Below are 144,179 nucleotides of genomic sequence, written 5' to 3'. Positions count from 1 at the left end.
TAATGTTTGGGCCAGCATATGGGATGCTGCTGTCATGCATTTCAACCCTGCACCATCATGTTGGTATTTATCAATCAGTTTGCTCTCTTTGGCCACGTGCAGATAGTCAAGGAAACAGGGCCAGGAAATGTCCCCAGGTGCTGGAGCTCAGTTTTCCAGATTGTTAAATTGTTACAGCAGTTCTTGGCATGGTGTTGACTTGGGTCAAGTATGACCCTCCCCAGCCATCCCTGGACCCAGCTCACAGCTGACGCTTGCCAGGGACCATTCCCAACAGGCATTTTGAGAGGAAAGAGGGATTAGGAGAATGGGTTGGGGCCATTTTGTGCCAGCTGTCCTCCTCATCAAATTACATCTAACCTTCTAGTGTTAGGGGTTCCAGTGGGTTCAGAGAGAGGGAATCAGAGTGATAACTGTGACACTGGTGACACAGACACTAGCCTGGCCCCCTGGCTTTCTTTCCACTGCAAAGGCCATCTTGGTTCCAATTCTTATTTAATATGGAGGAAAAGGCTCCTTCTTCACCAAGTGGTGAACAAAGATAATTGGTTTAGTTAATGTTTAGACTTGATTGCCAGATTATTTTTTTCCAAAGGAAATATGTGATCTTACTTTAAAATATCTTTCTGTGTACTTCTTAAAAATGCTATAACCTCTGAAATGCTATTAAATCATCGTGAATTTAAACATTGCCAATTTTACTTTCATGTCTGAGAAATTTTCTTTGATTTTAGTACTGAAAAAAAAGCGAAAAAAAAGCAAAAAAAAGAGCAAATAGTACTTCCTAGGAATGCTATGCCTTTTTTTTTTTTTTTCTTTCTTTCTTTCTTTTTTTTTTCCTTTCTTCTTCTTTTTCCTTTATTTTTTTTTTTTTTTTTTTTTTCCTTCTCTTTGATAGATACAGACCTGGAAATTCAAAGTAGAGAGTTCTGCCTTGCAACCAGGTTGGTGCTTGCAGGAATTTTATGAACACAGTTGTATTCATTTATTGAGCAACATCAAGTCAAAACAAAATATTTTTGAACTGAAAAAAAGAAATTATGCTAAGAGGCATATTGTATGGGAGAGAAATGAAACAGGTGAAAAAGCAGGTGATGGATAATTACACAGACATTCATCCATTCCAAAACTGTAGGCTTGAAAAGATTCACCCGATTGCAGGCTATTTTAACTCTTTGATATTCAAAGGTTAATAGCAAAGTTTTTTAGGTTTGCTACTTCCCACACCTTAGGAGTGCATCAGGTTTTCCTGGGTGCTTTCTCTCAGCCAGAAAAGAGACCAACACTCTCCTGGGGGGGATAGGACTCCATCAGCCCTCTTATGCCGCATGAGCACTGCTTTAAAACCTCTGTGAACCTGACTGCAGAGGAAAGATTTTGAGCTCTGTTTTGAAGTGAACCTTGTGATACATTAACCACACAACCTTTAAATTGTGATTATATTGTGAATAAGAGTAATTGATGATGATGATGATGATGTTAATAATAATAATAATAATAATAATTGTTGATGTTTTATTACATATGTATGTGGTGTCCTTAATAACCTCTTTTGGTTTCGCTCAGTTTACAGATATGCCATGTTTCACACAAGAGTGAAGTTTCTACTGATGTAAAAAATAAGAGGAGCAGGTCATCAATGTGTTGGCAAATTGGCTGCCAAATCCCATACGGAAAAAAAAGTGAAAGCAGTTATCTCATGGTTTCTGCCTCACCATATTTTTGTTCAAGAAAGAGATTAGAAAACCAAATGATTAGGATTGAGTAGCCAGATGCAGACACAGCACAAGAGATGAACCTCTTACAGTTAATGTCTTGTGAAAACCACACAGGTCCCATAGGAGCTAATCAAACATTTAGGGATGTGGCTTACAATGTTCTTCAGCCCCTGGAAGAAATCAGCTTTTGAACATCTAAGGAAAAAAGAGAGTAACTGAAACTGTAGTTGTAGAAAAAACAGTAAGCCTAGCTTTAACCTGCACTTCAATGTGAGTACTTGTGTGTTTATACCCAGGATTGTGTGCTCAGCCTTCACAAACTGTTACCTCTACCCTCAGGCATGTATATATATACAACAGAACTATATATATATGTGTGTGTGTCTATGTATGTATATATACACATACATGTGAATACATACACTGTGCATGTACAGGAATCAAGAACTTCAAACAGGAAAATAATATTTGGGAAATTCAGAAAAGGAACCTCCTTTTTATCTGATAATGGAAGCAAAACCATCACTTCAATAGCAATTCATACACCGCCGTCAAAGCAAGCTTCGGGTGGATGTGCAGACCCGCAGGTTCTCTGTAGTTGCTGAATTCCTCACAGTGTTGTCTTTATCAAAGAGGTTAATGCAGATTCAAAAAAATTGCTTTGATGTGCAAGACATCACAGAACAGCAGCTCCATTCATTGCAGAGTGAGTCCATTATTTGAGTCTCTCAGGCAACTGCGCAGATTCCCCATAAAGGGAAAAATAACAGGACTGTGGAAATAACCCCCCCAACAGTATGTGTTCTGCCCACTTCTGGAGCCTTTCCCTCCATTTTTCAGGTCTTGATTCTGTTAAATGATATTAGGATTGGGCACGTGCACTGGCAATTCAGATGGACAGTCACTCCAGGCTGAAGCAATACCTGTATTCCAGACAGGCTCTCCTGTCCCCAGCTGCAAGGGTGAAGAGAGGCATTACTGTGAGGCACTGAAGGCTTGTCACCTGGCTTTTGTCCTTGAGTCTTCCCCTTGGCTCACCTTAGCTTTTGCTCCAGCGCTTGCAGCAGATCTCGGGGCCTGCTGTGACTCAAAGGGACGGGGCAGATGTGGCTCAGTGCTATTAGAGAGCTGCAGGATGAGCCCAGCTCATCCCCAAGGCAGCACCCTCCGTGGAGATGGTCATGAAGGAAGATGGGAAAGGCAGGTGGGAGCTGGGGCAGAAGGAAAGGGGAAACCAAACCCTGTCACCCCTACAAAGGCAGGACTGCTGTGAGACCAGCCAGGTGACACATCATCCAGGCACTCTCCTGTGACAGCAGGGGCGACAGAGTTTTCCCATCTACCCTCTGTACTGTCATAAACCATGCCAATGTGTAGAAAGGGTCTGTGAAATTAATTATACTGTGAGTGCTTGGTAACCAAATGAATTGTAAATTGTACATTATTAAAACAGAATCAGAGCACCGACTGATCTATTATTCTTTAGGGAAATGTATGAAGAAAAGAGCTTTATATGCTTTAGGGTTCTTTCCAGCCACCACACAGCCAGCTTTGTAAGAAAAAAATGTGGCAACAATTTGTTACTGCATGAGTTGCAACTGACACAATACTGTATAGTTTATTTTTATTACTTGGTCTCATATTTAATATAGATGAGGTAGTATACAGTGCAAGTGACATATACATGCCCAGTCTCCTTCTGTTTATCCTTTTTTTCAGATTGCATTTGGGATTAATCACCCTCATATTTGTGTTTATATATATATATATATATATATATATATATATACACACACACACACACATATATATATATATATACACACACACACACACACACACACACACACACATATATATATATATATAACTGTAGGTGCAGAAAAGTGAGATAAATATTAAGAAGTACATCCCCTTGCACAAATCATCTAACTAACAATATTCACAGCTATTTTTAGCCAATCATTTTCCCTGCATGCTGCTCCTTGCTGCCTACCTGTGTTTCAGCTTCTGAAAATTGTAAGAGGGTTGGCTGGGGAGCTGTATGTTCAGAAAAACCTTTTAAATAACAACAGTAAAGAAAAAGACCATGAGTTCTGATGTGCATGTATGTTTTTCTCCTTGTCTTCCACAATGCACACCCTGCTTCACCTTCCTCTCATGCAGTATCTGATGTCCAGGAAACCTGGTTCTCCTGTGTGCACTGGCGTCTTCTGGGTTAATACAACCTAAAACCTGCATGTCCTCCCTCCTAGGGATGCTACCTTGCTGTAGGACTATTTTCTAGGCAATCCCTACACATCATATAATGGTCCTTTCCACCCCTTGCTTCCAGCAAAAAAGTACACGTCTTTCTACAAACTGGGATGTCTATGGGAGAAGGGGAGAGCTTTTTGTTTGTTTGTTTTAATGCCCCCATTGAAGAAATGGAGGCAGAAGCTACTTCAGAATAGCTTTTCTCACAAGGTCTCCTTTATATTCCCTCCTTGAAGGAAGACGCATGAAAAGTACACCCTATCCATGCTTGTCAGAGAAGAGGAGAAACAGCTGGAGAAAGATCCTCCTCCCTGCAGCTGGAGACACATCTCCTGACTAAGCTGCTCAAGGCAATGACACGCTGGTTTCTACAAGCAACACATCAGCGGTTCCGTACCAGTGGGGAAGCTTTGGGAGTTGTCATACATTAGAGAGACCCAAAGTGTTTCTGTTCTGGTGCAGAGGACCAGTGGCAGCCAGTCATGTCCTCCCTCCTTCAGAGAAGGCCTATCAGCAAAAAAGTTTCTCTTTGTCTGCAAGATCTAGATGGGCATTCAGCAAAACTCACAACTGAAACAGTCAAAGAAATAACTTAAATTTGAGTGAAAGTACAAAGTAGTACAAAGAATTTCATGACTTGGCCTCCTCTCTATGCAAGCAAGGGAGAAAATGACATTTTCCTGGCTAAGGTATTTCCATAATGGAATATAGCATATTTGCTTGCTTTTTTTTTTTTTTTTTTTTTTTTTTTTTTTTTTTTTTTTTTTTTTTTCCCCCAGAAGAGAGAAAATTTATATTTTAGAGAACTTACATCTTTTGGAACAACTCTCTTAACCCTGATTACTAGTCTAAAATACAGTGCTGCCTTTCTCAACACTTATCAGCCCTGCAAGAAGTCTTTCAGGAATGCGCTGCTTCCCGCTCCCCGGGCAGCCTCTGCCAGGAGGTGCACTGCGCCCTCAAATTCAAGAGAGGGCAGCATTTTCCTTAGGCTGATCCAAAGGAAGGGGCCGACTCCCAAGTGTGTAAAAGAATGTCAGCAAGTGAAAATCGTCAGTCACAAAACAAATGAACATTCTGAAAAATTAAATTTGATGGAAGACATGTAAAATTCTTAGGCGTTTATATATATATAGATATATATACAAACGCACACACACACACACACATATATATATGTATACCAGCCCAAAACCTAAACAAGCTCTGAACTGACTAAATGACATTAATGAATCGATCCCATCTATGTTCAAGGAATTCTTGCATAGGCTGTTGTGCAGTTGTAATGCTGTTTCTGCAGCACACCACAATGACTTTGCCACCAACTTTTGCACTACAATAGCCAACTAATAACAGACTGATGCACTCCAGATAAATACCATACATGAACAAAGTGCTAAACTGTGCCTGAGGTAATTAAGAACCCACTGTCCTCTCATTAAAGTCCCTATTCAGTCAAATTCTTCAAACGATGCCTAAAACACTACCAAACTGTTATTTTTGATTACTTCAGCATTTGCTTAAAATCTGACAAAACGAACCCAAAGCAAAGAATCAAACTTTTGTGATGTAGCCTTGAAATATGCGTCTTCTACTGTGAAATAATCATGCCTGCAAAGACAGATGAAAATGCTTGTTTTATTGCAGAAACTCGGGCCCTTGTGATCAAGCGAATGCTCCTTTCGGCAGACTGTGACGTACTCACTGTTTGTGAAGAGCCCATCCAGTGTTTGCTCTGCTGGAACAGCAGCACGGCATTGACTTCTGCAAGGAAATTCCAAGGATCAAGGTATATTTAAAGTACACACTGGATTGTCAAAGAACTAGAGGGTATCCAAGCGTAATACAACACTTTTTAGTTTACCCCCTACTCAAGTTTTGGTGCAGTTTTACCTTCCTGAAATAACTGTACTGTCAGCACCGTCTCCAGCACATTCAGCCAGGTTGCCTGAATTACTCTTGAAGAGCCCAGGACAAGGCAAATACACATTTTCATTCTCTGTTTGCATCTAACAAATAACAGATGTTGCAATATTGAAGAAGCACACCTGATGTGACTAACAAGGGATTTCTAAAATATTTGCCCTAAGATGACAGCCAGGCTGCTATTAAGCATTTCTTTAATGAAATGTGTACAAAGGGAAATGCTGTAGCAATTCTCCTTAAGACGGAGCAAGCTGCTTGAAATAAAGGTTCCTTGTGTGACCTTGGGCTAAATCTGCATTACCAGAAGAATGCAGAGCCAAGCTTGAGAATGCTTGTTTCCTACCAGCCTTCAATACCCACTAAAGAATCCCTGAAGGAGCCTGTCGAGGCCAGGACGCGGTGCCGCTGCCGTCGCAGTCACCGGCCCCGCGTTCCCCCGCCGGCAGCCCCTGCCATGTGACTGTCCCCGCGGCCCCCGGGATGTGCCAGCTGAACCCTCCCGCAATCCACCGGAGGGAATCTGGCACGGCACCTCCCGGCGAACCTGCCAGGAAGCAGGGTCAGCCCTTTGCAAATAAACCCTGCCTGATCTGAGTAACACAAATGGACGCCCGGAAGATTAATTCATCCCCTGTAATAATACAACTACTGTTTGCACAAACCAGTGGCATGCAATAGTTTCTTATTAAAATGCTCGGGATACGCATTAAGATATCTCTAAACAAAGTACGGCTTAGGGAGAGGAGAGAGTGAAAAATTTCCTTGCTTAGAATTTGCCACTCTTTCGTCAGATTTGATGTTAAGCTACAAGCAACACTGTAAATGGACCAACGAGGTGTCTAATTGTCCAGAACATCCTCACGTATTTTATATTGTCTCTTAATTTCTGGTTTGTAACCTCCATGGCTGTCTTCAGTGAATTACAGCATATAGATCTACTCGGAGAGCACATCAGGGTATGATTTTTCCCTTTGTTTCCCACTTGCCCGCAATGGAAGCATGCAAATTTCAGCAAGGTATGTACCTACCGCATTAATCCTTTCTAATGTGATTCCAGTCATCTCCTTAAAAGCAGAATCTAAGAGATTATTTTTACTGTTTCCATTCTCTATTGTGGCACACAGTTTTCTTGCTGAAAGGATATTCATCTAACTCTATACACACAGAGATGAATATACATTCGAATCACAGATACATATCAATTTAACACACATCACAGACAGGAAATACATTATTAAAATTAACTGCATTACAGAGAATAGATGTATAGACAAAACTGCTGAGGTACTCGACTCTCCCAATTCCACGGTGCCTAAACACTTGCCGCAAACCTGCCATCCCTTTGTAATGCAGTCCTGAGATGCTTAATCTGCTTTCTGTCTTTCCAAGACATAAATCGGAAGCAAAGTTGCCTGTGGAGGAGCGGAGTCTGGGGAATAATTGTGGCCTGGTGGGTTACCTATCTGTAGCTGCGTGCACGGTGGGTCTGCTCACCAAATTTTTAGCGTGCGTATTTTTTCAGGCTCTCTTCCAGCAGGCAGATAGGAAGTGAGAAATAACAAAACTAGTTTAATGCACCGGGTAAATCAGACCAGCTTATTGTGAAACCCATCGCCACACATGATTGTTATGATAATACACGCGGGTGAGCTCTGGTTATTACATGCACAGCCCTGTACTAACTGCTCCCTACAGCTCGCCCGTTCTCTCACTTTAGCAACACCCCACACACCTGTTCAAATAATATTACTATTGCCTTGTGTTGACACCACATCCACCCTTTCCTTTCATATAATAAGAGCTCCTGGTGAACTGTAAATGGAAAGCTTGCGGTAGCAGAAGCTGATTGTTTACCTGTCTCCAGTTTGTTGCCACAGATACTTGGTTGGGTGAAGGGAACAAAGATCAGTTTGACATCCTTGTTAAGCAGGATTTGCCCCCCACCTTACCCACAAAAGGTTACGAGTTGCTATTCAAGCCTGAGCTCCGCAGGTGTGCCATCACACCTGTCTGAAAGAAAACAAAATACAGTTTGTTTCAATATGGCTATTGCCCCAGCAAAATAAAGAAGACCTTGCTCTGCAACACAGAGACAAGCGTTTGTTTTAATATTTCAATGAATCCAAGCAAATACTGACAGATAGCTCTGTTTATATTCAGCACACGAGCCAAATACGATGCAAGTTCCCCAGTAATTCATGGCAGTGAGCATCTGACCCTGGCCACTAAACTAACTCATGGGCAAACTCACGGCAAAATGCAATTCAAAACCCACCTAGCAATGGGAAAGAAAAATTTATAGCTTTCAAAGTATTTCAAAGCCAGGTCAGATGGGGCTTTGAGCAACCTGGTTTAGTGTCCCTGCCTGTGGAAGAGGGGTTGGAACTAATGATCTTTAAGGTCCCTTCCAACTCAAACCATTCTATAATTCTGTGATTAACATGAGACTGAGTCCAAGGGCAAGCCAGGGACAAGCTGGGCTTCGCAATTAATTTCCTTCATCGTTGCGCCCTGATGGAGCTGCTGCTGCTGCTATTGAGTCAAGTGTAAGTCTTTGCATAGAGAGCTGTTATGGTTTTAGGATAGGGGAGAGTTAAAAGCTGTGGGTCCTGGTGTTGTTCTGCTTGGTTGAAGTCTATGCCCAGCTTCTTATTCCAGTGACAACAGGGTAGGTCTAGGGAAAATTGGCAAAAAAATGGCAAAATCTACCTCCTAATTGAGGCCTGGAAGAAGCATAATGTCCATGCAAAGCAGTGCACTACAGAGACCTAAATGTACCCATTCATTCATGTGAATTTGCCATTTGACATCTGCTGAAGGTGATGGAAAGACTTCGGTGGGCATTTGATCCAAGAGCTGAGTCACTGGAGTTTCCAATGTTTTAGGTAAAAACATTTTTTCACCAAAAAGGGCTAATGAAATTTTTTCCCATTTTCCAGCTAAAGCAGTGCTCTATTTTTACTGCTTTATATTCTTATTAGAATCCTTACACACATCTGCATCCATCATGGTTTAAAGAGCGTTGTTCATAGTCACCTTCTTATGAAGGTGTCCCTGAATTAGAATAGGGAAATTTGGTAGACGTGTAGCACCAGCTGGTTTGGAAGGAGTTTGTATACCCGGCTGCAACTTACACAGAGAAGCGTCCTTGAGGCAGAGAGCATATTTTATTTATTGCTTTATTTATTGCATATGTCAAGTAAATGGAATCCCAAATTATGAAGATGCAAAACACAGTGTGAGTATTTATCAGCACTGAATGTTTTTATGTGCTCCAAAATAACTTGGGGTTTCCCAGCTGACTGTGAGCAGCTTGCTGGTTTTGAAGATCTAGCACCTTTGGAACTGAAGGGACATGCTGAATTTTAAGCACTTGGAAAGAGAATTAATTGCTTGGACAGCACCACCTTTTTTTTTTTTTTGTTTTTTTTTGTTTTTTTTTGTTTTGTGTGTGTGTGTGTGTGTGTGTGTGTGTGTGTGTGTGTGTGTGTATGCTCATCAATAGTAAATGATGAAGCCTCTGGGGGATATTAACACAAGTAAACTAAACACAGGAGTGGGACTGTTTAAACAAGGTGAGACAAAAGCCTTCATTCTACAAGCAAATGAATTTGATAGCATTTTTTTAATGTTTCCACCTCTATTGTTGCAGACGTCTGCATTTAAATACTAACTTATCTTTCTCGGCCCTGGTTTTCCTCCTTCATTAGTCTGCATGGAGGTCAGAGTCCCTCTTACCTCAGGGGCTACTCCTGCAAGGACCCTGAAGCTTGATGGGTTCCCCTTGTAGCTGTCTATTGAGGTGGGGAAAGAACTTCTGCTTGTTCCCCCACCCTCTGGGAACAGGAAAGGATTTGCTCTGGCTAATAGCTGCCAAGGCACGAAGTCATCTGTGTCCGTGCTTTTGCTTCCACTTGCACTGCACCTTCACACCTGCCCCTGGCTTTGGCAGCTGCATGGCATGGAGCCCCTATTTACCTCAAAAACACCACAACCCCCCAAAAAGACCGTGGTGGCACTTGAAGCCCTGGGGCAGATCACAAGGCAGCGCTGGTAATATTGGCTCCTACATAACTGGTGAGTCTGTCCTGCACATGAACCACAAACCTGCTTCCTCATTAAAGCTGGAGAAGGCAATGTCCTTTTGCATGATTGCTGCCCCAGTGCTGTGATGCTCCTGGTGGCGTGGGCCCCCCAAGTCTCTGAACAGACACATCAGAAGTCAAGGGGAAATGTTGGCTTGTAGCACTGTGTCCACCTGCCCCCTGAGTCCAGGTACTGCCACCCTCCCAAATCCTCCCAGGGATTCAATACCTGCACTGCAGCCCACACATCACCTGTTTCCTTCCCTGCATGTGTCCAGGGCTGCTGGAGAAGGTAAAAGGGAACAGAAGACAAAGTCTTAAAAAAAAAAAAAAATCCTAAATGGATGTATGTTTCAGTCTTATTAATCTGAAATATTCTTTCTTGTTACTGCATTTTTATGGGAATATTTTCAACCTGCTGAAAAGACTAAGAAATACTGATTTTTAAATATACTAAACAAGATATAGATGTTAGACTGCTACAAACATAGACACCAGCATCTCTAAATGAAAAGACAGCCTGTTGAATAAATAATGCATATTTTAAAATGCCTGAATAGGAACTTACAGGATAAATGGTATGAGCTTCAAAGGAGCTATTGATCTAGAGAGTATATAATATGCATGTTAAAAAATATTGGAATATTTATTTACATGATGCATGGCTCGGAAGAAGCCATTATGGTCCTTAAGCAAATTATACATGTTGTGAAAATTGTCAAAATGCTTTTACCAGAAGCAAGTGCATCCTATCAGTTGACAAACATCATCTTTGGGAAAAAAAAACCAAACTCAAAATGAAGTAAACCCGAGGCTAAATGAAGGTTAAAAGAAAAGGGGGAAAAAAAAAAGGAAAGAAGAAAATAAAAACCAACCCTTGTCCCATGTCAAAGTGTGTTTCATGCCCATCAAAGGAAGAAAAGCCCACACTGCCCAGCCCCGCGTCTCGCGCAGTGCTGCTGTCACACTTCATGTGGGGAGGGGAGGGAATGCTCCTTTCTCTATGTGCCAAAGGCCGGGGTGCCAGCTCCTCTCCCTACAAGCCGAGAAATTACAAATGGGGACTAATTCATTCCAGCCACTGCAATGTCCTCTATTCTGAATTAAGCTGCCAGAAGAGTGCTCTGCTTTCCCAGCCTGTGCCCCTCTGAGTGACATGTGGAACAGGCGGGCAAAGGCAACCCACTGGCATCGTTTGCACCTTTGCGTGTGGAGATGCACTTTTTAGGGCTATGCCTACAGGTCCTTGACTGCCTCAGCAGTGCCAAGCCCTGACTGAAAGCAGCCTTGTGTGCCCCCTCACACCTTCGAGAGGAACAAAATAGAGGGAAACATTGCCTTGCAGTAACAGTGTGCCCAGCAGGTCCATTGCTCACCAGCACCAGACCAGTGCCTGGGTGCAGCACTTGGAAGGGTTTGCACTGCTCCTTCCTCACTGCTCCGTGGCTGACATGGCTCTTCTCCAGCAGATGTTTTGCTCAGGAGGAGGGATGCCAACTTAGAAAATCCCTCCACATGTCCCTGTTGCTGTGATCACACTGCAGTTTATGCCATACCCTGGTTCCAGAGAATTATATTGGTTTTTAGGCTGTGAAGAGGAAAAAGGTTTTTGTCAAGAAGGTATGACCAGGATGTGGTGGCTCAGGGACTGCCTCTGACCCACAGGATGCTGGCATATCGCTGGCAACTGCCTGCAGCCAAGCTCCCAAGTGCTGTACAGCCCCAGGGTGCCCAGTCCCCACATCAGCACTGATGTGCTCCTTGGGCTAGTGCGTGAATGCCTGCTTTGGACATTTGGGAAAGCAGGCTCTACTGGTAGGCAGAGCACGCAAGTTTTGTCTTACCCAGGAATGAGAGTAAAGGGTGGATTTTCTAATGCAAAAAAGCAAGCAGTTGTATGGAGGAATATATTTAGCCAATGTTTTCAGATCACATGTTCTGGGACTGAAGAGCAGAACGTTTTCAACACTGTTTTGGAAGCACGCTATTCAGTGTTGCAAATCTTACTGTTGGACAAACCAGTAAATTGTGCTGCATCTAAAACAATTACTTGAATTACTTGTACCGTGGTTTCTTCTTTCCAACTGTAAAGGTTTTAGAGAAATGTGACTTCTACGGCTACAAAGACTTGAAAATACAAATAATAGTAAAGAGCTGCTCTGCATTTGCATAAACCTGTTTATCCTATACATGGTTTATTCATTAACTCTCGGAACAACCAGCAGGACAGCTATGGCATTCCTTATGACCACTTCGCTTGTGGCTGAAAATGCAACTATTTAAAAGGAAGACTACGGAAGGTGAAAATAAACGCCATTCCCATGTAGGAATGTAGCAGGAAAAATGCTACAGGCGCTGGCATTTGGCTTTTACATGCCAACCTTTCCTGTCACTTGGAAATTTCCAAGGGGAGCCTCAGCACCTGCAAGGATTGGGACCTCCACGCCACAGCTCACCAAAACGGACGTGCAGCATTAGCAGTGTCCATCGCTGCACTCTGCATTCGAGTTGGGACAGAAAATACCTGGCTTCCTCACCTCCTCCTCCTAGAAACTGTTTTCTAGTCCTTGACAATTTGTCAGTGTCCCATGAAGAGGTTCCTTAAAACCTCTACTTGCAACGTATTTCCCAACCAGCTCCTCCTTAGGAAAGCTCCTGGTAATCATCCCAGCTTTCCCCGTGCTTCCTTTCTTACCCAAAAGAAGACTCATTCTGCATAAGAAAGGTGATAAAACAGGAAGGCGTTTTGCCTGCTTCATCTCCTTGCTTCTGTAAAGATGAGTGCATGTTGCCACTGGTACAAGTGGAAAACTGGAAGTTTGTTTGACAGCTGGTGACTTGCTCAAGGTCACAAACGAGCCTCAGTAGCAGAGCTGGGAACAGAATTTGGTATCCTAATTCCTAATCTGGCAACCTCACCACAACTCTCATCACGCAATCAAAAAGCTCCTTTTAAGGAATGCTTTTGTGACTAAGAGAAAATTCAAGGCATTAGAAGAAAGAGTCCTTTTAATTTGCCTTTGTTCAAACATTTACGCCTTTTGCTATATGGAAAACAAGATTTAAACAAGATACGGGGTTACAGTACGATGAAAGACTCTAAAATCTTTGAAAACCAAAAAATAATTATGGCTGCATTTAGGACTGTACTGATCTCAGGCATTAGGAAGCAAGCGATTACATATTCCTTGAGAGTTTTATATATAGCATAAAGAATAAGTAAAGACCAGCACCTATTGTGATCTGGTAAGACTTCTGAGTGCCTGCTATATGCAGGCTTTCATATTTCTGAAGAATATTATACATAATAAAAAAATTCACAGCTTTTTAGTAAGACTTCATTTTCTAAAGGTTCTAACTTGTTGCACCGCAGCTTTTTCAAAAAGCAAACCCAAATCCTTAGGGTGCTAAATTCAATGGGAGATTGCCCTGACCTGAAACAATCCAGGGTTTGGTATGTTCTTCCTTGAAGAGCAGCTCAGTAATTTACCAGCTCTCGTAGGACACGTCAGCTTTGATATTTAGAAACTCTACAGAACAGCTTTATATTTTAGGACAACACCTTTAGATTGCTTCCTCTCCTATGTAACGGAATACTATAATTTGGCAAGCGTGGATAGAGACAAATAAGTGTACTGAGAACCAATGTTACTGAAAAACTGTATACAAAATAATCTGAGCTGTTGAAGCTGAAGTAAGCAGAAGACTACAAATATTAATAGGATAAACAAAGAAAATTAATGTAAATTTAAACTAATCCTTGGGGGGGGGGGCAGAAATTGCTTCTCTCTTTTTCAACACAATGGAAAAGTTCCTGAAGTGCAGTAAAAATCCTATCAATAGCATTGTTACTATCACAAAAGTAGCTGTGAGACTCCGGATAAGAGGTTTCTGCTCTAATTTTACAGCATGTATCTTGCCCATTAAATTAACTAAAATCGCAACAGCAGAGCTGAGGAAGTACAATGCAAGGACCCTCTCCCCATCCCTGAAGTCCCAGCTCAGCCTGTGCCTTTAAAGCATTTGCAGCGACAGGAGGCCTTGTGTTTGCAGATGTGTTAGCCACTTTTTGATTTGCTCTTTACGCAATTATTTTGATAAAGAAAGTGTTCGTCTTGTTGACACTATCACTGTAGTCAATACCTAATGACCCCCACAGTTAATTTTCTTATAAATATTTAACTTAATAGAAGTCCTCCCTTGGGTTATAGTACTTTTGACACTTGTATAATCTGAAACAAATCCTCTTTTTTAGTCAAACAGACCATGTTACACACACAGTTGGCTAGCTATTTACAAAGCATCCAATTAAATCCTACTTAATTCTCCCACTCTGAAAATCCCATTTCACTAGTGCACAGGGTACTGATCACACAAGATGAGGATCTTTCACTGAGCCTGGACACAAGTTAACAGCCAGCAGGACTTGATCGTACAAGAGCCTGCCGTAAAAATAATTCACCCTTCAAATGCTATATATAAACAGCAAAGAGAATGTGCAAATTCAGAGGATTGAAGAAATAAGCTGAAGAATCACAATTAAAGACAAGTAAATCTAGTTTAATGTTCACATGTAGTAGTTACACATCACAGAGATTAAACAGGATTTTAACTGTAACATAGCTGCAGTGAAATGTACGTAATTTTGTACTAGAAAAATAATCTTGACGCAGTTATCCGATTTTTGGTCTACTTAAGTTCATTTCAAGATGAATTTACATCATTGATCATAATGATTTTGCCCATGTGCCTTTCTGCAGTTCACTATTAATACTCTTTGGACGAAGGAAACAGCAACTGTTTTTGTTAATGGTTGGCCCTTTGGCTGCAAGCAGAGAACGGTTTTCAGTTTTTAAGCAATTAATAAGCTATAGGAACACAAATTAGTGATAAAACCTTTTGGTGCTAAACTCAATTCCTGAACAAATTTCTTGATCTAATTCAAGAGCAGATTAAAAAAAAAAAAAAGATTAGAGAACTAAAGCATTGCCCCCATAACGCAAAAAAACTAGATTGAATTTTTCTCATCTCAGTAAAAAACACTACATCTTACTGCTTTTACAGAATGCACTAAAAACCCCCGTACCTAAATGACAAAAGTGTAGTCTCGAAATGTATAATACACTTATACAAACATTTTTTAAGTCTAGATTGAGGAAAACACGTTGTAAGGACTCCAAACAAGTTTATTTGCAATTAGACACCTCATGCAATCATGCAGGACCACTAGCTAAAGCTGCAACTTTCGAGTCTAAAGGACATTCAGGGACAAAAAGAAGTCCTAAACATTCAAGCTATTTCCATATTAGCAGCTCCGTACTTGAGCTGTGGTTTTCTAGAGAGATATTCCCACAGATTAAAAAAAACATACACACCTTTATAATATTTACAAAAAATATTTAATTAAAAATATTTTATAATTACAGTAGTCTATTAAAGCATATACTTTTCTCACACTTATAGAACATCTCTATATATACACAGTATGAAATGTCACTCATTTGTCTATACAATATGTAACATTCCTGCAGGGAGAAGAAAGTTCCCTGGGCCCCAATAAAATCCATCTATTTTAAACAATAGATGTCAAATATATCTACAAATGCTCTGGTAGATTAGTAAAGCTTCAAGATTCGGCTGCTCGGTCCCTCAAGAGTTACAAGGTTTCTAAAGTCTGGTTTAGGCTCGGTCCTCTATCCCGGGGCAGAGTCGCAACTTTTCCCGCTGCCACCGTGGGACACGCCGCCGCTCACAGCTGGCCGGGAACGACGAGAAGAGACGGAACCAGGGCGGGAAGGGGGGAAAAGGACACGCGGAGCTGGGGAGGGGGGGACCGCTACGGACGTGCAAAATGGTGAAAAGGCTTGGCTCTGCCGGGGTGAAGCATGGGAACTGCTCGGGGGGTTGGATGGCTCCTTCCTCCGGTGCGGCGGGGCAGGGCCGGGCCCCCCCCGCCGCCGCCCGCCCCCCGCGTTGCCTCTGCGCGGCGCGGCGCCGCCGCACACCTGTGGGAGAGGAATGAATAGAGGGGGTGTGTGAACCGCTCCGCTCCAGACCGACTGGCGCCACCAACAAAACACAAGACATGCTTGATCAACAACCCAAAACAAACCAGGTCAAACAACAACCGCAGCTCCCAGGCTGGGCCAGGCGGAGGGAGGGATGCGCAGCTGCACGCCGCAGCCAGAGGCGCTCCGGGGGGAGGGGGAGTGTTTGGGGGAAGGGGGGGAAACCCCAACCACCCGGCAATTAGGGAAAATAAAACAACCACCCCGTAATTAAAAATAAAACCCCAAAGCCGCCTGCAAGATTTTCTCGCCGGGCTCTGGTCCCCCTTCCGGAGGCTTCCCGCAGGATGCGGTGCGGCCCCACCGAGCCCGGGCGCGGGGCCGCGGAGGGCTGCGCTCCCCCCGCCCGCGGCCCCGCGCCCGCCCGGCACTCACCTGGAGAGCGGCGGTCAGCGGCAGAGGATGCTGTCCCCCGGCTTGTTAACAGAGCCTGCCTGCGCAGCAACCAAACACGGCAAATTAACAACTGGGGAGAAACGACACCGAGATCCCCCCCACTGCCCGGACCCCCTCCTCCTCCACACACCCAGGCACGACCATAGCCCCGTCGGGAGCGCTCAGGGAAGCCCCCAGAGGGACAGAGCCAATGGGGTCACCGCAGCGCTGCGGCAAGCCCGGGGGTGCCGGGGCACGTCGCTCCCCGCGCCGACGGGCTGCCACCGGGGGTCCCGTACGTGGGAGTCTCTCCCCGATTCCCGCCCCTCCAAAGCACGCTCCGTTCCCTGTGCACAACCCCCACAGCCTCTCGCATTCGCTACACGGCGCGGAGGCTGGCAAGCGCAGGAACAGCGCGCCTGTTCCCGTGTGTGCAAACACGCCGGCTACAGGTACTCCCTCGAGAGGCTGTAATTACACGGTACACACCGTGCGGCTGCCTGCCCGCACCGAGGGCATGCGGGCACCGTCCGCGTCCGCCCCGTCCCCTTCGGGAGCTACGGCTTCTCGGCAGAGCCACGGGGTCGAGTGACGGCACGTCACCGGGGCGCTCCCACGGCGGCCGGCGCTGACCATCGCGCCGCTCCGCACCCCGCGCTCGTGTGTCACGCACCTCTTACCGGGTCAGTGTTAAGGGCAGTCAGAGGGGTCCTGGGGGTGCCCGCGGGACAGCTGCCTGGGTGCAGAGCGGGCGGCGGCGGCTGCTGCCGGAGCAGCGCTGGGTGCGTCTCCAGAGCCAGCTGCAGGTCGAGGATATAGTCGATGACGTGCTGCAGGATCTCCACTTTGCTGACCCTCTTGTTGGGCGGGATGGTGGGCACCAGCTTCCTCAGCCGGCTGTAACAGTCATTCATATCGCACTGCAGGCACAGCGCCGCCGGCTCCTCGCCCGACGGCGGGCCCCCCTTGCAGCCGCTGTGCTCGGCCAGGCACCGCAGGGCCGGGTGCCCTCCGCCGCCGCCCGCCACGCCGGGCTGCGCCTTGCGACTGGGGTGCCGGACGGGGCTCACGGCTTTCATGGTGTCGCAAGGAGGGAGGGAAACCTCCCTCTCTCCACCACCGCCGCCTGCTGCTGCCGCTGCGACCTCGGGAAGCCGCGCACGCACCGCCCGCAACGGGAGCGGAGCGCGGCCGCAGCGCCTCGCTGGCGTTAACGGCGGCCGCCGCGGGGATGCAACGAGAGGCGCTCGCAGAGCCGCGCCACCACAGCGGCACCGCAAACGCCCCCCGTTCGGGGAAAAAAAAGGAATTCTTTCGTAAAATGAAAAGCGCGTGCTCCACGGCCGACCGCTAACAAGCACAACCCCGTCTACCGCCGCCGCTGGCCGCGCCGCCCTCTATATAGCGCGGGGCGAGGGCGGGGCGGGCGGCGCCGGGGGGGGCGGGGGCGCCACCGCGGCGGGGCCAGGCGAGCGCTGCGCGGGAGCGGGGGGGGCGCCGCGGGGCCGCGCCGCAGCCAATCAGGGCGCGCCGCCCCCCCCCCGCGGCGCGGCGGCGGCCAATGGCGGCGCGGCCGGGGGGGCGGGCGGCTCGCGCTGACCCCCCCGGGGAGGAGGGGGCGGCGGCGGCGGAGCAGGAGGAGCAGGAGGAGGAGGAGGAGGAGGAGGAGGAGGAGGAGGAGGAGGCGGCGGTCCCGGGGAGGAAGGGCCGCGGGAATGCGGGCGGGACCCGCCGCCCAGCGGCTCCCGGCGCCGTTCCCGCGGGTCGGAGCGCAGCCCCGCGCGACCGGCGCCGCTCCCCACCGCCCGACCCGGACCAAGGCGGCTGCACCCGCCCTACCATCCCCCCACCCCATTCTCTTTCCCGGGAGGGTTGGCATCTCCTCGGGTCGTGAAGCGCATTTTTATCCTCTCGGTGTACGAGATTCATTCCGGCTTTACACATTTTTTGAGGGACTTGGGGACGCTGGTTTACAGGCAGGGAAAATCCCAAGCAAAACTTGAGGAGTGTGGGGGAGAAGGAAGGAGGAGGGTTTAGGGACTTCAAGCAAAGCAATGCCAGGGAACATTAAATTAGAGCACATAACTATTAAAAATGCATGGAGATGGAGTATTTAAAATTCCTTCATGACATATAATATTAATCCGTTTTATGTAAAATTCATACCTGTAACTTAATTTGGTCCATTAATGCACCAGATCACGTATTAGTAGATGTACTATGTTTTAAATATGATGCTGAAAATGTCCAGAGTTCTGTACTTTGAGACAGAGCATTAAAATTAACAGACATATACTCCTGAGTCCTGCTTAAGTCATCTTGTGGCAGAATGTAACCTTTTAATTTAATAATGCAGTGTTGAAACTTCATGTTAATTCCTGCAAAGGATTAAGAGCCACTGCGTATTTGAATGGGACGCCAGTGTAAGAAACTTGGCGCCCAATCCTACAGATACTCCAGCCCTGTAAGCTATCCGTGAGTGAAGTAGGGCGGATTGCTTGGGCAAAGGGCTGAAGGAAGGAGTAAAGGCCGCAGGATCTGCCCATAAGCTTGTAAATCAAACCCAGAAGAAGGGAAGAAATCCATAATGGTGATTAATGACTGCATGTCCCCTCCAAGCTTACTCACAACGGGTGATATATAAAGGATACAGTGGGAAGCTGTCAAACCTAGAACTTGAATGAGGGGTGAGGCTGGATCATCTGAAGCGTATAATGAAGCACACTTGCATTCTCTCTCACCTCTTAAAGACACAGGTTTTGTGGCTCTCCTTAGCAATACCCACTCTTGTTTTGCTTATTTTGTCCCACAATGCCGCTGCCATCCATGTTAGTTAGGCTCCTCTCAGCTCAAAATCCAAGCATGCGGTGTAAATCTTTTAGGTGTAAATCTAGACTAAGGTCTAGATTTCTATGCTACATCATTAAGATGTGATGGGAAGGTGTTTTTCCATTCGCTATGGTCTGGATGATCCTGATTCTGTTGTAGTCATTGGTTTTATTCAGTGAAACTCCTTGCAGTTTGCTTGCAGGCTCAGGCCTTAAAGCGTATATTGTTGTTACTTTGTCCGTTTTCTGGAATCCTGGCAATATGGACAAATTCCATGTGCTGTCTAGAAAAAAAGAAATAACATTGTAAATTATGGTGGAAATGCAGGCTCAAATCTTGCTGGTGCCATTTAATTAAAATCTGCATGAAACTAGATACCCTGTAATATTGGGCTGTTCTGTTTGTATTGAATCCCCTCTGGGAGCTCCTCTGATCTCACTGGAAATCTCTGGGAAGCCCCAATATGTAACTGGTTCCTCTCTAGTCCTCCCAAGCTAATTTGGACAGACTATTTCTGTACACGCATAATGCACAACAAATGCACACAAACACACACACACATATACACATACACATACACACACACACACACACACACACACACACCCCCCCACACCCCCTGGAGCAGCAAATCCACTGAGACCACAGTGGTTCTTGAAGATGACTCAGTATTTCCATAAACTTATGAAGAACCATGAAATGCCTCACACCTCTTTTTCCATCAGGCTACTTCCACCGCTGAGGGTACAAAGGAAAATCCAAGGGTCTTCAAGTGTTGAAGTGGAGAGAGGATTATGTGCATTCGAGTAGCTAATATATCACAGTGGAGATTTGTGGGAGAGGGAAAAACGGCCCTCCCCTTCGACTACCATATAAATATTCAGGGTTTTCCTCTAGTAACTCCCTTTGATACTCATGAAGCTGATACATGCTAGTCCGACATGCTCGGCTGAACAATACGCACCAATTCCCTGACAACAACGGGTCTGCTTTTGCTCTCCTTGAAGTCAATGGTGGTTTTGTCATTGACTTAAGTGGGACCAGGTTAGGCTGGCTGCTTTTTTCAAAATTTAGGGTGGATGTGCTTAGTAAGTTGCTTTAGAAATGAGCTGGAAAACACAGAATGTCCTCTGTCTAGGTGGGCATCAGTAAAACTCTTCATCCCTAAAGAGGCTTGTACACAATAAAGAGGGACAGTGGCTATTGTTCATGCTTTTGCCCTATTAATAGCAATATTTTTCATGATGTGAGTATGTAGGGATTAACACTTAAGTTTTCCACCCGATCAAGTTTTGATTTTTAAATAAATTCTGTGCATCTTTAAACATCTGGTCCCTTTCTGGCTGGCTGTAGGAGTTTTCTGGCTGGCTGTAGGAGTTTATCTGTCTTGGATGGGTTTTTTCTGTGCTCTCTTCCCACATCCACAGTCAAGATTAATTTCCATTGTAAGAAACTCTTGCAATATTACCACAAGATCCTTGATAATGCTTGACTGGACCACTTTGGCCTATTAAAAGAGAACCAATGAGTTCAGACCACATCATAGGTGTTCTCTGCAGATTAGAAAAATCACTTTTGATTCAAATCCAAACTAAAAGGAGTTGAAAATGAAAATGTAATGACTGGCCTTGTATGCCCTGTGTCATGAGGATAATCCCATTAAATTTAACGAGAATGAGTAGCATATTCTGCATTTGTCAGCATAGGTCTGATTATATGAACATGCCTTTGACTCCAGGTGAAAAAATAAACCTGAGGCATTGATGCTGTCTCTTGAGTCATGGCACCAGGGAAGCGGGACAATCCTTCCAAGCACAGAATGTGTGACACTTCCTCTGACAGCACTCTGGATCCACAGATGTTTGTGCATGATATGATGCCATTGAACCAGTCGTTCCACATTAGTTAAAATAGTCTCTGGACAGATAAAATTTGAAGGGAACACATTCAGGTGTGCAGAAGGAAGCAAGCAGTCAATGTGGTTACTTACACAAGGTTACTTGCTATACCTACCTTAAGAGGGCATGAAATGCACACAAATGCTCAATGCATTTTTATTCTTAAGTAGGTTATGAAACAGTGGTTGAGTCAAGTGTCCTTGTTTTTGAGCTTGGGGCACAGGGTGTCATAGCAGTGCAATAAAACCCCAAGATTTCCTTTGCTGGAGGTTGATAACTGGTGTGACAAGTTTCATCCTGGTGGGCATAAAAGAGACATGATACTGAGACCCTCTGCTCCCCATTGCTGTTGACTTCAGCAAGCAGCCAGAAACTCAGAATCTTGGAGGAGCTGCTCAACACCTAGAAGGGCTGATCATTAAAAAAGCATTATAAATCTCTGAATGGTTTATGGTTTATGAGGGAAGTAGCAATTGATTCCTCAGTGGTGCCATTACTCTCCACTATTGCTATCATTCAAAAGGCAATAATGTTGGTTATTTACCTTCAATTAAAATATCTAGTTAGTTGTGATGTCATTTAAAATAGCAGTATAATGTGTTTAGTGCTCCCTTATCAAACACCATAGATAAACCTCTCTTGGCAACAGGGGATAGTGATATGAAATGAAACACTGAGCAGAGGAGTGAGATAGAGGAAAGACTATGTAAATCTTTTCCTGGATTACTATTCCTACATGCCTGTGTGTCCCTTTGGACAACAGACTGGAGGTGAAACTGGAGCTCCTTTGCAGCGACGCCCCATGGATCCTCCAAATGGGTCAGGGAAGATCCACTGGGCATTGAGGGAGTACAGAGAAGTCACCTCATTCTGCAGAGTGTACCAATGGACTGAAATCCATCGGTCTTCTGGTACCACTCCTCACCAGGGATAATTCATCACCAAAGCTCTTGATCACCAAAATGTGACTTAACACAACCTTTCCCCCAAATAACACGAGTCATCTTCACTACTGTTGTCCCTACATTCCTCAAACCCAGAATCTAAATACAACTCATACACTTTACTAAATGCATTTTCCCCCTCATTTTCTGTTTGTGTTCATTACAGAAATTTTATCTCAATATGAAAACCTAAAAGATTCTCAAGACTTTCAATTTCTCAGTGCCCCTTTGCATGAAGATTAATATATATTAAAAAAAAAAAAAGGTTGTTGATTACTTTCAATAGCTATTTACAGACAAAAGAGAATTTTTTTTTTTTTTCATGTTCACGAAATTGTCCAGATTAGAGCACTTTTCTTATGACTGGAGCATACTCCTGCCCACTACTTTATTCTTCCCTTCAGGTTTATATGCTACAAGAAAAACACATAACAACAGACATTAAGGAGAGATGAGAAACAGATTTTAAAAAGTGCTTCTCCATGGCTTGATAGCCGCATACACTCTTTTATACAAATGTGGAAATAAATGTATAAAGAAATATTTTACCTCAGTTAGTGGAGAGAACCAAAAAAAAAAAAAAAAAAAAAAAAAAAAAAAAAAAAAAAAAATACTGTGATGAGGTCCATGTTTACGAGAGTTTCTTGCTGTGCTGTCTTGAGCATGGCTGTGTTATGGGATTAATATTATATGTTCAAACCCACCTCGCCTCTTTGAGAGTCTGCAGCAGCAGAAAACATTGGTGTGTCACTGACAGGTGCCCTGGTATTTGCTGGTGGTTGAATGTCAGCTGAAGGCTAATGTCATTTAAGAAGGTTGCTTTGTTCAGGTGACCAGAAACATTGGGTTTGTTAGGTAATGTCAGATTTCTGCATTAGTCAAGCTTGTGGCAAGAAAGGTAACTCATGTTGACAACCTTCTGCGGTGTGGTCCAAATATAAGCAATAGAGATGCTCATTCTGGAGAAGGGGAAAATAATTCAGGAGTATTTGGAGAAGCTTCCTGAGGAACACTCCATTAAACTGAGTTACATAGTAACTGATTGAATTTACAGTCTTAACTTTAATTTTATTTTGTGTAGATTTAGATCAGATTTATGTGTAATGTCATGCCCTTTGTTTGTAGACAGAAATCCTTAGCCAATCTGCCTGAAAACTGATGGAATGATACCACCTCGTACTATTTTTGTATTTGTCATGAGTTTACATTAAGAGGTTTATAATCACACAAATAATGCAGCCTACAGGGACAATGAGCAAATCAACCTAAATTAAATAAGTATCTAGATATGTACATGCTCATCTGCATAAGTCATCATTGCAGCAATGACATTGGTATTTATTTTCAGGCGACCTGAAGAGCTTCATCAACAAAAGCAGTCTAAGTTCATGCCGCAAAAAACCCTCAATAGCAATATTTTGCACTAATACAACAATTTAGGTTTTGAAAGCTAATATTAACATGTTCGTTATTTGTTCTCCACGAGTGTTTTAAGGAATTCTTCAAAATCTTCAGAGGTGTTTATTTTTTTTAATCTTTAAAAAAATCTTTTAAATTAGAAGAAGAAATCACCTCTTTTTCCTTGACTGTGAAGACAACCTTTCCCAGAGTGCAAGGACATCCAAGGAGAGACCTTTGCTTCCTCTGTGTTGATGTAAATGCATTGTGTTCTGTGACTGTAGTCAGTCAGTTCTCAAAGTACTTTTATGGGCCAATGTCACCTTCAGACATAACCTGCTTGCCAAATCCTAATTTCCAGTTCTGCATTTTGCTTCATGCTAGTGACAGCCTGACAAATATGTATGCACCATAGAAAACAGTGTTTCCTGGATTTGGCTCAAGTCAAATTGGTGCCACCACTGGGAACAGAAGTTATAAAGAACTAGAAATTCAAGTCTGGTGGTTGTGTTTGTGGAGACAAAGCTTTTCAATGCATCTTCAAATCCCCTGACTGCAGCTATTTATGAGTCACACCATATACTTCTCATACCTGCTGAAATCTTTGTAATTTTATTATCTATTTATTTACCCGCTATAGAGTTCCTGTTGCCATAACACGTGAGGATCTACCAAGGCCTTAGTAACAGAAGCAAAAGGCTCTTCTTCATTCTTTTGTGCCATCTTGCAGAAGAAAAGTTAGAATAGCGAGAAATTACTTAGAGGATGATAGCACCAGTTTAATTTGCTTATGTACTTGAGTGTGTTTGAAAAAACAGTCTGCTCAAAAGGTGAGTTTTGTATTAATTTGTACCAGGTTGCTTCCCGTGGTCGTTCTTTATACCCTGTGTGGCTTCTGAGAAAGTTGTCGCTTAAGAAAACAAGGGATCTCAGCTTTTGTTGACAGAAACTGCTCTTGCAAGATTTAGTATTTAGAGAGCATGAAAAAAACATCGACCGATAATGTTCTCCTTTAGAGGCAGACAGGGTCACATCATGAGTTTAATTTCAGCAATAGTATATGCTAAAGTGACCTAATATATTTATTAGGGCAACAGGATTGTCTAACAAAAACCACTGTGTAGCACCATGAATTTAAATCAAGATATAAATTGCAGACTGCAAATGGCTGAAGATGCAGAAAAAAGAAAGATGGGTGTAGTTAGAATATTGGACAGTGATCCATGAAGTGCAATTCTTCACAGTTAAATATATTCTATGACTTACTAATGTTCCCTTAGAAGAAATGGGAATGAATGCTATTTTCCATTTTGGAGTAATTGTATAGTAATTCTTCATGGTTTTGCTTCTTGTACAGGGGACAAACTAAGCAAAATTATTTTAATGACATATTCAAAATTGCTGTTAAAAATGCTTCAACATGCAAATTTCTTATAGTTTCACTTTGTTTTCTTTAAGCTAAATGATGTGCATATATAAGAATATTTTGGGTAATCACACAGCTTATGCTAAGTAACTATTTCAAGTTGTCCTCGATACCAGTATGTTTCCACATATTTATCTTGAAGTGTTAATGACATTTATTTTGGTAGTTTTTGCTCCACTAACGTGCTCTTTCAACACTTTAAAGAACTGATAAAATTGTATTCAAGCAAATCTCTTAATTTACCTCAATGGAGAAATTGACTTGAAAAGCAGCACAAATCCTTGCTTATACAGAAAGTTTTTCTTGAAGTTAATGAGCTTATTTGCCTGAGGAAGGGTATGGATATAGGGACTGCTCAAGTGAGCAGAAGTTTCACAACTGGATGCAAAGTCATTAGCTTACTTCAGACCAGCCTCTTGAAATAGTTGCTCAACACAGAGCGCCTGAGAACCGGCTCTCAAAATAATATTTTGTAAAATGTGAAAATGCATATGCAAAAGAGTAAGAAAAGAGGAAATTTTAAGCACAAATGTTTAATTAAGAGATATTGTGGTTAGTGGTGATTATTACTCAAAGTAAAATTTTATGTCCCCACAGTGCTGTACCCCATGTCCATTGCAGTCTTTTCCCACTGAGAGTAAGACACTCCTTGTAGACAAAAAGAGTTTTCTTTTGCCCCCAGGAACTTCTTAACATACACAACACATCAATCTTCCTTGCAGTATGGTATGAATTATTATTAGAAATACATTAATAGGATAACATGTATTTGTAGTAGTATGAGGAATGTTTTATTTACAACCTTGCATCTCAGCTTCTTTTTTTTTTTTCATCCCCTCTATCTTCTTTCTCCTGAACTGTCTTACACTTGCAGCATCAGGATTCTCTGTGGTGTTTAATGTTTTAGTAAGGTGGCAGTCTCTCCTTTCACTCTTTAGGGTACTGTTTCATCCTCTTGTGCTGAGAGATGCCTGCTTTTACCTCTGCAGCTCACAAAAGGTACTCCACCAACTGTGTGAGGAACCAAATGGGGATGTGTTTATATGTGTGTGTGCATCCCCCTCCTTCCTCCATTGCTTCAGATAGGAGCTGAGGTAGTTACCGCCCATAAAAAAACCACACCAGATGAAACTTAACTGGCATTGCGTAGAGGACACACAATGGGCAGGGACTGGATAAAACATTTATTTTCAGTTGTTATTGATGACCTCTCAGAAGTTGCTCGTGGCTCTACTTTGGCTGTCACTTGTGAGGTAAAGGGTCATCAATAACTTATGGAAATAAATGTCTTACTGAGAGTCTGGCTACTGCAAGTCCAGTATATTGTCTTACATACAGACATGCAGACACAGAAAATACAAATCACAGAGAAACCAATTTTGATACTAGCTTCTGTCTTTCTGTCTTTAGAAAAATGTGGCTTTTTGGATTTTGTTTCATTTCTGTTTTTAGGGGAGGGGAGGGGAGGGGAGGGGCGGGGATGGGGGAGGGGGAGGGGAGGGGAGAGGGGGAGGGCGGGGGGAGAGGGGAGGGGAGGGAGGGGCGGGGAGGGGAGGGGAGGGGAGGGGAGGGGAGGGAGGGGAGGGGAGGGGAGGGAGGTGGAGGGAGGGGAGGGGAGGGAGGGGAGGGAAGGGAAGGAAGGGAAGGGAAGGAATGGGAAGGGAAGGGATGAATTCAGGGAAGGGACGTGGAAGGTCTTTCTTGCCGGGGAATTTAACTTGCACTGTCCTCATTTCCTTTCCTTTCCTTTCCTTTCCTTTCCTTCTTTTCTCTTCTTCCTTTTCTTACTTTCTTTCCTTTCTTTCTTCTCTCTCATCTTCTATTTCTTTCTGCTATTTCATAAAGATATGCCCCTAATTTATTTATAAGGGTAAGTCTCCAGAACAAGGTAGCATTACTGAGCTGGCTTACCAGTTTCTCTGTACACATGAGTACATTCATAATTGATAGAATGATCTATAGTGTTTGGGCTAGAATAAACTTAAGGTCAAATCTCTGGGAGAGCAAATCTTGCCATTATTCCTGATGAGAAATAAATACGTGCAGGAACTAAAAACTCTAGAGTTGAAAGGGAATAAAACCCAATGCATAAGGGCATTTTGAACAATTCATTCCAAAGTGAAAGTGCTTTTTCTTAGTTTTTCTTCACTGCCTTGATCTCCCTAAAACTGTTGTTGGGGCAGGTTAATGACTGACCTTTGAGGGAACCACATACCAGTCTTTGTTCCCTAGCAGTCAGGATCTTGCAGAGGCTTGAAACCTTTGAGGGAAAGAATAGGATTAAACTGCTGTATGAAGTCTAGCGCAGGTGATGATCAATGGGAGCAGAGGAGTGAGTTTCTCAGGACGCTCTCTCCCTTCCCCCACCAGCTGGAATTTACTTCCTTTACTGCAAAGTTACCTGATGGAGATGGCTGACTGTCAGAGATTGTCAGTATAATTTCTCTTCAGCAGTCATCAAAAGCATTCAGTGTTAAAATCCCAAAAAGATGTTAAAGGTTGCTGGTCATTTAAGATTTAAACATCATATCAAGCAGCTAAAATCAGAAATATTTAACTTGAACCTCACACTAAAATCATATTTACATAAACTCAGCTTACTTGCCACCCTCCAATTTTCAAGGCGTTCAGCAAACTAAAGACGAGTGTTTGATCCTGCAAAGTGTGTGCACTGAGTAACCTCTGATAAACCGGTGTTTGCACGGGGAGTCCTTTCGTACCTGCCTGTCCCAATGCCCAGCTGTACACCCATGAGTGGAGCCACTCCTAATATGCTACACTGACTGCAAGGTCCCTTTGCATGCTGACTTCTGCAGGGGATTAGCTTTCACCTTGCCTGCAGACCGAACCTGTGCTGCTTGAATCGGTGTAAAAATCCATTGTCACTGCGAGGACTGAGGTGCTGGTGGGACGCATGGCTCCCCTCCCATCCTCCCTGCTCCCCACACTCCCGGTCCCTGTGCGGAGACGCTGCCGCTCCCTGCGCATCGCCTCTCCTGCAGCCACTCTTGCTCCTTCGGGTGGCTGAGCCTTTGCTGCGACAATGTTCAGATAAAGGGTCTGCAAACTGACGGGTGACATTTCAGCAGCGGTTTCTGCTGCCTTTCGAGGCTTCTGTATGGCTGCAAGAGGTTGCTATTATTCCTAAAGGTTTGGAGTCGACCTCCTTTAGTTCCCTTAGAACTTGCGCGCAAACCAGTTTATTTAACGGGAGAATGAAAATAAGCAGAATTTCAATGAAAAAGCATTGCAAGCATCCCACCTGCCTGGCCTCGAACAGCTACTCAGGAAAAAGGCAAGTGAAGCAAAACGCAAAGCTGCAATTTGAGTTGCTCTAAGATTGCACTGGTAGGGGTACCTGATGTCACATCTCCTCCACAGCCTGGAAGAGCTCCCAGGCTCTGAGGCCCACAGGTAGAGGCGCTGTGTGATCATCAGGTAAAATACGGAGGAGCTGTAGTTTCAGACTGATGGTCGAGAGTCCATTTCATTCCCTGAAAAAAAACCCTGCACTCTACAGCAGTTTGATGTCTATAAGCAGAGAAATTTATGTTTAAATCCAACCTGCATCTCCTGCTGAGTTGCAAAAAGAGCTACGCCGGCTTTTGCTGAGGAGTCTTCGTCCTGAAGTCTCCGAGGCTAATGTAAATTGTGGATCTATGTAAACAACTTACATTAAGGAGCAATCATATTTTCCCACTGTGGGCCTAAGACACACCATTAAGAATGTATCCTCTCGTGAAGAACTGCAGTAAGAAAGTAACGAAGAATATCACACGTGAAGTAAACTTCCACTGCGAATTTGAGGGGATATTTTACTGAAACTGGCCAAATTATCAATATAATCGGGTATTCTGCAGTGTGGGAATCCTGCCGCTGAAAGCAGTGGGAAACTTCGAGGCTGAATGTGGTAAGTTTGAGCTTTGGCAGGGATTGTAAACCTTGCTGGAGCGCAGTTGAAAAGCCCCTCATTCCTGCAGGAAAGAACTTTTCTAAAGTGCCTGCAAATGAATTGAGGATGGAAACAGAGACATCTCCATTCAAACAATGGGGAGCTGGCAAGGACCGAGCTCAACACCCGGCCAGCGGGGGCCGAGCGGGAGCGGGCGCTGGAAACACCGCCTTCCCACCGCCGGCCCGGGACAGCGCTCGGGGAAGCGGGGGGAACACCGGCGTGGAAGCAGTGCGGGCTGCGGCGGGGGGGCGAATCCCGGCGCTCCCGCCGCCTCCCGCTCCCACTCCCCGGCTCCCTCCGCCCCTCCCGGCCGCTGCCTTGGCCCGGGCGGCCCAGACTGGCCGGCGCCGGGCCCGTGACATCACCCATTCACACTGCGGCCCAGCTGGCGCCGCCGGGGCGGTCGCCGCGGCAACGCGGACGCCGATCCGCGGGCAATGACTTCCAGCTGCCCGCCCGCGGGAGCGCGCCCGGCGCGCTCCCGCCCCACCGCGCATCCCCGCTCTTCCCATCTCCGCTCTTCCCATCCCCGCTCTTCCTATCCCCTTCTCGTGCAGCCCTTTACCCTGCCCTCCCCCCCGGAGGTATTTTCCTCGTGCCCTAGGAAACGGGGAAATGCTGGGGGACCAGAGCTGACCCCGGGGGTGGGGGTCTTGCGAAGCTTGTGTGGTCTAAAAAAATTTCCACATTCACATATATATAATTAGTGATTTTGCTGAGCTCTACCGTATTTTCCCTAGGTGCTTCTCGTTTCCCTCCACAGCTGAAGAAAATAGATTACTATAACCTCTGCCATGCGGACTTCTGGTCTGACTTCTCGTTCTGACGCTCCTCTCTGCACGCCTTTGTGTGACACTCTTTTTGAGACGGTAGGAGAAGGATTGCATGGAAACGGCATACGGCACTGCCATGTGCTGAGTACTTCTGGAAAACGTTTTCTCTCTAGTTGCCCAAGCGTGAAACATTTTTTACCCCAGTATTGTGGTCCAGCACATGAAAATCTTGATACAGAGTGTTTTGAAAGCCTAAAGGCTGTAGTCTTTCTAAGCTCATCTGAAAAACTTAAAATGCTTGATGTCTCTGCAAAAAACTAGGGCTGATGTCAAACTTTGCAAATATCTTGTTTTATTGACCTAATAGATATGCTTCTATGCTTTGTGTTCATCAAGAAAATTTTGAAGTCTGAGTTGACTAAAACTTGCAGCAGAAGCGCCAGGAGACAAATAAAACAACCCTACAGTGGAACATTAAAACATTACATTTTGTGACTTTTGAAGCCGCTAATGTGATTTTATATATATATGTACTTTTTTTTTTTTTTTTTTTTTTTTTTTTTTTTTAATGTGATTCAGGAACTTCTCATGCTGCAGCTTGATACTGCTGCAGATTTGTCCCGTGTGACAAAGTCCCAAAGGGGCCCTGTGTGAAATGAAGGATTAGAAGTGAGAGAGTTTCCCAGGTTTTCTGGACAGCCCTCTGGCAGGTAGCTCACACTACTTCCTTTGAGAATGAATAGTTACTACCTATTGCCTTGCAGTTTGTTGATTCACAGTTCCTACAGGAAACCATCTGTAAATATTAGCCTGTGTAATTTGTAGTGATATTAAACAAAGTGATGAGAATCTTACTTAAGAAAAAAATTGATAGCTTTCCATATGGTTCCAAAAAGCTTAACACTGATATTAGTTAGCACTGTGTAGGAACAGCACAGTTCTGACTCAATTTATCTGTAAAAATGAAGGCTTAGTGAAACATTAATTTTCCAAAATTATGGAATGTTTTAATGTGATTGTAATTGCCCCTTTGTGCTTTTAATTTATTACCATTGTTATAACGAATTATAACTCATTGTAACCAAATGCTTTAGATGTGAAAAAGCCAGGCTGGTATGCTGGCATCTTATTATAAAGATGGTCTCTGTATAATGCAATCATAGCGTATCTGCTCTGATTTATGTGGAGTAACTCACGCTGATTTGGGGGTTCCTTTTTCATGAGTATTGTGATGCTGTTACATCTCCGGTTCAGTCCTTTACATCTTCACATGTTACCTTTCTATAGTGTGTTTTCCTGGAGAGCTGCACTTAGGTTCAGGACAGCTGGGAGAGCTGGGTGTTACACAAAGGAGGCACAGCAAACTGGCATGAGTGGTGCTGGGGAGGGGAGCCCTGTGGAAACTCTCGTGAGAGCTGTGTTGCAATTGTGTCTGATCAGCAGTTTCTCTGGAGCCAGAGTGACTCTGAACACCTAGCACTATGTATGCACCTGGACACACTCCAGCAGCATTCCTGCCCTATGGAACCAACGTGTTAAACCTTACTGGACCAGATCCATGCCTGTTTGCGTGTGTCTGTGCTGTGTTCCTGTTATCAGGAGTGCTAAGGAGCTCAGTGCAGCAGGTGTCCAGGCAGAGGCCTGATGCTTCATGGTTCTGTGCAGGAGGTCCTGATTCAGCCTGAGTACAGAGCCTGCATTCTCTGCTCCACAGCGCACAGAGATGAGCTCAGCAATGGTCCTGCATCCAGGCTGAATTTGTGCCATGCCCCACCAAAGCCCAGACTGAGTTCAGTCTGGGGTTAATAGCCATAACTCCATCCCAAAGCCTCTCAAATCCATCTGGACTTTGCTACCTAGCTCTCCTGGGAGAACAGCATACGGATAATTGGGCAAGCTCTACGAGATGCATTCATATTCTGTGCTACATGAAAGTACTTGTATGGATGTGAACCTGGCCCTGGTCTGGGCTGCAGCCTTAGCTAATGAATTTGATCAAACCTGAATTGGCTCTGCACAGAGTTCATCCTGATGTCTCTGTTGCTTCAGCCTTCCTGATCTATAGCTCATCACCTGTGGCGTATCTGCAGATGAACTTTATCTGGTGTTGTATGTGTAGATGCATAAGGTAAAATATGACCGGGCACAAAACATCACTAAAAGCATAAAAAAGGAGAATTTGTAGAGAGAGACTCCCTCAGTAGCACAAGGGGATTGTGTTAAAGGCTAGGTCCATACCCTGACAATTTACCGTTATTTTTTCTTACAGAAAAGGGAGCAGATCCATAGGAACATGGGATTTGCCATAGGAAAAACTGAGAGTAGTACTAAGCTTTAACTCTGCTTGTATGTTCCCTTTTTCAGTGCTTGTAACAGTCAGTTATTTGTGTTCTCTTCCATTGCACGCTACAGTTCTAATCTAGCAAAGCGCTTAAATTATATTCTTTAGAGCTTTACTGGATTGGGGCCATTTTCACTACTTCCAGAAAGCAAAGGCTAAAGCATTCTCTGAAATCTTTGGCTAGAGATTGTCTAATATTATTCCTTACCCACAAGGATCTTATCTTCACTCTCCCATAGGAACTGAAATAGCAAATGTCATGTATGCAGCCTTGGCAGACAGTTTTGAACTTGGAGGACTTCTTTTGGTGAAGTAATGTGGGCCAACATGCCTGAGACATGTTCAAAGCTTTTTATCCTTTCTCATCCATTTGAAATACAAGCAGACAATTCCCAGTTTCCAAAACAGGGCTAGATGTATATTGTGATGGTAGCAGTGACTTGATAAGGAAATATGGGAAGCGTAGGCTTCAGCTGACTGAAGTATAGAATGTGCTTTATCCAAGAAGGAAAGAATCCTTCAGTGTAAAAATAAAGGAAATTATATTGAAAATTTTTCATGTGCTAGGAACTGTTTATTGACTTTTTATTTATTCATAAACAGTCTTTGGCGCACTTTCCTTTTCAGTTCTGCAAAATGCTAACCTTGGTGTACCAGCAACAGATACCTAAGGTAGAAATTTCTCTTCATCTTCAGAGTTTTTTTGCATTAGTGGGGCCCCATGGCTCTTGCTTCTGATAACTGGAATGTATTCAAACATACTGTCTTATTCTGAACCATTTTTTCTCTCCATTTTTGCTTAGAAGCCACAGGGTGCTAGGGTGTCAGTAAGTCAAAAGTTATTGGTTTTTGTGGGGTTAGAGTATCACAAACCCTTTATGCCCATTCAAGAAGGTAGAGGGCTAAAGAATGTGTTTTCAGACAGCTTATGCAATGAGCTATAGCATAGAAGAAGAAGCTTCAGTGGAGTGTTCACAGGGAGAACATAACTCCACAAAGGATGATTAGTTGAGGACTCAGCTGTGCTTCCCATGGCAGGCCGACTGAGCAATTCCAAGTACCCTGTATGAGCGTCTTCCCTAGCATATTGTGGGGATGTTTTCAGTTTTTGAGACGCAGGTCACCTATATAGTAGTGTGGGTTCTGTCATCTTCATGGAAGACACAATAGTGTCAGTTCAGAGTCTCTTACTGTAGTTTATTAAAAATATATTTGCTTAAGATTTTTCAGGATGCAAAAGTTTGTCAGATGTGCTGTTAGTGATTTGGGACAATTGTGCGCAGTGCAAGAAGCGTAGAACTGTCAGGTTTGACTTCACATGGTCTGTCAGCCATGAAGATTTGCGAGGTGTTCTTAGGGAAGAGATATTGCTGGAGAGAATCTGTGAAATAGGAACAATTTTAGTTTTCCCTTTATTTTTGAATGAGGTGTATTCCAGGCTTTAAACCGGGATAGGAAAGGAAAAATAGCACATTTCCATTATGTGTCGTTGCATCCCTAGAGTCGCCCAATAAGGGGGCCTGGCCATGAGAGGGCTCATATTAACTTTATGAACTGTGTTGACTGAATTAAAAAAATGTTCTTTTGTGTGTTGTAGACACATAAAGTATCCATCCCCATGAATACTATAATTACTTATTTATTTTATTAATTATTACTACTATTAATTACAGTGTGACTAAGATTAATCAATTACTAAATCAACTGCATTTCCCTGGAATGAACAGGAAACTAAGATTTCAAGTCTAACCTTGAAATTCCAGCCTTTTTATTGAACAAAATTTTCATATTCCTTTTCAATAAGGTGGCCTGTCCACCTAACTAAAGCTGGTATGTTAGTTTCAGCAGGTTGAAACGATTCTGGCTATAGAATTCCCTCTTCATGTCCTTCCTACTGCACTTCCTGTGGGGTTCACACAGGCCTCTGTTCCCCCACTTCATGAACAACCCTGCAAATACAGCCAAACCTAGTAATAATCCACGTGGCTCGCAAATTATGGAAAATGGCTACTGATTGTCATAGTGCCCTTCAGAGGAAGAGCCAAGTTTCTTCTTCTGCATCTTTGTATGTTTCACCACTCCTGGCATTCATCCTATCCAGCTATCACACCACTGGATGTCTGTCTGAGCTCTTCACCTGTGGCGTACAATCAACTGGAGGTACCCCTAGCAACAGAATTCCATCTGGGGTGTTCACAATGGAAGCATAGGAGCATTAGCAGCTGAAGGTTCCCTCTGGTGTTACATTCCTGCCCAGGTCTGTCAACAAACGGAACTCTATTGTCTGGAAGTTCCTACCTTGGTGGCCAAGATAGGGGTTGATGGCAATATGAAAGTACTGGCCAAGATTGGGAAGAGAGGAGACTGCCCCTGGTAATGTGACCAAGCAGTCCCAGAGGAAGAGTGGCACCATTTTGTTGAATATATTCTGAGGGAGAAACTCAGCCCTGCAAGATCAATTTCCACTTCTGGTCTGTCGCAGCATACAACACCTTTGGATGCCATGTTGGAGCACAGTTGTAAGAGGTTCAACAAGACTCAGGGCCAGGTTCTGTACCTGGGTCACACCAACCCCAGGAAGTGCTACAATCTGGGGGGAAAAGGGCTGAAAATGAGCCAGCAGTACCCAGGTGACCAAAAGGCCAATGGCATCATGGTCTGTATCAGCAAGAGTGTGACCAGCAGGATCAGGACAGTGATTGTCCCCTGTATTCAGCACAGGTGAGGCCACACCTCATGTCCTGTGTCCAGTTTCGGGCCCCTCACCACAGGACATTGAGGTGCTGGAGGGTGTCCAGAGAAGGGCAATGGAGCTGGGGAAGGGTCTGGAGCATGAATCTGATGAGCAGAGACTGAGAGACCTGTGGGTGTTTAGCCTGGAGGAAAGGAGGTTCAGGGAAGACCTTATAGCTCTCTACAGCTGCCTGAAAGCAGGCTGTAGCCAGGTGGGGGTCGGTCTAATCTCCCAAGTAGCAAGAAACAGGATGAGAAGTGGCCTCAAGTTGCATCAGTGGAGATTTAGACTGGATATTGAGAAAAAATTTCTTTGCGGTGAGGGTGGTCAGGCATTGGGGCAACCCGTCCATGGAATGGACATCACTATCCCTTGAAACATTCAAAAAAAAATGTGGATGTGGCACTTAGGGACATGGTTTAGTGAAGAATGGCAGTGCTGGGTTAACAGCTGAAACCAATCATCTTATTACTATTTTCAGTCTTTTCCAACCTAAAAAATTCTGTGATTCTAAGTCAATAAACCCCATTGCCACTGCTCAGGAAGTGGGGAAAGACAAAAGCAAGGCAAGCTGAATCCCCCAGACACCTGCTGGTCTACCCAACAGTACCTATGAGCACAGACTCTGGATACTGATCTGCATGACAGATCACCAGAATTTCCCCTAGGATTTCTCTTAGGTGAAATCTTGAGAAAAAACCTACTGAGCGGTTGGTGAAGCCAGCAGATAGGGAGGAACTCTATAAGGGCATCCTGCTGGACCATGAGGAAGAGCAGCTTCAGCAGCAGAACCCAGCTAATAACAAGGGTCCTGTCTTAACATGCTGAGGCTGTTAATTTTCCTATTTGAGAGAGGAGGAAGAGTAGAATTTTTTTTTTTCCACAGTACAGCTTATTTTATTTAGTAGGGGTTTTGTTTGTTTTCTGTTCTCCCTTCAAGGAATAACAGAGACTTTTCTTTCGCCCCTCAGGGATCTAATAACATATATACAGACTTTGTTTTTGTTTGGCCAACCCATGCTGAACTATTTTTTCCTAGGAATCACCATTTCCAGTGTAGATTTCAAATACTGAAGTTAAAATGTGTAGCTGGTTATCTTAATATATGACAAATGCTGTGCATGTTTTCTCCAATGGACCCTTCTCCTTCCCATCCTCCCCACCTCCCCATTTCTCTTTTCCTCTAGAGGACACTTCAGAAAAGTGGTTATGGCAAATGTTTTGAGGTTAATAACAGTCGTGAATGTAGGTCTACCCATAGTGCTTTGTTTTGAATAGATTTGTCCTTAAATATGACCTTGCACACAGGTCACTTGTAAAATCAGAACATTCATGTAGAACTTGCTCCAGATTTTCATGAAGATTTTATCTGTCTGAAGGTAAGTTTGATTTTTCTAGCTGTTAAACTAAAAACTGTATCTAACAATTCAAAGAACTTTGTTAGCTTCCTATCAGATGTGACATCACAGCTGTGATTCCAGGTTGAGTGACAGAAAAATGTAGATGATGCTGAGGGTCAACTGATGTGAACTTTGAGCTCTCAGAAGAGGACAAGATTAAACATGATGTGTTACAAGAGGCATCTCAGCCTTTAATCTAGCTTTTGTATATGTTTCTCCCAGATAGTTTGTTCTTAAGACTGGAGCAAGAAGAGAGAATTACTCTTTTCCTCAGAGTTCTACCTAATTTTGATCAATTAAAGACTTTCCATTGGCTAGGCTGCCCTCTTCAAATACCTTATTTGATAAAGAAAAGATCCTTCCTTGCTGCTGTGACTTTGTATTTTCTAAAAACTTGACAGAATTTTTATTTCAGTAGATGGCAGGGTTCTGGTTGAGGTCATTAAGATAAGGCAAGCTTAGAAATCTGCTTTTGTCTGGAAACTCTTGCTCTTACAGTCCAGCCTTCTTAGGAGCCAACTAATTGCAATCTGAAACTGCACAGATGAGAGAAATTTGAATTTGTGTTTGTCTGCGTATACTTAAATATACTTCTAAAGGACACCACTTTATACTATATTTCTCTTAATTTCCCCAAAACCTTTTTACTTCTTTGGTTATGAAGCATTGTCTCTGTTCCAAAAAACAGATTTCACTATGGTCATCCATGTATTTTAGATAAATAAACCTGTTCTAATGATGTTTTGAATATGAAATCCTACTCATATAATTATGATTTATTAGATATTAATCTATAGTTATGCATTAGCAATCTTTAATGACTCATTTTCTTTCTAAAGCTCGTGGGGGAAAATAGCTGCACTTAAATACTTAGAGAAAGTAATTCAGAAATTAGACTTACTTATAAAATGATATTTATTGTCCATGAGCTCTTGGCACAAATTTAATGTAAAACTGAGAACATGTAAGTTGGGGTCAATTAGGGGTGATTTTGAAAGTAGCTTATTTAGTGGTTTTGACCAACTACAGCTCATTTAGTTGTGTCCTGTGGTTATTATTCAATTCAGCACCCTAAAGTTTGTCCTAATAGCAAAGCATCCATTTTCTTCTTCAACAGTGGAAGGATTGGTAAAAATACCAGGAGTAAAACACACATTTAGTACTCTTCACTTTTTTGGACTGCAGAATCTAAACATAAACAGAGTGTATTTATGTGAGTTACATATCTGTATGCTTACACTGTACATGTGTATATATAATACAGTAAATGTGCAGTCACATTCTGAAAGTATTCATCCTCTATCTTTGTTCCTTTTAAGCATCAGCTACCTTAAGTCCATTGGTTCAACAAGACCAAGTCACTTGACAGCAACTCTTAATAACTTCAAGCCAAATTTAGATGTCTGTCATTTGATTAAGTATAAAGAATGAAATCTTTAGTTCTGGTTGGTTTGTTGGTTGGTTGGGATTTTTTGGGGTGGGTGTTTGGAGTGGAAGGGTAGGGGGTATATGAAGAGGCATGTCCACCAGAAATTTTTCCAGTGCACTTAGATATCCCAGATTTTTACTGGAGCATTCATGAAGCATTTGTTAGGTTATCACAAAGTAAAGCATGTCCCCCTCTCCTACCTCCAATTTTCACATATCCACACCATATTTCTACTTCTTCCTCTTTTTCTTTCTTCCTTTCCCACAGCTTTTGTATAAGTTAGATCTCTAAATGATCCTGGCCTGAGGTCTGTGATGGACAGGCAAGCAGTTTGCAGATTTAATGTAATTTTCTTTGATCTCTAAGGAGACAAAGGGAGGATTATGAAATCCTATAAATATCAAAGACAGATATTGTAAATCATCCCCAATCATGTTGCTGAACTGAAAATCAATGTAAAATAAACATGAAATTCGGTGAAACATACTACTTAATGTCAGGCTTTGCAGTATTTTTGCATGTGTTGTGTTTAATTTCTTTTATTTTGAGAACTGAAAACATAAGTTGGTAGGAAACCCAGCATTTAGCTTCAGAAGTGGTGAGATATGGGAAGCACTCCTGACCTGAAGTAGGGAAATTCTGGAAGTTTTAGAACTGTTTAGCCATTGAATGACTATCTTACAATATCAGATCATGATGACACCATGTTCTTTAGGCATGTGCTTTTTAATTTGAATAAAATACCCATTTTGCACTTATTAACCTCCCTCTACGACCACTCTAGGCCACAGCATTACAGATTGAAGTTCACACATATAGGTAAGGAAGTTTGAGTTCTAATTGTACATGTGTACTCCATGTGAAAAAGGGGGGAGTGTTATCAGGAATACAGGCATGATTCAGTGTCGTTATATATGAATAAGCAAACTGTAAGTACTGTATGGGTTACCTTTAATCAAAATGAGAATTCAGCAATTAGGGCTAGCAGCCATGACTTTCAGAAAAAGTATTGCAGTGTTGCTGTTTAGATTATTAGCTTCTTTAGAGATTTGTCAGTGTGGATAAACAAAAAAACCCCTGTCATTTGGCATACTAGCAAATGTCAGTGACTGTACTTAGCAGAGACTAAAGGAGATAACCCCAAAACTTATGATACCCTTGCATGCCTCTGCATTATGTTCTGTGAGGATAGTGTTTTTCTTTAAATCTTTGCATGTAAGACTGTAAATTCAGAAGAAGAATTTGTATGCTAAACAGCAGATTTAAATACTTAAAGCTGCACAAAATAATTTCAGTATTGTATGGATCAACCTACTGACAGGCTGCAGAACTTTTGCTTGCTCTGCCTGGTGCAGGTCTTAATTGTCTCAGCGTGCTAATCAGTAATAGCAATATGGGAAATGCCTGCCAACCTGGAATCAGCAGTGATTTTTCATTGAGAGAATCATCTCGGTATTTTCTAGTAGTTATAAATCTACTGCGTGTGTATGTGTATATGACGCTATCGCTTCAGATTTTAATACAGATAAAATATGTTTTATACAGATATATTTCTGATTTTAGACTCCAGGTTGTTTTCTGTCACTCAGTTCAGGGAATTATTACTTATATATATGCAGCGGTGGAAGAGAAGCAGTCAGGTGCTCAACAGTTATGAGGATAGAGTCTAAAATGAGTCACACTGGAATTTGACTATTTCTTATAGCAACTTGTCAAAACATTGGATTGTAATACAAAGATTGCAGGAATACTTTCTGCAAATGTAGAATGTGCTTTTCCTTTTGTGAATTTTCAAAGAAGAGAATTTAAAAATATGGACACAATCATCTTAATTTTTTCTTTCGATCAGAAAATGTAATATTTTGTTCAAACATTTTAATAGAACAATTATTCTTTTGTTTTTAAATAAAAATTTTCAAGTGAATAACTGCTTGTGACAGGTCCGTTTTGAACAGTTGTAGAGAATTAAATCCTTTTCTACCACACCAAATAACAGTGTCAGTGAAAGATTTCTTTAGCTATTGTCTTTAGGCATCACAGCTTTCTTTTGGAGTGACCATTCCTAAAAGTAAAGGAAAGGAAAATAGTAGTACGAATTTTTTTTTTTTTTTTTTTTTTTTTTTTTTTTTTTTTTTTTTTTTTTTTTTTTTTTTTTTTTTTTCCCTGAGTTTGGTTATTGTCTGCTAGGATAATTGATGCTTCTTCACCTTGAACTTTACTGAGATTGCTGGCTTACCACTTGTCCTTGAAGAGTGTGAACATGAGAACTTTTGACCTGGGTTAGATTTTGAAGTAATGATCTTGAAGTACAGGACCAATACTGGGGTGCCATTCTGCAGTTACTTTTGCTGCAATTAGCATCTAAAATACTAAATAAACAGTGTTCTCCACTTTTTTTCCTCCCATGCCTGTCATTAACACTGTACAAAGGTTTAGTGCAATCTCCTTTAATAACAGGAATAGAAAAAGGAAGAAATAGCTACACGCTTATTAGAAACAAAATCAATTATTACTTTTAAAAACTACCTGCTTTCAATTAAGCAGGAAATTATCTAACTGGTTACTTAATTTGCTCTGGCTGGCAGTCTCTCAACTGCTTTATGCTGAATGGAGCATGAAATTAAATATGTAACAACTATCCTAATGGTTATGTTTTTAGAAAACCAGCATTTAGAAATGTTATTTTGCATAATTTCAAGAGAAATAATGACACAAAAATAAATTACTACTGCTTGAATGCATTTGATATTTAAAAAAAAGATATTACTTAATTGTTGATTCTCTTATTCTGATTAATAACAAAACAGTCTTTCATTTGAGTGATGCAGATCTGTACTTGGGAATTGGGTTATTTGTTCGGGTGGTTGTCTTCCCCCCTGCTTTCAGACTATGTGTCATGGATGAAATCATTGCTGTTTGTCGCTTGCTGCTTCAAGTGTTAAGATCCACCCCATGAGGAACAGTTCTGTGTACAATGCACCTTTTGGTAAAATTTTTGTAGGAATTTTCAAGAGATTTTTATGTTTTTTATGTGGTGCTATTTGCTGGATCATTCTCAGGATACAGCTTCTCTATCCCAACTGAAATCCATGCTTTTTTACTGCTTAAGAGTAAATTTTCATTTCAGAAGAAATCCCTTGGAGTTCAATACTGGCTCACATAAATACCTTTTGAAAAAAACAGCTGAGAGCCTGGTGCAGAATATTTCTGGTTGTGAGTTAGGAGAGAGGTGAAGCTGCTGGTCCAAGATGAGGTGTGTCAAAGTGCTTGAATCATCCTGTTCTTCTTGTATATTGGCATCGATCCACCGTTCCTCACCCTGGCCCCAAAATTTCACAAGCAGAATGATCCACAAAGTCGCATCATGTAAACTTGGCTATGCTCCCATCCAGGAAATTATATTTAGATCTGAATTTAATGCCTTTGATTTGATTAAGTTTGTGACACAAATCCACAGACATCAGTATATTTATCACTGTATAAACGTCACTGTATTTATGACTTTCATTTTTATTTAGATTTAACAATAGAAAAATAATTTGTACTATAATCCTAAATTAGAATGAGTGTTTTTTAACTTTATCAAACCACTAAATGGATCATGACAGTTTTACTTTTTTAACAACCATTATTAAAAAAAAAATCTAATGCCATAATTATGATTTGGTAGGCAGTAAGTCATTGCATTCCCCAATAACCAGATAGAGACTATTTCATTCTTAAATTGGTTTTTAATGCTCTCTGGCTTACAAAGAAAATGTGTCATTTTTTAGATTCTTTGATGGACACATTTCTGTTCTCTGGAAATTGTGAATTTGAATCTCTAAAGCAGTAAAATAGTTGGTCATTGCTTTGAGTCTTGACTCAGACATTTATTGGCTGCCATAACTTTTGAAAAAAGTTTGAAATTCGGTAGAAAGTGGTGATTCTTCCACAAAGTAATCCCACACTTAGATTGTAGGAGTGATGGTTGGGACAGCAACTGCCTTATGAAAATTACTTGGTATGGTTAGCTGGCCATTAGTCTGCTAGGCCATTCTGTTCTGTTTCTTGAATGGAGGACACTTTTTAAATTGTTCCAAATAACAAAAATTAATAAAAAATAAGCTCTGATTTTGTTGACTCAAAACTACAAAAAGAATGTCTGTTTTTTCATTTGTATTTAGGCCCCTTTAACCTTCTCTGTCATGCAATTGAGAAGCTGTCTCCATTTCTTCAACAACATAAAATGACTTTTGTGTTCCGGGGACTTGACGAAAAAAGTGGCAACGCCCACCACCCCACCCGCCCCCCCCAGCCTGAAGAAATGAGCTCAGACGTTTGAAGCACTTAGATCAGCATCCCTATATGTCACCCCAATTTTCTCAGAGTTTTCAAGTCGCAATCTTGAGGAAAAGTCACCTTTCCTTGTTCATGTCTTTGGCATCAATTTTCTTTCACTGTAGCCTGCAATGAGAATCACTGAGCTGAAAACCAGACTGTTCCCCCTCCGTGATGCCTTCCCTGGAAGTTGATGGTGTCCTGTCAGCAGCTCAGCCAGACAGAACCACCGGCGCCATCTTCATTAGGGGAAAAGCTAATGTAAACAAATAAAGGCGTTAGTGGAGATAGCAGAGTGAGGGGATTGCTGAAAAATGCCTTGCAGAGTCGGTCGCTATGCCTTTAGTTTTAAAAATATATAAATGTTATATGAATCTCAAATCCGCTTTTATTTACATAAAATATTTATACACCAAGCAAGACAATTTCACAACTTTAAAATGTATTTTCCTGTTAGATTAATCTTTTCATATGCTAACAACATTACAAGTAAACATTTTCATACTCTCCACTACATGAATGTGGCTAAAAGCTTCCTTGTTATTTTATAGTTACAGCATTTCAAATGTATCTTTTTTTGACATGGTTAGGCAGGCTGCCAGTTTTACCACTAAATTATAGCAGAGAAAACACTCAGTAGAATTTGATTAGATTTCTTCCTTCTCCCCATGAGTAAGACGAAGCAAATTTATGTTCAAAATGCAAGCTGGGTTCTGAAGGATAGAATATAGGTCTGTATTTGTAGTGTTAAAAATGCAGGCGAATTTTGTAGTGGAAAATAGATCTTGTTTATGGTGCTGCTTTACATTATTGTTGCATTTTGTTCTGTCACTATCTGTAGATTGATAAAAAATATTAGGCAATACCAAATTTAAGATTTGTATTTCAGAGAATTAGAGATGAATATGTCCTTATCTTTATTCCTAGTAAACAATGGTATTAGTAGAATCATAGAATGGTTTTGGTTGGAAGGGATCTTAAGGATCATCTAGTTGCAATCCCCCTGCCATGGTCAGGGACACCTTGCACTGGACCAGGTTGCTCAGAGCCCCATCCAACCTGGCCTTGAACATTGTCGGGGATGGGACATCCATGACTCCCCTGGGCAACTTATTCTAGTGCCTCATTCCCTCACAGTAAAGATTTTTTTCCTAATATCTAATCTAAACTTACTCTCTTTCAGTTTGAATCAATTCCCCATTTTTCTGTCACCACATGCGCTTGTAAAAAGTCCCTCTCCATCTTTCCTGTAGGCTCCCTCCAGGTACTGGAAGGCCACAATTTGGTCACACCAAGGCCTTCTCTTTTCTGGGCTGAACAAACCTGATCCTCTCAGCCTTTCCTCATAGGAGGGAAGCTCCATACCTGTGATCATCTTGGTGGCCTCCTCTGGACTCGCTCCAATGGATTTCTGTTGTTCCTGGGAGCACCAGAGCTGGATGCAGCACTCCAAGTGGGGTCTCACCAGATCAGAGGGGCAGAATGTCCTCCCTCTCCCTGCTGGCCAGGCTGCTCTGGGTGCAGCTCAGGATGCATATGTCTTTCTAGTCTGAGAGCTCATTGCTGGTCAAGTCTGGCCTTTCATGGCCCAGCACCCCCAAGTCCTTCTTGGCAGAGCTGCCCTCAATCCATTCATCCCCCAGCCTGTATTGATAAGGGGGGTAGCCCTGACCCATGTGTGGCACCTTCCGCTTGATCTTGTTAAATTTCTTGAGACTCCTGTGCACCCATTTCTTGAGCTTGTCTGGATCCCTCTGGATGACATCCCATCCTTCAGGTGTGACATACCTATAAAGACGAGATTCACCCCAACCAGTTGCAAGCATTTACCCAGGGGATCCAGTTTAGGTGCATGCTATCTGTAGACCATATTTCCAAGGACAAAGGCTGAGTTTAACTGACCTGTGAGCATGTGGTGGGGTATGTGTCCAAGCCATAAGATTGATTTGTCTGAATCAGAGGTCTAGTTGGAGCATGTTGTGGTGCCTCCTAGGACCAAGATCAGGTTTCTTTCTTGCAGTAGTCAGGGCAGAATGGGAGAATAGATCATATGTGCCTGATTGTGACCGATACAGAGTTGGAATGTGAGATAAGGCAGCCTCTGAAACAGGCAGTTAGGAATCATTCCCAGGTACACAGACCATTGTTCAAAGATCTTCAGTGGGCTGAACTGCCTCTGTGTCTGTCTTCTCCCATGAACTACCGGCAGACTTATTTTCTAGACCTTATTCTCTGTCTTAGCATTCAACTGCTAACTTGAACTCCTAGTTTGGCTGGTTGGTAAACTAAGAATACCAGTGACCAAAATCCCTTCAACAGATGTTTCTACGAAGGACCATATCCAGTGTTTCCTTATTATATGTTTGATAGAAAACTACATGAACAATTAGCTCATGAGTGTGAATTATCATTACAATGACATGAAAACAAACTTCTTTATATTATAGTAGTTACTCTGTAGTACTATTTTAATAATGTACTTACACCCTTTAAGGACAGGAGAGAGCATTGTGTACCACTGTTCCACAATGTAAACCAAGAAATTTTAGTCATTAGTCTCTGCGGAAGCCCATTCTGGCGATTAGTTGAGTTTAAGTATGTATTTTACAAAAAAAATAGTGCAAAAAGCTTAAGATGGATATAACTACTTATTTAATTCCCATTCTAAGAGGCAAGCACAATTGCCTCTTAGAAAATTGTGCACCATACTTCCTTATATTCTCTAAATAATTTTTAGGAACAGAAGGGTTCAGAATCTGATATTGTAAGTCCAGCACATTTCACAAGTGATCTTTAAAAATGTACACTTTTTGCTGCTTACAGTATGTGTTTTTAGTATTAAAGTGAACTGACATATGTATTCATAGTTCCCTCACCTACTTCCAGGCATAGGAATTAAATCAGTGACTTTAATGAATATAATTTTGTTATCTACTGTATACAGATATGACATTAAACAAATATTTAAATTTTTCCTTGTGTGAGAATGTACCTAATAATTAACAAAATTTAATAAATGTGACTATGATATATCTGATTAATTTAATTAGGGAAAAACATTCTGAAAAACATGGGCAGTTGATATAAAGATGTTTCATCAGGATTAGCTTGGCTCTTAGGTTAAAAGAAACTAATGTAGGAGGAAGAGAGCTTTTATTGTATTTTTTTTTTTAATAAACCCCACGAAAATCTTTGGATTTTCAATTTTAAAAATATTTAAAGATTTGTTTTAGAAAATATTCAGCAGTACATCAGTTGGCTGTGCAAATGATAAACACAGTGAGTCAGTAGGCTACACTAGCTTAATTATCCTCAGCAGAGAGGTAGTTTATATAGCACAGCATGGATTACTTATTCCTACATTGTAAACAGTTTTCATGACAATGGATTGATTCAAAGCCTGTTGGCATCAGTCAGTATACTCCTACTTTTATCATCAACTTCCATTCCAACTTGGAGCCTGATAACTTGGAGCCTACTGAAGTTGATGAAAAAGTTACAGCTGAGGTGATATAAGGACCTAAACAAGCTGTTCTGGAATTTGATAAACTACCTCTTTGAAAAGCCTTTTTTTTTTTTTTTTTTTTTTTTTTTTAATTCTTCTGTTAATTTTGACAGCACCCAAGCCTTGGGAGAACTTTTATTGAACAAAAGTTGATTTTGAGATCTAACTCTCTAAATGAGTGTTACTCTACTGAATGTTCAAAATGTGTCCTGCCTGTAACTATGAAGAATATGACATTGTTAGAAGGAGCACAAAAATTTGTGTATGTTTGTACATTTAAGTCGGATAGTGGAACATCCATTTAATTTATGATCTGTATACAAATAAGATATGTAATTGATTTATGTCACCATGGATCATTGGTAAAAGTGACGTAGAAAGTTCTGTAGTTTGATCTGAAGCTCAATGTTATCTTACTCCCTTTAAAGAGCATAATAGTAATCAACAGCTTGTAGCCTTTGGGGTTTGAGGTCTGTTTCCTAAATGTTTTTAAGCATTTATTGATAATGATCTTTTCAGTTTCAGGATGAATGTCACAATTTCTTTTTACCTGTAAGAGTTTTCTCAGACATGAGAACATAATTTGCTGGTCTATTTAAAAAATGTTAGTGCCCCAAAAGACTCCCAATACGGGCAGTCCGAATAAACTAGAAAGGGAAAGAATGAAATGGAAAAGTAAATTTTTTTCTGTTTCTGTGAGGTTGATACAAAATGACACTGTGAGAGCATGTAAGGTTTCTCACTGAAGATGCAGTCAAGATAGATGATCTTCAGATCACTCATTAGGATATTTGGGTGCTGGTTTTCGCAGTGGGGGAACACATCAGGTATGAATTAAAGGATGTTAATTATATATGTCCTGATTCATAGCCACGTTCTCAGAAAGTTCAAGTCTGGAGTGCAAAGAGTAAAGAAAGACTAAGTAATTTTTGTCCATGTGATGTCATATGATACAAATTCTACTTCTCTTTTTCAATTAAATCCATTTGCACTACAGTTTTTCTCTGCAACAGAATTAAAACATAAAGCTTGCGTTCTTCTTTTATATTAGCTCCAAGCACAAACTTTCTGATTATCCTCTGCTAGCATGGGTTTGAGACCAGGCCAAACCACTGTTTCAATGGGTGGGGAAAAGCAGGGGTAGGGATGGACTGACTTTCCTTTGAGCTGTGCATTTTCTAAAGGAAAGCACAGTGTTCCAGCCCTGTGATTCTGTACTTCCACAGGCCTCTGGGGTGCAGTGTCTTGATCTGACCATGGGGCTTTTTCTTCTCCGGCTATAATTTAATAACATCTGCTTGTTACTTTCTTGCTTTAAAATCAGCAGTAATAAGAGCACTGGCCCCATCATATGCTCTAGAGCTGCAAAGAAAAGAGCCCCCAGTAGTCTAATAGCAGTGGGATTGCAAACAGATTTGTGTAATTTCACAAAGTATACAAGCTATAAATATTATGTTTATTCTAAAGAAGAAATGTGAAATTTAGTCAGCAGATAAAATGTTTATTTTCTCACTGTCACATGTGTTTCTTCATCCTTTTGTGACCTTAGTGTGGCAACATCTAAATAGTTTGTTCTAAAGCACAAGATAAGCTGTGTGGAGAGGCAGGAACAGAAGTACTCACACCACACCAGGATCTTGACTGGTTGATCATCTCTTGCTACTTAAGATTAAGCAATAAGGAGAGCGGTACAGGGTATTTCCTGGGGATTAATAACTGATAGGGAGGAGTTAATGGCCTGAGGTGCAGCTGAGGGCCATTAACCCCAGCTGGTCATCAATCCTCATTAAAAACATCTGCAATGCCGTTTGCCAAACACGGTGAAGGGCAAACCAATGTTTTAAGCACCTTTGTGATTCCCCTCTCTGTTGTGTCCTTAAATGAATTCTGATTTAACTTCTGTTACCTCCTGGGGTAGATGGTGCTTTTTCTTACTGCAGCAGAAGTTCTAGTCAGCTGTGGGTTTATCTCACCAGTAGCTGTGTGAAAACTGCAGAGTTCAGACCTTTATGTGCAGGTGGGAATCCTCACTACTACAGCAGCAGAATAAGGGCTGTTTTAGAAACTCCAGCATCTAATTACATGGAAAAGAAAGTAAGTAATAAACTTTACAAAATATTGATTTGTAAAATCCAAATTTGTTTTTTAATAACGTAGTACTTTTCTGTTACAACAACAGGAATTTTTAAGGGAAGGACCCATCGTTCTTCCAGTTTTGAAGCTGTTAGATTTTATTTTACTGTGTTTCAAAAAAAATATTCTGTTTGGTAGTTTTTAACGCATGAATCACATCATAATTCTGCAAAAAAGCCGAGTATTACAAATACATTTAGATGTTAGATGACAACCATTGGAATATGTGTCTTATTATAATGAATTTGGGGTTTCCTTAGGTTTTGAAATGCATACAATTTTGTGTTATGCTGGATATTTCTAGAAAGTTAATCTTTTAAGGGAGGCCAATTGTTAGCATGGTATTTAGAATGCAGAGATTTTGTAGTTGTGCTATTGCGCTTAGTTATTCCAAATTAAGATTGTGGTAATAAAATATGAAGCTATGACAAGATTCCCGAGAGTGTTTTTGGAAACCAATAAAATCCTGAAGTCTCTTTTACAGGCCTTAGCCCTTCTTCTCATGGTAGCAATAACCTGGGTCATATGGGAGAGCTCAGTTGGCCTAACTTCGGGGGAGATGATTGTCTGTGTTCATTGCAGATGTCTATCTGAAAATCCCTAGAAAGGTCTCTGCAGCCCTTACAATTTTGTGGAGATACTATCAAATGTGATTGATAGACTTTTGGGGACAGGAGGCAGATAATGGAATGAAAGGGTATAATCTGGCAACAGCACTGTGGAATCAATGAATATGTCTTTCCTTTTTTTGACCATAGTGAGAACAGGATTAGTGTTTGGCCTTGATTTAAAAGTGTATGATTTTGCCCTACAGCTGCTGCTGAACTCTGCGCCCTGTGTATGGGCTTACAGAATCAGCAGCTCTCTTCTTCTGGGTCTATGCAAATACTGAGACACAAGTGACCTAAATGTTTGAAAGCAGGAGAGCACAGGACACTCCAGCTGGAGAAGTACAGTTTTGTGTTATATCCTTTCCTGGTGCTGTAGAAAACAAAATAAGATCCCCTTTGCAGAGACTGGGAAACTGATGAAGAATGCTGCTGACTTTCACCACCTCGAAAAACTCATCTGAGTCTGACACAGGGAAGGAATCTGTGCTGTTTCCAGGTATTACCAGGAACTTGGATATGCAAGTAGTGGTAACTGTACAGGACAGACTTGGATCAAAGAAGTAGTTCTTTGAATGCAGTCATGGAAGCCATGTCCCAATACAGCCTTGTCTTTTATTCAAAAGACTTAAGGCAAATATATATGGTGACTGCAGTAAGCCTATTTCCCCTTCCCGGTTTAGAAAGACATACCTTCAGGTGTTGCAGGACTTCACTGTTGCTGTTCAGCTGAGTGAAGATAGGCATTCACAGGCTTATTTGCAGAATCATCCTCCTGAAATAGATACAGGCTGATAGAGATTCCTATTCCATGGGAAAGTTGAAAACCTAACTTGGGTCCTTATATTCTTCCTGATTAATAACAGCTGAAGAGAAAGTCTTCTGTATTAATTCTCTGCATCCAGGACTTGGGGAGGATTCTTAACCAGTCCAAGAGTATATTGAAAGGAATTTCAGAAGAAAAAGATGTTGTGGAAAAGAAGTTTAAAGACAAGCTCTTATCTTGTACAGTCAAAAGTAGTTCACCGTGCTTATGAGAGGCTTCTGAATGCTCTTTTACTGTATGGGATGATTTGGACTTCCTTACTAATTTTGAAGTTTCATACCAGTTACCTCTGCCAGAACACCAGTCCCTTCTCCTATACTGTGTTCTTATGGCTGTAAGTCTTACAGTGGCTTATATTTTCAATTCCAGGTATCAAGAATAGAATAGTTTATAGGGTCTATGAGTACTGAAGCCAGCAAACCTGCTTCAGGTCTACACTTTGAGACTTACTCTGTAGCTCTTTTACCACAAACTGGTTTGCTGTGTAAGGCAAAATGTCTGCATTTCTGTGACTTCTGCACATGATATAAAATCTGCTGCTTTTCATGTTTCAAATGCTTTCCTGCTTGTTTCTGTTTTAAGGGACAGAGAATAAAAATACAGGCTCTAGGTTGTGCATTGGTGGTCCATTCCTCTGTGCATGTTTCATATAAATAACATCCTTGCTTGTTCTCTAGATGCTGTAGAGAAGGCACTATCTGTTGAAGGAAGCCAAGTGGGGCACTTTATTGCACTGGGAGTCATGATTGCTCAGCTGTGAGATTGCTTCCTGGAAATCTGTAGTGGAGAATCAAGCACAGTGCAGCAGAAGCCACATAGAAACGTTGTAAGTGAATAGCAGTGTTTGTGCATAGGGAATAGCTGAGGAACTTGGGGAACAGTAGTGTCCTTTTGAGCATGAGTGGTTGGTTGAGGACATACCAGTTAAATTGCTCTGAGAACCCAGCTGACATGTCAGTGTGGGTAAGGGTAAATAATACAAGTCGGAGGTGGATGGCTTCAAGGACAAAGCAAACAAGGAGACATCAGAGTTGTCCAAACATAGTGGTGTACAAAGAATTAAACTCCTTTTCTCTAAGTCCTTTGGCATCCCTGTCCAAGTTGGAAAGTCATGCGAAAGACTACCTCATGCCTTTTCTTAATTTATCCTTTATTAGTTCATGTTCTAGGAAACTAACCTTCCCTCATTTGATGTGACAAGTCTATATGGCCTTTTTTGTATTCTTCAAAAAGGCCTTCACCTCTGTTGATGTCTCAGCAATTTATTTATGACTCTACAGTGATATGTTTTTTTTTTCCCTTTTGCTGAATGCCAGTGACCATACCGTAAAAATCTCTTTAAGGCCAAGATATTAATGTTTTTGTGTTGCTGTTCACTTTTTACAATGGCTATGCACTAACTCATATTTTTTTTCCTCTTTCCTCCAAAATCTCTGTCTTGAAAGAAAGAGTGTTTTTCTTGGCTCATGGCTTAACATGTCTGTGTTTTCCTGATCAACTGACCTTGCATGTTTATTTTAAGTATGAAGTTTCAGTGTTATTATATTAATCCTGTTTCAGACTGATCATGGACTTGCTGCAAAGCTTAAAAAAAAAACCAAAAAAAACCCCAAAACCAACAAAAAACTCCCCCGAAATGTTTATTCTTTCTACACCCCAGATACCACATATGAAATGGATGTGCTGAGTCTTCTGTCTGTCTTGTGTATCTCCTCCTGTATAGTACAGGTTTTTCTGCCTTTGCCTTCATGCTGAGTAAATTTTGCACTTCAGATTCTCAGTATAAAATGTTGACATCGTTGTAGATTTCTACTGTGTGACTATGGTGTGGTTTATTTTTATTTTTCAACTGTAGCTTTCAAGACAGGAGAAGTTAAAGAATTTTGGTAGGATAGTGGTACACTTGTGCTGCTTTGGCAGTGGTGTGCAGGAACTCTGGTTTCAGTGCCAATACTCTAGATTTATGCTTATTGTAATGAGAAACCAAATCAATGTGTTTTTCTAGCTAAGTATTTCAACAAGATATTTCAGTGGCCTAGGCAATATAATTACTTGCAATAGTAGAAATCAGCTCCCTTTGAGTTTATGTGGTTCTGCTATACTTTACATAGCTGTAAAACAATTATTATATGCCATCATCAAAATATTCTTCAGCGGTTAGAATGTTCCCTATGCTTCCAGCTTTCACAATAACATGTTGTGTTGAGGATCTTATTAAGAATATGATTAATGGTTGAAGCACGCTGGATTTCTTATAATCCCCAAGTAACTGTTGAATGTTGCTCTTGTTTCACAGCTGTGTGAAATAGCCAGTCTCATACCTGAAAGCATTGGCTGGAACCTAGTTGAGCAGAACATTTGAAGCTCAGCTCAATTCTTGTTTATTTGTTGGAAAACTTTCTTGTTAGCAAAAGTTTATTTCTGTCTCCTTTCCAATCAGTGTAATGGATCAATGTGCAGAAAATGACACGCTGAGGCAAGATGCCGCTGAGTGTGGACAAATATTTAGAGATAAACAGAAGAAACTGGATGTGTTCAGAAGAATGTCACCTTCTTAAGCCTGGAATGTTTTCTTTGCAACATTTTTAGAGCAGTGGGATTTCCGTTCAGCAGGATCTGAGATAGGATTGACATGAACTCTCGTGGTGTTAAGGTCAGAATTGTCTGCTTCTTAGTTCTGCCTTTGAGCTGCGTATCTTGAAAGCCTTGCATCATCGGTCTTGTGGCACTCTGCTTGTCAGGATTTCAGATTGTGTCGCTGTGCAGCAGACCTGCGAAGCAGGCTCTCTTGGGAATGGCAAATTTTGCAGAGCTATTGAATTGGATAGCTCAACTAGAATTTCCATGCTTTATGCTCTCATGCCAGGAACCAGATGAGATTGGGTTTCGTGTGGGTTTGGCCTTGTCTCTATAGAAGGGATCTTGGGGATCTCAGAGGCTGGATTTAAGGAATGGCAGACCTGGGAAGAGTTTCCAAGGTCAGGACAGTATGCCTAATGGGCCTGATTGAAAGCTGTAGATACAGCATGCCTATGTACCTGATCAAGAAAACTGAGGGTATCACTTAATATAGTAGCAGATATTTAAGGAGGAGAAGAAAAACTAGCAATACTTAATTTCATTGAGGTTCTGGAGTGCAGGAAGTCTTCCCTGGGCAATATGACTGAGTTTCTCTATTGTGTAGAGGCTAATGCTTCCATATTTTAGTCTCGCTTGTCCTGGAGTCCGGTATTTCCTGTCACTGGGAATGCCTGCTTTTCTGTAACTTTAGGTGCCACCCAACATCCAAATGTGTTGCACATAAAACTCTTCCCACTCCCACCAAATTTTTATAGGGATCCTGACTTTGCAAAACTTCTTTTTTGTTGTTTTTGTGGCACTTAAGGTATAATTTTACTATTTCTTTGACATGTGAATAGAGAATGCATCTGATATGCATGGTAGAAAATTTCAGCAGATACCTAGGGATAGGATTACTGTGATGCATTTAAAATGATTACAGCTGTTGGAGGTGAGGGCATTTCCTGCTGAGAGAATTGGAAAAACTTCTGGGTATGATTCAGTGATAGGTGTAGGAAAAGATGTATTTTATTATATTTTTAAATCAAAGTTGCAGAAGAGAGCCAGGATTGCTGCATGTATTGCAGCATGTAGCTTCAAAGAGGAAAAAAAGAATAGTCTCATTCCTCTGCTGTTTCTGGGGGCTAAGGGAGTAAATGACCTTCAGCTTTATGCAAATAGGATTGCAGTTTGTAAATGATGATAGCCATTTAAAAACAAAATAATCACACTTTTCTGGTTTTTGGCAAATGCCTTGTAGTATGCAAACGGTCTGACAATACTGTGTACCTTAACAGCATATTTAAGCACCAAAATATTTCATATAAATTTGAAGACTTTGTTCTTGTTTACCCCAGCATGAATCAGGAGTATGTACAAAGGCAGGGGAGTTACTGTCACATGCAACTAGCGTGAACCCATAATAAGCTCCAAAATATTGTAGATATTAGAAGGCACTAATATATATTGTTGATTATAATTCCAGTCACTGGTTATAAACCTCATGAAATGAATTGCCTCATTTATAATGCATACCATGGGACAACATCTAATTTGGTGACAAGCATGGAGTCTAGCAAAGATTCAATAGAAATATCTGCTTAAATGACCATGTTCTCACCTAATTACATACATTTTCTAAAGCTTTGTTATTTAATATACCTGTTGTTATTATTAAATTGAATTTCACACCTTTAAAAATTCTAGTGAATCAATGTCCTTTTCTCTGTGAGATGCAAGGTTAGTGTTTATTTTAAATTGTGACTTTTTGTGAGAAAGATAAGAAAATCAACATATGCTGTTATCACTCCTCACTTTTGAAATAACAAGGTGAGGGCTATCCTTGAAAAGTAATTGATATTCCTGTACGGGTTGAAACTGATATACAAACAGATAAACAGAATCCTTCTAGTCTATGCATTAGCTGAAAATGCCATACCAGTGGTTGTCTTATGTGGCCTCCAGTTTCAGACCAGACCTTTGACCTTTTGGACCATTCTGCTGGTTTGCTCTGGCCATTTCAGATTGCCTTGGGCCTATGCAATTTTAGCTGTATAAGCAGACCACAGAAGTACTGAAGTGATGCTGTCTAAGTTTATGTTGTGCAGTGGGTTAACCTTGGCTTGACACCAGGTACCTGCCAAGCTGCTCCATCACTCCCCTTCACAGCAGAACAGCGGGGAGAAAATAGGATGAACCCTCATAGGTCAAGGTAAAGGCAGTTTAATGAAGAAAAAGTGAAGGTTGTGCATGTGCAATAAAAGGTAAAATAAACAAAACAACCCACAACAACAAACAAACACAACTCCACCCCCCCCAAAATATAAAAAAAAATAACAACACACCAATAAAAATCCAACAAAAAAACCAAACCAAAATATTTAATTCTCTACTTCCCATTAGCAAGTGATGTCCTGTCACTTCCCTGGAAGCAGTTGCTCTGGAAGGAAAGTGCTGTAAATAACAAATACTCCCCTGCCATTTCCTCCCCTTTTAATTTTAATTTAGCTTTTATATCTGCGCTGACTTCATATGGTGTAGAATATCCCTTTGGTCAATTTGGGTCAGCTGTCCTGGCTGTGTTTCTGCCCAAGGTGTCTCCCACCTCCAGCTTACTGGCAATTTTTGGAGAGACAGCATTGGTGCTGTGCCAACCCTGCTCAGCAGAGCCAAAACACAGGAGTGTTAGCAGCACCTTTCCAGTGACCAATGCAAAGCACAGCTCTGTGAGGGTTGCTCTGGGGAGAATTAACTCCATCTCAGCCAGACCCAATACATTTAGCCTACTAAATGTTCCTATGAATGGGCATAGGGAAAAGGGCTCAATTATATGTGATTACTTTGCCCTTAAAATGTCACCTTTACCTTGGATAACAGCTAGCTAAAATTCCACTGCTTATCTAGATGGGCATGTAACAAGTCCACAGTCCAATGGAGGAACTTGCAATGAAATCTGGCTTTCACTGGTTGTTATGGCTAGTTAGAAAGCTTAACTAATGCTTCAATATCATTGGGAGATAATGCAGTGGTTATTATTATATGAGGTAAAGGCTGTAAAAGTATAGTTCTGTGAAGTTTCATTCCTAGATTTCTGGAAACTAGTTCTGGTCTATAATATAACTGGATCTGGTGTAAAATTCCAATACCTGTGGTCTGGTATAAAATGGTGTATTTTTAATCATTTGTTTCTATGTAATTTTGGTCATGGTTAATGGTCGTAGCAGTAATGTGGGGTATCACTGCTGTCCTGGCAAAAGCTTCAATGCTAAAGGTAGCCATGGTGGACTGAGCTGTGGAGTTGAAGCCCGCTTTCTATCTGCAGTGTGTTTGCTTTGTTCCAGTCTGTTTTACCCATGGAAATTCATTACAAACAAAATGATTATATCAGTGTTACTTTGAAGGGGGTTGTTGAGATGTAACCAATTGACTGTGTACGACTTGGTGCAAGAGGGAGGGAAATGCTTTTCCTAAATGGATGTACAAAGCTTGGAACATGAAGAGAGGTTGCTGAAACTTTTTCAGATGGGGGAATCTTATATTGCTGTTCTTGCAGAGTCACTCATTGGGTAGGAATTGTGCAAATATTTTTGTCTTTTAATTGAGCAAATACTTTTATCCTTTGAGTTTTTTATATGCATATAGGAAGTTGTGGTTTTGGGTTCCTTTTAAACAACAATTGTATTAAAACAAATAGTTCTTTCCTTTAATCAGTTGTTTGTCTTCTGTACTATTCTGGAATGCTCTCCCAAAGCCCTGAAATTCTGCACCTGCAGCAGGCTTATGCTGTAGTTACAGAACAGGTGCTGTGCCCTGAAAATATGGCCTTCAGGGGAGGTGTCAGACCCAGCTAAATTTATCTGTGTTTCTGCACAAAGGGAAAGAGGAGGGTGATAATTGCTGGAGAAATCTCTCATGTGTGGGATGGAGGCACCTATCTACCACACTGACCTGAAGTTGCTGCTTACCAGGTGCTCAGATTTGGGATGGTGTGTAGAGTCTGCTGAGGCTTGTCTCTCTTTTTGACTGTCACCTCCTGCTGCATACCCATCTGAGCATCAGTGGTACTGCCAGGGTGTGCTGAGTGTACCAAGATTAGCCACAAGGTTTTGGGACCAGGATGGAGTGTGCATGACTAGCCACAGGTTCTGGGACAAGGATAGGGCTTGTTTCTGAGTGGGATGTGTGAATTATTGGCGCAGGTAAGCCTGAGGTACTTGTGTCTCTTGTGCCTCAGTCCTCGCTATTGAGGTTTCACAGGCCTCTGTTCCTAATGAAAGACTTCAAGAAGGACATTGAGCCCCATCAAGGAATATTTGGGGGCACTTGATCCATGCAAGTCAATGGGACAAAACAGGCTGCATTCAATTCTGCTGAGAGAGCTGGTTCATGTCTGTACAAATGTGTGGTCTTTAAATAGTCATGGAGACTGGGGAAGAGCCCCAGTTCCTGGACAAAGTCAAATGTTTTAACTATCTCCAGGAAAAGTTAAAAGTGAAATACACTGAACTGCAGGCTTCTCAGATGATCTTTACTCTGTGGGGAAAGCATGGAGGGAGTCCTCTTGGAGCAAATCCCTGCAGAGATGTAGGAAGTGAGTGAGAACCATGGTCATGGACTACCATGGAGGAAAATCACTTTCCCTGTGAGAACAGTCAGGAAATGGAATAGATTGCTTGGAGGCCCTCTGTTGCTGGAGCATTTCAAGACTCTGAATAAAACCCTCAGTAAGATGGTTTGATTCTAGCTGACCTTTTTGAGGGATTGGTTGGATAACAGGCTTCTTGGTGTCCTTCTCACCTGAATGAGTCCGAGTCAATGATTCTACAATGGACAAGGTGTCAGAGGTGGCAGATTAATCCTGTTGTGCTATTTGTATGTTATGGCAGAGTGTATCAGCAAAGCAGAGACATTTCCTTAATCGCATGAAGATACAAGCCTGTTGGTCTACCTCCATATTGCTGTTTAAGTAGGGGAGTAACTCAAGTGTTAGGAAAAGAGAACTGCAGGTGATGAGGAGCTGATAAATACATCTTACTACAGGGTCTTTTTATCTAATACTTTTCTGTGTGTGATTTATTTTTTTTTCCCTTGGTGCTTTAATTTAGTTATTTAAAAGCCATTATCTTAGGGATATAGTTGCAAACAGAAAGACAGCAGATAAATCTGTATGGGGATTTTTAAAGGGAGATAATGGCATTAGTGAACATATGATGTCCATTTGTGAGAGCTGGGAAGGAGGAAGAAAAATCACAGATCTGTAACTGTGAAATGAATGCAGTCATGCAAAACTTCTGTTATATGGACTCTGAGAATCTATCTACAGTTGAATTTTTATACTGTGATTGGCATTACACAGATGGGAAAGGAGGGTGATATAGTGAGAGAAGTGTCAGGGCATGAAAGCATAGAAAAGCGTGCTAGTGGTTTTTCTGGTTTTGTGCTTTTCACAAATGCTGCTATTCATAGGTCATCTGAATGGAGGATTTACTTGACACTGCAGAAAATATTTTCTGCATTCAGTGTAGGAACATTCTCTGTAAGTCTATTCTAGCTGGTGGCAGTTTTGGACATAATGAAATGTTGATAATTTGATTGTTTACCTAGTATGAATCTTGCATGAGAAACATGGGAACTACAAAGCAGCTTTCAGTTTGCACTTGTCAGTAAGGATTCTGAAAAGGCTATTCATATTGGCCTAGTAATGTGCAGAAAAAAAATTAATCCTTTAAAATTAGGATTTATAAATAATCTGGATTTCTGTGCAATGGATCTACTCACCAAGATACTTGAGGAGAGAGCCTTGTTTTTTCTTCATCCTTTTCTTTTCTTTTCTTCCTAGAAAGTTCCATGTACTGCAGTCAGGTTCTGCATGTGGGAACTTAAATACATGATGGAGTAGGAAACAATGTGAATTTGGACCAAATTGCATTTTTTTTTTTGGCCTCAATATTGTCAGAACAGTCTGTGTTCAGAGGACTTGCTCTTGCAGAGGAGCTTCCAACTCCAGAAGCTCTTTCAGGTAGTAAAGAGCAGTTTATTTCTTCCCAGTACTTGAGAGGGACAAACATTCCTACTATTTCATTGATTTATTTTCTTAACAGCAGCACAAATATAGCAAGCTTATACGGCTGTGCTACGGGGTGGAAAGATGGGGCTTATGCGCTGTAAGATTTGATGGCTGCAGCTCTGAGGGAACTCACTTGTCATCTCCCCAAATTCACACACCTTTTGTGGAGTGGTGTCAGTGGGACAGCTGGAAGAGATCCTAGTGCTGCCTAAAGAAGAAACGTTCTGAAAGCAAGCATTTGTTTACAGGCAGAGGGAACTTTCTGGAAGAGCAAATTAGTTCCACCTTCTTTCAAGGAAGGAGTAAAGAGAGTTCATGCAAGTCCTTATTTTGATTCTGTATCAGAACACCACTGTTGAGCCTCTTGGCAACACCAGTTTTTGAGGATCCTTAGGGTCTGTATCCCAAAGGTACCGCACTGAGATAATATACATTCTGCCTGTCAGAGATGTAGAGCAGGGGCTACAGAAGTGACTAGTTCATAGTAGTGCTGTGTGTGTGGCAAAAAAGGAAAACAAGCTCAGACTCCTGTTTCCTATCTTAATTCTCATATTTCTCTGAGGAGAAAAAAAAAAATCAAGAGTCTCATGCTATTTACTGAATATTCTGGCGGAAAAGTTCTTTTGTAACTGTGTAGATGTTTTTCTGATGTACAATTAAGCTCGGTGACTGTGTGTTTTGATATGTTGGTAGAGCCTTCCTTCAGGCCTGAGCTGCACTGAAATATTTTCCACATTGGAATGTGAACGTGATGTTAGTTGAGACAGTAGTAGCACAGTTGGTGGCATGGCCAGGGCTGTATCATCAGCACTTGAAGTACCTTGTGATAATGGTCACATGGCCACAAGAGTGGCCTGATTATAGCAAAAACCAATAGAATATGCCTTTAACTTGTTTTTAAGTTGCTGGTATCAAAAGCTTTTATTGTTGCATGCCATTTCATTATTTCATAGGCATTAACTCAGCAGTGGGGGTGTAATTGTTGAATTCTGCATCTGAATAAATAACACTTAGCTTTCTGCTTATGGTGTTTGGAAGAATGTTCTTTTTAACCCTGGGAATCCTTTGTTTCTCACTCTCCAGGTCTTTATCTACTGGTTTTGGAAAAGGGAGGGGGAGAGGGAAGGAGGAGGGAAAAAAAAAAAGGCAAGGTAATTATCTCCACTAATAGTCTGCTTGCTTGTACTTGATTGAAATGCAGGCTGGCTCTCCTGTATCACTGATTTTATTCCCAAAGAGAAGTTCCAGTTGTCTACAAAGCCAACACCTTTGGACAGGCACCATCTGGCCAGCTGCTTATTAACTCCCATGGTCCTGCTGATTCTACTGGTAAAGAGACCAGTCTCAGGGAAAGCAAACAAGAAGGATGCTGCCAGGGGCCCCAAGATCTCTCTTCCCTAAAGAAAAATGAATTCCATGCAGCCTCCCTAGCGGGTACCATGTAAAAATAATTAAAAGGGTACTGAGGAAAAACAGCTAATTAAAAAGACTAAACACTGAGTCCTCTTATCCTTGAGGCTGGCCAGGCTTTTCCTGTGGGGAGGCCAGAAGTCAATTGTGTCTTTATGCTGTCACTTCAGTTGCCCTGTTCTGAACCTGTGTGAATGCTTTAAGTCCAGGTACAAATCAGGGCACCACGGTTCGCTATGCACCCTTATACCCACGGGGTTTCCTGCCTGGCCATGCTGACCTGGCACTCCCTGGTCACTTTACTGTCCTTCTATAGCACCAGAGGTGGATTCCATTGAGCAGAATTTTTAACAGTTCCATTTTTTTACTGCACCGATCCTATGACGGCAAACTCATAGGATGTCAGGGTGTGCAGGTTTAAAACCTGCTGTCCCATTGCTGCCACGTGTTTGAACGGAAGCATGAAAACAAGCATACCAGAATCTTTAAGAAAGATAATACAATACAAGAAAATCTAAAATTGCTGCTGCCTGGAAGAAGAATGTTCACCAGTGAGGTATTTAATCAGAACACTCTACATAGGGAGCTTTAACTTCTGTTGAAAATTCTTTTATATGTAAAAAGGAAGACTTGTGCCTGTTGCTGTATGCTACACCTGTCACCATAGGGATCTTAGTACATTTTTAAATTGAAGAGGGGTCATCGGTTTTAGGGAGGCATTAGAGGGTTCTTGTAAATTCATAAATGATCAGATAATGACTCTGAAAATTTACTTTCCCCAAAATCCTCTTAAAATCTACTAAAACAGAAAAAAAAATCTATGCTGTTTTTACAGAAATGTCTTTCCAATTATTATAAAAGGTAGCATAAGTACCTGTTACATGATAACTGCCTTACTCTGATTTAAAAAAAAAGATATTTTTTCTATTATCTGTCGCTAGGTAGTTTCATTGCTAGGCGCTATAGTCCAAAAATATTTCTTTGTTTGAAGTTCTCTGACATAAACTCAAAATGAATCCTCAGATCTTTTCAAAACTGTAAGTCTGATGGAAAAACATATGTTCTTTGATTTCTACTCCAATATTCAATTATTTTGAAGATTGAGGAAAAGAGTAAAATTAACCAGAAATGTCTGTCAGCTTGTGAGAGTCAGGCCATATCACAGTGTACGGCCACACTTAAATCCTCTTATTGTTCTGTCATAATGTTGGAACTGTGCAGGACTTGTTTTCACCTTGCACTTGGAAACCTGTTCTGAACAAAACCGAAAAAAATCCAACAGACTCGGGTACCTGCTTTTTTTTCCCCGCTTTCATTCCCTTTTCTTTTTCCAGAGGGATTTCTATTTTTTGCCAAGCAAAACACACAGCAGAATTTCTGGCATCATTTCTCCTGCTGGGGAATGAATGGTACAACTCATAATCACTAACATTGTGCACAGATGCTCAGAGAGAGGATAGAAATGGAAAACTGACCATTAAGCATCTGCATTTTGCTGTGATTCCCCCAATGCAGGGTAATCAGAAGTTTTCTATTGTCAGTAATTAAACCAGGGAATATTATACAAAGAGAGCAATGGCTGAAATGAGAATCAGTAAGTTATCTGCAAAAAGGTGTGGGCCTGTAAAATATTTTAGTCTGCAGATTTGATTATTCTTTCTGTCTCATATTTGTGGAACCACTGTTATCTGCAAAAAAGAAAAAGAAAAGAAAACGAAAAATATTACCAAATAGAGGTTGATAGAATTGGCTTCATCTTTAGCCTATATCTTTTGCAGCTTCACTTTTACCATGTTTTACAATTGTGCTTGAGGACAAGCGCTGGCCAGAAACATGCAATTAAGGTAAACTTTCATTTGAAGTCACTAAGAGTTTGGTCTGTGTGAGATCATATGGGATCAAACAGCACACTGGAACAATCTCAGTTCCTGCCTGGTGTTAAGCAGTTCCAATGTGTAGTGCCTACCAGGAACTTCCTTAGCAAATCTGCACAGATGAACAAACCACAATTAGTCACCACAGCCAGAAGATCTAGTACTGAGCTAATCTTCCCATGCAAGTAAACAGAAAGTATGCTTACTCTGCTTTGTTTATTCTTTCAAGGGCCTGTGCCAATATATTATCACACCAAGCCCAGAGTATTACTGAAGCATCATTGTGTGTCACGGGGACCAAGGAGAATTGTGATGTGAAGCAGGGGATAAAAAGGTTTTACTTAAAGGATAATTTCATGAGGGAAAGATAAGAATATCAACTTGGGCAAGAATATTATATGCACCATTAAAAAAAAAAATTGAGGTGATAATTAGGGTCTGTGAATCTTACTCTAAAAGAAGTTGAGGCTTACTAAAAACATGTATGTGTATACCTATACCCAAACTTTGTGTGTATAGACAAATAAATCCTCTTGTCTTTGTGAGTGAGGCTAGCAGTGTTCAAATATATAGTATTTTTGGAGGAGTCTAAATCTGAATAATGAGCACTAGTAAAAACAGGCAAGTTTTTATTTGCATCTTTATTTGCTTTCAAATGGCTGTGCTTTTGTTTTGCCACAATACCTTTCAGATGCATTATTTTTTCACCTTCAAATCTTGAATATCAGCATCTCAGAAGGATAGTATTACAAGCAAGAGTAAGTGCAGAATTTTTACTTCTCCTTTTCTTTGAAAACACATTTCAAAGCAGCCTTGACAGAGTAGATGCTATATATAATAGCGAATGTCAGAAAATCTACTGCATGCTACCACAGAAACGTTAAAGTGAGTGACTAAATAGAACTAGGCATACTAAAGCTTATTAGATGTAATTCTGTTGAAAGTCTCTTGTTGATTTGAAAGATTGAGAGTGATTGACTCTTCTACTCTTTAAATTCTTGCCTGATGCTTTCCAATATTAAGGGCAGATCTTGAAAAATCTGAGCATTCAAACACGCAGGAGATATTTCAGGGTCTTTGCTCTGCATTCACTCCTCCATTGAGAGCAGAGATCAGAATATCCAGTGATGGATAACCTTGAAAATTTGACTAGGTCAGAGTTTCTCTAGCATGTACGTCTCGAAATATCTTTGTTAATTCATTTAATTGCCGTATTACTAATAGTTTTTGAGACTTCAGTGGCAGGCTGTGTCCATTCCTCAAACCCATGTTCTCTCAGATGGACCCACCCAACCTCCTGCTTTTCTCCTGTCTGACTGGTGAATCATGAACATCCTGTGGCCAGCTCTTGAAGGCAAGTCCCCAGTGCTTCAAGCAGTCTAGTGTCTCTGTATTTGTTCTGTTCGATGGTTAAACTGCAAGATAAAACCCAAGCTCTTGAGATCTAAAATGCAACTTTTGTCCGGTTTCTTAGAAAAACATTCTGTGAACTCAAATCAAGCCTAAGACAAATGCTCTTATGTCTGGCTAGTTTTTATAATCTCAGTGTTGGGGCCAGGTTTTCAGTGGCTGATCCAATAGATAAATGAAACACACATGAGATGTCTTAGGCCAACAGGTGTTGCGCTGCTTTTATAATGCAAAGATGTAGAAAACAAATGCCTCAATCATATATGAACCAATTGTTCTGGCATAAAACTGTCTCCAGTCTTCAAATAGGCTGCTTTGGGAGACATCACAAAGCATTACAGAATGTCTTTGAGTGACAATTATTTAGAGAAGTTACTGCCCTCAAAATGTAATTTTCCAGTGTCAGTATATAATTAGACAGAATGAATAAAGAAGGGTTTCCATTGTGAAATACAGAGAAGCTGCTGTGCCCCTCCCAATCCAATGCTGCTGAATAAATCAAATTTAACTTCCAGTTGGGCAACTTCTGGCTTTCTGAGCTTTGAAGCCTGTACTGAGCTTGCTGTTCAAATGGTGCATCTGACTTCTGCCTTTGGTCTTCAAAGAACCCTTGGAAACATGATGTAAATGTTAAAAAAATTAGGGGTTTGTTTCTTTTTCTGTGTTTTTGTTTAATTTGAGAACTGTACTTGTGGAACACATCACCTGCTTATTTCTGAAAAAAAAGCTTTTAGCAATAGCAACATTGCAACCTCCTGAAAGTCCCATTTTTCACCTCAAATGCATCTGAAACCCCATCTCATCCTCCTTAGGGGATGTCAGAATTATTGTTGCATCAATTCCTCCTAGATGGTGGAGATTCTTGGCATTTAAGAGGCCAGACTATCAAGCAACTGTCAAATGCTCTTGTAAAAGACTAATTCCATGCTGTGGAATGCTTCTGTAGGTGAAATCTTCAGTTTGGCAGTGCCTTCCAGGTGCTATTGAGCTAAGCCAATTTTGAACTGTGAGCTGTGCTTTATATTTCATTGCTTTCCTTCTGAGAGGCCAAGTTTACTCAATGATCATGGTTTTATTTAAATGTCCTTAAGAGCACTTCTGTTTGCTGTCTGTGTTTGAGACAGTTTGTGTAAGTGATTCCCCAGCAGATACAGGCATTTGCTAGTTGCAGATCATAGCAGCAGTTTCAGTAATAAGGCTTCAGGAGGAGAAGGAGATATTTGGTATCTTTTGCTAAATGGATCAGAATGTCAAATTATTTGCTTGATTGCTCTTTGTGATAAGAAATAGAAATCCTGATCTTTACATGGAATGAGCTCATTGCAGGAAAAACTATCAGTTCAGGCCACAGGTTACTGAATGTAGTGTGGGAAAGGAACTTGCCAGGAGAGAGCATCCTAAACAGGAGGTCTCTTTGCAGCTGGATGGCTGCAGGATGATGGAAAGAGCTGTGCTGGCAGCTGCAGGTTCTTAATGGCTCTAAAGGCTGGTGAGAGGCTTGTTTATTAGCCAACAACAATCCATGGTGTTCATGCTCTCCTGCAGATGGAAAGCCAAATAACTGAGCAACCAGAGAACTCTGCTGCTTTACAAGGCTCTGTGAATAAGGTTTTGTAACCTCTGTGTTTGAAATTGCAGTGATGATTGTGGTCTAGACAAACAGTCCTGAGCTGTCTTACAAGGAAGCAGCAACCCACCTATAGGTAGAATCCCATGTGGTCTGGTAGCAGGAGCTCTTAGGGTGGCTTTATAGAGCCCGTGTGTGGTGTTCTGTTGTGTTGGGGGATGATGTCAGCCCCTCAGCAACCTAGTTTTAATCTCACTTGGATGTAAGCACCTTGTATTGTGACATAGAGCCATGTGGACAAGTGGTGGTTCCATGATGCTCCTTAAGTGTTTGGGAACGCTCATCAGGATGGCCCCTTTCTAGTCATGGAAGAGTGATCATGCTCTCCAGGTACCTCTCCATGTTGTTCCCCCCCCCAACCCCAGCTGAAATAGTTTTATGGTGAGATGAATCACTGTCTGGAGATGCTTCTCTCTCTGTTGAGGCAGCCTAGATGTCTAGTTCAGATTAGACACTGACTTTTGGACAGCTAAAGATGCTGAAATGAATGAAGTTCTCTGGACCATTTCCTCTTTGTGCTTGGAGAATATGCCCATATGCCACAGGGGATATTGTTCCTGCAAGATTGTGATAAATAAGGAATAAGTGACTGATCTTTCTCTATGGGATAAAACTCAGAATCAAGATGGAAAAAAATTCCTGTATATATAACCCTTTATTTCAGAGCAGACTTCCATTTTTAGTTTTCCAATCTCTGCCTTTGTTTTGGTAAGGGCTTATATGCTTGCAGCTGCATAGTTACAGAGATACTGCAAATCGATTGCGTAGTAGCAAGCCTGATTGAATTATCTTTTGAGGTGAAGTTTCCGCATTTTGCCTAATATTTAAAGATTTTGTTTTTCCTAAATGTTTAAGAAAAATTAGATATTAATATTTAGAAGAAGCCCCTGTAGACTTATAACTAGCAGGAATACCTCATAAACTGTTTGCTGGGATGCTCTTGTAAAGAACAAGCACTTGCTGTAGTCTGAAACATAACTCTGAGATCTGCTTGATCTTTTGCAAATAGTAACATTTAGCTTATGATTAATCAGAAATTATAAAATAAATTTAAAGGACTGCATTGATTTTTCTCAGGTGTAGGGAGGATGGAGGGAGCATAAGTAGAGCAGAATTTAACTCATCTCAGTGGTTTGAAAACAAATCATCAATTTAGGATGTTGGAGCTTAAAAATAAAATGCACAATAATCAAACTTCAACAAATATGAGCAGCCCTACAAATGCAGGCAACAAAGTTGCTTTTGTCAAGAGCAGCTTTTGGAGCTCCTTTTTCTGTGTATATAATAGTGTGTGACTGCTACAGGACTTAAGTATGCTTTGGTGTGTTTGTTTTGCGAATCTTCAGTCTACTGTCCTGGTCCAAAGCAATGTGCTGTATTCAGTGTTTTGGAGTAATTCCCGACTGTGGTGTCAGGGAGATCTGTTAAATGATATCTTACACTTCCCTAACTGAAGACTTAGACCCCTAGATCTAATTGTGTAATACACAGACTTAGGTATTAAATCGTGCCTGTATATCCTTCTATATAACATATTTACATCCCACCAGCCTCAGGTGAGAATGTAACATTTTGTTTCATATTTCACTCTAATTAGCGAGTGGTCGTAGAATGAAGTCAACGTTCTGCAAATTGTACTTACAGTAAAAACTGCTTTAGCAAAACTGTTGGCATTCCTCTAGGCCTTGAGCCTTCATTTTAAAAATCCCCACAAACAAAAACCATAAGGTCCACACCAGAAATAGTGTGGTACTCGGTGGTATTACAACTTGAGAAAGCAGAATCTGGAAAAGAAAACAAGAGAAATGATCCAATGGTCTTCTGGCTGTGATACTGTTCACAAAAGTCCTGGTTGACCATCATGGAAAGAGGGGTGGTATAACTCTGTGGCTGTGGAAGGCAGGTGTTCCACTTTTTTGTTAGAAATATTAAAATCCTCAAGGTTCTATATTTTTCTTCACAGAATCAAGAAAGGAAATACCATGTCTGCCCTGATCTTAATGACTTTTCAGCAGTTCAAAGATTGAACTTGGCATTCCTTGGAGAACCTGGAAGGTGTTTGGAAGTGTGAAAGGGAAAATTGTTGTCTGGAGGGCTGAATTCAAGTGGGAAGCTCCGTAGTGAGGAAAAAACTCTGTATTTTTCAGATTTCCTCATGAGACACCCCACATGTTTCTTAGGATGTGTAATAGACCAGAAGATATCTTCTTGCAGTCAGATTTTTTGAGGATTTTTGGGGGTGTCTTGAGCACGAAACTAATTGTATGGTTTAAAAATAAATGAGCTGAATAACTCAAGCACAGCTGTCAAATGGCCTTGGCACCGTGAACTTTCAAGCTGCAACTGCAATCCTGAATATGTTTTGTCAAGAAGTGCTGGGTATTCCTGCTCAACCCCTTAGGATTTTACATGCAGGTGGCAAAGCCACCCATTATTTTAAGGGTTTTGTTGGTTGGGTTTTATTTATTTATTTTCAATTCTCCTTTTCCTATAGGCCTTTGTGGTTTGAGTAAAACTTTATGGTCTACCCACAACTTAACCAGATGCTTTTGAGAAGTCTATTGATGTTTGAAGTTTGCCAGAGGGGATGATTTATAGCAGAATTTAACATTTAAGACCTTCAAAATGAAGCACTAAGAGCCAACAGTTGTGGCGATGCTGTGAATTCTTTGGAATTTAGGAACCTGAATCTTCTTGTACAGCAACAGTGCCTGTGGGATATCCATTGAAGGGTGTGTGTGTGTGTGTAAGAGAGAGCGATAAGAACTTTTTTCCCTGAATTTTGGTGTATGTTACCGCAGGATAGTCTACGGAATTGAGAGCATTTCTAAGCGAAATTCAGCAGAGACAGTTTGTGCTTTGCAAGCATCAATACCATGCGGTACTTGGGCCAACTGGACCAGCCCAGAACAGGCTGCTTGTTACTTCACCATTGTGCCAATGCCTCGGTGGCACTTCGAGCCCCATGTTGAGAGAGGGGTCGTGGCTGCCAAATTATGTCAGACTGTGAGGCTGCATCAGAGCAAAGCAGGACTTCTGAAACCCCACTCGATAATGGGTCTTGAGCCGTGGGAGTAGCTCTTCAGCCTTTATCCTGCTTTCAAACTTAAGGTGCCAAAAGCAGCAGGATCAAAGGCCTGTTTGATCACCCAGCCATGTGCTTGGGAGGTGAGATCAAGAGCACTGCACCTTGGTGCTTATTGCTCGGTGCTGAGCCTGGGAGCTGGAAGCCCACTGTGTGACCCTTTCCCTCTGGGCTTGATTGTGAGAATCTCTCTTGGTGGCAACCTGAGCAAAATAATGGCAAGTACCCCTGGCACCATATGCCTGTGAAACCATAGGCCTTGAGGCCAGCAGGAGGCAGTGAAAACCTGTAGAACATTCTTCTTTAGTTTTGATTTTTTTTTTTTTTTTTTTAAATTTCCTTTTTTCCCCCTCCTCGGTGGCAAGATGCCAGTAAATCCTGTCATTTAAATCAGTTTTTCATTACTATATATTTAAGAATCTTAGTAAAACTCAGTACAGAAAGAAGTGTGAAGTTCCATATAAAACCTGCTTGGATTCTAAAGATATTTAAGTACCATTTTTGACTGAAGATCTGTGTGTTTTTATAAAAAGCAGCCCTCACACCTACTTTTACTATCAAACTGGGTGCAGAAACATGAAAGCCTTATCTATATTTATGCAGACCCCATACATCATGTATTGGAGAGTCTTTTGGCTTAATGAAAGGTTCATCCTGTGCTAAAGTTGGGATAAAATGGACTTGTGGCTTCATTTCAGATTTTGTATGCACTGGGGAAAGAAAGACAGAAGCTATAATCGTAAATATTCTCTTTTTTCCCTCCCCCCACCCCCTTACTGAGGAAGGAAGATGATTGCCAATTAATGAAGAAGGCGAGTAACTGCTCTTAAGGTATTCATAGCACGGATTAAGCTAATGGATAAGAAGCACAAATTCTTAAGAAATGTAAATAACATAAATAATTTGTTAGAGGGTTGATAAATTTCTAATATACTGGTGTATTTGAAAAAGAGTAATACTGTTCTCATGTAAGTTGCATAGGTTTAAAGCCAGAAGAAATCATTAGAATGCTATCACTGCATTGTAACAAACTGGAGTATTTTATCCAGGTGTTTTCTCAGTGTCTTTTGAAAAAGCTAAGCACATGGTTTAGGACACTTAGTCCTGATTTACTGTTCTGTTAACGGAGAAATCGCTACATCCTTCTCAAACTGAGGTGTTACACTGATTAATTTCCCAAATTAGTACTGTAGTTCCTTGATCTGTTTTATCTGGCATAATTCAACGTGTTTGCTGAAAAGGGCATTCCCACTGTCATCTATCTGCTCATTTCTGCCTCTCCCTTGTGCCAGCTCTTGTTTTTGTGCTTCCTGGGTGAAACTGGGGTGGTTTGTTGCCAGATGAGTTTCCTAACCTGCATAAACCAAACAATTATTTGGCTTTCACCTTACTCAGTTATTTGGTTAATACTGATGCAATGGAGATAGTGGGAATGAATAGCCAAAATATGGAAGAGAAATGTGGGATTGGCCTCTTTAATCAGCAACACTGAGCTATGACAGATTAAATGGATTATGGAATAATGATGTGAAACATAACAAGCAAGTAGCTAACAGCTGACACTAGACAAATTCAGATGTGTGAAAGTGCTTGCGTGGCCAATGAAGATAAAGAATCCTTTGCTATCTGACACTTACAGTTGGAAAATTTTATTTCAGAGGTAGAGATTTTTTTGACCCTTACAAACTGTATGGCATGTCTTTCTTTTGACCATCTGCACTGAATTCAGATTTTGGAAGGACAACCAATATTCCTACAGAGAGGTCTTTGGCTAGTATAGGAGGGCGTAGGAAGAAAATAAAGGCAACAATCTTGAATCCTCATCCACAAATTCTTATACTTTGCTGTCTGTTGTGTCAGCAGCTCACATTCACATGTCTCCCAACGCAGTCAGGAGTGAACTCTCTTGCTTCCTGACTTTGAACCTTATTGATGCGACAAAGCAAAAGTGTCTTGTGGAGTTCTTGGCAGGCTGGTTCAGTTCAGGCTGGGCTGAAGCTATGGCGCTTTGTAATATGCTTCGGCAGAGAGGTGTTCCCCTGCAATGTTTTCCTTTGCTATAATTGGAAACAATGTTGCCTGAGTGTTGACAATCTGAAGAGGGCAGACCAAAACTCCTTTTTTGATTTTTTTTTTTTTAATTTTTTTATTTCAATTATCCATACCTTTTCTGAAGTAAAATTGGGTGAATCTGGCTGTTCTGAAGAACAATTGTCAGATGACCAACATGTTATTGAAGAGCTCTGATGAAGGCTGCTTTCATCAAACTCATTGTTTTCCAGGAGAGTTAAACTCCTATTAATATCAAAGCTATTGGGTTAATCCTCACACAATAACATGGTTTATACCTTTTGTACTGCACCTGTATTGGTTTTGATACATGAAACTACTGTCCATAAGGGTCTTGTTCCAAGAACTTGTGTACAACTATGACTCTAAATGTCCCGCAGCTTTTGGGGAATCATATTCTGTTACTTTCTTTAAAATTAAACCAGCTCTACCTTAAAGGAATTTTGAACTCTGAAGTTGCTATTAAAATGTCTAGTAGTTTAAGTGATGCTGTGATTTCTCCATGACTTTGCAAACAACAAAAGTTGCAATAGGCTCAGGTAATTAGAGCCTTATTTTGAGTTTCTGCTATGATTTAACTTCTGTAAGAGCATACCTTTTATCATCAGCATTTCTTGGCATCTTTTCATGCAAGTCAGGGAAGATGCTACTAAGCATCTCTAAACTTTTATTGCCTTTCAGAGGACGGCAGATAATGCTCTGATGAAACCTGGGCACTGAGCTCATGGGGCACTTTGCCAGCATAGCATAGCTGGTTTTGTAGCTGTCTGTGTTTCTAACATGACGCAGTATCAGAATGGCAACTGTAGACTACAAAGACATGCAGAAACATGCTTTCTCTGTTGGGGTTTTTTTTTAGGTCCCTGAAGTCAGCTTAAAATTCAAATATATTTTTGAACCCACTAAGGCTCACATTGGGTCTAACAGGAGCATTAGTAGGTCTCATTGCAAAATTTGTATATTTTCAAATTCTACTCAACAGGGTAGCTTTCCAATACATTTTTTCAAAGATCTGGTATCTTCAAATACAAACACACATAGAAGCAGTATTAAAGAGACTGGAGAGTAATAGCCCTACAGTATATAAATATATGCACAGTGCCCCATGATAAAAATGAAATCAACATCTTTAGGTGTTCTGAAAGTGGATAGTGAAGAAAGCATGCTCAGATGTGCTGCTTCTGTGAGAAAGGTAAGACAAAGTTTGCATGCTATTTGTCATCCAGACTTGGGAAGGAAAAAAGCTTTGGAATTGTTAATGCTACTCTGTTTGCTGAGACCATGGTGACAGGCTGCAGCATTTGGCTTTTGGTTTCCTTTTCTTCCTCTCTACCTGGAAGCTGTTATTTCTCTGTTGAAGGAGCTATTCCAGTGGCATGAAAAAACTTCAGCTGCTTTGCTGGGATGCTTTCTGGGAGCTGGAACTAGGCAGTTAAATGACTAATGTATGGTTAAAAAAAATGCTGGGATTCAGGATAGCTATCAGCACCCTTGACTTAAAAATATGTTTACAGGTCAAATAAATGCACTGAAGGAAGTGACTAAACTGGTTTTATAAAATGGGTTGCTAACCAGGCTGTGAATCCACTTTACTGATAGAAGGTTGGAAGTTTACTTCTCAGGTGAAACAGGTCAGTGATGAAGTCCTGAAGCCCTGTTACCTTGGGACTTGTCCTGTGGGACAAAGAGATTCTGAATCCAGCAAACATTATGTTTCATAGACTTGGAACATAGTGAGACATAGGGAAGCTTCCAAGTTACTTGCATTCTTGTGTAGAAGCATTCTGCGCTTTTAACTGGGCAACTCAACCAGGTCTGCGTACGTAAATATTAGTGTTGGCAATCGAAGCTAATTTTTAGAGGTCAGGTTTGTCAGTGTCCTGACCAAGAAAACTTTCAGAATTCAAAACAAGCAAAAAACCCCCTAACCCACAAACCAACCTACCAACTTTCCTTTCTCCCCAGAAGCCCAACAAGTTAATCTCCTTTAGATGTGTATAGTATGGCTTCTGATTGTGTTTTATGGAGAGATTATGCATTTGAAGTTTTTGCTCTTACATGTATACTTGTACAAATACTCCTGAACATTAGATGTTCCAGATGGTAGGTTCATCTTTCCTACAGTTTATGATTGGTGTGTTTCAACTGGTTCTGGAGAAGAGATTAAGCTGCAAACAGCTGCATTGCATTCAAAGCTTAAGGAATTTGATTTTTGCTCATACCTACTATTTCTTTGCCTCCTCATCTTCTACAGACTGGTTCCAATCAAATTGAACTGCTGAGAACTGGCTGATGATAGTGGCTATAGACAAGGTTTTTATATGCTGTTAAAAATGAACAAAAACTTAGAGAATTTGCAAGTACTTAATATGTGTGGTATGCAAGCAACAGATCATTCCGTTGCCAAAGGTTTTGGTGCTGAATGCTGCTACGACTTCATTTATATGTGACTGCTTAAGCTGAAGTAGCTATCCAATCTTGCAAGCTTATTTAAAAAAAAAAAAAAATGCAAGTAATATGAATTTGTAGCATGACTTCACTGTCCTACTTATTTTCCATTTGAAATTATTGGTGAAAGTGGTAATGCAGTGTTCTCCTGGAAGGACCTGTGCGTAATCTGACTGAAGGCAATTACTCTAATCAAACAGCAGACTGGGACCGGTGTGCTTGCAGCAAAACTCATTTTACATCTTCTCTGTTGCACCAAAAAGTGTCCAGCACTTCTAAAAGGAGTGGAATTGTGAGGAGGCATATTGGTTAATTGTCCTGTGTCAGTTTTTTGGTTCTGTGGACACCACACTGTGCCTTGACCAGGGTTAGCTCTTGGCAATTGAAGTGGTTTGTCTTCAGGATAAAGTGCTCAGACATCCCAGAGCTTGTTGAAGTGCCTCCTCATCTGCACAACTGCCACTGCCAGAATTTCGGATTCAAACTGATTCACTTTCCTTAATTGAAAGTAATTCATATTTCTAATTTTATACCATGTCTGTGCCCAGGTAATGGAAAAGTCGTGTTACAGACATGATAATTAAAAAGAAACTGCATATTAATAAAGAGAGAAGAGAAACTGTTTATTAAGGAAGGTAATTGAAAAACTTTGGAAATTTTAAATATAAATTAAATATTTAAGTTATCCAGGATGTAATTTTTGCTTCCCTAAAAAATAATAAATATTCATAAATTGTTAGTGTGAGAAATGCATGGGCAACAACCTAAGAAGCAGCTTGAAGTTTGGCAGGTGGTGTTGTGACTTTATGGGGAGCTCCTAGACAATGTGTTAATTTTGGAAAGTTGTCCATATAGGTAAGTACTTAACAGTAAGCCACCAACATCGGGGAAAAAAACTCTCAAACCTGAGAAGTCAGGTGCAAATCTATCTTTGAAGGTAGAGAAAAGCAGGTTCTGTGGGCAGATGCCCAGTGGAGTTCTACTCAGCCTCTGCTCAAATGTTATGAAGTACAGTTCTCCTTGTGCTGGCAAACCAGTCCAGAGAGTGTGTAGAATTGCTAGGAGTATTCTCAAATAGCTAGATTTCATAAGCCTCTAAAGTATGATTTATCTAGACTAAATACATGTGACTGTGCCAAGACGGGCTGAGCCACTTCAGTTTGCTTCAGTTTGCTAGAGGAGGACTAATGATTTCAGCTATCTTGGTTGCAAACTACAATTATAATCTTTGTCAGGAGCAAAATGAGCAGATTTTATTACCTGCACTTTTGGAGAGAAAGTAAGTCAGTAGATTCCTGTCCTAGAATGAGTAATTTTTGAATTGCTTGCCGGGTTTTTTTTTCCTCTTGCAATCCGTCAACATCTGGAACGATTGTAATATGCTGCATCCCTCTGTAACAAAATCATTCTGTGCATACTGATTTTTACTTCTCCATTTGAAGGTGAAATTTTGAACATACAGGGAAATTGAGAATAGCCTTTGAAGGGTATTTGTCCTTACTTGCCTAATTTCAAGACCAATTTGAAAAACCTTGTTGGAACACACCAGTTTTGAGTACAGTTGTTCAACTGTGTTGCAAAAATGAATACTGGTCTTGAATTTTCATGATTCATAATTTGCTTGTTGTCTTTCTGAATTGACCCTGATGAGAGGATGAGCTTTTCTGATTTGCTTTCATTTTAGATGTGGTGCGTCAAGTCAAGAGATTAAGCGCTTTTTGTTAATGTGCTTTCTTCCCCTACAAACCTCAAGCAAAAACCCAAAACCTTGGATGTTCTTCTTAACGGCAAAACCAAATGATCCTCTTGGAGCCATTCTAGTACAACTAATGACATAAAAAGGTGCAGCCAAAATTTTATTCAAAACATCAATGTGTCTGCTTACTGAGGAAGAATCTGGCCTGTATATCTATGAAGTGGTCAGCTACTGATACAAATTCCTTCTCCTGGCTCCCAAAGCTACTGTGTGCCACTCTTCCTCTATACAAAGACAATTTGCTTTTCACGTAGTGATGATGAATAATGTTTTAACAGACAAAGGCATTTCTAGTGTATTATTGTGCTGTCTTTTGAGTAGCGCTAGATGCTGGGAAAAATGTTGATTCAGAGTTTGAATGCTTCTCACCAGCAACATGGGTAAAAACAGAGAATGTACAGTCAGTGTTGCATAAGGTACTATGGTGAACATTTTGGGAGCTAGAAAACCTCAAATTATAGCTCTCCCTGATAGCCAAGGTACCAGCCTTTTGTAATTCGTTAAGACAAAGACAACCCAAACAGAATCCAAAATATTGGCTGGAAAAATGTGTATGTCACTGAATTTAGTAACAATATGTTCATTTTTAGTGTTTGTAAATTCATGTAAAAATGCGCAGGAATATTGCTGAAACACCTGTGTTCCTCTGCTTTGTAAACTGATACAAGGCACAGGTGGCTTCTCATTAACTTATTTCACACAAATATAAATATGTGGCACAGTTTCTCTTGCTGTAACTACATAATCCAGTAAACATGATTGCTACTGATTTAATGTAATCAGTGTTGTGAGGGGATCATTCTGAACTCTCTGTGAATGGCTCTATTCTGAGGGGATTTACACCCCATGTAAATCTGATTTAAATGGGAGAGTGGTGGAATGTGGCTTTCCTATTTAACCTATGCAAAAATCTGTATTCTCCCACCTAGGTTTCTCACTGTGTGATGGGATACTCAGCTGGTACATGGTGGGGGAGGGGAAGAACACAAGTCCAATAGGGAGAGGGGAAGTAGGTAAGGCACTATCTCAAAGAGGCAAGTTATACATTTTGATTCAATATTCTGATATTCTTATCAAGGCTTTCCAGAATGTGACACCGACTCAAACCGCGAACAATAAGGAGAAAACAGGAAACATGTATCAATGTCTTTGTTGTTCTGCAATGGGGTGTTTTTTTTTTTTTTGTTTTTTTTTTTAAAGGACCAATATTACAGCAGAAATAAAAATTTAGGAGAAAAGCAGCAAACCATCTTAAGATGTAGAAACAAATGCATTTTTAAAAATTATTTTAGTATTTTAAAATTATATTTCTGTTTTAATTTATTGAACTATAGCCAGATTTATTCAATTAAGATAATACACTTCAAGGTTAACTACCATTTGCTGTTCACTTAGGCAAGCTATTGTACAGTTATGTAAATTTCATGAACAGAGGCGCGACTTGAGTGTCTTAATTACAAGCAAAAAGTGTCATTTAAATATGAATAAGTGAATAGTTGCCTGTATTTCCTGTTCACATTCTGCTGTCATCTTTAAGACCAAGAGCTAACTAGCCATCTATATTGTGCTTTCAGTTTTTCCTTCTGTCTCTAAAATGAAGAAAAAAAACCCCCAAACCACCACAACAAAGCCTGTCATATAAATGCATGTAAAGCAGATGATGTGGGAATGTCCTACTCTTAGATTTGTTATTAGCGTAGTGAATTTTAATTTACTGAGATTACAATGAATAGCAGTAAATAATAACATTTTCTGCGGGTTTCTCTGCATTTTAATATGATATCTATATTCAAATTGTATAATATATAACTTACTTGTAAGGTCCTTTCATAGTTACTTTCTGACAAGCCTGCTAAGGTCTTATTTTGTATGCTTCGATTTTCAGTGCTAAGACCTAATATTCTTCACATTTATTTATATATACATAGTTGTGTTCAAAATAATCTGTCTCCTTTTCAATTTATAGACAGTCTAAATCAAATTTTATGTACAAAAAGTTGAGTAATGATATTCCTTCCTCATCTTTAGGACTGAATTCCTTGTGTTCCTGCCGTGTTGATAGTTCGGGATTTTATTCCCTTCCCGCCCCCCCCCCCCCCCCCCCCCGGCATTGTTTTGATTTGTTTGTCTCTCCAAAAATGACCTAGAAAGAAATCTGTTGTTAATCACATATCAACGAGGGAGGGATGATTAGTTAATAAAAACCATGCCTTGTGTCTGTGGACCAAATGGCTAACTCTGGTTCTCAGTGTGCACAGGGTCTTGAAAGACTGTTCCTATCCCTCAGTGATGTAGCCGCAGCTCTCCCTCAGGAATGAGAAGTTCACTATTCACTCTGTGCTTGCATCACCCTTTCCAACATGTTCCCACTGATACATTAAAGGAATTAATTGCTCATAATGATCTCACCATCTGTTAACAGAGGTTCATACCTACAGGCTGGTGGCATGTGGTGGTCCTATTCAGAAATCAATAGGCAATGCTGAGGGAACGCTTTCCCACATTGCCTTCCATTGCACTCTGAAAAGGGGAGGAGAGCTCAGTGTTGGCCATCTGCTCCTTGTCTTTCTGTGCGAGAGACCTTGATGCAGTCCAGCCTGGCTCTGATCTGACTCCAGTCTGATTGGAATGTGGCTGATCTGAGAGCCTCTCAAAGCTGTGAAAGTGAGTCAAAAGGAGATCCCCATTGTCCAGCGGGGCTGAAAGAAAATGATCACTTTAAAATTCATAACTCCCAGGTGCCCGCCATCTATTCATGGGAAAAACTCTCTGAACTTCTCTTCATTAAAAAGGGAGGGAGTCCAGCTAAAAAGAGAGAAAAGGAAGTAGTTTGTGGGAAATGTGCAAGGGATTTCAGGCTAAACAAATGAGGAATTTGAAATTTTTACTTGTATTAAAGGAACTGTGTAAGGAAAGGGAAGCATTTGTAAAAGCAGGGCCTCTGCTTCAGGGGCCCTTCCCTGGGGTCCTTTAGCAAAATAAAAAGCCTTTCCCACCGCCACCCCATACTATCCCCCCCCCCAGGAGTTTTTCCTCCCTTTTGCTCTTTCTTACCTGTATTAATGAGTGTAGGAATAGTACATGAATTAGGCTGTCCCTGCTTTATGTGATAAATTAGAATGCATTTAGTTTACCCACCTCTCCTGCATGTATTTTATTGTTTAGGTAACATAGAAAGCTGACCTGATAACAAATGTAAACTGAAGCTGAATATCCTCGTGGAGAATTAGCCTAGTGAGGGGGTAGAAGGGCTGTTCTGTCAGCTTGCTGCCCCCACTCTTCCCTGCCCCCAAGTCTTGTAATCTGAGGGTTTACTGTATCACAGGAGGGATTTTGGTCTTCTTCCCCTCCCCCACTTTCTCCATCTTTTACCTCCTCTGAATACTGAGATAGCACTGAATCCTTTCTTGTTCCTCAGACACACTACATGTGCTTCCCAATTCTGTGCTTTTGTACAGGGCCTCACAATATCTAGGTTAGATTTATGCTTATTTCTACAGTGTGAGAAGTCTTTTCCCTCTGATACTGTTCATGTAGCCAGAGGTAAGGAGGATTGAGAGGACTTTGCCTTCTTAAGGCAAGAATGGACTCTATTGAGTCTTTATCCAACTACCTCTTCAGCAAAGGATTTTTAATTACTCCTGGTAACTATAGTTCAGAGCCTGCAGTTGTAGACTGATTGAGTATCTTTCAGAAATATTCTATTTCATTTCAGTGATGTCTAGGAGATTCATACATTGGGAAACTTATTTATTTACATGTGACCTCTTTCCAGTTTAGGGTACTGTTATGGGTTAGTACAGTTTGGTTTTTTAGTTATAGAAAAATGTAAAATAATTCTCCAGGTCAGGACCTGGGAATTGCTTTAGAAGAGACAGGGACCTATCAGAGAGTTAGTTGGAATATTGACATCTATTCTGACCACTGAAATTGTTGGCTGCGACTCTGGGAAGTACCATATAAAACCCCGTGAATTTCCTGTAGGTGGATCCTTTTTCTTCTTTCCTTTGGCCAGAGAGAGACAGGTAACATCGAGCTGGGCCTGCTGCTCCCCCCTTTTGGGGGGGAGCTGGCCTGAGGCCTGGCCGGATTCCATCGGCTCCCTGGTCGGGGAGAAGGGGAGGTTGCTGTTTTGTAACAGCTGCTTTCTTCAGACTTCTCTGGAGCAGGGAGAGATCTCTGCCGGGCCCCTGATAAGAGCTATGGGCACCATTTGGGCCAAAGCCACCCCAATTTACACCAAGGGGTGGGCAGAGAAGGCATTTATGATCCTGCTTGTTTTTTGTGATTCCGGACTGCCCGAGTGCTCCGATCTCTGATGTTTCTGTGAGTTCTTCCTCCCTCACCAGCGCGGCCTTGAACATCTAACACCAGGAGCTACAGAGAGAGAAAGACAAAGACTCCGAGCAGATTTAACTCTTTCTTAGCAACATGAAGCTTCCAGAGCTCAGCCCTTCTCTGAGAGAGTAAGAAAGGACAGAGTGAACATAAAGAACAACAGCATGAAGTCACTAGAGCAAGAGTGAAAAGACTGTTGGGACAGAGGGTTGAAGAGTTGGTTGTTCTATTCTTACTTGAGCCATGGAAATGAACTCTATATTTAGATCATTCCTTTAAATCATAGGAAAGATATGCATTTGGGGAGATGATTGTTTTAATTTGTGTGTAGATTTAAGCAAAGGTGTTTGTGATGAAGTAAGTAATATCCTATAAGATGCTTGAACAGAGATAAAGATGAGAAGCCCCCTGCGCCAGTGAAGAAGTGAGAAGATATCTCTTTACCTTGAGGTGAAGAATCCTTTGTTTTGGAGTTATTCATCTTTAAAAATTGACACCCCAGTGTGCAAAAGTCTAAGACCCATGACCCATAAGCAGCTTGGGAAACTGCTCCTGGGAGGGTCACAAAGGCAGGTTTCTCTGAGCGGTTGTTTTTGTGACAGTTTAAAACTCACAAGAAAACTGTTCTAAGTTGTCAGTGGGATCCATGACTCGAAAAGATACTCTTCCCCTAAAGAATTGATGAAAGACTATTGTCAAATAGTGAAACTGACTGAAAATTACAAGTTTTGTCTCTTTATGTTGTCTTATAAGAAAGTGAACAGTTTGTAAGGGGAGGGAAAAGTGGTTTTTTTTGATGTTTCATTCCATTTTAGGGTTTTTTTTTTCAACTTTCTTTTTTTTCTATTCTTTTAGTGTACGTTAATAAACTATTTGTTAATTTTAAGGTTGAGCCTGCTTTGTTTTTCTCCTAGTCTCTCTCTCACAAAAAGAATAAGTACCAAGACCAAAATTTAGTGAACGTGAAACCACTACAGGTACCTATTTCAAATCTTGTCCTGTCCTTTGTTACTACTGATGACTGATGGCAAGAAGCCACACAGTGTGCCTGATGGCACACGTATTTGCTGTCAGAACATAGTCACTTATCTCTCACCAAAAGTGTGTGTGTAATTTTGGATATGATGCTGACCTGTCTTCCCTGTTGCAGAAGTTTCTTGCCTTATGATGCACCAGTCTTCTTCATTTCCCCCTCTTATTATATTGTTTATTGAATAGAGTGATGGTGTACAGCATCTTTTTGATGTGCTTTCCTTCAATTCAAAGTGATAATAAACTTTCCCACTGGAATGTTGTTCTGTCCACCCCAATTTCCCTTTTAGATATCTTTGAGGTGGAGCCAGCTGCCTCTGATTACTATTTCTCTTCTGTTTATTCAGCAGTCTAGGAGGACTGGTAAGCAATGTTCAGGTTCTCTTCTGTAGCGGTTTCATGTTCACTAAATTCTGGTCTTAGTACTCACTCTTTTTCTGTGGGAGAGAGACTAGGAGAAAAACAAAGCAGGCTTAACCCTAAAAATGAACAAATAGTTTTATTAACACACATTAAAAGAATGGAAAAAGACAGTTGGGAAAAAAACTAAAACAAAACAGAATGAAACTCTAAAAACACTCTTCCCTCCCCTTACAAACTGTTCACTTTCTTAGAAAACAACATAAAGAGATAAAACTTGTAATTTTCAGTCAGTTTCACTATCTGACAACAGTCTTTCATCAGTTCTTTAAGTTAGAGTCATGGATACCACTGACAACCTAGAAAAGTTTTCTTGTGGGTTTTAAACTGTCACAAAAACAACTGCCCAGAGAAACCTGCCTTTGTGACCCTCTCAGGAGCAGTTTCCCAAGCTGCTTGTGGGTCATGGGTCTTAGACTTTTGCATACTGGGATGTCACCTTTTAAAGATGAATAACTCCAAAAGCAAAGGATTCTTCACTTCAAGGTACAGACATATCTTTTTACTTCTTCACTGGCGCAGGGGGCTTCTCATCTTTATCTCTGTTCAAGCATCTTATAGGATATTACTTACTTCATCACAAACACCTTTGCTTAAATCTACACACAAATTAAAACAATCATCTCCCCAAATGCATATCTTTTCCATGATTTAAAGGAATGATCTAAATATAGAGTTCATTTCTATGGGCTCAAGTAAGAATAGAACAACCAGCTCTTCAACCCTTTGTCCCAATAGTCTTTTCACTCTCACTCTACTCACTTCATGCTGTTTTTTTTCTTCATGTTCACTCTGTCCTTTCTTTTCTCCCTCAGAGAAGGGCCAAGCTCTGTAAGCTTCATGTTGCTAGGAAAGGGTTAAATCTGCCCAGAGTCTTTGTCTCTCCCAAGGTAGCTCCTGGTATTAAATGTTTAAGGCCATGCTGGTGAGGGAGGAAGAACTCACATAGAAGTATCAGAGTTCAGAACGCCCGGGCAGTCCGGAATCACAAAAAACCAGGCAGGATCATAAATGCCTTCTCAGCCACCCCTTGGTGTAAATTGGGGCAGCCTCAGCTTAAATGGTGCCCATAGCTCTTATCAGGGGCCCAGCAGAGATCTCTCCCTGCTCCAGAGAAGTCTGGAGAAAGTAGTTGTTGTAAAGCAGCAACCTCTCCTTCTCCCCTGCAACCCCGGAGCCGATGGAATCCGGCCAGGCCTCAGGCCAGCTCCCCTCCAAAAGGGGGAGCAGCAGGCCCAGCTCAGTGTTTTCTGTCTCTCTGGCTAAAGGAAAAAAGAAAAGGCCCACCTACAGGAAATTAAGGAGTTTTTCATGGTACTTCCCAAAGTCGTAGCCAACAATTTTCAGTGGTCAAAACAGATGCCAATATTCCAACTAACCCTCTGATAGGTCCCTGTCCTTTCTAAAGCAATTCTACATTCCTCTATAACTAAAAAACTAAACTGTACCAACCCATTACATCTTACCCATAATTGTCAAGCAATGTTCTTGTTTTCTTCTTACCCAGAAATTGCTGAAGAAGTAAGCAGCCACTACCAAAAAACTGAGAAGCAATGTCCCGGCAGACAAGAATGTTGATCTTGTAATTCCTTGACAACACAATGCATCTCTATTATCTGCTTTTAATGTCTGCTCCAGCTCTTCCTTGGTATGATTATCAGTTTCAAAGATATTGTTTATGTGTGTTCTATCTGCATCTTCAGTGTCATTGCATGTATATTGATCAGATGAAGCACTCTTCTCACTATAACCGGAGTCATTCTTTGTATTGTGATTTCTGCAAACAGCTGTGCAGCACCTGACCCTGGCTTACCTTCTGGTGTTGGGAGGTTACACTGCAAGTCACACTTAACAGTCTACTTTAAAACAAACAAAACCCCAAACCTTACAGACTAATGAAAAATGAGAGCTTCCATCCATTTTCAAAATGTGTGAATACTGTGTGTAGATAGTGCCTACCCAAGAGAGCTTGTAGTCAACTAGGCATTTGGGGGAGGTATGATCGTGCTTAGGCAGACTGTTTAAACTGATCTTGGGGAACGTAGAATCATTAAGGTTGGAAAAGACCTCCAAATTCATCAAGTCCAACATTCAACCAAGTCCCACCATGCCCCCTATATCATATAATGAAATGCCATGTTGACTTGGGTTTTTTAGCATTTCTTGGGATGGTGACTACTCCACTTCTCTCGGCAGCCTGTTCCAATGTTGGACCACTCTTTCAATTGAGAAATTTTTCCTACTATCCAGCCTGAACCTCTCAACATGGCAAATGCACAAAAACCCAAACCCCAAAAAAGTTATTACTTCAGTTATTTGATGCTGAGATAGTATAAGACTGTGCATGAATTAATGTTTAAAAAGTGATATATTAAGGAGCTCTGTGAGAACTGGCATGCTCAAACAGCAGTGCTAAAGCTAGGAGAAGGATCCACAGTTCCTCTAGGGACAAATTTGACATGAAAGAGTGCATGGTGATCACAGATGGGAACAGAAAGCAAGGGACTTATAATATCAAGGCTATGATTCTGTGATCATGACTTTTGAGGAGCAGATACAATGTAGATATTGCACAACATGGTACTGCTCAGCTTTATTCACTTCCAGAATGTACTTTCTCTCTGTTGCACAATTCAAATATTTTCACTGTAATACTTTAAGGAAAATCTGTTAAAATTATCTGTAGGGTTTGGGGGTTTTTTAGTACTCTGCAAATTTGTGTGGTTTTGAAATTATTTCTTTGTCCTTTTTAAAAATTATTAGTAATATTGAGAGAATCTTATCAAGAACATAGATGGGTAAACAGTTGAGTCAGCACAGTTGGAGGATACTGGCCCACAGTAGAAGTACAAACCTCTGTCTTAGGTTACAATGTAAGATGTGCCCAAAGTATGTGTTCTATCACCATCTATATGAGCTGTTGAAGCTAGGCTGGGCAGTGTTTCCCTTGCCCCCTGCCTCCAGACTATCTTCTGTTAATGGCCCATCGATGCCCTGCTGCATGACTCATAGATAACTCCCTCCAGGAGCTAATCTCTGTTTAATGGGCAATCAAGGACCCATTGCAAGACTGATAAAATGGTATCAGCCCATTGTGAGGTGCTCCACCCAGCATTCCCACCTGGATATAATCTGGGATTTGGGACAGCACAGGCAGCCTTACCCACTGGATTCCCAGGGGACAAGAGTTACCAGACCTTTCTACATGATCACTGCTTCAACAAGACCGCTTCATCTGGACTGCTACCACCATGGTGCCAGGTTGTAATCTGACTCTGTCAGTGATCTTTTGTACTATTGCATTTGTTTTATTTTATTTTTTTTTACCTTTTTTTTCTCTCCTATTAAATTTTTTTTTTTTTTTTTTTTTTTTTTTTTTCCTGACTTGTAGTCTCGCTGGTTTTGCCTTCAAGCCAGCACAGCCTCAAAAGTAAATGGTATAAAGACTTGATTTAGATCTGTCATTGGTGTGAGAGTAACGTGCAGTCACAGCTAAAGATCACGCATCTACTACAAAAGGTAGGGGCATATGCTGTTGGGTCTGGTAACTTAAACTTCAGCTTATTTGTTTGTGGTTTGTTTTGATTTTGTTGGTTTTGTTTTTTTTTTCTTTTTCTGTTTTTTTTTTTTTTACTAGTGCATCAGTAATAAACTTGAGGAGGCTTTTGAACGAGATAGATTTTCTTTAGGGCATAAATATCTCATCCTGCCTTTAACTATTTTTTCATAGTATAGAACTTCATTTAAGAGGCAGAATAATTGTGTGATTGTGACATAAAATTTGAGAAGTGTGACATACAATTCCTTTAATGTGAGATCTTATGTATAGAGCTTTATAACATTGTTTGAAGAAGCAGACATGGGAAGAATTCCCAGGAATGTCATTCCCAGAATCTGAGACACCTACCACTTTGAGAAAATGCCATGTGGTGATGCTTTACTGTCAGTAAACACTGTACAGGTTGCCTTGCAGAATCTGCTTGCTGTCTTCTCTACTTTGCCTGCGAGGTGCTTTTCTGTCTCTTGTTTATAGAACCCATACAAGGCGCTCAGGCACAGTTGTCAAATGTAGAAAGACACACAAGGACTGGTACTTCTGGGGATTTTTCAAAGACGCTGAATTGGGTGGAGTGTTGTTGAATTCCCTTTGACTTCATATTCTCTCTTGTAAAACCAGCATCTGTGGGCCTCCACCTTTCCGCCCTGAATGTGCTGAACTTTTGTATCAAATCCTTTTGCCTGGGGTAGGACAGAGGGAGCACAACCCTGCAGAGGAGTCCGTGGTCAGGATATTGGCTTAAGATACGTGACTTATGTTTATTGCCTTCTAAAACCCCAGAGAAGTAACCAAGATGACCACTTGTTTTGTTATTTTTTTTCTCCTTTTGGGGGGGTATATTGACTGTTGCTAGTACAAGCTATGACAATCTCCAACAAGAACACTTGAAAGGGGAGGTACTGTGTGGTTAGATGGTCTTGTTGCTGTGAAACAGCCAGCTAGGCCGAGGGCTTGGATCTGGCGATGTACCCTGACTGAGTTTCCTAATTTCCCCAACTAAGATTGGGGTTGGCAGAAATATCATCAGTGAGGAATGGCATCTGGACATACATTCTGAGTGACTGTGGTTTTTTGAATGAAAAATGTAAGTTTAGTCAGAAAATTTCCCACAAACTCTGTCCCAAGTCAGTTCACAGTAAAACACTGTGTACATAGCATACAACTTAACGTGTGAACAGCAGTCAGGCTGGAATTCTTTTCCATTCTTCTCTTCTTACTTAGCTGTGCACTTTGAATAGCAGAGAGAGGGCAGGGAAATGACAAAAATGTGCAGCTCTATATTTAATATTTCAAACACTGTTAACGTACTCAAAACAAATTTATTTTGGAATGTTCAAAGGCAGAATTATTATTTGGGGGAAGAGAGGCTATAGACTGAATTGTTCTGTAAGAAAACAAACGAGTAATTAAATGAGATTGTAAAATGTTTGGGATTTTTTTTCTCAAAGCCAGTTATTTAACTTACATTTCATATCCTTGCTTATACATAGTTTTTATTGTGATAGTTCTTGAGATATTCAAACAAATAGTCAGATTTACAGCCTGTTTGTGCCACAGGCAGCCCCAGCCCCACTGAATGACACCTTTCATTTTGTGCTCCTGGCTGAGTATCAGAACAGGTGGGACAGCAGCCTTTGCTGGACTGCTGCTGCTCAATCTCTGTAGGCATAGAAGAAATGCTGAAGGAGATTTTGTTGTTTCCAACACTTCACTCTTACTTAACAGTTTGACACAGTGGAGAAAGCAAATTTTGCCAAGTATGAAGCTAGAATGAATCCATTTTCTACTTTTCTTCAAATTCCAGGGTACAGATAAAGTATCTGAATTCCAGGTTTCCAGTCTTGCCCTTTTGACAGGCCAAGGCCAGCTCATCTGTAAACATGGAGAAAGTTGCAACTAGAAGCCCAAAAATTCTGGACTCTTTAGTGCACAATCGTTTTCAGACAGTTGTTTGCCAGGGTCCACCCTTGTTCTCTCAAACGAAAAAGTGATAGGAGCTCTGTAAACTAACCATCAGCAGATTTTGATTGTGGATGATTCAGGAATCACCTCATTCTGGGAAGGCTTAGTGTAGGGTAGAGAATGTACTCATCCAGGCTGGGACACTTTGACTTGCATGGGGTACTGGTAGATCCTGTTCCTTGTTTTAGTGGGTGCTAATACAGGGATGTAACCAGTGCAAAGCAGGGATATATAAAGACAATTGTGAAGTTTAGAAAGGTCTGAACTGGGTTTTATGCAGCTCACTTGTTTGAATAGGCTAAAGAAGAGGAATAGTTCTTTATGGGGAGGACACCACTTGCTGAATAAACGGGCAGTTTGGATGGAATTGAAAAAATAATTATGAAAGCAGTAGACAAGAGGGATGTAGTTGCTGGGAAAGGGCTAAAATGGGGGAGTAGGTGTGTTTCAGGTGCCTCAAATAGTAAACTTTCACATTACAGTGAAAAACTAAGGTTGAGTTTACAAGGGAAAATTTTAAGCTTCTGTTTTGATGTGCTCAGAATTGGGACTGACTGTGAGGTGCTGTCTTCTGCTTGCCTACAGACCCTTCCTTCACTGAGGTGATGTTTTTATTGGATATTAAGAAAAAAATTATTCAGTGAAAGGGGTATTCAGGCATTGGGACAGACTGCCCAGGAAAGTGGTGGAATCATCATCCCTGGAAGAGTTCAAAAGAGTGTAAATGTGGCACATGAGGCCATGGTGTAGTGAATATGGCATTGTGAGGCTAAGGTTGGACTTGATCATCTTAGAGGTTTTTCCAGCCTTAAAAATTCTCTGACTCTCCGACACGGCATGATCCGCTGCCTGGCTGTGACTGACCAAAAGCAGAGGCAAAAGAAAGTAAAAGTAGGTTACCTAGTGTCATTATATCCAGTGATTTTGCAGATATAAGCATTGACAGAAAGCAGTTCTCCTTTCTTTTACTGGAAAAAAAACAAACAAGGCCTTATGATAAAACCTGGCAGCAAAGTTACTTCTCTCGGCTGTGCAGAACAGACTCGACAAATCAGAAATGTAAGCATGCTGTTTTCTTCCAGGAAAATGATCGGACGTTAGTCTATAATAATTCGCTGCTTTCCAGGTAGTTCATTACGATTTTTAATGCTAAAAGAAAACCAATAACTTGTCTTAATGTTTCTGGGAGAAAAGTAGAAGAAAATACCTGCTTTACCTTTCATTAAAAAATCCCTTTACTTGTTTTTAGTGTAATATTTTAGCATATCAGTCATAAACATTAGGATGGGTGGTACTTTTTCTTAACTTACATCCTCTGTTTTATTAAAATGCAAGATTAGTTTTATTCTTTAGTGATATGATTCTTCTTGGATGTGGACTTCCTAAATGTTGGGAAGATGCTCAAAAATTTCCATTCCACATTCCATTTGTTTATACATTTGTACAGTGTGTTGTAGTGCAAAAAAACCCAAACAAAACAAAACCAACAAAAAAACCTCATGACCAAAAAACCCCAAACAATAAAAAATCCCAAGTGAAAAACCCCAGTCATTTTTAGAGGCTTTTCAGAATGCTTTTCAACCATAAAAGTGAGAGATAAATGTGCAATGCAACAGAATATTCAGACTCCAGTAATAGGTATACTGAATCTTCAGTGTTATGTTTAGGAAGCTGGGGATACTCTCAGACGTTTCTTCTGAATTTTCTTCTGTCTCTGACTATAAAGCCTTAGTGCTCACAGCAACAGCCACATGAGTCTGCATCAAAATGAGAAGTGTGTCCCACCACCAGACCATCCCTTCACAACTGAGAACAGCTGATTTTTGTGGGATGTTCGGGTGCTCAGTAAGGCTGCATTATTTCAGTCTAGTAGAGGGAAGAGATTCCTTAGTTGAAGAATCTCTTACTGCCTTCCTTTCTAATGCTCTATTAATTACTCTGTGTATATGCTTGTGTGTTAATTAGCTGGTAAGACCAGAATGCATTGGAACACCTGGGTCTGCTCTATAAAACATAATTTATATATGGGCTTACTTTGGAGGGAGGTCTGAGAGGGTACCAGTGGCAAGACAAGATACATTTGCTGGTTGCTAAGCCTATATCAGTTCTGAGTCTAACTTGTGGATTCTAACTTGTTCTTGAGTGATTCGGAATTTCCTTAAATCAAGCATATTGCTGCTCCAAGTCAACAAGCAGCACCCCTCTCCCCACAGATACTCAGTGGTGGAACTTGAATATTCAGGCTTATTGTTCCCTTTACTTGGGAAACCGTATTTTAAAACTGTTTCTCCAAGAACTATTATTTGTAAGAATGTATGTATAATTGTTAGTACTGTATTTATTGGCATGTGCTTAGTACTGTGTTTCTCTACTGTGCAGTGACTGTATTTTAGTATCAAAAACTTAGCATAAGGGGCTGTTTTCAATAGTGGTGTGTTGTGTGGGTTTGGTTTTTTTGTTTTTGTTTTTGGTTTTTTTTTTAGTAATTTGTCATCCTTTATATTGTAAATAAAAGGTGAGGAATTATTAAAGAACCTATTTCAAATGTGCATTTTTAATTTAAACGCAGTCTGGAATGGCTTGTATTTTCAAAGAGAAGGAAATAATCATTATTATCTTAGCTAGGATGTGAGTTAACATTTGCACCAGGCATAGAATTTTTTTTTCAATTAGCACTCCCTTAGAATACCCATTTCCCCAGCTTTTGTCAATGTGCTGTAAGAGAAGAAGAGCAAATAGATTGGAAATGCTCTGCAGCTCAGGCTCCTGGGAAAATGTAACAGGTGTTACAGCTCAGCTGGGTATGAGCTTTATGAAAAAGACCCTCTCAGACTTTACCCATAGAATTCCCTTTCCTAGCCAGAGCTTCAAGTAGGAAGAAACTAATGACTTCATTACCATCTCAATTCTGGGAAATGCTTCGTCCAGACCTGAATCATTAAAGGAAAGGTATAGCACTCTGCATGACCTTACAAGATCAAAATGTTATTTAGAGCAATTCCATTAGTCAAGGCTATAAACCTGAAAGAGCACACCCTTTTTCGTTGGCTCTTAGGCCGTAAAATGTGTGTGTATGTCGTGAGGAGCAGGGCAGGAGGTGGAGGCTGGGGGGGAAGAGAAAAAAACATATTCTGCACTCATTGTGTTGCACAATTTCCTATGCTTACTTTGAAAAGCCTCCACTTCCAGCACTTCTTCCCTTCACCCCGTGTTGTGACACATTTAATGGCTCTTGTCGTTCTCCCTCTTCCAGGAGTTTCTAATTGGGTATGATACTGAAGCCAAAAATGATGTCAAAATTTCAAGCCGAACAAAGTGAAATATATTTCTTTAATACTGTAGTAATTATAAGCAACTCCTTTTTTTCATTATTGAATTTATTGAATCTTTTATTGGCTTTGGAAAAAAAAAAAAACAAGAATAGCATGATATAAAGAAGGCTGACTTTCAAGTTATTTTCATTTTCTCCATTATTGCTTTTGCAGTCATGAGTGAAAGAAACTCTATTTGGTTAAGCTGTGTTTTTGCTAACTGTCTGGAACTTCTTTTCATAATGATAACGCTGGATTTGAAATCCTGGTGCAACAATCTTTCAGTAGTAGCACAGAATGTTCACCTTTGGGATAATTTTAATGGATTTGTTTAATATGGAAAAGTTAAATGTTTTTTTTCCCACACAAGCTGCCATGAAGTCTTTTCTCTGCACAAACTTCCAAACAAATACCTCCACAGGTAAAGGTGGGCATAACAGAAAGAAATGTGTTGTGCCTGCTTTAGGAAAAGAATTGCCAAGGGAAAATAGAGGCATGTTGCAATGTTTTGGAGGTTCGAAGTCTTGATAATGCCTATGTGTTTGCAATGCCTGAATCTTGTGCCCAGAAGGAAACTCTGTCTTGTACACCAACCTAGTGATGTGAGTAATCAATCTGGTACTAATGTGCAAACAAAGATTGCTGGTTTTAGTGACCATGTGTCTGTGTTGGTACTTCTTGAAAGTGAAGCCTTTAAAAGGCAAGGCTTGTCCATGCAGTGCCTGGAGAGTTTACTGGTGGTCTCACAGCTGGACTTCATCTGGATGTGTCTCTTCAAGGTTGTTGCAGTGGTTACCACTGCATTCTGGCCTCTTCTCCAAAGCATTCTTACTCTCTAGCAGTCCATTTCTACACTGGAATTTCTACAACACATTACCATAGGTGTTTTAATGATCCTTTCTTGAACAGGTGAAATTGGAGATTGATGTTTGAGAGAGATTCTTCCATTAAAACCCCACAGGATTTCATTTCCTTCTTGTTGCCCTATGACACTGGTTGCTCCTTTTCGTCCAGTGATCACCTGGCTTTCCCAGATTCTCTTCCTCGTCCTTTTCTAGTGATAAACTCGTAATCTCAAGAATGGCATTAGCCCTGAACCATGTGGCTTTGGATTTCATAGTATTGAGGTTCACAGCTATTTGGTACTTTTAATCCTCAGTGGTTCCCAGTTAGTCCACCCCAATGAGCAAATGCAACAGACACCTCTTACTTCCTATGAGAGTAGAGTGTGTGGTAGTTTTGTATCATCATGCTTATGCGGTTTTCAGGCTGTAGTTCCTAGGCAGTTAAAGTTGGACAATGCTGTATACTTACCAATGATAGCTTTGATTTAGGGAAGTGGGTCTTTTGGCCTGAGCCTCCTAGAGCAAGCCTGAAATGTACTGTGCTGCATAGGTTAGGTTAAGCTGTCTGTAGGAGCAGGATTGTTGTGTTACCAGGATGTTGTTTTCTGTGTTATTACCTGCTATGATGTTGCATTTCAATGTTCAGCTGTAGTCTTCTTGTGTCTTTTTAATTCGGCTTTGCTCCCAAAGCCCTCTCATTCTGTTAGTGCTGCTCTGTGTTTTATCTCTTAGGTTACTGTGGTGGGTGGCAGGCTGTTGTGTTGAGTTCTCAGAGAAGGATGAGAAGGCGTACGAGCGAACATCTATCGTCTCCCTGAAATATGCTGATGTGACAGCTTCTTGGATTGAAAATGCACGCTTCTGGTAGAATTCTTCTGACAGGAAAAGCAAGCAATTCTGTTACTTAAAACCAGCACAAAACAAAACCCCCTCTGAATATTGATTTGTGATGTTAATTTGCTTTATGAAGAAAGTAGGTGGGTTATTGTGCAGAAATGCTGAATGGACTGTATGCTGTTGTTTTCAACCAAGAACAAAAGAAATATTTTGTTTAGTTTAACCTCTGAAAGCCAGAACAATCCTTAGAAAATCCACACTGCAAATATTTGCTGTTTGAAGCGCTGCTGAAACAAAATATTCAAGAAGAGAACGAGAAAATTGCTAAGTACCCATTAAGAGAAAATACCGGTGGAACCTTAATAATGGAACACCAATGTCCTAGTTTGTACCTCGCAGTGGCCTTTACCCGGGCAGCCAGGAGGATGATTCTAACAGGAATTATTTAACCCTTTTTGGTACTTCTCTTGGCAGAACAATTCTTCAGGTAGCTCAAGCCCAGGTGCTCTCATCCAGGCATTTCCTGGTGAATTGGTTTTGTGCATGAAAGGACCTTGCTCTCCTGGAGCTTAAGTATGGTTCTGTGTTTTGAATGTATCCATTTATGCAGCCTTGTTGTGATGAGTGCGTTTTGAGGATGATGTGCCTTATGGGGAAGGCAAAATTTTAGGGTTTTGAGGCTGTGTCCTCACATGTCCTCGCAAGGCATGGTGAACTGGAACTACTCAGTAACTGCTCAGCGACCAGTTGGCACAGAGTAATCAATAAGATAGGCTGTTCTTTAATTGCCATCCTGGATTTGATTATTCCTGTTGAAAGAGCTTTTCTCTTGATATCCATAAATGCATTGCTAAATGTCTTGCTTTGCTTGTTTGTAGCTTACGCATTCTTGATGCTGTTTCTCACAAATTATGTAAAAGCACCATTTGTTGTTTTTTTCATATTGTTAAAAATATTGGTACAACCTGTCTCAGATGATATCACTGTTTGAAAGGTCTAGAACATCTGCACAGAATGGTAATGTCAGAGTGCTTTAAAGGATTTGTTCTTCATTCCAGTATTGGTCTAAAGTCAGGACTTATGTAATAGCTTCTTTTTCCACTTGTGAATAGATGGAAACAGTCTTTTTTTAGCAGTTTATTGTGATGTGTATTTTAAAAAAAACCTTACGAACTAACAACCCCATTTAGGAGAGTCTAAGTATTGACTGGGTTTTTTCCTAATCAGGATAAATTTTCGTATCTGTGTGTAGGATCGTTAAAGTAGCCATTTTCCCCTCACCTGATGATGCTTGCAGTTTGTATTTCCTGACACCAGAAGTTCATCGTATTTAATAAGCAACTTCCTATTGCATTAGCAAATTTCCATCTGGTTGGAAAGGTACCTGATTCTATTACTATGTTTGTCTTCACGGCTATGATGCAAAACATAATTTGCTTATAGCTTAGTAAATATGTCTAATGCAATGATATGTACATCACATTACCCACAAAAGGATTTTGTGTTGTGCAGGGTACTTCTGAGTTTATGAATGAACAGAGAACAGGAGCAGAGAAGGGAGAGAATGGCTGCTTCTATAAGCCTGGTGATATCCCAGAATTATACAGAGGCTACAGCAGAAAAATGAAATGGTAAAGAGAGGAAATAATATTACTGTCTGAAAATGTCAGTGCTCTCTGTGTGTGAGAGGGAGAGAGGTAGTACCTACATTTTATGTGTGAACAGGATTTTTGAGAGGTATCTGCCCATTGGAAAATCAGAGAATGCATGGGATGGTAGGACATGTCCCTGGAATCTTACTCTGTTACAGCTTGGCTAAACAGTCAATAAAATAAAAATCTGTAAGTTAGTAACATCATAAAAATCTGTTTTAAAACTGTAGAAAGGGCCAGTGAGGAATGTCTGAGTGAAGTGTTAATAAGAATGGGATTTTAGCACCTAAGTTTTATCAGTCTCCAAGAAACCTCAGTAAGCAAGTTATCTTTGTCAATTGTATACCTGATGGGACAGTATACATCATATTTCTCTCTGCCCCTTTTGGATGCAGAGTCTACGTGAGGTGTGGATGGCTTTACTGACCTGCATGTTGTCACAAATTAAATCTGCAACAGACAGGAAAGAAAATTGTGTCAGAAGTTCAGAGCTGACTCCCTGAGACATTTACAACAAAATCCCCTTTGGGAAGTGCCATACAGAAACATTCCCGCTCCAAAGAACATACAAATTCGATGTAAGGAGAAGGGGGTGAAAAATGTTGCCTTCTGAAAAAGGAGTCAGTAGCAGAGTTTGGGTCTTTATGTTCAACAGAAAAACCCAGGCTATATGAAATCGTATCAGCCCTTGCTATCAACACATAATGTGGTAATAGCTGGCTCATGTCTTCCCCAGTGCATGGAAATACCACAGAAAAGCTGATAAATGATTTGCTATGTGTTTTGCCACCACAAATTAGTGCATTGATGAGGCATCCTGCAAAAAGCAGTGTTTGTCTTCCTGAAGATGTGCAAGTATATTTACAAGAGTACTAATGAAGGGTGCTTGTGAAGGAAATGAAGGCTCAAGTATGTATAATTATGTCCCTTTCCTTCTATGATAGCTGCCGAGTGCTAGACAACAAGAGTCCGTCACCTATAACAGCAACAGGGATTTTGATTGTTTTCTGCCATTTGCTCTGTATATTAAAAACCCTGTAGAAACCTCTTCTGTAAAAGATGATGGGTGTCAGGCTTAAATCCAAAAATACACCCATGTTCTTTTCAAAAATGCATGAGTTAAAAGGTGTAAGTCCTACTGGATGTGTTATGCCACACTGAGCATTTGGCATCAAGCATGTCTAAAAAATTCATGTGAGAACTCTAAATACATTCCAAAGTCTGTTGTTAAATTCATTCTTAGTGAGGATCTATGCAAAACTAGCATACTCTGGTTGCTTGAAGCTTGGGCTGTAAAAGAAATGTATGGTAGGGTCACTCTCTGGGGAAGGGAATGCCTGCTTTAGTTGTCAAGATAAAGGGCTTGGAGCCTATCTTGGAATTGCAGTGTTTGACAGCTTTGACGGGAGTTTCCTTCTTTAATCATATGTTTCATAGAACAGCCTAACTCTATGTAAACTCTATACACTAATGAAATCCTGTAGGATGTCAGGTTGCAACTGTACACCATACTGAGAAAGGATATAGCTGCATGGGAACGCACACGATGGTAGAGTTCAGAACTGGTCCAAACAGATGCATGTGTCGGCTGTATCACTGAAGCTTTGAAAATAAATCAGTCCCAGAAATGGTGTAATGTTTTTTGACTCTTTTTTAGCAGCTAGGTTTCCTATGAAGGGTATAGTAACGCAGTAAAAATCAACTATCTTTTGAAAGAACTATACTGAGAATCTTTTTCCTGATGATGACAGGTTTTTGGTTTTTTTTTTTTTTTTTTTTTTTTTTTTTTTTTTTTTTTTTTTTTTTTTTTGTGTGTGTGTGGTTGTGTTTTGGTGGTGTTTTTTTTTTTTTTTTTTTTTACCTTTCGGGGGAGATGATCCTTCTCTTGCTGGTGGGAGAAAGAGGGTGAAACAGTTTGGGGAAAAAAAGACAACTTTAAGCCTGTTGCAAGTTCTTATTTCAACCCTACAACCCGGTGTGTGCAGCATCCAGTGTTTATCTAAGTGTAATTATGTTCAACTATCTTGTTACATGTTTTAGTCTTTATGTTAAACTGCCACTAATGATATCTTTTGGGTTAAAACCAGTCAAACTGAGCATCTGTTATGTTTGTGAGCAGCTGGCTAATGCATCTGGGAAAAACTATCTCTGGGTGTGAAGAGAGGTGGAGGGTGGAGTAGTTAATTGCTTGAGGATCAGCTCACTGCCACTGGGGAGGCTGGTCTGTGCCTAAAGCTGTTCTATGGTGGGTCTGGTAAGAAACCTGGTGGGCCAAAGAGGACAGTGTCAAGTGTGACTGTGATGCTGACTACCATTGCAGAAACATGTTTTAGGAGCCAATGGTCTGCTTTTGGGCCAGTGACCAAGGTTTCTGTATGTATGTAGCCATGGGTTCGTAACAGCACATCTAGTGGAAGAGTACTGCTGTATTGGTGCAAGAAATAAAGAATTTCCATTTTGCCTGGAACTGTACATTAGCAAATACAACAAAGGCTTTATTAATGATCACGTGAGGAGTGAACTGTCAGCACCTTGATCTAGAATTGGCAAGAGTTGAGAAGAAATGGGGACTAAGAAGAAATGACAACTGAGTTATTAGCTTCCTCTTTCTTGGGCTTGTGATAGTTTAACAATTTGGGAACCAAAGCATCAATCATTCAGATGATATATATTGAATTAATTTCAACTAGTTTCTAAGCTATTCTGAAAAATGGGTAACACTAGCTTTTTATAGAATGTTTACCTTTTTGGAGGCATTGATGGGATTTATGCCAGTCTGAGTGAAATGGGGCTCTTTGCATGGAACAGAAAACTCGCATCATCCCTATAAAGTCTGAAGCTCAGGTGTATCAGAATTAGGTATTTGTGTGTGGTAGATCCCAATGGTTACAATATGCATTTATTGCCTCCTGCCCCTGCTTCCTCTGAAAATAAGTTGGTGAAATGTGAATGAGACAGAGCTGACTTTGCATTCCTGCCATATACAAGAAAATGGAACTTCTGCAGCTGATAGCACAACTGAAAAAATTGTAGGTTGATTGGTAAGCAACAATTTGTATTGCTTAGTACAGGCAACAAACAATCTACATAGATGTGAACTATGGTTTTTCAATCTGCTGTTAATCTCAGAAAAAATAAGTACAAAAATCAGGGTTTAGATGTTTGTTTTTTGGTTGGTTTTTGTTTTTGTTTTTTTTTTTTCTTCTCATAAATGGTGATATTTTTTGCTGGAGTCTAATGCATTCAGTAAAAAGTGTTATACTCCAACCCACAGTAAAGGAGAGTCTGGAGTTTATACGACACTCTTCAGTGTGTTGGTAGGAAAAACATACATGGCAATTAAATCTGATCCAAAAATCACTTTTTTTCCATTTTGTTGTTCTTTTCATTGAGAGTCAGGCAAGGCATAATTTTCTTTTTAGTTAACAAAAAGGAGAGCTTGTCCCAAGGCCTGGTGACAATTGCATCTGCATTTTTCATTTTTGTTTAGGCTATATGATACTTAGTTTTCTTCACACCGGTCCACTTTCTTGCTGAGTGAAATTTTGGGGGCCTTGAAGTACACAACTTGTGTTTGTGAAGGCAAAGCTTGACCTTGACTGCTTTTTGTCTCTTGTTTGACATCTCTAGTTAGAATTGCAGTAGGTTTAAATCCCACTATATACCTTGGCCTTTATAGGGTGGATTTCCCACACACTTTGTGTACACAAGCACAGAGATGATGCTTATGAATGCCGGGCTGCTGTTTTGGTGACTCTTGACTTCCTCCTGGGCCTAATCCGTGTTCATAATCACACTTGCAAGTGTTCCTGGTAGTTTCAGGAGATTTCTGTGGAATTTTCCTGGTGGCTACTTCTCTTACTTGGCATTGTACTGCTCTGGTATGCAGCACAACAATTATGTTATTTGAAGAGTAAAATGGGCAAGTAGTATTTAATGATTGTCCTCCCTTTAGAAACTGGAATCTTTACTGAAATTCGATCTTGAATGTCAGAGTAATGGAAAATATCAAGGGAATTCTATTTCTCATATTATATGACCAAGATGCAGGAAATCTCACTTGCTGTTTCAACCATTGATTTGCTTCTGATGCTAACAGAAAATTCAATGAATCTGGATCCATTGCTCTGCAAGGAAATGGACGGAAAATAGAAACCAGTAACACAGCTAGCAGAAACTTAGTTATTCTGATAATCTACTAATCCTCGCTCAATTTCCTTCCAGTACAATTAATTATTTTTGTTTTTGTCATGAGAAAATCTGTTGTGATAACTTCCTTTAGCAGCTCAAAATGTAACAGCAAACTCCCTGCTGGCATGACTTCAAGAGCAGAGTTGTGCCAGCAGATAATTTGGCCTAGATTATTTTTAAGAAGGTTGTCAGTCTTGTTTTTCGCTATTACATGCTTACTGTGGTAATAGCAAATATTTATTCTACTGATTACAGCTTTAACTCTAAACAGTTAGTGGAGTAATCTTTTGACCTGTGCAGTGACAGAGACGACCCCTCACACAGAGCTATTTGGAAAGGAGGATGATTCCTCTTGTGAAATTCTTTTATTTAAACTGTATTACTAGAAATCTCAGAACTGTAGGTTTTTCATTCAAGTGTTATCTTTTTTTCATTCAAGTGTTATCTTTTTTGCCCTTGCTGAAATACTTAATGAAATTCCCATACCACAAAACTGGGACTGAAACCAGTGGCTGCTCCCCCCCTTCCCCCTCCACATAGTGATTCTCTCACCTGAATACATATGCACATGCAGTCAAAGACTCTTAGCTTCTGATTGGTGAAGAAGGAAACATTAACATTCCATTAGCTGCAGGGTTCACACACGGGGTCTATAAAGAAATCTGGCTCTGGGTTCCAGAGCATGTTGAGAAAAAAACATAATAAAACATAGGTGCTTCTTACATCACTCACTATCTCGCTGATGTATTTGTGTCCCTGTTCCCTCCCCCCTGCCTACAACCTCTCGCGTCTCTTTGGAACACAGACTCCCCTCCCCTATAGGAAGTCTCATTCATTCATGTTTTGAAGGAATTCCTTAATTCTCTTTCAGCAAGATTACCACCATCCGTGCCCCTTTTCCTTCCCTCTGCCTTTGCCAGGGGGAGAGAGAGGAGCAGGGCCTGCCCAGATGGTTGAGGACCAAAAAGAAGGAACATTTTCTCATGCTTTTAAAAAGACTACTTTCTTTCCTGCCTAATATTTAGCTCCTTCAAATGCAAATGGAGAGGTTTCGCTCCAAGGTTAGCATAACAATTATGGGAAAGCTTTAAATCTGAAGCATTTGTTTACACGATGAAAGGAGTCCACAGTCCAAAAGCTCTGAGGCCAGGGCTTTTCAGTAGCTCAGTAGCTATTTTCTGACAAAGTAGTGAACTGCAAGTCAATTTTAGACCACAAAGAAAACCAATTTATATCAGTGTGTAAGCTAATTTTGGAAGGAGTTCTACATTATAAACTTTTTTTTTTTTTTTTTTTTTTTTTTTTTTTTTTTTTTTTGGTGGGTGTGTGTTTTGTGATTGTTACTGAAATACACTGCTGGTTTTCCCCTCCCCCAGCCTTTTGCATCTTGCTGTTTAATGAGCCCCCAGATGTCTTGGATGTTAATGACCATTCCCCTTGCCCTCAGAAGACAGCACATATAGGATCTTGAGGAATCACATTCAGAAATACCCAAGTGTGTGGTTGTCCAAAAACATACTGATGCTCAGGAGTGAATTTCAGGTGGTCAGAATGACTCTTAAATATGTATTTTTCGATCCTGGCTTCTGTTTAATTTGCTTTCCTCGTTGCTGCTGTATGAGGGTAAGTTCTTCTTAGCAAACTTTTCATTGGTAAAATGCTCTGGAGTGACAGCTCCTGGGATAGAGTGATTCCACTGGAAGATGCAAGACACTTCGATTGCAAGCAGACTTATGTTTCTCCATTGCTATGCTTTTAGTATGCCAAAACTCTGAAAAATTTATTAGTATCTACTTGACAACTGGATGCTTCCATTTCTTTCAGTGGTTGGAACCTTCTCCCTAAAAATCTCTTTTGCCACTGTTCATGCTGATGTTGAGTAGCATCAGAGTAGCCGTAAATCCTCAAGTATTTTTTGAATTTCTTCTTTGTAAGGCTGGTATAGCAGCAATGTGAGGCCCTTCACCATCCTTGTGGCCTCCTTTGGATGGCCTCTGGTAGCTTTGTATCATTCTTATATTGTGGCACCCAACCCTACCCCAGTGCAGATAATCCCCTCCCTTGCTCAGCTGGCAATGCTGTCCTTCATGTGCCCCAGGACAGGGCTGGCCCTCCCTGCTGCCAAGGCACTGCTGACTCACATTCACCTTGACATCATCCGGGACCCCCTTTCCACAGCACTTCTCTCCATCCTCTTATTCCTTGGTCTACACACACAACAAGGGCTGCCCCATCCCAGATGCAGAATCTGGCACTTGCCCTTGTTGAACTTCATATGGTTGGTGATTGTCTAGTCCTCTGATTTGTTGAGGGCTCTCTGCCCTCGAGGGAGTTGACCACTTACTCCTAATTTGATGATGTTCCTTTGTGTCCAAGTCATTAATGAGGGTGTTGAAGAGAACTGGGCTGAGGATGGAGCCCTGCAAAACCCCACTAATGACCAGTTGCCTGCCTGATGTTACCCCAGTCCCTATCACCCTCTGTGCCTAACCTATGTGCCAGTTGCTCACCCATCACCCAACCTAGTTGCTCAGTTGTGTGCTGGACACTTTGTCCAGAAGGATGCTGTGAGAGATGGTATCAAAAGCTTTGCTGATTACATCATCTGGGTTTCCTCTGTCAGCTAGGTGGGTTGAATGCAGCTGTTTAGTGAACAAGGTGGCTGCTTTCTCTCAAAAGAAACTTTGTACAAATGCCACAAAGTCCTGCAGTGCTGTTCTTACTGCCATGAGCTATATATTGAGAAACAAACACTTGTTGGTTTACTCCCCCTATATTTTCAAGATGGTAGAAAACAGAGACCCTTAGAAAGCATACCTGGAGGGGTCCTCTTGTGCCTCTCCTTATTCTCTGGCAAGATCACTTGTAGCAATGGCTTTCCTGACAGATTCTTGTCTAACCCATTATCCACAGCCATGGAATATTTTACAGCTCTAGGATCTGGCTCCTAAATGATCACCCAACTTGTGTGCTCCTTGTAGGAGATAGGAATGCCATTATTAGTATGTGTCAAAGAGTGCCTTGACTCTAGAGGAGTAAAGATCTAGCTCTACAGGTAACCCAGCTATATCCCTGATGTTTTAGCAGCAGAAGTAGTGTGTGATATCCATTTGATTGCTCGCAACAAGGCACATGTTGTGCAATATTGAGTAGGATGCTGTTGGCAATGTTTCCTTTTTTAGTGAGTAAATTGTTTTGGTTGATCTTGTAGAGCAAAGAGTAGAGCCAGCTCAGCTGCTGGCTCCAAAGTTTATAGTTCTGACATGCATTCCTTTTTTCTTGCACCTGGAAGCCCCTGAAATTCACTTGGCCCACTGTATGAACTGGCCATATGCAAGTGAACTAGAATTTGGAGATAATAAATCTTTGTTAATGCAGGGCCATGCTGAAGATTTCTTCTAGAAGATTTTCTTTGTAGTGATTAAAGTTCACTGGAAAAAAAAATAGATAAACTATTTTTGGAAAAGGTATGTGACTCAAGTTATTTTATATGAATGCTATATAACGCATTGCTTACAACTTGCTCTCAGAGAATAATCAGATTAACAAAACAATGTCATGCAATGACAACAGCTAATAAGATATGTGACTCATTTGTAAAAGTCACTGTCTTTTCCCTGCATTTTCATTTCTTTTATTGCATTTATTGTAAATCCAAGCTCCTAATACAGGCGAGTTAATGCATAAATCCACTATGGAAATATTTGCTACTTAGGTTCCTGATTGGGGTCCTTGGGGTAAATTTATGTGGTAAATGGCAAGAGAAGTTCTACAAGAAATGTATTCAGGTCTTAAGCTTTCTTAAGGCTGCTTATCCCACTTGTTGCTTTAGGTAAGATCCTCTTTCTATTTAAAATGGGTTCAGTGGTTCTTCTCCAAGGTTTGCAGATTATATTGACCTTTTAGGAATCATTGTAACTTGTCATTTTGGCAATTTCTAGTGTGAAGAATTAGGACATAGGATAGCCTGCTGTAGATTTGAAGGTTATATGAAGTTTTCTAAGTTTTATTTTGAGCTTGGCAATGACAGTTTCAAAGAAACAAAAGAAAAAGACCTCTTCCCCTCAGAGCCAGGGGTTGCTAGCCCACAAAGTGTGATTTAAAGAAATGCTTACAAAAACAGATAGCCTTCCTGTCATTGTGATGCTGAAAACCTGGATCTTTCAGACCTTTTTTTGCAGCAATGGATAGGTTATACAGCTATTTTTTAATCTCTTAACCTTCTGAGTTGGAATGTAAAACTGCTGCAAAATCCTCAGCTATGAAAGTGGCTATAAGAAAGTCCATTTCTACTGCTTCAATACAGGTTCCATATGTTAATTCTCTGCTAATCTAATCAAGAAAGCGCTGGCATTCAGAACCAGCAGGTGCCTAGTTCTCACTTCACCCCCTGACCATAATGAATGCAAAATGCTGGTAGCAATAGATTGAAATGAAAAACTCCTTCATCTTGGCATGCAAGAAATTTGCAATCACATTTTGATTTTCAGAACATTGCTTGTTTGAGGGTTAATGTGTGGGTAGATTGACCTCTCTTGCAGGAGCAGTTGTTATTGTACTAAGTGTGTGAAAAACAAATTTCAGATAGAAGGCCTGTTGGATGTTTCTTGCAATTCATGTTTGCTATCACCCCTTTGGTGTCTCAGTAGTAATAGCTGCTCTGAACTCATCAGGATTTTTCCTTCTTTTTACACCTTGTGGGAAGGAAGGTGAGCTTTATTATCAACTGAAAGATCATCTTCCTTTTGTTTCCTTTATTGTCTTCAAATGATGTCCCTGATTGACTTGGTTAATTTTAAAATTGATATTTTGTGCTTTTCAAAGCAGAATGAAGCTGTTGCAATATTTCCAAGCTACCTGAGAAATAACTTACGCTGTATGCATTGTATGCAAATCCACTTCTGTTCAGGCTAGATTTATATCCATTTCCTTGGTTTTAACATGTCAACTACCTTCAGTTTCTGGTATTGGTTTTGCCATGAGATTATTACTTGGGCTGTACTTTCTAGGACTGTCTAAATAATAGCAATGTTAACTTGTATTCTGTAACATTTGCCTGAGATCAGATTATGGGACAAATTCTAATCCCATCCTGATTTATTAAGTAAAATTAAACAAAGGTAAATATGCACGGCCTGCTCAGATAATTTTCTTCTTTTCTCTTAATGCTCAGTACTGACAGACAAAAGAGGGGGAAAAAAAGGAACAGCAAGCTCAGGCCTACGTCTTGGCTACATCTAGGAATTTCATGTCAGATTTTTAAATTTGCCAAAGAGGTGAAATTTTCATAATTTGAAAGCCAGGTAACGTATGTTTAAGGTTATAAGTGGTGATTCTGGTTTTGGAGCAAATTTGTGCAATGCAGAATTATTTTAATGCACTTAAGGTAAACCATAAACTGGGAGAGGAAAGCAGAACTTTTGGTGTCCTGCTTGTCTTGTGATAGGTGGGTTTTATGAACCTGACATTTAAGATGTTCTCCTAATGCAGGGAAACATTTCACAGAGTAACTGCTATTGGAGCCTGTCTGGAGTAATGGAAAAATGGGGTTTAATTTCTGATGATAGAAATTAAAGTCAGCGTTTTGTTTTATATTTTTTTCTAATGTCAAAATAGTGGGAAATGGCTGGGTACTCCCCAATTAATGGATGAAAATCATGTAGACCTCTCTGCCACAGTGCAGTCTCTGTATCACATTTCCTGTGATACCAGCAAATACTGCTGGCATATAATGATAGGCAGTGCTTATCTTGGTAGCAGGTAAGTACTGTTTAGGAGTGCTTAGCTGTCTCTATTGGAGGCCCTCTGAAACTCCATTCACAACATCTGCCCGTGTTGTGAAGTGTGAGACCACATCTAGTAATGCTTGATCTTTCTTGGATTAAATGTATTTCTTGAATTATCTGGGAGTCTTTAATTATAGGTACTTGACACTTATTTTAATTTAAGACATCCTGTGTTAGAACAGTGCTCTTGAGCCAGTGGTATACAAGTCTTGTCTGTAGTGGTTCAGATGCAGTCATTAAAAGCCATGTTCTGCAGTATTCTGCATTTCTTGAGACAGAGGGATCGGAAGTTGCTGGATCTGAGCCCCTGAGTGGCATAACAGGTTTGTCTTAGTAGAGACAGCTCAACAAACTGTGTCTGGAGCCCTGTGGTTGTACCAGTCCTTCTGTCTGCTCTACTGCCTCGTGGCAGAGGCTGTTCCAAGGTTGTAAATAGAGAAATAAAGGTGCTGACTTTTGAAGTTTGTGTGGAGTGCAGCTAGAAGTAAATGAGTTCTCCAAGTCCTATGTCAAGAGCAGCTATGGATGGATCAGAAAACTGTCTCCCATAAATTTGTCTGTTTAGTATTACAGGCAGCACTGAGAGCAAATTGTCAATTTATGGTGCCTAATGTATGGATATGAGCATTAAGGAGAACAGTTGCTTTTGCTCAGTAGTCTTGAAGGCTTTGAGAGATGTTCATTGCAGTTTTGGCAGGTACAAAGTGTTGTTCTATGGTAAACTTTTGGTTTTTTGTGTGTTTCCAAACTAATGTTTTTTCAGAGAGCTGTGAATAGCATCTACACAAGAAACCTTTATAGTTAATAAACTTTATAGTTAGTTAATGCTACATAGAATACAAATCCCTCATCAGCTCCCACCTTTTCCCACATGCAGAACAGTTGCCCATTTCCCCCAAATCCTGCTGCTGATATTCAACTTGTTCAAATAACAAAATATATTCTGTGAGTGGCAAAGCGAATTCCAATTAGGAAAGATTTGGATGATAAATTCTGTGTTAAAAGTTTTTAGAAGATATGGTAAACGTTAGCTCACAGACCACCAGCTGTTATTAGTGTGTTAGAAGAAGAAGAAAAAAACCCCTGCAATGTGTCAAAGGAGAAACATCTACCACTGAAGAGGATTTCTTTTCCCTTGTAGTAGAATTTTATCATTGATCTGGTCAAATCTGTGGTTACCTGGAACTTGCAATATTTGACATGTCCACTAGCAAAATATGGAAATGAGATAACAAGCATTAATATTGCTGCAACAGATACACCACTTGCTTCAGAGCTTGATGTTTTATAGTAATAGTAGAAACAACCAAACCAAAAATGCCTACGCATTTTTTGAAAGGAAACTTGCTGACCAGAAATTAAAATTGTAAATCTGTAGTGTAAGTGCTGCACTGGGTCCTTTGTTGTTGGACTTTAGGGTATGAGGTGTGTGACTATGGTCATCTGTAACTCTGTTTATTCAGTCAGCGGGGCACAAATATTCAAAGCATATTTTATTTTGGCCAATTAATGATGAAAAGTGGCTTCTCATCCTGGATGATGTGTAGGTTGGCCAAAGAAAAGAATTGTGCAGGGAAGAGCAAATATTTCTTTCTCCATATTCAGTGTAGATCTCTTACTGCTGCAACCCAGGAAGGAAGGATTAGTGGGGGAAATTGGGGGTGCTGGGGGATAAGAGGCCAGACATGACCAGCAATGTGCACTCACAGCCCAGAAAGCCAAATGCATCCTGGGCTGCATCCAAAGCAGTGTGGGCAGCAGGGAGCAGGAGGGGATTCTGCCCCTCTGCTCTGGTGAGACCCCACCTGCAGTGCTGCATCAGCTCTGGGGTCCCAGCACAGGAAGGTCACTGACCTTTTGGTGTGAGTCCAGAGGAGGCCAACAAGACAATTAGAGGGATGAAGCACCTCTTCTATGAGGAAAGGCTGAGAAGTTTAGTTTCTTCAGCCCAGCTTTGGGTGACCAAACTCTGTCCTTCCACTACCTGGATGGAGCCTACAAGAAAGATGAGAGGGATTTTATGCAAGAGTGCAGGACAAGGGGAAATGGATTCAAACTGAAAGAGAGTAGGTTTAGATCAGGTATTAGGCAGAAATTCTTTACTGTGAGGGTGGTGGGGCATTGGAACATGTTGCCCAGAGAAGCTGTGGATCCCCATCCCTGGAAGGGTTCAAGGCTAGGCTGGATGAAGCTTTGAACAACCTGATCTAGTGGAAGGTGTCCCTGTCCCCATCAGGGAGGTTATAAATACACAATCTTTAAGGTCTCTTCCAAACCAAGCCATTCTGTGATTCTAAGAAGAGAATCTACTGTGGCATGGCTTTGTAGAGATTTAAATCCTTGCTTTAAACGTGGACAAACATAGTCAACGTGACCATATACCTGTGGAGACCCAGTGCAATCTGCTGCTTTGATTCAAGTTAAGAGAGTCTGAGGACTGGCTTCATATTTGCCTGAAGTGAGGCAGTGCAAGAATTCAGCCTTCACGCTGAAGTGCCCTTACAAATGGTCTCCCATAAATGTTGCTGAATGCTTATACTCCAGAGTAATCAGCAGAGCTAGTTCATAAGTGAGTTGTGATAGCCAAATGAAAAGATAATGTGCTCCCAAATATTTTTCATAACTCAGGAAAATGGACAAAAATCTAATTTAAGGACTTCTGTACACAAAATATAGGTGATAACATCAGGAAATTTGACACTGCGACTGGTAGACTGTCCATGTGTTGAACTCTGCTCTGAGAGAATTTCAGCTTTTAATCCTGAACCTGAATTTACCTGTGAGATTTGTTTTATCTTCCAAAAAATGAGCTCTGGGTGAGTGAATCTTTGTAACAGGTTTTTTAATATTTTATTACCACACACTGCCATTTTCTGTGACTGACTTGAAGTTTGTAGAGTGTGGTGTTATAGCTAAATTGGCATCTTCTCATAGTGATTGTATAATAGATCAGGGAAGCATAAATGAAGTACAGCTAACTTAAAAGGTTAACTTTGCATACTAAGCAAGCTATCCAGGATCACTTTCCTTGCATGACTTCTTCATTTTCTCAGATAACCATTTGTCAAACACTTGGCTGTATTGTAAATCCTCTAATATTAAGGCTTTTTTCTAAATTTATTTTAAGCATGACTGTTGCTACCTGTGTTATAATTATAATCTTTCAATGCATTGCTACTTCATTTCCCCTTTGCAGCACATTATAGTCTCAGGAATTTCAGTACTGTCTTTTATTTTATGTCTGGACATGAAAGTCAAGAACTTGAGCGACCTGGGACCACTGAATTGCCATCAGAGAAGAAATTCACCTTCAAGGCTAAGACTTCAAAAAGGATAGTGTGATGAGATTTATCTTGGTGCTCTGTGTGTAATTTAGCTATACACTGAGCATTATCTACTCTGGTGGGAGAAGTGAATTTCAATATCTTGGAATATAATGTTGTTATTTCTATATTTTAATGTTTTGTGAAGATTCTCAAGCATGTATGTAGAAAGAAACTTTTTTGATAAAGTTACGTGTTTTTGTGCTTTACTAAAGTACAAGGAAAGAAAGTAAAGCAACCCCAGCATTTGTGTAATGTGGATTCCCACGGTGGTATTCAAAGCAGTGTAAGCATCTTCCTCTGCTCTCATTTGGTGCTGTCATTGTTTTTTAAAGGTGAATCTGGCAGGTTGTCTGCATTCCGAGAGAGAGTGAGCCCCTGGAGACAAGTGGCTTATTTTGAGTGTGGAACTCCATGAAAGAACTAAATCCTTTCATAGCACTGCATCTTGCCTACAACTTACTTCTCTAAATAGTGACTTGTATATTAAAAATAAAACACAAATTAAAAAAAACCACACCAAAACAAAACAAACCCTAAAATTCTGCTACAGCAGGAGGGAAGGTGGAAAATTTATTCCTTGGTTCCTTTGTGGAGAGATATTTTGATGTCTACCTCCTGGCTTTGCCCTCTTTTCTACCCCCACCACTATTTTTGAAAGCAACCTTTTACTTTCAGCTTGCCTAGCAACATCTGATTCTTGGCCTTTCCCACTGAATTGGGATTTTGGTTTTACCCTGTCAGCAGGTAAATGGCCTTAAGCCCTTCATGGTTTTGTCAGGGTAAAGTGGAGCTGAAAAGCATTACATATGTTCCAAGTTGAGAGGCAGCTCTTTTGCCGTGTTCAAGTGGGTGTTTACCATCCCCCTCTTCTCCTTCTATTAAAGGGCTCAGTCACAATGAAGCTTTAATCAGCTTCATTGATTTAAAGCTAATTTGCACTTGGCTTCAAGGCTAAGGTCTGTAGCACAAGCTGAAGACCTTTAAATCAGAAGTTGGAATGAAAAGCCTTAGGTATATCATATTGTCTGCTGTGCAAAAGAATAGCAGCTCCTGAAAACTGCAAATTAAGTATAAGAAAAAAGCACAAAGCAGTGTTTTCTTGTGTGTTAATGTAACCTCAGCTTGCTGAGTTACACAAGCTTTTCTATCAACATTTCTGCTTCATCATGTAAATTAATAGAGTCGGCTGAATATATTTTAGCTCTGTGATGTTTTCAGCACTCATATTCTGGTTGGTTTCAGTTGGATTTAACCTAATTGCCAAACCAATTCCCATCAGTAATAACTTAACATTTATTTGTCCCAAAGGGGAAAAAAAAGTCTTGTCTGTTATTCTGCAATTAAGAAGGTGATGAAATATTCAGTGTATGCCTCCACTTCAACTTAAATTCTTTTGTTAACTTTATCAGATAAACCATAAAATATTAACCAGCCTACTGTCTGAGCATGTGTGAGCTGTATACTGTTTATCAGATGTTTTAAGGTACTTAGGATTTTTAACGTTGACTACATGGAAGAGACTGCATTATCCTCCATTTTTGGAATCAGTGCTGCTGCTGAGGTTTGTTATACCAGAATGCATGCTTCCAATTTCTTTAAAGCATGATTACAACACACAGGAAAGTGTCATTACTATAAACCTTTATAAGCATTTAAATAGGTAGAGCAGAAACAATCTTTTTCCTTAATTTGTCCTTTCACATTGCTTTCTGATCATGCTGAGCTATAGTTTACAGCATTATTTTCTGGAATTTAGTAGGTAGTTGCAAGTCTGGGACAGCCTAAGTTATATATGGATGTTGCATGCACCTAGTTTATGTAGTTGGATATAGGTGCATACTCCTCAACTAGATTAAAGCATGGCTATGTAAAGGCTTTTTTTGCAATAACCTTATATCAACTTCTTACAAGTTTGATGCATAAGCAAAACTGTAAGGAGCATATACTTTGCCTTGTAGCTGCTTACATTTGCTGTATTTTGTTATAGCCGTTAAGGAGATCGTGATTTTCTGAAAGGTTCTGTCCTCTTTGTGTGCATGGCTTTAAAACAATTTGTGAGCTCACTGCAATGATAGAATTTCAATGCATCCATTAAAAAAGTGACTCTACTTTCTTGTCAGGTCTGTGAGGTGGCCTGAACCATGACAATAAAGCAGTAGCTTCTCCATAGAAATTACTACTTTAAAAAAAAAAAAAAACAAACACAAAAAAACCCCACAACAAACTTGCAAGTTTTGCAGTCAGAATCTGTGTATTGCTATTGAGAAAATGGCGAATAAGCAGCATTTAAAAGTTGGTGGGCACAGATACACTAAGAAGAGGAAAAAATGGAACGTGTGGAACGCTGCGGGAGTGTTTCACACTGGCTGCTCAGGTGTCTGCAGCAGGGAGGTGTAGCATTCCTCACCTACCCTGCACATTTATGCGTGGCTGATGGAGCCATACAGAGACCTCTCGGGTTTTTCCTGGCCTGGCACATAAAGCTCTGTGTGCCAGCTTATAAGTGATCTTGCCCTGTCCCATCCTTTTCTTCCCTGTTCTCCTGCACCAGATTATGTGACAAATGGGCTGCAGCCAGGAAGAGTCTGCTTTTCATCAGGGCTGCCTGCATGTGCAGTGTGCTGTTGGGAGGCTGGTGTTCCCTGGTACAGGGTCTGGCTCTCCCTGGAAGCCCTGTGCCAGACACAGCTGCATCCACCTGATTCCAGAGCACAGCATTGTGCTGCCAGCCCTGGAGCTGGGGGAGATAAAGCAGTGAGGTGTGTGATGGACACAATAGGAGCCTCATCTGAAGAAGTGAAACCAGATAGGTCTGTGTCTAGAATATGTGATGCTGTGGGTATTTAAAAAGCTTTACATTGCCAGAAATTTGAGACAAATATTGCATGGGGAATAACAGGGGCGAGAAGCCTTTATTTCCAGACAGTTGGTAATAGACACTCCATCCCAGATTGCATTTGTTTAAGATATTGATACCTGCCAGATTTGGTGAGATATATGGAGCTGCCTCCACCTGTAAGTGAAGAACATTTTATATGCCCTTCTGTTTGAGTCTCGCACATATGACCTTTTGCCCCCACACTGGTTAAGAAAATTAATTTTTATCATACAGAAATGGCTGTTCTCACAAACTATGCATTGCTGTGTGAGCAGGCTTATTGGATAGCCTTTTCAAAATGAAAATTTTTCAGTGTGTATGAGGGGAAGGATTTGAACTGTCAAAATGTCTCACAATGACATTTTCGTACCATAAATCTCCAGCTTTACTTATAGAAACATCTCAGCAGAGGTTGAAAGAGAGTTAAAATGGGAGAAACAAAAATAAATTTTTGGTTATTGGGATTTTTCTTTTGATTTTAGACTTTTTTTTTTAATTTTGACTTTTATTTGTACTGAAATCAGAACCATTTGATAATTGTCAAATTTTATTACCACAGGTTTATTTTTGTGTCTCACTTGCTAGGAGTATAATAAAGGTCAAAGTTCTAATTATGGAAATATGCATAGTGAAAATGTATGGAGTTTATTTGGGTTTTTTCACAGCAAATTGGAAAGTTTTGCAATACCACAATAAATAATAATAAAGGATAAGTTACAATGAGACAAAACTGCCTCAGAAGAGTAAAACAGACACCAAAATGGTCAAACATCTTGAATGGGCTTTGTGTAAGTATCCCAAGTACTCTCCTCTGAAGTCCTGACACAGATATCCTGGTTAAGATACTTGTGGTTGTGTGGTTTGGTTGGTTGGTTTTTGTTTGTTTTGGTTTGTAGTTTGTTGTTGTTGTTTTGGGGGTTTGTTTTGGTTTTGGGTGTTTTTTCTGGTGGGTGTGGTTTGTTTTGTGTTTTTTTTTGTCATCCCATCTTTTCATGGTCTAGCTGCTATTTGTTGGGATGCTCTAAGCTCATTAAAAAAAAGTGCTTCAGAGCCAGTTGTTCCATTTGCAGTATAACTAATATGATATAGACTTACCAAACTCTATATTGATTATTGTAAGACAACTACAGTGCAAAGGCATTGGAACAGCAGTTTAAAATCCATTCAGTTCTCTAACATGGTTCACTGCCAATGTGTAACCAGAAAACTCTTTCTGCTTCTGAACTTAAAGGAAAAAATGCTGCCAACAAGTGAATATTTAATTAGCCTCAATACCTCCTCTAGTGTATCCTCTGGGAGCAGGGTAACTCACATACGGTAAGTGGCTGATGTTAAACTTAACATTTGCTAGGCTTCTGTGGAAATCTGCTGTAAAGTAATATTTGGTACAAATTCAGTGATTTGTCTCTTTCATAAAATGCCCTAAACACTTCTCAAAACATCTAATACACTTTCTGATGTAATTTTAAAAAGTGAGGAGGAGGAATAAGGAATCTCAGATTTTGTTTTAGTTAGCTGATTAGTAATCTGGGCATACTGTTGGTTTGGTTTGGTACAAGAATATGTATATATCCCTTCTGGTGTGAGAACTTTGCCTCAGCAAATGTATGTAAGGACATCACAACATAAAAACTGAGGGAGAGAGGTGGACTGCCTGGATTCTAAATTTGGTACTAAAGCTCTTCAAGGATCTGATGTCAGCTTTTGTTTATGTTTGGCTACCACTACCTATGAACTCGTAGGGAAGGTAACAGAATCTGACTTGCTCTTTGGAAGAAGGAAGCTAACATTATTTAGAAAGGTCTCTTACAACTTGGAAATGTTTGTAACTTGCTATGATTTGTGATTGCAATGAACAGTGCTCACATTTAGGACCAAGAGTATATAAAGGCTTGTGTCATGCAGCAACTGTGGTACATATTTCCACAGTAGGATGGAGGAGCTGCAACCAACCATGGACTAATTTTATGACACCCTTTGTCTCCTTTTGCAATATTTTTGCACTAAATAATTATTTCCTTTATTTTAACATATACTAAAGGCGAATGAGAAAATCAGATACCTTAAGTCTCTTGTCAGTGCTTAACCTTAGCCTAGAGAAACTTGTCTTCTGCAGTGAATGAACAAACTTACAGGTTACATCAGGACACCTGAGTTAATCATTGAATCAGGATGTATCAAGTTGGAAGAACCCATAAGGAACCTTGAGTTCAACAGCCTACTCCTCAAAGGACTAATCATATGTCTAAGAGTATCATCCAGATGTTCTTTGAACTCTGGCAGGTTTGATGACATGACCCATTTGCTGAGTTCTGTTCCAGTGACCAATTACCTCTCAGTAAGGAACCTTCTCCTTCTTCTCCTAATGTCTAATCCAAACTTCCCCTGGTGCTGCTTCATTCCAGTTCCTCACATCCTGTTGGTGGTCTCTAGAGAAAAACTGCTGTGCCTCTGCTTATTCTTTCTCCCTGGAGCCTGAAGGACTGGGCCTGTCCGTCCTTCCCTCACTGCCCTCACTGTAGCTGGACTTCAGGGAAAAGCCCACATGAGCTGTGCGTGGTGCTTGTGTCTTGGTGTGGCCTTCCAGGTTGTGGAAGTCCTGTAAATGAAAGCACTGCAAGATTGAATCCCTTACTACTATGCATGACCAGGACTAAGGGAAAATTAGGGTACTGTATATAGTTGCACAAATATTGAAATGGGTGCTGGGCTAGCCTTACCTTGTTTTAAGCATTACTGGAGCATGTAACTGAAGTAGTTATTGAATGTCACTGTCATTTTGTTCCTTTAGGACCACTTCTAAAATCAAATCGCACATGTTAGCAGTTTCCAGAGACTTTTGTGGTAGCTTTCTGGATAAGTAAAAATGTCTCTTGTTGCTGGTGTGAAAAGAGTGGGTGAGCTACTACACTACTAACACATTATCACTCTTACCATTTAGCCAGATCATGATGACTAAAGTGACATGTATTTTACCTGAAGGTAGAGTAAGTCCTCTCATCATTAAGGACTTGAAATAAAGCCACTGAAATTAATGAGATAGATTTCCTCTTGCTACAGTGTTTGTTGGCAAAGTATGGAATCCTTAGCTCTGCTTTGAAAACTCCCCCCTCTAACACAGGAATTTGCCTGTTAACAAACTGGTTTTGAATAAGTCATCCATTTTGCAAGGAGTGGATGTTTTTGGCACCGGTGTAGGACATTGAGTTGAAGACCTGTGCAAAAGCATGGCATTCCTTGGCTCCGAGTGCAAGAGAGCTTGTTCTGTGTTAGTCAGATGTGGGCAGCCCAGTGTACTTCATGCTTATTGATTCACCTTGTTGATAATTGCAGCATGCTGCTAATAAATGAACCTGTGGAAAACGAATCCTCCTATATTGTATCTTCGTAGTTACACTCATTTAAGTTCAATTAAGTTCAAAGGGCACAGGAAGGCATTTGTATTTCCTTGAAAGTTTATGTTCTTAAGTATGTGCAAAAGGACGATAAACTTCTAGAAACTTAACCTATCTTGTAAGATTAACCTTTTCCATTTTCAGTATTTCCTACCTGCTTGGTTTTATATTTTATGTGAGAGAATTATACAGAAATAAGGGAGAGAAGGAAAAGAACACAAGACCTATTTTTATTAATTTTCCTGTTACCAGACTCATACAATTCATGCAGAATGCTGTTAATCACAGTGTTCCTTTTCATTGGAAATACCATGTTAATGCATTCATGCTATTTGCTGCAATCATGCTCTGAGAAGCCTTCTTTGGTTTCATAATTTACTAGTTCACATGGAAAAAAACTGCACATTTTTGTAAAGAACTAGGAGCCAGACGTTTTCAGGTATGCTCAAAGCTTATGTATCTTGAAGAAGAAATTCAAACTTGAGGCATACCAGCTGCAGTTGCTCAATCCCACCCCCAAACCACAGTCTCCTGCACTGTCAGTTGTGCTGATACAACTATTTGTCAGGCCATGGATTGTTAATCTTTTCAGTGAGCTGGTTTAAGTTGTCCTCTGAAAATGAGTGTTTATTTTTAACCCTGATCTGACTTGCAGCACTTGTCTACAAATCATTTGTCAGCACAATGGGTGATCAATAACCACGACTTCAAGGGGGCCTGAGACTTCCAAAGCGTGGAACACAGAGTGGTTGGATGTCTAAATACTTTCAAAAGTTCTGTACCTCAATGTCTGCCTTTGTGTTTTGAAAGAGTCAGAATGGGTACAAAAGTTCTTGTTTACCAAGCCACGGTCTACTGAAAATAGGACCTGGAGGAAATAGTGACACTAATGTTTACCTGGTTCATTTCTCCTTCAAAAGACTTAACAAATGATGTTTCAATGGTTTGCGATATAGCGTTAATTAAATGCTATTTCACTTGCATCCTAAATAAGAAAAATGGAAGAAAATAAGTTATTAGCACACCACTAGAAAGGATTCTGAAGGGTCTCTCATGTTTTTCTGATGTAGAATGGCAATATTCCAGCAGCCTCTATTGCCTAACCATGAATGGTGATGTTTGAGGGTATCTGAGCCACCTGCAGGGGTTTGTGAAATACAGCACTGGGTGTGTGGGATGGGCATGCTGTCTGGGAGAGGTAGGTAGGATACCATGTGACACCTGCAAACATCACTTTGTCTGACATCTGAAACAGCCCATGACACCTGCACGTAGGCAGCTGAGTGTCTTGTGTAACTTGTGATGAGAATGAGGCAGACACCTGAGTCCTGTTAGGTGATCACAAGGCAAAGTGATTTCTGTCAGCTTTGTACTTCATTCCTACTACAGCTCAGTGAATGCTCAGAGGAGCCATAGCTTCTTGGCCTGAATGTCAGGAACCCAAACAAACAGGTGGTTCTTGCTTCATGGAGTTCATAGGAGGAAAATAAAGGCCAGAAGAGGAGCAAATGGAAAAGACATGACATGAAAGTGGCTGGAGAGTGAGGGAACAATTAAACCAGGGCAGAGCTTTGTCTGCATTTTGAACATCTTTTCTACTCTACATTTAAGACTGAAAATTCTGAAGCTGTCATGCTGAACACTTAAAAAATTATGCTGCTTGGTATGCCAGTGATGCATCTAGATCTGAAGTTGCACAGACACACACAGTGCACGTGACACACCCTGAATGTGTTAGATTTTTTTGGCACACAAACAGCTGTTCCACTGGTGAGGTTTGGTGTACAGGTATTGTGCAGCTGAAAAGTGAATGCATGATCATGCTCTGTCAGAGTTATCTGGTCAGCTAGGTGTGAAAAATCTGTCTAGGGATAATGGGGTGGTTCAGTAAACCTAGTAAATGAGAGTCACTCTATTGACCTTCTCTGTAAAGTATTTGTTCTTTTATGCCTAAAATGCTGACAGACCCTTTCAGGCCTCACTTTTCCCTCCTTGTATAATGGTGACCTATTTCTCAGTCTTATTGCAATGAAGAAATGCTTCGTTAGCCAATGTTAATAGAGAGGGATGTGTTCTCAGAGGAAAGGACTTCAGTATTCATGATACTGCAACACTGTGAAAGACAGACAGTCATGAAATTCTACAGACCCAACTCAGTTCTAGGGTGATTGTCCTGCAAGTTATGAATTATGGCAGAGCTGGTCTGTAGCTTATCAACGCCATTAAGTGAATCTTTTTTGCACAACACACGTTTTGTTTGTCAGTATGAGTCGCAAAATATTTTAACGCTATAAAAGTAGCAACTGCTACTAGATCAAAACATACCTACATGTGAAAGCAAATATGCCTGCTGAGTAAACACACAAAGGCTGCAAAGGCAGTGTGTACACTGCTGAGTGCTTGTGCTTAACCAAATTATTTATGAATCCTTGCAGTACCTGGATATGAGGAGGTTTCTTTTTTTTTCTAACCAAACTCAGTTACCTGGTTCAGGTAACTATTTTACCTACCAAGCAGCTTTGATAACTCCACTGCAAGTCACCACTGGATTGCTCCATGCTGCTTCCAAGTCTTTCCCTGTTTTACTCTTTTATGACAAGTTATGGCTTATTGACAGGAATATCTTTGAATACGGTATACCTTATACTGAGAAGAATGTAAAGAGGGTTTTTTTTGTTGTTGTTTTTTTTTTTTTGCATATTTATTATTATATATAATGCTATCTAGTGAGATTACTGTCTCATGCTGTGGCTGCTGTCTCACCCAGGCCCTGCAGAAGAAAAATGGGAGAAAAGCATGGAATTTGATGAGGAGCTCTACTTTCTGTACTTTGATGGGGGGTGATCTAGCTGATTATTGGGAGCTGCACTGCTGATTACTTGCTTGCACGCTCTCTTTTTCTCGGCAGACACCACTGAATCATGTGCAATTTGTAATAGTAAATTAGAGATGATAAATAGAAACTCTTTCCATCCAGTACTCTCAGAATATGGGGAAATTAATTCAGATGTAATGAAAGAGTGACTCAATCCCCTAAATCCTGACATCATATTTCTATTCCAGTTGTTTGTTCAGTGGTTTATGTCTTTGGCCTGTGGCTAATTTTCCTGACTGGTAGTCTGCAAATTTGCTGATCATAGGACAGAACCTTCACACAGTGCTACAAAAGTCCTTACTTTTGTATCAGATACAACTGATGATATAATTTCAGATATGATGCAGATGACTTTAGCATCTAAATAAAAATAATGAATAAATAACTGAACCTCTTTATTTTTGGGGGTCTCTAGGTGGTTGTGGTCCAAAGAAGGATACAGACTGCTCAAGAAAGGCAGTTTTCCTATGAGAGAGAATCTGGCTATTCTTAGTTGAGTAATCCCTGCTGATTTTGGTACATCAGCATCCGTTTTGATAACAGTCATCTTCTGCATCAGAAGCATTGCTGTTTTGTAGGAGCCTAAGGCATGCCAGACCCATAACTGTAGTTTAATGGGTATTGCAAACTGCTGGAGATCTGAAGGGTTCAGACTCTGAGGAAAAGGGTCTAATGGTGACAAATTGTTCACCCCTAATTTGTTTCAAATATATCAGCTGTAAAACTGGGAAGAAAAAACCACCGTTCTGAAAAATGTTTCTGTGTCTGAAAGTGAAAGTTACTTACCCTAAACCTTTTGTATAGAACTAATTACTGGCTGGGGATTTTCTTCACTGTTGTTTTAAAGCTTCTTAGAAGCATTTCCTGGGTGCAGCAGGAAGATGAGAAAATGTGGCATGTGAAATAGTGAAAGTAGTAGAAGAATGAATAAAAATAAAGGCTAGCTCATGCTGGAAATGCTGGTGAAATGAAATGAGCCTTGAGTTTGGAGTAGAGAGGATGAAATGAAAGGGCAAATCTATCCTGTGGCATGAGTTCTTGTGCTGCTTTGCACTGGGAGATCAGTGACTTATAAGCAAAATGCCTCAAAATCATTGCAGGGACATGCAATAGAATAGAATTAAGAGCTGGATGCTGTTGCATGGTGGTTTTTTGTTGTTGTTGTTGAAACAGAGCTCTTAGATTGAAACATAGAGCCTCCATATGCCACCCAAGAAATTTCAAAACCCATATATAAACCCACCTGGATTTCTGGCTTGGAAAATGTCTAGAAGAGGTCTCTTTTTTGCTGATGCCTTTGAAAAAGTTTTGGAATTTGTTGCTGGTGGAGCCAGTGAGAGCTGAGAATTAATTAACTGCATCTGCTGCTATTGTGCTGGACATCAGGTTTTTAGCCTTGTTTTGGACCTGTGCTTGCAAAAGGTGCAAATTAGGGTAATCCATGATTTTTGCCCATTCATTGCAACTGCAGACTTTACCATTATCTCAAAAAGGCTAAATGAGTTTTAGTACGAGCCTGTGAGAATTGATTCAGAAAAATGCCTCAAATGCTTCAAAACAAATGTTATTTTTTTGGGAACAGAACAAAACAAAACCCAAATGATCTGTCGTATGTCAACTCACTTGTAGACTTGATAAAACATTTTGAAACGTCCTACTAGTTGTTTTGATAATATTATTTATACCTAATATTCCTAACAGCAGCTCATTAAATTAATTCATTTTGCTTTACTGAACATGTTTGGAATATTGTTCCTGGCTTGGCTGTGTGGTAGACTGTGGTCACTCACTGTTGAGTGTTATGGGCTGAAGATGACCAGAGAGATTATGCTGTTGCCATCTTACGATGTATTAAATCCCTTTGTTAAATATGTCTTTTTTTTTTTTTTTTTTTTTTTTTTTTTTTTTTTTTTTTTTTTTTTTTTCTGCCAGAAACACAAGTTTAATGAAACCTATAAATGCATCTTAGATTATTGCCAATATGGTAAAAGACTAGGATTGATTTCTCTGCTTTGGTATATACAGGGGACTTAAAATATTCATAGTCTTCAGCCTGCTGTATGGTAACTTAATAACATACTATTTTGAAGAGGGAGAGATGCTGTGATTCTTGCAGTACTGCTAATGGATTTGAAGAGGATGCTAATGCATTGTACCAGGAAGTGAATTGAGCTTTCGTGTGTAAAAGGGGATTAGAAAATATAATTATGAAAAAGCAACAGTCACAGGCTTGAAGAAATTTCATTGATGTGTGGCTGCTACAAACAATGTTTTGTTGATGAGAAAGATGGCTTTGATGGGTGTATGCTGCAATAGTAATCTTCTCTATGAAGTAACATGGAATGAACGATAGAAAGAGACGTTTTGTGAACTATGAAGGGACAATTAAATATGAAGTCTTATATTGTCAACAACTCATGCAGCTTTTAATTTGAAATAGCAGTTGTCTACAGAAAGCTAAGCTTTCATATCAAAAGCTGCTTGAAGGCTTTGGGAGAGAAAATACAACATGATATAACTGTCAAGCCAAAAAAAAGCTAGGTCCCCCTGCTACACACACAAAGGCAACCAAGAAATTAAATAATTCATGGTCTCCAACTGAGTATGGCAGAAGGATCTGAGCTTTTTTGAATATAATTCTCTAGTTCAGAAGAATGAATGGCATGTTGTTATGAGTTGTGAATATATTGATTTGGATGTCGTAAGTCAGCTGCTTTGTGTGTGAATGGTGCTGCTGAGTGCTGATGACCCTAAATATCTGCTGTTACCACACTTGCTGGGTCATATATCCCTTTTATTATTTGCAGTTGGTGTGCTTATCCCTGTGTGTGGCAACTGCAGTTCTGGCCTTCCAGAAACATTCAGGCATCTTCATCTGAACAGATTTCTCTCGTGAAAAATATCTTGGTGTGGGAAGTTTATAAATTACTGAACTTTGAGGCTCCCTGGGAGACCCCAGAACATCTGGGTCCTCTCGGTTTTTGATGTGTATTTGACTGCATTATTCCCATATGTTTGATATCAGAAGCCATTAGGATATTGGGCATGCCCGCAGCAGTTTTCAGGAGTTTGAAGCAGAAAATGAGGACTCATGGGATGGTGACTCCTTTTTACCTGGTGAGAGGATCTAATGCCTGTACCTGTGTGCAGTGCTGCGCATGGAGGAGGAATCCGACTTAGAATCGGCTATGTTTAACAATGTAGCCAGAAGCCCCTTTGGTCAGAATCCACCGCACACTCCCAGTTGGGTAACCTCTTTCTACTGCTGAGAGTAGCTGTGTCGTCATGTGTGGTGGTGTGAGAATTGTTTTTATTAAGTTATTAAGTTATTTTTGTAAGATTTTTAAGTCATTTTTATAATGGCTGAGTCCACTGTATACCCCTGTGTTCTGCATTGGTTTTCCCTTCTGCATTGGTTGTTTTGTCTACTGTAAAACCAGACGTTTTCTGTCATTCATCCCTTCCCTGTACCTGTCGCTGTCAACCCCCCCCTCTTCTCTCCTCGTGGTCGCCCTGTCTGTCACTCAGAGACCCTTCCCTGGCTTCTAGAAAACTCCGGGAGGGGTGTCGAGTGATAGGCTGAGGCCCGGGAGACCCCCTCCCATCATTTTGTGGTTGGTCCCCAGTTCTATGGTTCACACCCCCGGTTAACCCCCCGATTCCTGTGACTGGCTGACCGGTTGTCGCCACCCCCGTTTCCACCCCCCCTTAAAAACTGCCGCACGCCTGGCCTCAGGGTCTCTCCTGGGCAGCAGGTGCAGCGTGCAGAGCCCCGCGCTTCCTCTGCCTCAATAAACCTACGTTACATCCTGCTCGGGAGAGTCCGCCTTTCATTCAGCTGCCGAGGTTGCTTACGTCATCTACGTGCCCGTCGCTGACGGTGGGATCCAAGTTCCCACAGGGAGGAAGTGGCGTGCTTCGTCCACCGCTCCGACCATACCACGTTGCCACAGTGAAACTCTGAGCTAGCCTGTGGTCACGCGGGTCAGTGTGAATTGGACACTGTGACAGCGGTCTGGCATCCATCGCGGGGCCCCCACCCTCAGGACACGAGGCGGACCCCGCGGCACGGATTTAGGCTGTCGGACAGCCGAAGAAATCTTTGGACGCTCCGCTACCCCTGGCTGCAGCGGCTCTCAGAGATCACGCTCCCGGGGGAGAAGTGGTCAACCCGGAGCACCCACCGGGTCCACTTCAGGCAGCTGATACCAACAACCCCAGGTTTCGTCTTGTTCCAGGAGGGGGTAAGTTGCTCTTCGTGAGGGCACTTACTTTTTGGGAAGGGTGCTTCGGGAAGAAGACCCTATTTCGGAAAGGGATTCCCCAGAGCGGGAGATTCCAAGCCGCGCGGCTCGGGGGGGTGGTGGTTTGCCTCATTCCCCCGCGGGAACCCTCCTCAGAACTCTTTTACTTTCTCTTTCGTTTTTAAATTTTAAGTTAAAAGCAGTAGTCGGGCGGGCGGCAATTCCCGAGAGTTTTAGGACACTGCATTTTAATTTCATCGCGGCTCCCCGGGACTGGTTTTGGGAAAAATTACCCGGTTTTAGGAGGTTTAACCCGCGGTTTGTTTTAAGTTTCATTTTGATTTTGCCTGGGTGTTTGTCGGTGAGCGGCAGAAACGAATTGTGAGAGACATGGGTGGTAGCCTCTCAGCCGCTCAGAAAGGATTGTATTATAGTTTTAATTCTGTTGTTGAACTTGCCCAATTAAAAATTTCAAAAGGCGAGCTCAAAAGGTTTGTCAGGTGGGTGTTCCTGCACTTTCCTCACACGTCCCCGGAGCAAATTTACAGCTCCAAATTTTGGCAGGCCGTGATTAATAAAATTAATAATTTGGCTCTGTCAGGGGACAAACATGCTTCAAAATTTCTTAATTTGGTTTCGCAGCTTTCAGCTGCTGTTACAAAAATGAATAAGAAGGTGCAGAAACAGCCAGCCCCAAGACAAACTGCCCCCTGTTCTCCTTGTCCCCCTGCCCTTTCTCCTCATCCCCAGAAGGGAGTCCTTAAGGGAGCAGCAGGAGTTCAGCCTGCCAGCTCAGGCCCCTTAAGGACCCCCCAATCCCCTCGCCTGGGCAGTCCTAGCCAGACTGCTCGGGGCTTCTCAGGCAGCCCTGGCCGGGCTGCTCGAGAATTCCACCCTTCCCCATTTTCCCCAGTTAACAGACCCCGAGTTCGATTTAGTTTAGCTGAGGATTCCACATCACAAAATGGCTCCCCTACCCCTATCCCCAAGATGGAGGAGACCGCATGGCGCAGTCCTCCCCATCCCCCTATCCTCCTTCTTTCAATCCCTTTCTTCCCGCCTTTGATAAGCCCAACCCCTTCCTCTCCTTGGCCCCTCCCATCCCCCAAAAGACTCTGCCCATGCCTCCTCCCTCTTCAAGAACTCCACCCTCAGGTCCTCCCAGCTACTCCTCCCACGGGAACGCCCACATGACATCAGCGAGTTCCCAAACCACGCCCCCTGCCGGAAGACCTGCCTCCTGGGCTTCCGGTTCCCACGCTCCCCCTTCCGGTTCCCACGGTCTGGGCCTGGACGGGGCGGGGCCAGGGCCTGAGCCTGCAGGGATGCATCAGCCTTCCCCTGTTCCCTCAGTGTCCCCAGTTGTCTACAGGGGCTCCTGAGGAGGGCACAATGTTCGAGCAGTCCACCACCCATTTTCTCAGGCCACCATCAGAGACCTCTGCAAGGCTCATCGGGATTATGGGTGGGACAACCCCTATTTTAGGGGCCTGCTCCGTTCTGATTTCGAAGCTGCTGTTGTCATCCCAGCTGACCTTAGGCAGCTGTTCTCCTGCCTCCTGGACTCCACAGAGTTCAAGCTATGGGAGGCAGCATGGAGACAGTTGCTTAGGGAGGCCTTGCCGAGTCTCCTCACAGATCCAGAGACTGCGATTGATGAAAATGGGAATGCCCTCACCCTGGAACAGCTCATGGGTGAGGGAAGGTGGACGGATCCAACAGACCAGGCATCAAGCATCCCAATCAAAGCCCTCCAGACCATCAGGGAGCATACGGTCAGAGCTTTTTTCAGCTTGGTGCCAGATGGCCTGGTCATTCCATGTTATAAGATCATGCAGGGGACCAAAGAGGCTTTTACTAAGTTTGTGGAGCAGCTCACCCGAGCAATTGAAGTCCAAGTATCAGAAGTGGCCGTGAGAGAAGGGATCCTAAGGGAGATGGTGTTCGCAAATGCGAACAATTTGTGCAGGACTGCAATTCTTAGTCTCCCTTTAGACCCTCCTCCAACCCTTCAAGACATGCTTCGGGTGTGCCAACTCAAGGTCCCCTACATGCAGGGTAATGACTGGGATGCCAAATCAACAACACCAAGAGTGGCTGCAATATCTGGCACCCAGCAAGAACACATTTGCAGGCCGTATGCTCCCCAAAAAAACAAGTGTATCATCTGTCGGGAGCCGGGACACTGGGCCAATAATTGACAACTGAGGGACGACATCGAACTGTTGAAAAAGAAAAAAAAGGGAGGCGGGGGAAGTGGGAGAATGGGAGGGATGGGAGATAACTCCCGTCAGTTAAACTGAGGGAGGAGCACAGGTCTGCCCGTCACGGTGACACAAATAGGGCGGACCAGGCAGTGGGAGGGGGGAAAGAAAGAAGTAGCGCCGATGAAACGCTGCCAAATACAGACATTTCCACTGGACGTGACTTACTGGACGAGACAATTTTAACTGACCATGACCTGTCAAAACATATTCTAATAACATCTTCCAAGAAGGAACCTTTCAGGTTGGAGCTCACCAAAGCCTTGCACCTGAAAAGCGTGGATTGGACCTTTCTGTCGGTAAACCTAAAGGAACAAAGCACCTGGCCAGTCCAAGGGAAGGAACTTGTTGTCATCGGGGATTGTAAGTACACCCCGCAAGAGATCGAGATTCTCCCGGGGATTTTAACCAACAACCCTGAGAATCTCGTTCTCTGTCTGCGTTGCACTCACCCGCCGAACTTTCTCCCTAAAGGTCAAATTATCGCACAGATCATCCCTGCCCGGGGACCAAGGAACGCATCAACGGTCCCGGTGGCTTGCCCTGTGCAAGCCATCACTGAAGAAAGGCCCCAGGTAGAATGCGAATTCACGGTGGGCGGGGAAACACTTAACATCACAGCTCTTTTGGACACCGGGGCAGATGTGACGATCGTGCCAGCCCAGGATTGGCTGTCACATTGGGCTTTGCAGGACGTGGCTGGACACGTCCAGGGTGTTGGAGGGCTTCAATTGGCAAGACAGTCAAAGAGCGTGGTACAAATTAAGGGGCCAAAGGGGCAACTGGCAAATATCCGCCCTTTTGTTTTAAATTATAAGGAACCCTTGCTTGGAAGGGATCTCATGGCTCAATGGGGGGTCAAGATTGACATACCTGACCCCTCAGTGGATATTTCCACAGCGACCATTGAAGAGCGTCCCACCAAAAAACTTAATTGGCTCACTAATAATCCAGTTTGGGTGGAGCAATGGCCGCTTTCTAAACAGAAATTAAAAGCACTTGAGGAGCTCGTGGAGGAGCAGTTAAGAAAAGGACACATTGTGGAAACAGATAGCCCTTGGAATTCTTCAGTTTTTGTGATCCAAAAGCCGGGGAAAGACAAGTGGTGCCTCCTCCAGGACCTCCGTCAAATTAATAACGTGATTGAGGACATGGGATCTCTCCAACCGGGAATGCCTTCCCCAACTATGCTCCCTGAAAATTGGAAATTAACTATCATTGACATCAAGGATTGCTTTTTCCAAATTCCCCTTCACCCGGATGAAGCCCCATGTTTTGCATTCTCGGTTCCCACCATCAACTGAGAAGCCCCAAGGAAGTGCTATCACTGGCGGGTACTCCCTCAGGGGATGAAAAACAGCCCAGTCATCTGCCAGTGGTATGTTGCCTCCTTGTTGTCCCCTGTCCGCGCAGCCGCGGGACAGGCCATCATCCATCATTATATGGATGATGTCCTGGTGTGCGCCCTGACTGACGATGTGCTCACACATGCGCTTGACCTGACAATCAATGCGTTGATTGCTGCAGGGTTCGAGCTGCAGAAGGAGAAAGTTCAGAGGATGCCACCCTGGAAGTACCTCGGGCTGGAAATCGGCAAGCGGACCATTGTTCCGCAGAAATTGGCCATCAAAACAAAGGTAAGTTCCCTCGCAGATGTCCACCAGCTGTGTGGGGCTTTGAATTGGGTAAGGCCCTGGCTAGGTTTGACCACCGAAGACCTAGCCCCCCTTTTCAATTTATTGAAAGGGAGAGAGGAGCTCAGTTTTCCTAGGGCCCTTACCCCAGAAGCGAAAAAGGCTCTGGAAAGAATTCAGGACGCTATGACCTCAAGGCAAGCTCATCGATTTGACCCCGAGCTGCCTTTCAAATTTGTCATACTGGGAAAGTTGCCGCACCTCCACGGGATGATCTTTCAGTGGAAAGACATCCCGAAAAAGGACCGAGACGGGAAAGATCCACTCTCCATCATAGAGTGGGTCTTCCTGAGCCATCAGAGGTCCAAAAGGATAACCCAGCCGCAGGAGTTGGTGGCTGAGCTGATCCGGAGAGCAAGGTTCTGGATCAGAGAATTGGCCGGTTGTGACTTTGTGTGTATTCACATCCCAATCGGGTTGAGATCGGGCCAAATTTCAAAGTCAATTTTGGAACACCTGCTTCAAGAAAATGAAGCTTTACAGTTCGCACTGGATTCCTTTACTGGGCAAATTTCAATTTATCGGCCTGCCCACAAAATCTTTAATCAGGACGTCAAATTTGTATTATCATTAAAAGAGGTTCACAGCAGAAGGCCACTCAAAGCCTTAACTGTTTTTACTGACGTGTCCAGAAGGTCCTACAAGTCAGTTTTGACTTGGAAGGACCCTCAAACTCAGCAGTGGGAGGCTGATGTAGCTGAGGTGGAAGGATCACCTCAGGTTGCTGAGTTGGCCGCAGTCGTTAGGGCCTTTGAGAGGTTTCCCAAACCTTTCAATTTGGTTACAGACTCTGCATATGTAGCGGGGGTGGTGTCCAGAGCGGAACAGGCCATCCTTCAAGAGGTGTCCAACATTGCGTTGTACGATTTGCTCTCGAAATTAGTTAAGTTAGTCTCCCACCAAGAGCAACCATATTTTGTGATGCACACCAGGTCACACACCGAATTGCTGGGGTTCATCGCGGAGGGAAACAGGAAGGCAGATGCCCTCGCTGCCCCTGCCGAGATGGCCCCCCTGCTGAACATCTTTGAGCCAGCAAAACTCAGCCATCAACTTTTCCATCAAAATGCGCCTGGCCTTGTTCGCCGTTTCCACCTAACACGGGAACAGGCCAAGGCAATTGTGGCCGCGTGTCCGTCCTGCTCCCAGCATGTAGTGCCAACCTTGCATGCGGGGGTTAACCCCGGGGGGCTGAGAAGCTGTGAGGTGTGGCAAACCGATGTCACCCATTTCCCACAATTTGGCCTCCAAAAGTATATACATGTGTCTATTGACACATTCTCCGGAGCTGTGTTTGCTTCTGCCCACACAGGGGAGAAAGCAGGGGATGCCATTAAACACCTTATCCACGCTTTCTCCTTCCTGGGCATCCCGAAGGAACTCAAAACTGACAACGGCCCAGCGTACAAGTCCAGGGAGCTCTGCAGCTTCCTGCAGCAATGGGGGGTGGAACACAAGACTGGCATCCCCCACTCCCCCACAGGTCAAGCCATGGTTGAGAGGACCCATGGTACCATCAAAAGAGTTCTACATCAACAGCAGCGGGTCCTCAAAGCAGAAACACCAGCAGTCAGACTGGCCAGGGCACTTTTTACTATCAACTTCCTTAATTGTTCCTTTGAAGGTCTCAATCCACCAATCATAAGGCACTTCGTGGCAAGCTCCTTGTTCTCCATCCAAGAAAGGCCCCCGGTCATGGTCAGGGATCCTGAGTCCGGAAGGACGGAAGGGCCACATGACCTGGTCACGTGGGGACGTGGGTACGCTTGCGTGTCCACCCCCACAGGACCAAGGTGGATTCCATCCAAGTGGGTGAAGCCCTACGTCCCTAAGGGCTCAGGATCCAAACCAGTCATCAGTCCTCAGGTAGCAGACGCAGCGTGGAGGCAAAAGAGGAAACGGGCAACATCCTTGGGCGGAGTTTCCTTTCCCCTACTGTTCCTACCCTGAATAACTGTGTGTTTAGTGTTTTTTAGTTTTAACATAGCAACCACCCAGACCGGATTCCCCGCTCCGAGGAAATTCCACCTACCCCTCGGAGCCCTGATATCGCTCAGCCTGTGTCTCTCAGTCGTCGGATGGCTGGTCCTGCAACCAAAAGTAAACGTGTGGGCCACCCTGGCGAACTTGTCATCGAAAGCCGAGGACGTCCACACTGCCATCCGACAGATGCGAGAGATGGTGACAGACGACTGGCTGAGCGGACTCTTTACTAACTGGGGAATCTCTGGCTGGGCTTCATCCATCGTAAAGACTGTGTTGCTGTGTTTGTTTATTTTGTTGTTAATTATGCTCGCGTTCGGTTTACTTAAAAGGATGTTGTATAATTTAATTTCTGCCACCACACACTCCCCCTCAGTCAACCATATCATCGTGCCGACTGAGGAGAGCCCTGAGGAGGAAGGACTGGAGTTAGAGGAGGTGCTGGAAGAGTCCCCGGCAGATGACGGAGAAGATCCGGATGAAGAAGAGCATGGACTGGGGTACCCAACGCAGCATCACTGACCTCCCTCCTCTGTTCCAGTCCCACTCCTCTTGAAAAAACAAAAAAGGGGGAGATGTGGTGGTGTGAGAATTGTTTTTATTAAGTTATTAAGTTATTTTTGTAAGATTTTTAAGTCATTTTTATAATGGCTGAGTCCACTGTATACCCCTGTGTTCTGCATTGGTTTTCCCTTCTGCATTGGTTGTTTTGTCTACTGTAAAACCAGACGTTTTCTGTCATTCATCCCTTCCCTGTACCTGTCGCTGTCAACCCCCCCCTCTTCTCTCCTCGTGGTCGCCCTGTCTGTCACTCAGAGACCCTTCCCTGGCTTCTAGAAAACTCCGGGAGGGGTGTCGAGTGATAGGCTGAGGCCCGGGAGACCCCCTCCCATCATTTTGTGGTTGGTCCCCAGTTCTATGGTTCACACCCCCGGTTAACCCCCCGATTCCTGTGACTGGCTGACCGGTTGTCGCCACCCCCGTTTCCACCCCCCCCTTAAAAACTGCCGCACGCCTGGCCTCAGGGTCTCTCCTGGGCAGCAGGTGCAGCGTGCAGAGCCCCGCGCTTCCTCTGCCTCAATAAACCTACGTTACATCCTGCTCGGGAGAGTCCGCCTTTCATTCAGCTGCCGAGGTTGCTTACGTCATCTACGTGCCCGTCGCTGACGGTGGGATCCAAGTTCCCACAGGGAGGAAGTGGCGTGCTTCGTCCACCGCTCCGACCATACCACGTTGCCACAGTGAAACTCTGAGCTAGCCTGTGGTCGCGCAGGTCAGCGCGAATTGGACACTGTGACAGTCATGTAGTTCCTTTCTGTGGCATGGACATTTGACTTCTAAAGATGGTACTCAAAGTGATGGATGGCCCCAAATACTTTTTAAAGGGCAGCAGTGTTTTGCTACCTAAATGCTAAACTTCTTAAGCAATAGGACACAAGACACAGAACCTCCCTGTAGAAAAGAAATATGCTTATATAGTGACAGAAGTGAACAAGATAAAAGTTAGCTTATCATTCTTACCCTCTCTTTTTCAACATATATCAATAGACGTAAATTTCACTAAATTTTTTGTCAAAATATAACCTTAGCTTTTTTTCTATTGGTATAAAGCATTTTTTTTCTTTTGTAGAGGCCCAATGTAAGCAGTATAAAGGAAAATATGATCTCATTCTTTATTTATTTTAGAAAGCCCATTGAAACCATTCAGACCAGAGGAAGAATCAGCTGAGTCAGTCAGACTGTTGTTTTGACTGTGGTGTTTGTTACACCATTTTTAATCTGATGCAAGTATATGGAGATAATCAGATTCAGAAACAAAGGAAAAATAATGGAAATGGGATGATCTCTGCAAAGCTGATGAAAGCTGTTGTTCATGCAGAATGTTTTGGACTTACATAGCTATTTGAATGTCTTTTTGTTTGTTTATTGGCTGTTACCAAATTTGGAGAGGGAATTTAAACTGGATTGAACAGGTTTTGTATTTTTAGCTGAACTTTAGAATGGCTGAAGCCCTATAGTTATTTGACAAGAAATTAAGCCTTCAATTTATTTTTCAGGAAATTTTAAGTGTTTGTAAGACTGAAAACTGATGAAAAAAATATTTACTTGATTGTTTTTAGCTTTTGTCACGTTTTAAAAATTTAAAATACAAAGCATTCTGCTGAAATTTGAACAAACTTGTAAAAATTCTTGTTGTTGCTTCATTTGAGTGTTTTTAATGAAAAGACTGGTACTTAACTTGTGTGTAATCCCACTCGTAAAGTATGAAAGCATGAAGATTGTTCCAACTTGGACCAAAACCTGTTGGACAAAGTTTCTTGTTACAATAGTTCTTACTTGACCACAGATTATTCAATCTAACTTTTCTATCCTTTTGTCCCACATGTTCCTTCCTTTAGGTACCAAAATAGTGTTTACATGCACAGTGTAGTGTGAGGGCACAACAGCTGCCATGGAGCAGCTCGGTTATCTAAAATATGCAAAAGCCTGTTATGTTGTGCAGTGTCTATTTTCTAAAAACTCATATACATTTATTTCTGCTTTTTGATTTCAAATTATTTAAACAACCTCGGATTACATTTTTAGGGGAAGTGAGTTACTAGTTCTGCAAGGTATAATATGACTCGTTAGTTTCAGAAGGTTGAATTGCTAATGTCAGAGTTCAGATTTGGTTGTTTGACCAAGCTATTGACTAAAACTTTTAAAGTTCATATATTGTACCAGGAAAATCATGAATGAAGGACCTTACGCATGAAAGAAACTGATGCTACTTCTGCTCATTTCTCATGTTGCTTAAACAAAGAAAAATTTAGGCATGGATTTCCATGAAGAATTCTTAAAGTACACTTGTCCCCATGGAGATGGGAACACTTCTGCTATAATATACAGATTGGTGAAGACTTTGGGGGAATGCTGGAAACAGAAACAACTGCTCTCCTTCAGCTCCCATTCCTCTTTCAGTCATGGAAAATATTCAGTATAGAAAATCACACAGTTACAAAAACTAGGTTGTAAAATTTTTCATAATAAAGGAGAGATAAATACGTGCAACTATGTGCTTTCTTTTTTCAGAGTTGTTGTTGAATTAAAACTTTCTGATTCAGTAATTATAAGTTAAAAACAAATTTAAAACATGTAAAATAAATTATAATATGCAAGAAAACAATCTAAAAATAATACACTAACTTAACATTGTCAATTTTAAAAATAATTTTACTACCCTGTATTTTTGTCCAAGTTATTGCTTTCTCTTCATCTTTCATCTGTTTCTCCTTTTCCTATTGTATGTAAGTTTAATCTTCATTCCCAAGGTGCTTCTGCCAGTTTTTTAACCATCTCTTATTTGCTACTAAAGCAAAACTTTGGCTTTTCTATGGCCCATGTTGTCAACTTCCGCATCCTTCACATTCAGGGCTTCAGAGTTTCCTTTTTGTTTATGCCCAGTAAAACCAAACAAAGAAACGAAGGCATTAAAATTGAGCTAGCCAACTTGTCAGCTGCTGGTTTGCTGGTGTCCTGAACTCTCCCCTCATACTTCCAGGTTCCTCTTTTTCTGTGTCACTCAGGTTTTGTTTGTTTCGACTCTTTAAAATGAAACTTCTTTGGGACAAACTCCGTTCCCTTTTCCCCTATGTGTTTGTAAAGAATTCCAGCTGAACAAAGCACTTCAGAGAAATAAGACTCTGAAAGACTTAGGAAGTCCATGCAGTTGGTTCTACATAGTTATTACCTTTGCAGTATGATAGCTAAAATAATGTCTAAGCTTTTGTAGGATGTGTTTTTGTCCTAGTGTTCATTCAGCTTTAAGGGATGACCGTTGGTGATTGCAGCTGCCTGACAGTGAAAGACCTTGTGTATGTGCCACAAGCAGGTAATGGCAGGTGACTCTGGGTTGCAAGGAGAACTGAAAGAGAAGGCAGGATCATCTATTGAGTTGTATTCTGGTATTAACTCTACTATTGTGGTGTCTATCTGTAGTCAAGTTTCAATTTTTGTCTTGCTTCTGTGTCAGCTGTGTGCTTGAGGGTTCTGTGCCCTGTTAGTGTAGAACAGGTCTGTTACTCTGAAACAGGCTGTTTCTTCTCTGAAGATTGGGCTGGAGCACTTCTCCTGTGAGGACAGACTGAAGGAGCTGGGATTGTTCAGCCTGGAGAAGAAAAAAAAGAAGAAAAAATTTCCAGGGAGCAGCCTTACAGCATTGGTTCCTACAAGTGCCCAGAAGGAGTTGAGAGGGATTATTAACCAAGGTCTAGTGACAGATCAAGAAGCGTGGTTTTAAACTGAAAGAGGGTAGTTTTAGATTAGATATTAGCAAGAGACTCTTCACTATGAGGATAGTGAAACACTGGAAAAGGTTACCCAGAGAATCTGTGGATGTCCCATCTCTGAAAGTGTTCAAGGCCAGGTTGGATGGAGCTCTGAGCAACTCAGTCTAGTGGAAGATGTCCCTGCACATGACTGGGAGGTTGTAACTGGATGATTTTCAAGGTCCCTTTAGCGCCAAACCTTTCAAGAATGTTTTCATGAATTTCTTTGAGAGCTGCGTCTGGTAGGCCATTCTTCAAACAAGTTGTTTGATTCAACATGTCAGGTTTACCTGTAAGCCTGTGTGTTCTTCATGGAAGGAATCAGTGTATAGGATCTTCTGGCACATATCACTCAGTAAGTGTAATATAATGTAAAGGTGCTTGATGTCCCTTTAATTTAGTGCTATTTGTGTCCATGGAGTTTTATTGTGTGAAGTGCCATGCTTGACTCTATAGGATTTTCCTTCTTTGGGATGCATCCATTTTGTTCAGTGTTTGGAGGTCAAGGAGCCTTTAGGCAGAATAAGGAGAATGGAACAAAACTTTGTGCAACTTGGCATCTTTGCTCCTGTACTGCAAAGGGTTGGGCAAGGAAATAAAGGCAATCTGGGGTTTTTTTGTATGTTTGTTTTTTTTTTTTTTTTAATTGTTCCTTCCAACTTCTCAAAATTGTGAAAATAACTGTTTATTCCTAGTTTATTCAAGGACCTTATCTAAACTTCCATTGGAATTAATATATTAACATCCCTTTGTTTTCAGTGGAAACTGGATATTCTCTGTAAGAAATCAGATCCTCAACAAACGCAAGCAAAATCTCCCTTTGCTGAATTGTACTTGGTGTTCACATCAATGGCTAGCTTCAAAAGATTTTCAGTTTAATAAAGATTTTTAATTTACAGATGGAAAATAAGGTTATTCATTCTTTCTGTGGCATGATTTCTTCTACCTAAACCTTTTTCTTTTCATTTTTATCCCCCTTTTTTTCTTTCTGTTCCTCACAGAACATTGTAATCTAAACTAGAACATGAACACAGTCATTCAGGGCTTGTTACAGTCAGTGATAGAAATGGAAGTATTGTTCCATTTGTGCAATGTTTTCCACTTGCATTATGCTATCAAGCATTTGGTTCAGTTTAGATTTTGATGTTCTAATGTTAATGAACTCATTACAGTGGTATCTCAGCAAAAGCATTACAGGTAATGAGGTTTTGCTTCAGTTCCTCAGAGAGATTATTCTGCATTGTATAGGCCTGAGTGTCAGGACATTAGTTTATTTGGCCTGATTCTAGTCTTCTCCCTCTCAATTTCACACCTTTTCTTCCAGCCATACTTTGCAAAATGGTTCATTTTCCTTACACTGACTTATTTTTTTCTCTCCTTTCTTTTGCACTTTCCTGACTTTCCTGTGGTTTTTCCCTTGTTGCTGAGGAGCTAAATATCTGTGTTTTGAGTAGTCTTGGAATAGTATCCAGTCATTCCAACCCAAAATTTTGTCTCAGGCTAGTTTGTCAACTTTTGCTTGTCTTTAGCACTAGTAACAATCGTCACCTATAGTTTGTTCCTGTGGAATTTTGTAATGAGTATTTCTGGAATAAAACCTTCCATAATGAGTCTATAAATTGTACTTATGTCTCTCTTCTGCGAGGAGATTTTGTCTGAGTACAGTTCACAGAGAGTTAGGTGTGGTTGGGACCCCTGTGGTGGCATTTCAGAGAGGTTCTTACAATACTGATACTGTGACAGGCAGGATCTCAGGAGCTTAAGGCAGGAGTCAGTGCCTTGAATGAACCATCAATGCAGGGAGTCTCTGGAAGCTCTCAACTGCAATCCTGTTGTGAAAGGGCAATCAGATCAAAGATGGGGAAAACTCTGAGGAATTAAGATCCTTTTCTGCAGTCATCTTGGGAGTCTTGACTGTAGAGAACTCTTAAATTATGTAGGGACGTCCTTCAGCAAAGGACAAGTTAAAGTACAATAGTTAATTCTTCCCAGCCTCCAGATTTTGGGATTGATTTCCATACATCTTAGTAGAAAAGACTGTTTTACTTTTGAGTTTTTCTTATTAAAGACAGGTTTCCAACGGCCTGGCAGATGCCAGATATTCCTTTCTCTTTGTTGTGGGACTCTTGAAACTCTGGCAAGGATTTGTTCTTGCAGTGTCTCTACCTGAGATGTTTGGGAACAGGTGCTCATGCAGTATGAGCTGCAAGACCAAATTTGGGAACTTATAAAGTGGAAGTAAGGGAAAGGTGTCTGTGGACAAAATGATACCCAGAATGTCTATGTCAAGCAGGATGACAAGGGGAACACCTCTGAAATCTATGAATCCTCTCAGCCCATTCCTGCCCCAGTACCCAGCAGGTCCCTGTGCTGGCAGTGGACCTAATACATTTTCCTGAATGTGCCAAGTGAACCTCTTTGTCCTGGTGAGGGTTTCCTATGGTTTTGCTATGTGTGGAAACACATCTGTTATGTGCAATTTTAGAAATAATTCTGAAAGCATAATTTTTCTGTCACATTTGCTTGCCATTCTCCCTCTTCAATTCCTTTTCCACATTTGCTTGAAATTTTCCCTCTTTGATTCCTTTCCCTTCAATCTTGGGTTTCAACAACATGAGGAAAGAAGAGTCCTCTGAGTCTCAGAGCCTTGAACTGCAGCTGATGCTGCAGAACTCTCCTTAGTTTCCTGAACAGAGAGGTCTCGGGCTCATGAGGGCTCATGGGAGCTTGCTTATACCAAATGTGTCACTTATTACTTATTATGGCAGGTTGAGAGGGAATCTAGAAGAGGGCTAGAAAAATTGGTTGTCTGATTTAGATCTGCCAGAGACCTTGTAGGTAAAGTTCTCTGTAGATTTCCTTGTAGAGAAAAGGCAGCGGGTTGCTTCTGATGTTTGGGTTGTCAGATATATGAATTGGGGTTGTTTTGGATTACTCACTTACTGTAGGCTCAAACTGGACAATTCTTGATTTTTGTGATTTATCTTTTAAGAAAATGTATTTGGTCAGCCTTTATTGATGACTTTTGCTTTCCTTAGTAAGGAAGAAAGGAAGGGTAGAGGGAGATGAAGGAGGAAGAGATAATGGCTGAGGATTAGAATTGCATTTTTAAAAAGTATTTTGTTAAATATGTTCTGGTACAGAACTTCTGTCCCAGCTCTATTACACAATGTTTCAAAATGACGAAGCAGTGTGCACAAAACTCTTTGCACCGCAAATTATTTCACATAATGTGAATGATCAGGGAAATATGTTAATGGACATGTGGAAAAGTAATGGGAAAGGAAGCCACATCATTTTATTCATATTTTACAGTGAATCCTTCCAATGACTGAAAGCATGTCATGCTTCTCCTTCATTTATAATTCTGAGCCCTCTGTCCATGCCTATGTGCTGAAAAGCATTGATACACTATTGAAAGAGTGCTCCACTGCTCGTTTAATCAGTGTTGGCTGTGTATTTTACATAGAGCAGATCAAATCTGGCTGATTTCTCACAGACTTTGAGATAAATTTTCGTGTCTGTGCAGACACATTGCCCACTAATGAGAAAGGGAGTTAGACGTGTAAGGCGAGAGCCTTCTGTTATCTGCTTACTGTAGTGCTTCTTGAGACATGGTCCCATCTATAAAGTCAGTCTATAGGTAGGGGATTTTGGTTTGGGGAATTAAACTGGTGTAGAATTCTACAGAAGACATAGCTGCAGATGAAGCTCTATACACCAGTCAGAAGGAAAGACTTCTGCATGCATTTCCATGTAAATATATAAATAATTGATGTAAGTTTGTTTTCTTTGTGCAATTTCTTCTTGACATGGGGAAAGAATATCAACATTATTTTTCTCCACTTATTTTCTATAAAATAGGACAAGCTTGTTTATACCACAGTACTGCTAAGTACTCTGTCATTTATCATCACTTTGACACTATTTGAAACATGGTTTCTCTGTGATGTCTAAAATATAGGATAATACACATGATCAAAATCTGGAAAGTGCTGGACACCCAGCCTGTAATTTACTTAAAATATTTGAAGTGAACAATAATAGTGGGATTATGTGTTCATTGATAATGGAGTCCATTTTTTCCTCTTGTGAATATTTGTCATTTAACACTTAAAAACCTCTAAGAGATGTTTTGTATTGGACGTTTGGTTGGGCTCATCACAGAATGACACTTGCTTAGTCAGAGCAAATGTCTTCTAGCTTGTGTCTACAAAAAAGTAGGTAGAAGCTGATTTTTGATGCACTAAGTCCCATAATTCTGACTGTGAGCATTTGGGAAATTACATGGTTATTACATGGTGGCAGCAAAAGAGATTTCTTCTGAGTTTTGTCTCTACTTGATGAAGAAAACTGGTTGTCATCACTAAAAGATTTCAGTGTATTTTTATATCTTGTGTTACATGGAGTACAGAATAAGACTTATGTTTAGTATGTGTCTGGATACCCTAAGCTAAGAATAAAGAAGAGCACATGTCTGGCTTTGTTTGAACACAGGTAGGGATAGGTTTTAAAATATATAAAATTTCAGAAACATCCCATACTTTATAACCACTGCCATCTGCAGTATATCTGATTGTTTAATGCAGTTGTGTGAAAACCAGTGTTACATTTTTGACTTTGTCATTGGCCTGCCAGCAACTCTTAAGTCAGTATTTTCTCTGGGCTATGCTTCGGTCTCTGTCTAGAAAACTAAAATAATGTCTGTGATTGACTTCATAAAAGATGCTCTGTTCAACTCATACTCTACCTCCCACCAAAAAAAAAAAAATTCCAAACCAACCAAAAACCCCCCAAAAAACCAAACAAAAGTCCAAACCACAAAAACACCACCAGTATATGAAAATGGGTTGGATAGTAAAGTTTTGAATCAATTTTGTCCAGCTGTGTTATAATGTAGATTATGCTTCAAGTTAGGATGAACTTTTAAAAAAAATGTTCGCTTGAATCCCTTATTGCTTCCAGAAATCCCCATAAACTAAGTATCAGATTTTGGATAGGTGATTTGCAGGAGAAACGTCACATCTGTAAGTACTGCAGAGTCAATTAAATACCACTCTTAATCCAGGTCAGTGCTGAATTCACACTTTAAAAAGCTAATGGCTAGTCTTCGGAAGGAAATACTCTAATGAAAACCAAAGCATTAGTAACAGTCATGTAAAAGCAGAGCTGTTAGTCTTGGTGTACTGTCTTGCGTTCTCTCCTGGGAGACTAAATCACACCACTGTACGTTTTCTGTATCAAAAAATTGAATAAAGCATAGATCTTCACTTTCTACTCTGAATGCTGGTGAAGTTAGATCTCTGCTCAGTTCATAAAATATTTTAGAAGTATTCTGGGTGAAAGGTGTCAGGAAAGTGTAAGATGTTTTCCATATGTAATATTTCCATTACTTAACACATACATACCCTGGTTTTAACTGCCATTGGTATGCAAATTCAGTGTTCCATGTATTGAGAATTACCAGAATTATTTACTATCACTAGCCTGCAAAACAATCAAAATTAGGAGACTGCGTCTAACAGCTTTTAGCCAAGGTACATCTCTGCATCTTGAAGAGGATTGTGCCTGTCTCCTGTAACATCCTCTCCTTAGACACCATTACTTTTAGTGCTGAATGAGAGTGTACCACGGGAGGTAGTTGTGACAAAATCCCAGGGCTCCTACCAGCCATCTTCACCCCAGGGAAAGCAGAGCAACTGTGCAACACTCTGGTAGTCAGGTGCAATTCAGGAGCCCTGCAGTGAGCATCACAGCTCCAGTACAGTGATGTTATGGTGCTCCATAATTCCAGTGGAGACATGTTTTCTCTGATTCCATTTACCAGCAGAGAGGAAATAACTCTTTTTCTGCATGCTCGAAGGAAGCAGAACCCTGTAGGCTCTGGGCTGCCTTTGGGGAGCATTTCTATGGTCAGTACTTCACCCACATTCCCTAATGGCTAAACAAAGAAGAAAGAGTATCTCTTCATAGGTTTATAGGTTCAGGAAGAAACTTGCACTGTGCGCCAAATTGTTTTGAAGGCTTTTAGCATCAAAAGCCTTAGAATGTTCACTTGTGAAATACCTCTTTTTACAGGAAGCCTAGGTGAACAACACATGCAGCAAGTGTTATATTCTTGTTAGGTTTGAGGTTCTTTTGGCTTAGGAAAAGACAAGATGTAGTTCCCTTAGAAAAATCTGTGGAAGTTCTAAAGTATGTTTGCTATTTTTCTTACTATTTTCTGTTAAAGTGCTCTTGGATTTGCTTGTCAGTGACATTCACTGAGCTGCATTAATTTTGAAAAATTCAGAATAGAGTTTTGCCACTTTAGAGATAATCCATGAAAGCTCTCGTCCTGCAGACTGCAATAAATCATCCCCTCCACTAAAAGCCTGGATGTCATTTGAAATTTATTGCATGGAGCTAGTAGTGGACTTAAAAGCCATTTCACATGTCTTATTACTCCAGTCATCTAATTTATGGGTTTCAGCCACAACTGTAGTTGGAAAAGTATTTTCCTTTAACTTATTAATATTATTTCTTCTTTTGCATTCATTTCCCTTTTTATGATTTTCTACAATCATTGCAAGACACTTTGACATCCAGTGTTTAGATATGAAACTGAAAGAAAGGTGCCAGGACAGACTGATGCAGATTGACTAAGATTTGCTGGCTCTCAGCTGCACTTGTCAAAAGGTATCTTAGTTATTGTTAGTTGAGCAATCTTGCCCTAGGAAAGAGAGAGCTGTCAGGAGCTTCCATGTTTAACATGAGAATTTGTAGCTCTGTGGAGGGAGTATGAAGGCAACCTATTAAAGACAGATGAGGTAAACAGCAGGAGTAACACACCTTGCACAAATAATAACAAGGCATTCGTGCTTTTTTTTCTATTTGCTTTTTAGTGTGAAAATTAGTTTGCATTTACTGTGCTGCCTAAGAATACCCTTGGATTATTGTGAGGCTGATGACCAAAAGGAAAAATGGCATGGAGGACATGAGTAAACCAAATAAAAGTTAGTACAGATATTAACCTCTGTGTGGGACCATGTTATCCATTTTTATGATTTCAGTCTTGTTCTCAATTCTGTTGATATGAGTGCTATATGGATTAGCAATTCCACAACACACAATGCTGGTGTATATGGTCTGCATGTATGCTTGCACAAATAATTTGTAAAGCACACTATGAAAGGATCAAAAATTCTACAGGCTTTCCTCTTCTGGAAGAAAAAGAAATACTGAATAAATCTTGTCCTGACTACCTTGTGCTACTCTTAAATGTGGTCCAGCCTATATTTGTACTGGTGTGTGCAGATATGGTAATGGTGGTGAGGGACCTAATCAGTAATACCACAGGTCCTTCCCTAGCATGAGAACATGATGTGAGGAATTAAATGCTTTCACTGTATTTATTTCATATGTAAGTCAGTGCAACAATGATGGGTCAGGCACAGGCCCATCCAGAATTGCTTAAAGACAGTCCATGAGGCATTGGATGGAGTTTGTCTGCAGCATAGGTGTGGCTAGATAGGGCAGTCTTTCCTGTCTGGTGCCTGTGCCCTAGTGCCCAAAGACATGTGGCAGAAGGCAAAGCCAAGCTGTGCGTGATGCTTCTTGGTCAGCTGGGCAAAATGGTGTTTGCTGGCCAGAGTGGTGACTTTATTATAGCAGACAAAGTTGACACACTAGAAGCAGCTTTCTAAGACCAATACATGCTTTACTGCATGATTATAAAAACACAGTCTAATGAGGGGGAGGAGGAGAAAGCCATAGAGCTCTGACTCCCTAATACCCATTGGCTCTGTTTCCTGTAAATTCATAAAGATTTAAAACAAGAGAATCCTACTGAGGTTTCTACAATGCATGTTTTCTACTAATAACACCTGGGAGGCAGTGTGAAGTAACAGCTGAGGTGCTTAAGGGCACCTCTAGTGCCATCTACCTCCTGTGCACATCTGTGGATTTGGGCATACATCCAAAAGGAGGCTGGGAAGAAAATCAGCCAACTATGAGACCATTGCAACAGGAGGAGGAGGTAGTCCTCTGCTGCTGAATCTGAAAGTTTCTGGGTGTAACCTGGGCACTTCAAGGTTCAGAATTTTTGCCAACTGTTTAAGTCAGAGCAGAACTCGGAACATCAGTTTAAAGGAAGGGAGCTGAAATTGCTCCTTGGGCTAGCAGAAAGAAAATATTGTACTGGGACCCCTCCTGTTCCCCTTGCAACAAGCAGCTTGAAGCAAACAGATTCTGCAAGCCTTGGTAAGGTAGAAATACCACCTAACTCACGCCTCAGCCTCTGCCGAGAGACCAGGTGTGTGGGCCTTCAGTGTCTGGGTTCAGTATGAGTGGACCTGGCAAGAGAAAATGGCAGTTTTGTTGGGAATTTGCTCTCAGATACCACTGCTGAATAGAAAGCTGGTTCTGTAATACAGACTACAATGCTGGAAGTCCCAAGATGATGAAAGATTAATGAGTAAGGGTTAGGCTTGCAACAGCTGTTTCTTTCTTTCCTGCACATAGACAGTAATGCTATGCAAAGATAAACATATTAGCCAAATATTAACTCTTTTTTAAAGGCATGTGACAGGTTCCTGTATCTAAACTGGAATAATGCAGGTTGCCAGTTCCAAGCTGAACTCAACTGAGCTGCTACTGGAATTTTAAGAGAAGGTTGTTTTGTATAGCACCATCAGTTTGCATAAGGATTTAATAACGAAACAAAGACTTGTTTTCCATGCAGAGAAGTTTATCTAGGAACCAGATCTTGAGCAATTAATGCAGCTACTACAACCACAAGATCTAAGGTGATTTGCTCGTTTTGTGGTTTGCAAAGTAGGCACTGCATATTTTCTGTCATTAATTTTTCACTATTCATACTTCAGTGTAATGATCTGTCTGTAGCTGGACAATGTTTTTGGGAATGTTCAATCTGAAAATTAATTTGCTTCATCTGTAGAGAAGTCTTTATGTTTGCTTCCTGCAAATATTCCTGCTGTCAAGTTTTGCCAGCACAAATATGTAAAGACACTGATTTTTTAAACTATATGCACAATTATTTGTGCTGAAAGTGAATGTGTGTTCTTTCATTCAGGAAACAAAAAAGAGTGTAAATAATCTCAATTAACTCTGATGGAGCTTAGAAAAGAAAATATTGAACTGTCTGTGCCTGCACTTGCAGAGTGTTGAAATAGATTTCCTCTCAACTCAATTGAATACTTTCAAGTGAATTTTAGAGCAGGAGGCTGGAGAGCTGAATTAAGCTAATAAATTCTTATAGTGAGTTATTTGTTCAACTATTTTAATAGGCAATTCAACCTATTGCATTTTAGTTATTTGCTTCTTCCATTTGGCTTTTGGTTTTTAAGGCAACATAGTCTTTTAATGAAATCCATATCTGCTCTCTTTTTTTTTTTAACTGTGAGATGGTAGATATAATAGAGCAAATGTACAATCATTGTGCTATTTCTTCACCTTGCCACACTGACGGTGTCTTCTCTACGTTGCTCTGAGACAGAGACAAAAAAGACACACTGGGAAGCGAGGCCCCGGAATAGTGCGGCTCAGAAGACAGCAGATTGCTAATGGCACCTGTATTTCATTTTTTTTTTTTTTTTTTTTTTTTTTTTTCTTTTTTTTTTTTTTAAACTGCCCCACTGCCCCCCCTCCACACTCTTTTCCCCACTCCCACATGCTTAATTAGAAAATCTGATGCAGCCAGAGATGTTATCTGCCATACCGTGTGTGTTACTGAGGAATGCATTCTTTGATGTTGCTGATAAGCTTTCCTGTGTTGTGGGTAGTTAATTGGTAGAGCAAAGGAAATGTCTGGACTAGTGTAAAAGGAAGCTTCCTAACTGTCTCTCCTGCAGCTGGTCTCACTGGTTGATGAGCCAAGGTGTGGTATTGATGTAGCAGTGGTGAGGAGGTTCTGCCAATATTGCCCACCCCCCAGCAGAACTGTGCACAGCACCTGCACCTTTGGAACAGGTTCTGAATTCTTCTTCTCTTTCATCTTTGTAAGGGAACAAAAATAGGAATAAAACACAGTTCTTCCCAAAACCCAGCGTGCCAAATTTCCTGCCAGTATAAATCAGCATGTGAACTGTAATCTCTCCCTGGGTCATGCTAGTCCATGAGAGCAAGGAACGTGAATGGTGAAGCATTTGTTAAGCAGTAACCTAGCTAGTGGGTTAGATACTTCCAAAATTCAAAATAAGAATCCCATTTTTTATTTGAGGTTTATTTTCTGCAACTTTCAAGCTTTAATTTGCCTTTCAATCATATTTTGCCTTTGTTGCATTTGGTTACTAAGTCTTCCATTTTAGTTCCCATTTACAATGCTACAAGCTAAATCTTGCTTTATTCTTCTATTTTAACTAGACAGTGGAAGGACCATGACCTTTCTCTGGCATGCAGAGCACATTTGAGAATTTTGATTTTGGTTTGTTTAGCAGTATTAGATCATCTGGCTTTTTTTTTAGGATTTCCGTGTTTTCGCTATTATTGCTCACAAGACAACTTTCTTCATTCAATAATAGATTATTGTCATTGTGAAAGATTCTTCTGTTCCTAATGAACTTCAAATTATTTGTTCTAGTCCTTTGGTTCTGTTGGATATTGGCATTATCTTTTTGTTTCCCTTCTCCATTTTCTACAATGCCTAACTTCTGTTTTCCAGTTACCATTTTCACCTTTCTCTTTCTTCCATTTGTTAAAGGCATTTGAAAAGTTACAGATGCTTTTATTTCCAGTGAAAGCCTAGCTGTGTTTCTGTAGCCAGTGTGATTCTATTTTGATTCATTACATAGTGGCTTTTGGGGTATCTAATACAAGATATTCTTAAACCCTTGCCAGTTGTTATCATCTTTCCCTCATATTTTGGTTTTTCCTGCTGGGTGAATTCAGGCCTAATTGCATTCACCTCTTTTTAAGCTGTCTCTAGAAGAGCACCAAGTGGAATGGTAAATGGTTTCGTTTGCTGTGCGAATGTAACAGATGTGATGGAACCCTGCTCACTTGTATGTAAGGAATACCAGTTCTTAATTCTGTTTCTATTCTTTCTCATCTGCCAAAACATTGTTTTATGGGATGAAGGCACTCTGTGGGACACCGAAAACTTCCCCCTCTCCTTACATTTACTGAATTATATTGACTTTGATGATTTTCCTTTCCATCTCCCCAGTATGAAACTGACAGAATTAGCTAATAATTGATGCTTATCTTGCTGGGACATCAGTTTTGTCTTGGGTTGATTGAAGGGCTCTGTCAGGCTCCGTTCTACCCCTCCTTGCCTTCTACTGTGTGTTGGTAACAGGTGTGGTGTGTAGGCTGCTGCTTCCTCGGCAACCGTGGTGTGGTGAACGGATGGCAATGACACTGAAGTCCAGCTATGTAAAAGAGATCGAAAGCAGTTCAAAACAGATTTTCTGCATATAAAAAAAATAGGGGACCACTATGACATTATCCAGATGTGCAACACTTTGGGGCAACTTTTGCAGACTGGTTCACAAATATGTGGTAATAGAGGAGATTCAACCGATTTTCCCTCCTCGTACAATAGCAAGGGAAAACCAGTATCCTACCAATGCCAGTGAAGAGAGCCAGATGGTTAGCTATTCTTGGTCATGCACCTTTCACAGTGTTGTGCTGTCCTTCTTGCTTTGTTCCCATCTATATCTGCAATGTTGCATTCCATGTTGAAGCGGTGCTGAAGCATCTGGGAAACACAGGAACGCAGCAGAGAAGAAAAACAGTTTTGTCCAGATTACCAGATTCAGAATTAAGGTTGAAAATGATTTAACCTTGGTGATACCTTAGAGGTGATAGTATCTGGGTGAGTTAGGGATTTCCATTACCACTGGCAGTAAGGTCCTCCTAGAGAGGTCACCAAACTTCCAGTCTCCATCAAAGGGTAATAGAATACACAAGTTCATCCTAACTAATTTGTTTGAGAAGAGAGGCTGACAAAAGCTTTTCAAGTAATGTCTTGGGCAGAGCAACATAGAAAGCATCTTATTCTGTCCAATTAATCTGTCTGATCTCCAGTTCAGGTAGCAGGATGCTACATTATTGATTAGCACTAATGTCTGATTCCACTTTCACTCTAGTTTCTGTGAAATAGGAGACTAGGCAGCTCTGTTTGCAAGCTGTGAGGGAAGCATGTTAAAGCCTTATTTGTGACCAACCCCAAACTTTCCCATCTTGACAGGGTCTGAGATTAGTGACTGCACAAATAATATATGACAGGCCACACCACTTGCAGGGTGTATGGCATGTGTGTGGGATGATGTTTTCAGTAGTTTGTTCGATACATGTCTTTTCAATCCGAAATACAGATGTCTGTGTAATGCATAACTTGCCTTATTAATAATTTCTATTTCAGACTGCAAAGTACATACAGTAGCATGCATACACCCCTGATGGGTAATTCTTGTTGGTGTTTGACAAAAACACAACTCTTTTACAGTATTTGCAGTCACTTGAGAGGATGTTTGAAGGCTGGAGTAGTGTATCGCAGTGTCCCTCACGCCTGGCAGGCATTGACCACAGGCTAGCTCAGTCTTTGCACTGCGGCAGCGTGGATCGGTCGGGGTTACAGGCAGGGCGAGTAACCTCCTCTCGGTGGGTTTTTGGTTCCCCACACTGGCGGATGGACCTGATAGCGTCACGACTAAGGCGGCAGAAAAAGGGTTGACTCTGAGCAGGGTAAAAGATAGTTTATTAAAGGGGAGTCCGACAAGGAGCTTCACCTCAGACCCTTGCTGCCCAGAGAGAGCCCAGATCAAACATGAACAGCAGCTTATAAATGGGGGAGGATCCAGGGGTGGTGTCAACAGGTCAGCCAATCAGGGAACATGGGGGTGTCAACTTCTGAACAAAGAACGAATCACAAGAGGGGAGGAGGGGATTCCCCGGGCACCAGCCTATCACTTGACGCCTCTACTGGATCTTTCCAGAATCCAGGGAAGGGTCCCAAAGTGACAGACAGGGTGACCGAGAGGAGACAGAGGGGGATTGACAGGGACAGGTGCAGGGGAGGAATGATTGACATAAAATGTCTGGTTATATAACTAACTCATAGGGGGACACCATTACAGAACACAGGGGGGCACAGTGGAATGAACCATTACAAAAAACCTTATAAAACTTACAAAAATAACAATAAAATAATTCTTGCACCACCACATCTCCCCCTTTTTTGTTTTTTAAGAGGAGAACTGGAACAAGGGAGGACGATACTCAGAGTCTGGATATGCCTCAGCAAACCACTCTAGTTGAGCGGGCCACTCCATTTGAGATTCTTCTTCTAGGTTTCTGTCTTCCTCCGAGTCTTCCTCCAGTTCCATGCCCTCCTCCCATTCAGGCACGGATGGCATAGCAACTTGGTTTACGGAGGGGGAGTGTGTGGTGCTAGAAATTAACCTATTTAACATTCTTTTGGTAATACCAATCGTAACTAAAATTAATACAATAATAAAACTAATATAACTGATCTTATAATTGAGCCTACCCAGCCCAAAATGCCCCAGTTCCCAAGCATGCTACTCAGCCAATCACCAGTCTCTTTTTTGATGTCATTTACCATGCCCCGGATGCTCTAGATGGCCTTGTGGACATCCTCAGCCTTCATCGACAGGTTGAAACAGCACAACCCCTCAAACTCCTCACAACGATGTCCATGGAGAAGGAGGAGGTAGTCTACTGCCGCTCTGTTTTGCAGCGTTGCCTGCCTTGTTATCTCCTCGTCAGATAGGAGGCCGGCCAGCATGTTGGAAGTTAAATTTGCCTGTTTAGCCACCCAACACTCTAGGTGAGCCAGCTCACCTAGAGCCTTCGCAATCGATACCCAAGGTAAAAAAACTGTGACTGCCACTCCTTTTACTTTTGACCAATGTATAATTTATGAGTCACAGTTGGCATTGAGCGAGGCCAAATCTCTTTTTTGGATCTTTTTGCTGGTGGAATTTTTTGCTGCCAGTTCATGAGAGTGGTCTTGTTGGGGGAAAACAAGCCCAACTGGCCAAAAGTACATGGTCCTCCTCCAAGGCGAGGGGGGATGCCTGCCCATGCTCTATCCCCACAAATCAAAAATACACCTTTCAGAAGGGCCAAGGGTTTCCTATCAGTAGTCGATGCCATCTCCACATGGGCGATCCGGCCACACCATATTTTGGCTGTGTAAACGTCCTTGGTCTGATAGACAAACTGATGAGACCTCTCCTGACCTTGAGGGGGGGTAAACATAAAATGAACACAAAAAGAAGCATTTGAGGAACCTAAAATTTCCAACTCATTGAGGGGAAAACTTAAGGTTAAAAGGGTGGATATTTATTTTTTCCATAACAAAAACGGATTTTTTACGGGGAATGTAACTTCAACATCAAGGAAGGAATCAGGTGGGGATAGCTGGGATACGGATTGACCCTTAGAGGCACCCTCTCTATAGGTCTGCTCTGTGATCTCCAAGAGCTTGGTGGATAAATCCTTGGGTCCATATGGGATCCCCACAAGGCAGGTCATGAGTGGGTTGTCTGCCGACGTGGCTGAGAGGCAAATGGGGTCCTGCCCCATTGCCCTGGCGAGAGTCGCCCAAACGTTGGCTTTGGGCTGGGGCACCAGCCATCCGGAGACTGGAGCAGCGAGACTGGCGAGCAGGAGGATGCCGAAGTGCAGGTGGAATTTCCTCGGCACTGGGGACCTGTGCTGGACAGGTTCCATCATGGCTAAAAGAACTGAAACAAACAATCAGTGTCCAAGCCAGGGGTTATTTAGGAAAGGGAGCCCATCCCAGGAAAGACCTTCCCTCCTTCTCCGCCTAAACGCTGCCTGGGTGACTTGGGGTAGTTTTTTCTTCTCCCCCGAGACCTTCGGGACATAGGGCCTCACCCATTTTGATGGTAACCATTTCAGCTCCGTGGGGGTGGACACGCAAGCATATCCACGAACCCATGTGACCAAATCGTGAGGTTCCTCTGTCCTTCCAGTCTCAGGGTCCCGGACCATGACTGGCGGCCTCTCTTTGATGTTTAGTTGTGGGTTTGCCCCGAAACGGCAAACTATTGGAGGGTTCAAAAATTCAAAAGTGCAATTTAAAAAATTCTTGGTGAATAGAGCCCTGGACAATTGGGTCTACGGTGTTTCTATTTTTAAAACCTGTTGTTGTTGGTTGAGGACCCTCTTGATCTCCCTGTGGGTCCCCTCCACCACAGCTTGGCCTGTCAGGGAATGGGGGATGCCAGTCTTATGTCCCACTCCCCATTGTTGCAGGAAGCTGCTGAACTCCCTGGAGCGGTACGCTGGGCCATTATCCGTCTTTAACTCCCTTGGGATGCCCATGAAGGAGAAAGCCTGGATGAGGTGTTTTATTACATCCGAGGTCTTCTCCCCTGTGTGGGCGAAAGTGAAGACTGCACCGGAGAAGGTGTCCACTGGGACATGCACATATTTAGATCGGCCAAATTGGGGGATATGTGTCATGTCAGTCTGCCACATTTCACAGCTCTTTAGGCCTCTGGGGTTCACTCCCGCACTCAAGGTGGGAAGTGCATGCTGGTTGCAGGAGGGACCCGTAGCCACAATTGCCTTAGCCTGTTCCCGGGTGATGTGAAACTGGCGAACAAGGCCAGGCGCGTTTTGATGGTAAAGCTGATGGCTGAGCTTTGCCTGCTCAAAAGTACTGGGCAGTGGGGCCATCGCTGCAGGAGCAGCAAGAGCATCAGCCCTTCTGTTCCCCTCAGCTATGAACCCTGGCAAATCAGTGTGTGATCTTGTATGCATCACAAAGAATGGCTGCTCCCTGTGGGAGACAAGTTTGACAAGCTTAGAGAGCAGCTCAAACAGTGCGGTGTTAGACACTTCCTGCAGTATGGCCTGATCTGCTCTGGATACCACTCCTGCCACATAAGCGGAATCTGTCACTAAATTGAAGGGTTTGGGGAATCTTTCAAAAGCCCTGATGACAGCGGCCAACTCAGCAACTTGAGGTGATCCCTCCACCTCAGCAACATCTGCCTCCCAGTGCTGAGTCTGAGGGTCCTTCCAAGTC

At 41.3% G+C, this 144,179-nt stretch overlaps 1 protein-coding gene and 1 long non-coding RNA gene across 3 annotated transcripts; one reads left to right on the top strand and one right to left on the bottom strand.

Annotated features, from left to right (window-relative positions):
* Window positions 1-14,524: 14,524 nt before the first annotated feature.
* On the bottom strand, window positions 14,525-17,787 carry ID4 (inhibitor of DNA binding 4). Of its 2 annotated transcripts, none has more exons than XM_040066155.1 (3): window positions 17,102-17,787; window positions 16,429-16,487; window positions 14,525-15,990 (listed from the first exon to the last, which is right to left on the bottom strand). In XM_040066155.1, the coding sequence occupies exons 1-2, from the start codon at window positions 17,505-17,507 to the stop codon at window positions 16,474-16,476; spliced, it is 420 nt and encodes a 139-aa protein (XP_039922089.1). In that variant the 5' UTR covers window positions 17,508-17,787; the 3' UTR covers window positions 14,525-15,990; window positions 16,429-16,473. The 2 variants fall into 2 exon arrangements, with proteins under 2 accessions (XP_039922089.1, XP_039922078.1); XM_040066144.1 differs by having other exon boundaries at window positions 17,109-17,787.
* A 29,425-nt stretch (window positions 17,788-47,212) lies between these two features.
* On the top strand, window positions 47,213-105,948 carry LOC120763834 (uncharacterized). The gene is made up of 3 exons (XR_005704141.1): window positions 47,213-47,474; window positions 103,863-104,002; window positions 104,383-105,948. It is a non-coding gene; the product is annotated as an uncharacterized LOC120763834 (long non-coding RNA).
* The last annotated feature ends 38,231 nt before the right edge of the window (window positions 105,949-144,179 follow it).

This window comes from Hirundo rustica, chromosome 1, assembly GCF_015227805.2.
Source record: "Hirundo rustica isolate bHirRus1 chromosome 1, bHirRus1.pri.v3, whole genome shotgun sequence".
NCBI classification, from domain to species: Eukaryota; Metazoa; Chordata; class Aves; order Passeriformes; family Hirundinidae; genus Hirundo; species Hirundo rustica.
This window is presented reverse-complemented; position numbering and strand designations above follow the sequence as displayed.

Coding starts and splice junctions, on each gene's coding strand:
- ID4 (XM_040066144.1), bottom strand. CDS start 17,507: ATGAAAGCCGTGAGCCCCGTCCGGCACCCCAGTCGCAAGGCGCAGCCC. Junction 16,488..17,108: donor CTGCCCTTAACACTGACCCG/GTAAGAGGTGCG, acceptor GTTGCTGCGCAG/GCAGGCTCTGTTAACAAGCC.